Source organism: Carcharodon carcharias, chromosome 2, assembly GCF_017639515.1.
Source record: "Carcharodon carcharias isolate sCarCar2 chromosome 2, sCarCar2.pri, whole genome shotgun sequence".
NCBI lineage: Eukaryota > Metazoa > Chordata > Chondrichthyes > Lamniformes > Lamnidae > Carcharodon > Carcharodon carcharias.
This window is the reverse complement of record NC_054468.1, coordinates 99,483,167-99,627,345: the sequence shown is the minus strand read 5'-3', so window position 1 is coordinate 99,627,345 and position 144,179 is coordinate 99,483,167.

The window sequence follows — 144,179 nt, the reverse complement described above, 5'->3', positions numbered from 1 at the left end:
AAAATCAGATTGGCAGTAATAGCCTGGTTGAGGAGTTCATAGAATGCTTTCGAGATTACTTTTTTTGACAGCAACACATTCTGGAACCAACCAGAGAGCAGGTTATATTCGACTTGGTATTGTGTAATGTGACAGGATTAATTAATGACCTCAGAGTGAAGGCACCCCTAGTTGGCAGTGTCCACAATATGATTAAATTTTACATGCAGTTTGAAAGGGAGGAGAGTGGGTTTAAGACTAGTATTTTAAACTTAAATAAGGGCAACCATGTGGGCATGAAAGCTGAGCTAGCTGAAGTGAAATGGGATAGATCAAGATAGAAGCAGTGTCAGACATTTAAGGAGATATTTCAGAATGCTCAGAATAAATATATTCCTACTATAAAGAAAAATTCATCCTTGGCTAACTAAAGAAGCTCAGGAAAACATCAAACTTAAAGAAAAAGCATATAACTGCATAAAGATGAGTGGCAGGTGAGATGATTAGTCAGAATATAAAGAACACCAGAGAATGACTGAAAGATTAATCAGGAGAAAGAAATTAGAGTATGAGAGGAAGCTAGCTAGGAATGTAAAAAATGGATAGCAAGGGGAGAACTTTCACGTCGGTGTGCGGAGATGGGGCCCACACACTGACACATAAAATGACGTGTGGTGACTTTGGGTGTGAGTCCCAACATCACCGCACTTCATTCAGATCTTCCGGTCAGATGGCGTGCTCCGGAGATGGCTGCGCGCCTGCCGAACTGTCAAAGGCCTGTTAAGGCCATTAATAAACCAATTAAACTAATTCTCAATGCTGCCCATCCAACTTTAAAATTGGCGGGCAGGCAAAAAGCCTAAGCAGCTTTCGAGTTTTTCATGAAACCTTACCCGCAGGCGGGATGAGGTTTCATGATGGTTTTATTAAATTAGTAAATAAATTTTGTTCATTTCATAAACATGTCCCAGCTCATGCGACACTGTCACATGAGGGGACATGTGTAAATGATTTTTAATTTTCTTTATTAAAAATTCTCAACTTAATCTCCCTGGGGCAGCTCCATGCCTCAGGGACATTTCTGCGATCTTTCACGCGCATGCGGTGCTCCCTCCTCCCCCCACCCGCACAGGTAGCACTGAGCACTACTGGTTGCACATCACATTGGGCGGGCCTTAATCGCTGGGTGTCCACCCGTACCTGCTCCCAAATGGCCCACCAACAGGGGGAAAATTCTCCCCCAAGAGTTTCTACAGATATTTGAAAAGGAATAAGTAAGTAAAGTGAGTGTTAGTACTCTAGAGAGTGATAGTGGGGAGTTATAATTAGATAATAAGGAAATGGCAAATGAAGTGAACAAATATGTTGCTTCTGTCTTCATTATAGAGGATACAAAAACCAGTAATAGCTGTAAATCAACAGATGGAAGGGAACGAGGGGCTTGGTGAAATTACAATCACTAGGGAGGTGGTACTGAGCAAACTGATGGAGCTGTGGGCTGACAAGCCTTTGGGTCCTGAGGGGCTTCATCCTAAGGTTTTAAAAGAAGGGGCTAATGAGATAGTAGATGCACTGGTGTTAATTTTCTAAAATTTGCAAGATTCTGGAAAGGTTCCATCAGACTGGAAAGTAACAAATATAACCCCTCTATTCAAGAAGGGAGGGAGGCAGAAAACATGAAAATATAGGCCAGTTAGCTTGATGGCTGTCATGGGGAAGGTGTTAGAATTGATCATTAATGAGGTTATAGCTGGGCACTTAGAAAAACTCAAGGTAATCGGGAAGAATCAGCATGGTTTTGTCAAAGGGAAATCAGGTTTAACCAATTTTTTGGAGTTCCTGGAAGGAGTAACATTTGCTGTGGATAAAGGGGAGCTTGTAGATATTCTGTACTTGGATTTCCAGAAGGCATTTGATAAGGTGCCACATCAACAGTTATTGGGGAAAATAAAAGCTCATGGTGTAGGGGGTAACATATTGGCATGGTTAGAAGATTGGATGGCTGGCAGAAAGTGGAAAGTATGCATAAATGGGTCTTTTTCTGATTGGCAGGATGTGACGAGTGAAGGCACGCAGGGCTCTGTGCTGGGGCCTCAACTTTTTACAATTTATATCAATGCCTTGGATGAGGGAGTGAAGACATGGTAGTGAAATTTGCAGGTGACACAAAGATAGATGGGAAAGTATGCTGAGAAGAGGACATAAGGAGCTTGCAGACGGATATAGATAAGTTGAATGAATGAGTGGGAAAAAACCTGGCACATGGAGTACAATGTAGGAAAGTGTGAAGTTGTTCACTTTGCCAGGAAAAATGAAAAGGCAGAATATCACTTAAACGCAGAACAACTGCAGAATCCTGAGGTACAAAGGGATCTAGGTGTTCCAGTGCATGAGCCACAAAAAATTAGTATGTTGGTAAAGCAAGTAATTAAGAAGGCTAATTGAATGCTATCCTTTGTTCTGAGAGGAATTAAACATAAAAATAAGGATGTTATGCTTCAGTTGTTGTCATTGTCATTACAAGACATTTCAAACATTACGTGCAGTTTTGGTCTCCTTATTTAAGGAAGGATGTAAATGCATTGGAAGCAGTTCAGAGGATGTTTACCAGATTGATACCTGGAACGAGCAGGTTTGCCTTATGAGGAAAGCTTAGACATGCTTGGGTTGTTTCCACTGGAGTTTAGAAGAGTGAGGGGTGATTGGATTGAAGTATACAAGATCCAAAAGAGCATTGACAAGGTGGAAGTGGAAAGGATGTTCCCTCTTGTGGGTGAGTCCAGAACTAGGGGGCACTGTTTTAAAATTAGGGCTTGCCCTTTTAGGACAGAGATGAGGAGAATTTTTTTCTCTTAGAGGGTTGTGCAATTTTGGAACTCTATCTCTGAAGGTGGTGGAGGCAGGATCATTGAATCTTTTTTAAGGCAGAGGTAGATGGGAATGTGGAATTTGAAATGCAAACAGATCAGCCATGATCTTATTGAATGGCAGGCAGTCTTGAGGGGATGAATTGCCTACTTCTGCTCCTATTTTGTATGTTGATATATCCCAAAAATGACTGACTCAGATGAAGATGTTAAATTTAAAAGCAGAGTGGTGGCCATCCAAAAGCAGGGGAGGCAGGAAGAGTGCCCATCAACCACCTGAGGTAACTGTAATCGGTTTGGTAGTAGGGGCCATAACAGATGATGTTATTGCAAGACAGGGCATTGATGAGGCTACAAAGAAGCCCTCCAGGCATTTGATTCATACTTCCGTGTTCAAAGAAAACTGATCATTGAGCGAGTGAAATTTAATGAGGAGGAAAAAACCAATTGAGTTCATGGACTCAATGACCTGAACAGACTCGCAGAGAATTACGATCTTGTGATTCACAGAGATGAATTAATATGGGATTATATGATGGTTGGGGGTCTTAGGTGAAAGCTTAGAGGAAGCTAAACGGAATGGTTGTTCATGAGGAAAGCGATGTCCTTTGGAGAGAAAAATGAGTAAAGCCATTGAATATGTCGAACAATAAAGAGAAAGTGCAGTGAAGCAAAAACCCATGAAATCAGGGAAAAGCGCACCAACCAACATTTTGAGATGCTGTTGGTGTGACGGGAAAACCTACACAGGCAGGAAGGATGTCCAGCAGGAGGAGCTGAGTGCCACCACTGTGGAAGTTAGGATATTTTAAAATAACCTGCAGATCCAAAGTTCCTATAGTTCTAATAGGAAGAAAGAAATAACAACAAAACAACTAACATCTAAGAAGTGGAAGAGCCACAGATAAAACAAACAACCTTCTTTGAAGAAGTTAACAGAGCAGAAAATAAGTTTGGAGCATTAAATTAGAAGTTGATGGTCACCCCAAAGAATTCAAACTAAATAGTGGTGCAGGTGTTTAAGTATTACCTGATGAAGTAAAATGGTTGAAAAATATCACGTTACAGCCATCCTCCATCCTGTTACAAGGTCCAGGAGGGACAACACTTAAATTAGTTGGCCAACACTTGGCAAGATTAAGATACAAGAATATATAAATTATTGAACCCCTGTATGTTAAACAGAACCGGGAGTCGTCATTATCGAGCAGAAAAGCATGCTTCCAGAAGAGGCCCATTTACAAGGTTGATGAAATTGTTGATAAACAGTTTAGTGAGGTGTTCAGGAATGAATTTTCATCCCTATTTTCAGGCTTAGGAAAGCTGAAGACACAATGTCACATAATCCTAACGGCGGATGTTAAACCTATATGTCTGTTCACAGCAAGGAAGGTCCCTCTCCAATCTTAAACAAAGTCAAGAGAGAGATTGAATATATGTTACAACAAGGGATCATCTCCACAGTAACCATACTGATAAAGTGGTGTTCTGGAATGGTGACAGTGCCAAGTCCTAATGGTTCAATTAGAATCTGTGTGGACTTGACTCGAGTAAACAAGTCAGTAAAACACGAGATCCACCCAATGGCATCACTGGATGAAAGTCTCGCCAAATTAGCAAAAAGCTCCCTCTTCACAAAATTGGATGCTAACAATGGCTTTTGGCAGTTGCCTCTGGACAAAGAATCCAGATTGTTAATGATTTTTATTACCTCATTTGGTCATTATTGTTTTTAACTGGTTATCATTCAGAATTGATTTTACACCTGAGATATTCCAAAGGGCGATGTCTCAGACCCTGGAAGGTATGGAAGGTGCAACATGCCACATTGGCGACATTCTGGTACACGGTTCTTCAAAGGAAGAACATGACTGACAAATGAGAATAGTCCTCAACGTCCAACATGAAGCAGGTTTGACATTAAATGACAAATATGAATTTGCAAAGCCTATGATAAAATTCTTAGGGCACATTGTGCAAGTTTCAGGAATTATGGCCAACCCAAGGTGATTAGAGAATTCTCACAGCCTAAAAACATCACAGAATTTCAAGGATTCCTTGGGATGGCAAATCAAGTAGGCAAGTTCCTACCAAGCTTGGCAGAAATCAATGAGTCATTGTGACATTGAGACAAGGTCAACAGTGTTGCTAGAACGTGGACCAGCAAAATGCCTTTGACGAGATCAAAAATCTTCTAATTTCACCAGGAATTTTTATGCACTATGGGTAGGATTTTGTACATCAGCGAGCGGGGGGCGAGGCCTGCTTGCCAATGCGTAAAATGACACGTGGTGACGTTGGGCGGAATTCCCGATGTCTCTGCGCCCCATTTAAATTTTCAGGAAGGCAGGGGTGCAGCGAAATCAGGTGCGCACCCGCCGACCTGTCAATGGCCAATTGAGGACATTGGCAGAGTCAATTAAGTGATTAAAAGACCTGCCCGTCTAACCTTAAGGTTGGTGGACAGGCCAGGAGCCCCAGCACGAATTAGAAAAAGCATGAAACCTCATCCACGGGTGGGATGAGGTTTCATGTAGGTTTTAAGAAATTTTAATAAAGTTTTTGTAAAAATTATGGACATGTCCCAACACATGTGACAGTGTGACATAAGGGGACGTGTTAGGGAAATTTTATTTTTCTATTTTGAGCATTTTCACATTTACAGCTGATCTCCCTGAGGCAGCGTTTCACGTCAGGGAGATGTGTGTGCTCTTTCGTGCACATGCACGAAAGAGCACACTCGCGATTTTGGGATTACCCCCTCCCCCGCCCGCACAAGGAGCACATAGTTCTTCTGTGCGGACGTCACGCTGAACGGGCAGTAATTGGCCTGCCCACATAAAATGGCGCCATGTCCCCCAATCAGGGGCGCCAATCAGAAGCACATCTCTGCGTGCCCGCCCTTCAACTTCACCCCCAGTGGGGGGAAAATCCTGCCCTATGATCCAGAGTTGTCAACAATTGTAGCAATAGACACAGCATCTACACACATGCATGTTGCATTGTTTCAATTTCAAAAAGATGGACAAAGAAGACCAGTTTATTACACCTTGAGATCTCTCACAGACATAGAGAAGAGGCATGCAACAATTGAGAAAGAAGCACTAGCAGCCACCTGAGCCTAGGAGAAGTTCTCTAATTGTGTCATGGGATTGTGGTTTAACATTCAAACCAATCACGAACATTTGCTTATGCTTGTTAGCCTAAAGGAAATTGCCACCTATTATTCAACATTTTAGACTGAGATTCATGAGTTATGATTCAATTACTGAGTATGTTCAAGAACAGTACCAGGCAGCAGCAGGTGCATTGTCAAGAGTACCAGTGGAAGGAGTCAACTGGAAGATTTAAATTTTATTGAGGAAGTGGAGGCATATAATTTTTTCATTACCAAACACTTACTAGCCATTCAGAAGAGATTGCAAGAAATTAAGCAAGCACAAAAGCAGGATGATAAGTGCATGAAAATAAGAGTATGCCAAAGCAGCTGGCCAAAGTACACTCCAAATAATCCTGTACATACAAACATAAGAACAAGGAGCAGGATTAGGCCCTGGAGCCTGCTCTGCCATTTAATAAGATCATGGATGATCTGATAGTAACCTTAAATCCATATGCCGCCTACTCCCGATAACCTATCACCCCCTTGCTTAACAAGAATCTATCCACCTCTGCCTTAAAAATATCCAAAGACTCTGCTTCCACTGGACTTTCAGGAAGAGAGCTCCCAAGACTCATAATCCTCTGCGAGAGAAAATCTATCCTCATCCCCAATTTAAATAGGCGAGCCCTTCTTTTTAAACAGTGACCACTGGTTCTAGATTCTCCCACAAGAGGAAACATCCTCTCCATATCCACCCTGTCAAGACTCCTCAGGATCTTAAATGTTTCAATCAAATCAGCTCTTAGTCTGTCCAGCCTTTCCTCATAAGACAACCCCGCAGTCCAGCTTTTAGTCTGGTAAAACTCTGAACTGCTTCCAATGCATTAACATCTTTTCTAAAATAAGGTGACCAATACTGTAGTCATCTGTATAACTGGAGCATCACCCCCCTACTTTTGTATGCAAATCCCCTCACAATAAATGATAGCATTCTATTACTTTCCTAATTAATTGCTGTGCCTGCTTACTAGTCTTTTGCAATTCATGCACTAGAATACCTAGATCCCTTTGCATCTCAGAGTTCTGCAATCTCTCACCATTTAGGTAATATGCTTCTTTTTTATTTTTCATGCCAAAATGCACAATTTCACATTTTCCCACATTATACCCCATTTGCCAGAACTTTGTCCACTCAGTTAACCTATCTGTATCTTTTTATAGCCTCCTTATGTCCTCTTCACAACTTACTTTCCTACCTATCTTTGTTTCATCAGCAAATTTGGCAACCATCCCATCCATCTCTTCACCCAAGTCATTTATATAAATTGTAAACAGTTGAGGTTCCAGCACTGATCACTGTGGCACACACTCTTTACATCTTGCCAGCCTGAATGTCATGAAGAGATTAATGTCTATGATGTAATTGGAAATTATTTTTTAAAATAGAGTTTAGTGGTGTCTGTGTCTATGTGTATGTATGTGTGTGTGTGTGTGTGTGTGTCTAGAGGTTTTGATGTATAGAAAGAAATAGGTCTGAAAGGGTAATTAGATAAACATGGGGAAGTTTAGAAATTTAAGGTGTCAAGTGGGCAATTTGCATTTTTAAGTAAAGCATTCAAAAGAATGGGTGAAATCTTGCACCTAGCTAGAAGATGCCAAGCAATGTGTTTACTTTTTTCAACTTACTAATAAAATTGGTGGAATGAAAGGATGTTATTATTAGAAGAGCAAAAATTAAAAGCCTAGTGATACAATGGCAAATTTACATTCAAATAAAAAGTTATATATAAAGGAGAAAAGAGATTGTGTGTAAGGGAGAGGCATTTTAAGATCCAACAAGTGTGAGAAGCCTCAAGCTGCTTTCTGCAAGGACCCAGAGCAAAATAAACTCATTTTGAATGCGACTGCCCAGTGTGTGCTTTGCCAGGTCTCTGTTTAAACCTATGAGATTTACTGTTGCCTTAACAGGAGTCTAACTGAGAGTCAGATTATTTAGTGGAGTTTTGTAGTTATAATAGTAGTAATTTAGTAGTTTTATGTAAAAATAAACCTTGAGACTCAATGGTCTTATTACTATTGAATTCAAAGCCTGCACCTTGAAACCTACAAATTGCAAAAATGGGTTATGACAGTTATTTCAAGTTTCCCTCTGGGATTTGAACAACTCAGCTTTTACTATCGGCTGTGTCATACTCCTGAAAATGACCCATTTGTGCCTATCTCTGCTTCCTGTTGGCCAGACAATCTTCTTTCCATGCCAATACGTCATCCCCTATACCATGAGCTTTTATTTTCCGTAATAATCTTTGATGTGCCACTTTATCAAATCAAATGCCTGAGCAAAGGAAACATCTCATAATTATCAACAATTTCTTAATTATTAACAATAGACAAGCCAGCCCCATTTGTCTCGACCTTCTTCAGAAAATCCATCAAGGTCATTTGGGAATAGTGAAATGCTGAACAAGAGCCCAGCAGTCAATTTGGTGGGCAAGAATCAGTCAGCCCATTGAAGAGTTAATCACAAATTGCCATACATGTGCAGTGCAGAGCCAACAACAGCATGAACTACTGGCACTCTCCACTTTTCCTTCGAGGCCATAGCAGTGCCTGGGAATGGATTAATTTGAGTTCAAAGGCAAAGTTTTCATCATCGTCATTGATCATTACTCCAGATGGTTCAAAGTGAGTAGACTGCACAGCATCATGGTGGAGGCAGTCAGTACATCACTAAGAAGAATCTTCATCACACGTAGCATCCTGGATGCTGTGGTGTCAGACAATGGTCCTCAGTTTTCTGATGAACTATTCCATAACTTTGTGCAGGAATGTGGTTTCATGCATGAGACTAGTTTACCTCGATATCCTCAGTCAAATGGAGAAGCAGAACGAAGGGTTTGAACAATGAAGAAATTGATGAAAAGGAATGAAGATATTAACCTAGCCCTTCTTAACTACAGAATCTCACTGCAAAAAAACAGGTTCCCGACATCATGAATTAAGAGATGAACTGCGGTCAAACACACCACACTACAGAGTAAATGGCAGATGCAACCTAGACAGAGTCCATAGATTCCTCAAGAACTCATCCAGACATCAGTAAACTAGGGGTAGAATCGTCACAGATCATCACTGTGCATTTGTGGGTGGGGAAAACGACATTTTACCCATAGCTCCTCACACTGTATCATCCCAAAATTGCCGCAATAATTATGCATTCCCAAAAAACATACCGTTTCAATGGCGGGCAGGCTGTCATTTGCCTGCCACAACATTACCTCACTGCTTGATCACACAAGGCATCATATTTAAAATGCAGCCACATTCACACCTCTCAGTGTTCCCAGCCCCAGACTGCTGCGCAGAACACAGGATGACCCCGAAAGGCAAAAAGCCTGCAGCCCCCCAGTTTAGTGATGTGACCCTTGGGTGACCTTTGGATACAGTGGAGGCCCACAATGATGTCTTCTACCCCTGCTCTGGCCACAGGCAGTACAGCAGCAGCACCAATTCAGCATGGCCGGTACTGGCAGTGATGGTCAGTGCCAAAGTCCTGCAAAAGGGGTCAGTCATCCAGTGGCTCAAGAGGATGAATAGTCTGAGCCAGGATAAGTCTCTCTTCCCATCACTCTCAGCTCACACACTCACAAACCCATCACACATCCACAGGGATCTCACACCTCGCGGGACAACACCACTAACTCTCACATACACCCTCACATCTCCATCAGGATCATAAGCCCTCGAGCTTACATCCTCATCCCGTCCATGGCTCCACTCAGCACACAAACATTCCACACAGTGCCATGTGTCCTGCTCACACTCTCTCCATCTGTTTTCATGCAGGAGAAGCTGGCTCACATCAGCAAGGAGAGATCCCAGACCGGGGGGGTGGAGTGGCCCACATTAGGCCCCTCATTCACTTTGAGGAGTGTGCTATTGGCCTGACTGGTGAGGATGTGGACCGTGCCTGTGGTGACAGTGAGATCGGCGGTGAACACCCTCATGAGGATCCTGCACCACATCATCCCTCTCTCAACACAGCTGTGAGTGCTCTCTCTCTCCTGCTTTTGACTCTGCTGCCATGCACTAATTATCTCTACTTTGGTTCACAGGGAGCTCTGCCAAGTGACCAACACCCTCAGCCAGTCTGTCCCTCAACTCCATCCACATCCTCACCTCCAGTCAAGAGGACTCCTCCTCCATTGAAGAGCTGGAAATAAGCAGCCTGGAAGACCCGTCGCAGCGTTTACCCACACCCTCTACCAGCACCGAGACACACACCTCGGTGGGACCTAGATCTAGTGCAGGCTGGGGTTCACAATCTGCTGGTCACTGAATGGACACTTGTCCGGAGCAGGATGCAGGTTCAGTCGAGCTTCCAGAACTCGGAGGACTACTGAGGAAGAGGTGGCTGTGAGCTCCAAGTCAGATGACGGATTCAGCCTTTCAACTCATCGCCAAGAGTCAGCAGAAGGCGGGAGAACATCATGCAGAGCTGTGGAAGCCCTCAACAAAGTTGCACATGAGTTGGAGGAGTGCATTCGCCTGCTCTCTGATGAAGTGGTGCCCAAATGTACATGTGTGGGGATCTCCATTTGAAGGATGGCAGATGCCATGGAGATCTTGGTCCAGCAGAACATGAAGAAGTGTGCAGACCCGCACTCCATCGTGGGAGCTATGGGTGAGTTCCTGCAGTGGCAATGTGAGAGGAAAATGAGGCACCTCTATATTCCTCCAGATGCCCCTTCCCCTCAGAGAATCAGACTGAGGCCCCCGGGCATCCGATAGGAGGAGGAGTGGGACAACCCTGGGTCATCCACTCAGGAATCTAAGATGCTGTCCTTTCCCTCCGAGTTCCCTTTTCCTGTGAGCCCCCAACCTCCTGCTCTGTCACTGCAGTGGGAGCAGCTGGACCACGAGTAATTCTGGAGAGAGAAGTGTGTGTGTGGCAGGAGCCTCATGCAAGCACTCTCCCTCATGTATCACACTCACCTCAATGCCCTGAGCATTTTGAAAGCTGCCTCATTAACCTCCCAGCCTCCTCCTTCTCGTCTATGGGGTCTGTGTCTGCCTCTGGGTCCCCACCAACCTCCCTTGCATCCTTTTTACTGCTACTATCAAACTGTCAGCCTCCCATCCTACCGCCTCACTTTGCCCTCTGTCATTCTCACCCTTCCCTCCCACCACATCCATCCTCAGTTCACTACCCAGGAGCCAGTCATGGACTCATCAGAGCCCTCCCTTGCATGTTCACCTGGACATCCCCTGCTCCAGATCTCTTACCCACTTGGAACTCCTTCCACCTTGGAAATCCTTCTTCCTCTTAGTCTTCCCCCCCCGCCCCCCCCCCACTAACTGGAATCTCCCCCATCTCCCCACCAAACTTCGTTTTTCCCCCTTCCTGGCTCCTTCAGACACCCTTACTTCTCCTGCCACCCTTAGACATCCCCCCTCCCAAATCTTCCCTCCAGCCTTAGTTCTTACTCCAGCCTTACTCCTTTCCCCTTCCTGACTCCTTCCTCCACCCTTACTCCCTCCCGTCTCCGCACTTGTCCCTCCCCCGTGACTACTTCCTCCCTCCACACTTCTTCCTCCCCCTGGACACCCTCTTCTCTCTGCACTCATTCCCCCCTCAGAGCTCCTTCCTTTAGACATTTACACATACCTCCGCAGTTTCCCTCTCCTCCCCCATTACCCCCTCCTCCTCTGTACTCCCTCCTCCCAACTTTCCCCCAACACCTTTGTTCCCACCTCACAACCTCACCCCACCCTGACACCTTCATTCCCCCACTTCCAATCTCCTGCCCGCTCCCGACCACCTCTTCCTCTCCTAGTCAATCCTAGACATTCCTCCCCCAACCCCGGGTACATCTTCCTCTCCAAAACACAGCTGGACCTTGCTCTCCACCCCGTCGGCCATCATCCATTGTGAGCAGACCCTCAACGGTGACTTTCCAACTTCTGTGAGCTGTTTCACAGCGGAGCCATGTCCATGAGAATCCACCTAGCATGCTATGGATGTTCCTCCAGGGTCCTGTTGCTGTTGGGCTCCAGCATCTTCTGTTCCTCAAATATCTGTGATATGAGCAAGGCCCTGGCGGTAAGTCCCAGCTTCTGCGGGCCACACTTGTCAAGGCGTGTTCTGCACTGGTGTGCAATCACTCCAACATGGGTTGATGATCCAACAAGTGGATGATTCCAGAGGGATGGCCTTATAATGATATACAGATGTATTACAATGAGGGTCCCAACATCTGATAGTGGGAATTGCAGCCCACCGAGCGGATGTTCACAAACTGGCTTTGTGGCATCATGAGACTGATTCCTGGCCTTCTCACCATGTTATCCACTCATGATGCCCAGCATGCCCGACACCACCCACCAAGCCAATGAACCTCGTTGAAAGTCTGTCCCATGGGAGATTCCCAGCTTCACCTTCAAAGATCTCTCCTTGGAATTTTCTCCAAAATTCACTCCCACTTGGATGGTTTTAGCAATGGCTCACCGCACAGAGTATCAATCTCACCTTCCGACATTCCTTCTTCCTGGATTCCCGAGACTGAACTTCAGCATGTACTGGCTGGTGTAATTTCAGCTCTTTGCTAGACAGTTTGCTTCACTGAACTGGCACTGCCCCTGAGTTTCTCTAAACTCCTGTCTCCCAGCTCTATCTAGCTATACATAACTCACAGGGCTTCCTCTAGCCCACTTCTCAGCAACTCAGAGTTAAGAGCAGCACTTTGGTTGTATGAAGCTTTTTCACCCTGCTTCTGACTCTTCTGAAACTGACCACCTCTAAAAGTGTTGTTCACTGACCCTTGAACTGTTCTGGTGACCTATCAAAACACTCCCAGGGGGTACCACCCTTGTTATTGGCAGGAACCAATGTGACAAGCACTGGAGTGTCCTGGACATTAAATGTTACAATGTCCACAGACGGCTGGTTTAGTGTCCAAGGACACAGAGATCAATGGATTTCATTACAAGATCAACAGAAAGAAGACTGAGTAATGGAAAGAGCTCCACAAACAAGATCGTATAGAGTTGAGATGGACTAGGGAAATATCAGAAGGAACTAAAGAGCCTTGATGTCATTGGGAAGGGAATTCAGCCTTGGACATACTATTCAGAGCGGATGGAGGCAAGAAACCAGAAACAAGTAGAAGCTCTACAACAACCCAGGTGAAAGACACTCCTATTGAACGAGGAGAGGGTGCAGTTCGACATCAACCTCAAAATGAAATCAGAATCAGATGAGTGAGCTTGGGCAAAACACCTCAAAGGCTAACCCTGTGAAGTCTGAGACTTTGCAGGAAGATGTTTGAGTATGTTTTTTTATGCATAACAGTCTATGGAGCATTCTTAGGGTAACAGACAAACCCTAAAGAAACCTCATCTAGACCCCAAACTCAAGCCAAAACACCAATTAGGCGTCATGCAATGCATACAAGAACAATGAAACAACTAGAGCCATAATGAATTGGCTCTGTTTTGAAGTTGGCTGTTTTAAATATAAGGCTAGGGACATGAGTGAATACGCAAGTAGGGGGATGGCTCCTAGGGGTATTTGTAATGAAATGAGTCATTGACCATTGGTTCAATGGGATGACGTAAACCTCTCTCAAATGGGATTCATCCAGTTTTCTCCATTTTAAAATAAATTAAGCCTACATTTCCTCTCAGGTCCCTGCTGGACCATTTAACTTCCAGACCAGGCCTATACCTTGGTAGTGCCCGTGATGGGATTGAGGGGCATCAACAGGACAGTGCTGAAGGCTTGAGCGTTCTGGCATCTGGGCCTTCCTGCTGCTGTTGCTCAGTGAGAGAAGGCTGGAGGCCTGGGGCTCATCAAGGAGATAGTTGGTAGGGAGAGAGGGAAAGGAGGTAACTTGTGATTCTTGGTCTCTTCTATCTTCTTCGAAATGCCTCCATAATTGCTGCAGGTCCTCTTCCAACCTTCCTCCAGCAATTTTTTATAGGAATGCCCAATGATTTGTTGAAGAGGAAACCGAGGCCAAAGAGCTGGAGTGGGCTGGAAACACCAACTTCAATCCCCAGTACTCCTCCAGCTCCCCCATCCACCCCACTACCCCCCCACCACCTTGCACCCCTCCTGCCTGCACTCACTGCAGGATCAACCCTGGTTCCTGCCATTTTGAAGACCCCTGGGGAGTGTCATAAAGCCTAAAGGCTTATCCCAGATGTCTGACCCCAATATCCCTTCTCTAATGCCTGAAAACTGAGAATTGCCCAGCCACAGCAAAGTGGTCATGCTCCCCTCAGCAGGGCAGTGATGATCTTTGTGGAAAAAGTAGTCTCCAATTCAGTTTGAATGGCCTAGTTGTTACCATTGAGAGCGTGTTAAAATACCGAGATCAACGTCAGAAAGCCACACCGCTTTTTAAATCTAGGATCCTAATCTCTTAGTCATCACAATATCCTTCAAAGAGTGAGCAACCATTGGCAATGGTTAAAACAGGGAAGGATTGGAGTGCACTTATTAGAATTAAAGAATCTTACAGCATCAAGAGAGGCCACTCAGCCCATCATGCTTGTGCTGGCTCTTTGAAAGAGTTATAAAATAATTGCACTCCCTGTGCCCTCTTCCACAAAGCCCTGTAACTTTTTATTTGTCAAATATTTATCTGTTTCCATTTAAAAAATGATGATTGAACCTGTTTCCATCACCTTTTCAGGCAGTGCATTCCGGTTCATAACAATTCAGTTTGGACAATAATTGGACATCAGCATATGGAATTGTGAACAAGACTAATCATGGGATGTATCTAAAAGGTGATAATAATAAATTGAAACAGGTTATTTAGGTCCCTTGGGTAGAATAGACTGGGTAATGTTTGAACCCAGCCCCCAAAGGGGCATCGATGCATTTCAAAAACTTCAGAGATGATGTCCATGATGAGGTTCAGAGCAAAACTCCACAGGAATCGAGGTTGAGAAAGGAAGATTGATGAAGGAACATGAATCCAACAAAGCTGAAAGGCAATGATGGTGCAGATTTATACACGTTGCTGAACTTAGTGGCCTGAATCTCCCGGTGGAGAGGCAATCAGATTCGGATTGCTACTCTGTTCCTCGTTATTTACCTGGAAATGAAGCCATTCCTTTCCCGCCCAACCTTCCAACTCAGGCCAGGTGAGAATAGTACAACACAGTGGGCTCCCAAGGCCTTATGGTGAGGGAATGTGAATCGGAGGTAAGGCACTAGCTACTGTAAAGCAAGCCAGGTTAAAGGCCAGGGAGAAGCCAGGGAGAAAGTAAGTGTGTAAGAAAAGTGTGCAGGATTAGTGGTTGGCAGGTCTAGGGTGGGATGGGTGGTCAGGGGGCCTCGGCTGGTCGGTGCGGGGCGGGGGTTGGTCAGGCGATCAGGGAGGTGGTCAGTGGGAGGGGGGTATTCGGGTGATACTATAGGCGGGGCGTAGTCAAAAGGGGTAGTTGGGGGGGGGCGGAGAGTGCAGTTGGGGTTGGTGTAGTTGGAAATTATAGTCAGAGAGTGGGGGTTGGTAGTCGAGAGTAGGGGGCTAGTTGGGGGTAGTCAGGGAGTGGGTGGTTGTTCAGGGGTCCTGTGGGAAGTTAGCGGATCCCGTGCCTGGGTAGTCAGGGGATGTGGGTTGTTAGTGGTGGGGTGGTGTGGGGGAGTCCAGCATGGGGGGCTGTGGGGGTGAATTGGTTTAATAGTTACCCAGGAGTTAGAAGCAGTTTTAATTTTCTAACTTTCTAGGCAACTATTACTGTGAACAGAGGGAACCATCTGAAGTTTGTGATTTAAGTCACAGTATCAGATGGTCCCCATTGCAGGGAATTTGCCCAACGATAGTTTGAACTTCTAGGGCACCTGCCGTGCAATCCTTGCTGGGAAATTCTGGGGTGGGGAAGGTTCCTCAGCGCATCTTTGGGGTACCACCCAGATACAATGCCCTGGAGCTCGGAAGCTATGGGTAATGAAATAATCATCACAGGGCTGCAAGACAAGAACACAAAATTAACCAGCTGGACACGAAACCAGAAGAATCTTTTCCACTCTGCAGAATCATGGAAATCTGTGGGGGTGGGAGGGAGAAAATTTCCCAGCACAATTTCCAGTTCCCTGGCCCCAACCGCTTCCTCTTCACCATGGACGTCCAATCCCTCTACACCTCCATCCCCCACCAGGATGGTCTGAGGGCCCTTAGCTTCTTCCTCAAAGAGGCCTGAACAATTTCCATCCACCACTACATTCCTCCGTCTGGCTGAACTTGTTCTCACGCTGAACAATTTCTCCTTCAACTCCTCTCACTTCCTCCAAATAAAAGCTGTGGCTATGGGTACCCGCATGGGCCCCAGCTATGCCTGTCTCTTTATAGGGTATGTGGAACATTCCTTGTTCCAGTCCTACTCCGGCCCCCTTCCACAACTCTTTCTCCGGTACATCGATGATTACTTTGGTGCCGCTTCATGCTCTCGTCGGGACTTGGAAAAATTTATTAATTTTGCTTCCAATCTCCACCCCTCCATCATTTTCATGTGGTCCATCTCTGACACTTCCCTTCCCTTCCTTGACCTCTCTGTCTCAATCTCTGGTGATAAGCTGTCCACCAATATCCATTATAAACCCACCGACTCCCACAGCTATCTCGACTACAGCTCCTCACACCCTGCTTCCTGTAAGGACTCCATCCCATTCTCTCAGTTCCTTCGCCTCCGTCGCATCTGTTCTGATGATGCTACCTTTAAAAACAGTTCCTCTGACATGTCCTCCTTCTTCCTTAACTGAGGTTTTCCACCCACAGTCGTTGACAGGGCCCTCAACCGTGTCCGGCCCATCTCCCGCGCATCCGCCCTCATGCCTTCTCCTTCCTCCCAGAAACATGATAGGGTCCCCCTTGTCCTCACTTATCACCCCACCAGCCTCCGCATTCAAAGGATCATCCTCCGCCATTTCCGCCAACTCCAGCATGATGCCACCACCAAACACATCTTCCCTTCACCCCCCCTCCGGGACACCCTGGTCCACTCCTCCATCACCCCCTACTCCTCAACCCCCTCCTATGACACCACCCCATGCCCACGCAAAAGATGCAACACCTGCCCCTTCACTTCCTCTCTCCTCACCGTCCAAGGACCCAAACACTCCTTTCAAGTGAAGCAGCATTTCACTTGCATTTCCCCCAACTTAGTGTACTGCATTCGTTGCTCCCAATGTGGTCTCCTCTACATTGGAGAGACCAAACGTAAACTGGGCGACCGCTTTGCAGGACACCTGCGGTCTGTCCGCAAGAATGACCCAAACCTCCCTGTCGCTTGCCATTTTAACACTCCACCCTGCTCTCTTGCCCACATGTCTGTCCTTGGCTTGTTGCATTGTTCCAGTGAAGCCCAACGCAAACTGGAGGAACAACGCCTCATCTTCCGACTAGGCACTTTACAGCCATCCGGACTGAATATTGAATTCAACAACTTTAGGTCGTGAGCTCCCTCCCCCATCCCCACCCCCTTTCTGTTTCCCCCTTCCTTTTCTTTTTTTTCCAATAAATTATATAGATTTTCCTTTTCCCAACTATTTCCATTATATAAAAAAAACATATTTTATGCTTTCCCCACCCCCACTAGAGCTATACCTTGAGTGCCCTACCATCCATTCTTAATTAGCACATTCGTTTAGATAATATCACCAACTTTAACTTTAACACCTGTGTGTTCTTTTCTACTATTGTTGTTGACATCTTTTGATGATCTGCTTCTATCACTGCTTGTTTGTCCCTACAACCACACCCCCACTCCACCTCTCTCTCTCTCTCTCTCCGCCCTCCACACACACACCTTAAACCAGCTTATATTTCAACTCTCTCTTGGACTCGAACTCAAGTTCTATCGAAGGGTCATGAGGACTCGAAATGTCAACTCTTTTCTTCTCCGCCGATGCTGCCAGATCTGCTGAGTTTTTCCAGGTAATTCTGTTTTTGTTTTTGTTTTAGTTATTGCTGTGTTGATAGAGAGTGCTCCTGTTATTCGAGCCAATGTTCTCCCTCAAGGAATACCACCAAAAAAATAAACCCCACTCTTCATATTGATGGTACAAAATGGCAGCCTCACTGAACTTCGTAACGGCTCCCATGTTTCATGGATAATTCATAGTGCAAAATGTCTTCAGATTGATATTGTCCAGGCCTGGGCTGACAACTCCTCATCATTAGCCCCTCGAAACGAGCCAGACTTTATGATTTGTGTGTCCTCAGGTGAGTCAGCAAGACAGTCCTGGAGTCACAGGTAAATAGGTAGAGGGGGCGGGAGTTCCCCCGAGGAAGGGAATGGTTCTTGAACCAGGGTTCTGCTCTCTGTCCTTCCATTTAATTCACTTCTCCGCAGCAGAGTTTATGCGGTCAGATTCTGGCTAGGTAGTGACATGTTAGATGAGGTGCCGCCATGTGACATGGTTAGTGACAAGTTCTTCCCAATTCGTCCCATTTTCAATGAAGCCTTCAGAGTGCCCTTAAAATGTTTTCTCTGTCCTCAAGATCAAGTGACATCTTTAAGTCATGAAAAGAGAATCGGCTTTAGAAGTTGAATGTTTGGCATGTGGTGAGTTGCTGCAGTGCATCTCGTCGATGGTACACACTGCTGCCACTGTGTGTCAGTGGTTGAGGGTTTGAATTTTAACATGGTGGACAGGGTGCCAGTCAAGCAAGTTGCTTTGCTCTGGATGGTGTCAAGCTTCTTGAGTGTTGTTTCAGCTGCACCATCCGAGCAAGTGGGGAGTATTCCATCATACTCCTGATTTGTGCCTTGTTGATGGTGGACAGGCTTTGGGGAGTCAGGAGGGGAATTACTTGCTGCAGGATTCCTACCTGTGACCTGCTGTTGTAGCCCCAGTATTTATATGGCTAGTCCAGTTCAGTTTCTGGGCAACAGAGCTTTTGATGAACTCAAGCTTGTGGATATTTCATTAGAATAGTCAAATCTAGAGGTAGCAAAGACATCAATCAGAGTTTGTGGCAGATGAGCTGAGAGAGGACTGACAGGTTGGAGTTGTGCCAGTTTACAGAGGTGGAAATTAGTGGATCTTAGTGGTGGGACAGATGTGTGGTTGGAAGCTCATCTGAGGGTCAAATATGGCAACAACTTACAAACACCCTGGTTCAGCCTCAGATAATTGCTGATGGGAGGGACGGAGTCAGTGACGAGGAAACAGAGTTTGTGGCGGGTGCTGAAGACATTGGCTTCTGTCTCCCCAATATTTAGTTGGAGGAGATTTCTGCTTATCCATTACTGGGTGATAGTTGAGAGATAGTGAAAAGAATCAAGAAAGGTGGCGTTGTAGTATAAGGGGTTAATTCTAACTGTGCAATATGCTAATGAGACACAATATACATTATCACAAGAAAGGATGCAATGCCTCATGATCTTGCTCTCTCTTGTGAACCTCATGGCAAGAAGCTATTGTAAGATGTTTCTCAATAAAGTTTGTTCCCCTTACCTCAGCAGACTGAATATTCTGTGATAGCAGAAGACCAAGAATATTATATGGTGGCAGCAAGTAAAAGAACAAGCATGGAAATGTTTCTGCCATTACTGGAAAGCTTCAGGCAGGTCACAGGTCTCATCTAGGCAGAAGCACGGCTGAATTGACACTGCTGATTTGCCAGATATCGCACCGCATCAGGCCTTGTGGCAAAGCCAAGTGGTGAGCAAGTTAGTAAGCTATTCTATGGGATGGGTTCCTGTGCAGACAATATCCTAGTTAGGCAAGGAATCGCGAAAAAAAAAGCTATGTACAATAAAATAATAAAAGCGCTTCACGCTGACTTCAATCTGTGAAAGAATACCATTGTCAAGGTGTTGAAACTTAACAAGCGTACCCAATAAGGGGAAAATATTATACACTTATTGATGATTTGTATTGATTTGCAGAGAGCTGCGAATATGGCAGCTTAAAAGATGAACTACTCAGAGACATAATTGTTGTTGGAGTCTAGGATGAAGCATTGTCTGACAATTGCAGTTGAGAGCTGGTTTAACTATGACAGAGGCAATCCAACTGAGCAGACAAGCTGAGGTCAGGAAGCAAAATCAATGGGGGATTCATGGTGACAGGGAGAACCATATCGCAAAAACAGATGATTCACTGGAGCATGTTAAATTTAAAAGCAGAGAGGTGGCCGTAAAAAATCTGGGGAGGCAGGAAGATGGTTCATCAATTGCCCCCGCTAACTGTAATCGGTGTGGTGGGAAAAAACACAAGCCAAGAAAATGTTCCCAACAAAGAGGCTAAATGCCACTTTTACAGAAAGAAGGGTCATTTTTAGGGGCTGTAGTGTCACAGCAAGAATCCTGTACAGAATAAACAAAAAGAGAGCCCTTCGAAGGGTGACAAGATCCATGAAATAGAAGATATCAATGATACTAAGATGCCTTTGCTGGAGAGACCCAGGAATCAAGCAGAAGCTGCTGGAGTGCTGATTTCCTAGTAGAGGGAAACCGGACATGCTTTAAATTAAATACTGGTGCAGCAGTTTTGGTTTTTTCTTATGCTGAACCGTGGTTGGAGAAAAGTTCTCTTCAGCCATCATGCAAAAAATTACATGGCTAGGATGTATAGAACTCGACGTCATAGAACAATTGAATGCAACCCTTCAATATATAGAGAGAAAAATCACTAAAACCTTGTATGTGATCCTGAAGAAGGGTTGTTCAATCTTAAGTAGGAAGGCCTGTACCGACTTACATCTGATTTGCTGAGTAGACAAACTGGACAACTGAGAGGATCAACCTAAAAACTTCAGAGCTGAATATCCACAGCTGTTTCTACAGGACTTGGAAAGCTGAACTCAGCACACCACATCACTCTACATCCTGAAATGAAGCCAGTGTGTCTAAATACACCAGAAAAGCTCCTCATTCACTCGTCTAAGATAAAGGTAGAAATTGACTCTATGTTGAAGCAAGGGATTATTTCACCTGTGACAGAACCAACAAGCTGGTGCTCAGAGATGGTCCCAGCGTAGATCTTACACAGCTGAGCAAAGTAGTTGAATGCGAAGTTTGACCTATATTGTCTGTGAATGAGAGTGTAGCAAAATTGGGAAAAATGTCAGTCTTCATGAAGTTATTGGCAACTCCCCCTGATGAAGAGTGTAAATTGCTCACAACATTCATTACACCATTTGGGAGGTTTTGTTTCAACAGGTTACCCTTAAGCATCACATCAGTGCCAGAAATCTCCCAGAGGACAATTTCAAGCATCCTAAAAGGATTGGATGGAGTCGTATGTCACATGGATGATGTTCTGATCCATGGATCCACTCAGGCAGAACTTGATACTAGAGTGTGAGCCATATCCCAATGCCTAGAGAAAGCAAAACAAAAACAGAAATACCTGGAAAAACTCAGCAGGTCTGGCAGAATCGGCAGAGAAGAGCAAAGTTGACATTTCGAGTCCTCATGACCCTTCAACAGAACAGGAAAGAGGTGAAATATAAGCTGGTTTAAGGGGTGGGGGGGAAGAAGGTGCGGGAGGGGGCGTGGTTGTTGGGACAAGCAAGCAGTGATAGGAGGAGATAACCAAAAGATCTCACAGACAATAGAACAAAGAGGTGTTGAAGGTAGTGATATTATCTAAAAGAATGTGCTAATTAAGAATGGAGAGCAGGACAAGCAAGGTAGCTCTAGTGGGGCTAGGGTGAAATAAGCGAAGGGTGGAATACATTTAAAAAGAAAAATCTATATAAATTATTGGAAAAAACAAAAGGGAGGGGGAAGAAATGGAAAGGGGGTGGAGATGGAGGAGGGAGTTCAAGATCTAAAGTTGTTGAACTCAATATTCAGTCCAGAAGGCTGTAAAGTGCCTAGTCGGAAGATGAGGTGCTGTTCCTCCAGTTTGCGTTGAGCTTCACTGGAATAATGCAGCAGGCCAAGGACAGACATGTGGGCAAGAGAGCAGGGTGGAGTGTTAAACTGGCAAGCAACAGGGAGGTCTGGGTAATGCTTGCAGACAGACCAAAGGTGTTCTGCAAAGCGGTCACCCAGTCTTCGTTTGGTCTCTCCAATGTAGAGGAAACTGCACTGGGAGCAACGAATGCAGTAGACTAAGTTGAGGGAAATGTAAGTGAAATACTGCTTCACTTGAAAGGAGTGTTTGGGCCCTTGGACGGTGAAGGGGCAGGTGTTGCATATTTTGCGTTTGCATGGGGAGGTGCCGTAGGTGGGGGTGGAGGAGTAGGGGGTGATGGAGGAGTGGACCAGGGTGTCATGGAGGGAACGATCCCTATGGAATGCCGCTGGAGGGTTGAAGGGAAGATGTGTTTGGTGGTGGCATCATGCTGGAGTTGGCGGAAATGGCGGAGGATGATCCTTTGAATGTGAAGGCTGGTGGGATGATAAGTGAGGACAAGGGGGCCCCTATCACGTTTCTGGGATGGAGGAGAAGGCGTGAGGGTGGATGCACGAAAGCAAGACTTACACTCAACAACAAATGTGAATTCTCTTGGCTGACTATCAAATTTCTTGAGCATATTGTGGATGCACCTGGGGTGGGATATACCAGCCCAGTCCGCCACCTGGATTGTCCGGCCCCGCCAAAAGTCAATGGACTTTTGGCTGGGCCACCTAATCTCCTGTGGTGGGTCCTGTCATGATGAGGCCACAAAATCCTTGCCCTGTTGTCAAAGTTCACCCACAGAAGGCATGAGAAATCAAAGAGTTTCGGAACATGATTGAGATCCAGAGATTCATGGGTATGGTAAACTGAGTCAGAAAGTTCCTGCCCAACCAGCTGTCATCAAGGAGCCATTACATTAGCTGTCAGCACAAGACAATACATGGTGCTCGGAGGAAACAGAACTGAGGCTTTTTGAGAAAATCAGAGATGCTGATATCTCCTCATGTTTTAGCTCAGTATGACCCAGAGCTACCCACTATCATTGCTGCACATACATCTTCTACTGGATTAGGTGCTGTACTCTTTCAGATACAGATAAATGGAATGTGCAGACCATTTACTATGCATCTCATTCACTGACGGAGACCGAACAGAGATATTTAGTGATAGAGGAAAAAAACATTAGCTGCTAAGTGGGCTTTTGAAAAGTTTGCATGTTATGTTCTTGGTCTCCACTTCAAGATAGAGAGAGACAACAAGCCCTTGGTAACACTCTTAAATTCTAGCGAGTTTGCAAAAATGACTCCACAAGTACAATGATTCAGATTGAGGATGATGAGGTTTGATGCAAAGACAGAGCATGTCCTGTGAAAATAGCAGACTCCTGCAGATGCTTTGTTCTATATCCAAGTGGCAAGACCCTGAACAAGGTGATGTAGTCCCTGTCGAAAAGTTTTGAATTGAAAACAACCATAATTCTACCAGCAACAATCTAGCAACTGAACGAAATCTGAAATCTGATGAAGAATGTGCTCAGGTCTGAGTGAACTGCGTCAAAGGATGGCCAGCACACATGCCATGCAATCCTATTCTCAGAGGTTGCTATGAACAGAGAGGATATCTCAGTGTAGTTGATGATTTACTCATCTATGACAAGAAATTGGTCATTCCAAGAGTTCTAAGGCTCAACATACTGTAAGGACACTTGGGCATCACAACATGGCATGCTATATCAAGGTTTCTGTTCGGTGGCTAGGATTCTCAAGTTGATGGAAGAGATCCCGTCAAGCTGTTTTATTTGTGCTATTCATCATCAGGATACAAGCAAAGCACTGGTGTCATCTTCCTTTCCATCAAGACCATGAGAACATCTTAGGATGGACCTCTTCAAACACAGAGGTAAGATGGTGAGCTGTTCTTGATCATAAGAACATAAGAACTAGGAGCAAGAGTAGGCAAGTCAGCCCCTCAAGACTGCCCCCCAATTCATTATGATCATGGCTGACCTCACTTCAGCCTCAACTCCAATTTCCCGCCCTCTCCCCATATCCTTTCAACCCGTTACTAATTAAAAATCTGTCTATCTCTTCCTTAGATTTATTCAGTGTCCCAGCATCCACTGCACTCTGAGGTAATGAATTCCATAGACTCATGAAAATTTGAGAAAAATAACTCCTCCTCATCTCTGATTTAAATCTACCATCCCTTAGCCTAAAACTATGGCCTCTCATTCTAGAATGTCCCACAAGGGGAAACAGCTGCTCCACTTCTACTTTGTCTATCCCCTTTAGCATCTTATTTACCTCAATTAGATCTCCTCTCATCCTTCTAAACTCTAATGGGTATAGGCCTAAACTGCTCAATTTCTCCTCACAACACAAGCCCCGCATCTCTGGAATCAATCTAGTGAACCTCCTCTGAACCTCCAGTGCAACTACATCCTTCCTCAAGTAAGGGAACCAAAACTGTGCACAGTACTACAGATGCGGTCTCACCAATGCCTTGTACAGTTGCAACAACACTTCCCTATTTTATACTCTATTCATTTATAATAAATGCCAAAATTCCATTTGCCTTCCTATTACCTGCTGTACCTGCATACTAGCATTCAACAATTCATGCACGAGGACACCCAAATCCCTCTGCACTGAAGCATTCTGAAGTTTCTCTCCATTTAAATAATAAGTCGCCTTTTTATTCTTCTGACCAAAATGGATAACCTCATACTTATCCATGCTAAACTCCATTTGCCAAATTTTGGCCCATTCACCTAACCTGTCCATATCCATTTGTAAATTTCTTATTTCTTCATTGCAACTTACTTTCCTATCTATTTTGGTGTCATCTGCAAATTTAGCTCTGGTACCTTCTATCCATAAATCCAAGTCATTAATATAGATTGTAAATAGTTAGGGCCCAAGGACCGAACCCTGTGGTACCTTACTAGTTACAGCTTGTCATCCAGAAAAAGACCCATTTATCCCAACTCTCTGCTTTCTGTTGGTTAGCCAATCCTCTATCCAAACTAATATATTACCCCTAAATCTGTGTGATCTTATTTTGTGTATTAATTTTTTATGCGGCACCTTATCAAAGGCCTTCTGGAAGTCCAGATATACTACATCTACAGGATCATCATTATCCACTTTGCTTGTCACATCTTCAATGAACTCTAGCAAATTAGTCAAATATAATTTACTCTTCATAAAACCATGCTGACTCTGATGGATTGCATTTTGACTTTCCAAATGCCCCATTGCTACTTCCATAGATCATAGTAGACTACTACTCCAGATAGATAGAAGTCAAGTAGCTACAGGGTCACACTTCTGAAACAGTGATTACATCACTGAAGGAGATATTTACAACACATGGAGTCCTAGACCTTGCAATCTTGGACAATGGACCGTAATTTGTCAATGAATACTTCGAAGACTTCTGGGCATTGTATGGATTAGTCCATACTACCAGCTTACCAAGATGCCCTCAAGCCAACGATGAAACTGAAAGTGGAGTGTGTACAGTGAAAGCATTGCTGAATAAAAATGATGACATCCAACTTGGACTTCTGAGCTATCGTTCAACTCCACTCTGAAATGGTCTAGCACCATGTGAACTCATCATAGGAAGAAAACTGAGAACTCAGCTCCCTATGCTCCCACACACATTCATGTCTTGTGTACCAGCTGATGACTTGGGAGAAAGAGGGTGAATATCATTCCTGCCAGATTCCAGCCATTCCATTCTAGCCATATGAGAAACATTGCAAAGCATGCAACCTGCCAGACATCCAACCAGGAGAGCCAGTTTGGATCTGAGATCAAGCTCGCTATGGACAAGTGCTTGAACAGGTACCACTTCCACAGTCCAACCTCATTCAAACAGGTAATGGAATGGTGAGACGGAACAAAAGTGCATTAGTTGCCAACAGAATGAATCTCCTACACAGCTGAAGCAGTTATCTTAAAAACCAAACAAACTAGAGATGCAGCATTCATTGATCTTCTTCTGCCCAGCAGAGCCTGAGAGACCATCCACAGGATTCAATTCCCCAGTTTCCTCCAAAACAGAAGAGGATCTGTTTGGGCCGACTCACAAAACCACAACAGCAGGTGTCCCTATAAAAAGAAATTGAAGTCAGAGATATGGGGGAGATGTATAACGGGGAAGATCAGAGACGTCAAGGAGGTTTAGAATAAGGGGTGAATTCTAACTGTGTGATATGTTAATGTGACAGTATAAAATGTCACAGGACATGATGCATTATCTCATCATTTTGCTCCTTCTTGTTGAAACTCATGGCAAGATGAAGCCATTGTAAGGTGTTTCTTAACAAAGTTAGTGTTTTCCTTACCTCGGCAGAATCTGTAAATGTTCAGTATTAGCACAGCGAGGCCAAGAATCTTATAATGGTAAGGTAAATCTGGGTATTGTCAGCATACATGTGAAAACTGATTCTGTGTTTTTGAATAATACCACTAAGGGATAGCAAGTAGATGAGAAATAGGATGGGGCCAAGGGTGGATCCTTGGGGGATCACCAGATGTAATGGTTAAGGAGTGGGGAAAGAAGCCATTGCAAGGTCATGATCTGGCTACAATAGATTCCAGATGGAATGGAACCAGGTAAGTGCATTCCAACCCAGCTGGCCAAAGGAGGGCAGGTGTTAGAGGAGGATGCTACGGTCCCATGTAAAAGATACTAGGTCGGTATAGGAGGACCCTCATCTTTACCATCTACAAGGCTTTTAAGTCAGCCGTGTGATGGAGTCCCCACTACTCCCTGGATTGGTATAGTTACAATTGCACCTAAGCATCACTTGGATTTAAACATCATCCAGGACTGAATAGTTCTCTTGATTGCAATCTCTGCCACTGAATTCAATATCCATCCCTATACCAGCCATGCACTATGGCTGTAATGTGTATGATCTAAAGGATGCACTCAAGACATGAGTCACAGATGGCAAAGTTCTCAGCATTTACCCTGGATTTATAGCCACAGTGGTGATTGAATTATTAACCTCAGCAAACACTTTTTTTGGAGGCATTCCCTGTCCAATGCTACCTTATTGACTGCAGCTACTCTCACCTTTCCACCGGCTTGTGCTTCTTACTTGCCTCCACATCTGAGTTATGGATCTGAAGAAGTCTGAAGCTGAGTCATACAGGCAGAACCCAAACTGAGTATCGGTGAGAGGGTTATTGATGATTATCTCAAAATACTTAGAGATACATGGAAGTTACAACATGGGAGCAATCCATTTGGCTCAACCCATCTTGTCAGCGTTTACACTTCACATGAACAAACAACCCTAAACACATTTACTCACCCTGTTTCATATCCATTTATCCACTTTTCTTCCATCCTCTTTCCAATCTAATCTTGAATGTTGACATAGCTTCTGCCTCAACAATTAACTGTTGAAGTGAATTCCACATTTTCACAGCTCCCTGCATCTGAAGAGGTTTCTCCCCTCTTGTCTAAATCTCTTGCAATTAATCTTGTATCTATAGGTCCTTGTTCTTCAGTCCTCACCTACTAGAAACTATCAACTCATATCGATCTTGTCCCATTCCTTCATAAGTTTAAACATTTGGACTGTGTGTAATCTTTCTTGTTGTAGAAAGGGAAAACCCAGTTTTCCAAGACTTGCTTGGTATTTGTGTTTACTTTTACTAGGCATCATCCTAGACCATTTACATTGTACCCTCAGGAAAATCTCACTATCGTTCCTGTGTTTTCACTGTCAGAGATTTCTTAACTTACTGATAACTGGGAGCAGACTGGTCCGATAACATTTGGTTGGCTAGACTTATCATTCTTTTTATGGGGAATACATACCTGGGCAATCTTCCTTATTGTCGGCTACCTGCCAATGTCAAAGCTGCATTGGAAATGCAAGGCTAGAGAGATACTTATCTTTGATTCACAGATCTTCAGCACTGCAAACGATATGTTGGGTTGAATTTTCCCTACCCCAGCTAGAAGGTGATAGGAAGGGGGTGGGTGGGAGGCTACAGTTTGGGTGGCTCGTGGTGGAGCGGGGGCAGTGGGTGCTGCAAAGATAGTGGGCAGCCATTTCAGGATGACTCCTTGAAGCATTCCCACCACTGGGGAACTTTCCCCAGAGCAGAACAAAAACAGAATTACCTGGAAAAACTCAGCAGGTCTGGCAGCATCGGCGGAGAAGAAAAGAGTTGACGTTTCGAGTCCTCATGACCCTTCAGCAGAACTGGTTGAATCCAAGGAGAGGGGTGAAATATAAGCTGGTTTAAGGTGGGGTGAGTGGGGGGGTGGTGGTTGGGTGGGGGGAGAGAAGTGGAGGGGGGTGGTGTGGTTGTAGGGAAAAGCAAGCAGTGATAGGAGCAGATCATCAAAAGACGTCACAGACAAAAGAACAAAAGAACACAGAGTTGTTGAAGTTGGTGATATTATCTAAACAAATGTGCTAATTAAGAATGGATGGTAGAGCACTCAAGGTATAGCTCTAGTGGGGGTGGGGGGGCGTAAAAGATTAAAAAATAATGGAAATAGGTGGGAAAAGAAAGATCTATATAAATTATTGGAAAAAACAAAAGGAAGGGGGGAGAAACAGAAAGGGGGTGGGGATGGAGGAAGGAGGTCAAGATCTAAAGTTGTTGAATTCAATATTCAGTCCAGAAGGCTGTAAAGTGCCTAGTCGGAAGATGAGGTGCTGTTCCTCCACTTTGCGTTGGGCTACACTGGAACAATGCAGCAAGTGAAGGACAGACATGTGGGCAAGAGAGCAGGTTGGAGTGTTAAAATGGCAAGCGACAGGGAGGTTTGGGTCATTCTTGCTGACAGACCGCAAGTGTTCTGCAAAGCGGTCGCCCAGTTTACGTTTGGTCTCTCCAATGTAGAGGAGACCCATTGGGAGCAACGAATGCCGTAGACTAAGTTAGGGGAAATGCAAGTGAAATGCTGCTTCTCTTGAAAGGATTGTTTGGGCCCTTGGATGGTGAAGAGAGAGGAAGTGAAGGGGCAGGTGTTGCATCTTTTGCGTGGGCATGGGGAGGTGACATAGGTGGGGGTTGAGGAGTAGGGGGTGATGGAGGAGTGGACCAGGGTGTCATGGAGGGAACGATCCCTACAGAATGCCGCCAGGGGGGTTGAAGGGAAGATATGTTTGGTGGTGGCATCATGCTGGAGTTGGCGGAAATGGCGGAGGATGATCCTTTGAATGCGGAGGCTGGTGGGGTGATAAGTGAGGACAAGGGGGACCCTATCATGTTTCTGGGAGGAAGGAGAAGGCGTGAGGGCGGATGCGCGGGAGATGGGCCGGACACAGTTGAGGGCCCTGTCAACGACCGTGGGTGGAAAACCTCGGTTAAGGAAGAAGGAGGACATGTCAGAGGAACTGTTTTTGAAGGTAGCATGATCAGAACAGATGCGATGGAGGTGAAGGAACTGAGAGAATGGGATGGAGTCCTTACAGGAAGCAGGGTGTGAGGAGCTGTGGTCGAGGTAGCTGTGGGAGTCGGTAGGCTTGACATGGATATTGGTGGACAGTCTATCACCAGAGATTGAGACAGAGAGGTCAAGGAAGGGAAGGGAAGTGTCACAGATGGACCACATGAAAATGATGGAGGGGTGGAGATTGGAAGCAAAACTAATAAATTTTTCCAAGTCCCGACGAGAGCATGAAGCAGCACTGAAGTAATCATCAATGTACCGGAGAAAGAGTTGTGGAAGGGGGCCGGAGTAGGACTGGAACGAGGAATGTTCCACATACCCCATAAAGAAACAGGCATAGCTGCGGGTACCCATAGCCACAGCTTTTATTTGGAGGAAGTGAGAGGAGTTAAAGGAGAAATTGTTCAGTGTGAGAACAAGTTCAGCCAGATGGAGGAGAGTAGTGGTGGATGGGGATTGTTCGAGCCTCTGTTTGAGGAAGAAGCTGAGGGCCCTCAGACCATCCTGGTGGGGGATGGAGGTGTAGAGGGATTGGACGTCCATGGTGAAGAGGAAATGGTTGGGGCCAGGGAACTGGAAATTGTTGATGTGACGTAAGGTGTCAGAGGAATCAGGGATGTAGGTGGGAAGGGACTGGACAAGTGGAGAGAGAAGGGAGTCAAGATAACGAGAAATGAGTTCCATGGGGCAGGAGCAAGCTGACATGATCGGTCTACCGGGACAGTTCTGTTTGTGGATTTTGGGTAGGAGGTAGAAGTGGGCCGTCCGAGGTTGGGCGTCTATCAGGTTGGAAGCTGTGGGAGGAAGATCTCCAGAGGAGATGAGATCAGTGACAGTCCTGGAAACAATGGCTTGATGTTCAGTGGTGTTCCAGTGAAGCCCAACGCAAAATGGAGGAACAGCACCTGATCTTCCGACTAGGCACTTTACAGCCTTCCGGACTGAATATTGATTTTTCTTTTCCCACCTATTTCCATTATTTTTTAATCTTTTACGCCCCCCCACCCCCACTAGAGCTATACCTTGAATGCCCTACCATCCATTCTTAATTAGCACATTTGTTTAGATAATATCACCAACTTCAACACCTCTGTGTTCTTTTGTTCTTTTGTCTGTGACATCTTTTGATTATCTGCTCCTATCACTGTTTGCTTGTCCCTACAACCACACCACCCCCCTCCCCTTCTCTCCCCCCACCAACCACCACCCCCCCCAACCCTCCCCACCTTAAACCAGCTTATATTTCACCCCTCTCCTTGGATTCAACCAGTTCTGTTGAAGGGTCATGAGGACTCGAAACGTCAACTCTTTTCTTCTCCGCCGATGCTGCCAGACCTGCTGAGTTTTTCCACGTAATTCGATTTTTGTTTTGGATTTCCAGCATCCACAGTTTTTTGTTTTTATTTTTTTTCCCCAGAGCAGGTTGGCAGGTGGATTGGCTTTCCATGTAATGGAAGCAGACAGCCAATTGAAGTGATTAAGACCCCAATTAAGGCTGATTTTTGTGTTAACTGGCATCTTGCCAGTGTCAGAGTGCTGACCATACCACTGCCCCCACCCCCCACCCCCACCGGCAACCCCCAACTCCATGAGGCAGCTGCTAGTTCAATGGAGGTGGCCTTCCTGTGGCAGTCATAGGGGCCCCATTTGGTCCTGACATCAGGGCTCTGAAGCCTGCGGGAAAATTAAGCCCATTTGTTTTGCTGTGTCCAGTGGCACCCAGACATTTAATGTCACATTCAGTGAACCAGAGTTACATCTATGGTCATGGGGACATTGGCAGAAGCCAAATATGATCATCGATTCTGTATTTTTCACTGAAGAAGTTGCAAAACACTTCAGTCAGCACTTAGGCCAATCCTGACCTCCACATAGTTGAGAATTTGGCATATTTATGGAGCCTTCTTGTTGTGTTGTACCTGATTTTCTTGCACCATTCTTGACTGGATGAGGTTAGGTTATAGAACATTGTTCTGATCCTTGTTTGCGAGGACATGTTTTATGTATGGGACCTGCTATTTTTAACGCTTAGTTTGCGGGTCAGCCTGTGCTGTAGGTAAACTAAGGCCAGGATTTTGCAGCCCTTCCCGCCCTGTGGAATATTATGGTCCCGCTGAACGGGATGGAGATTTAAATGTTTTGCCACATCTGCTGGGGGAAGACACACCGTGGCTGCTGGGGGGAGACACACCATGGCTGCTCAGAGGGAGACACACCATGGCTGCTCGGGGGAAGCACACTGTGGCTGCTGGGGGGGAGACACACCGCGGCTGCTGGGGGGAGACACACCATGGCTGCTCAGAGGGAGACACACCATGGCTGCTCGGGGGAAGCAGACCATGGCTGCAGGGGGGAGACACACCGCGGCTGCTGGGGGGAGACACACCATGGCTGCTCGGGGGAAGCACACCATGGCTGCCGGGGGGAGACATACCGCGGCTGCTGGGGGGAGGCACACCGCGGCTGCTGGGGGGAGACATACCGCAGCTGCTGGAGGGAGACACACCATGGCTGCTCAGAGGGAGACACACCATGGCTGCTCGGGGGAAGCACACCGTGGCTGCTGGGGGGAGACATACTGCGGCTGCTGGGGGGAGGCACACCGTGGCATGCTGGGGGGAGACACACCATGGCTGCTCAGAGGGAGACACACCATGGCTGCTCGGGGGAAGCACACCATGGCTGCCGAGGGGAGACATACCGCGGCTGCTGGAGGGAGGCACACCGCGGCTGCTGGGGGGAGACACACCATGGCTGCTCAGAGGGAGACACACCATGGCTGCTCAGAGGGAGACACACCATGGCTGCTCAGAGGGAGACACACCATGGCTGCTCGGGGGAAGCACACCGTGGCTGCTGGGGGGAGAAACACCATGGCTGCTCAGAGGGAGACACACCATGGCTGCTCAGAGGGAGACACACCATGGCTGCTCGGGGGAAGCACACCGTGGCTGCTGGGGGGAGACATACCGCGGCGTGTCTGTAAGATCCTAAACAAAAACAAAAATAGCTGGAAAAACTCAGCAGGTCTGACAGCATCTGCAGAGAGGAACACAGTTAACGTTTCAAGTCTGTATGACTTTTCATCAGAACTAAGGAAGCTAATTTTGTTTTTGTTTCAGATTTCCAGCATCCGCAGTATTTTGCTTTTACTTTACTGTAAAATCCTAAGTTTGGTGCCTCATTCTAAGGGACTCCTAATGCTGGTCCTGGTAGAGTCCCCATTGGGCCTGTGTTGGTCAGAGAAGCTGACATCTTAAAGTCTAGCTGTATAGTTACGCTCACTAATTTAAAGGAGTTTTTATTATTCTGCTGATCGTGCTCATTCATTTCTCACACTATGAAGGAAGATTTCCCCTGTGTATGGTATCTAGAAAAATTCAAAGTACTTTCCTTCTGGACAGGTTTGTGAATTCACCACACAAGGGAATCTGTCTTTCATTATCACTGTTCCTGCAATAATATCAAAAGCAAAAACTTTGAAGCTGTCAACATAACAGAAAATCTGGGATAATCTAATATTTTTTATCGCACTCTCTCTTTTGAAGTTAAGTTTTAAAAAACGAGATGAGCTCCTAGAGGCATTCAGTATGCTTTGATTTGTTATATGGCTAATGTAAACACAAGGACATCTTCACCATTTTTTTTGCTCTTGCGTCCATTCTGGTCCTTACAGCTTGGAAAAGTTCAACATGTTATGGTATAGATAATGACAGCATGTGAGACCGTGTCCCTGCCAAGGAGCTGCAGGGTATTGGGGAGGGAACCATCTTTTCTTTGAAGCACTTTGCACTCTGCTACTAAGCTGCTGAACTCTAAATATTTCAAAGGATGCACTCCAACTGGGCTTCTCATTTTAATATTAATGTATAAATTACTGCACTTCAAAGAGGGAAGAAGAGTGTGTTAAAGTGACGAGTTTCATTGATCTTGCCTTTCAAGCAGCAAGGTCAAAATGCATAGAGAGAAACAGTAGAAAAAGAAATGAAGTTTTAGTTACTGTTCTCTGGGAAGAAGGCTGATTCATGAGTTTCTCATTGTCAATTATGGTTTGCATTACATTTTTTGACAACAGAGAGGCATGGTGGTGCAGTGTCAGGTTATGATTGAAGAAAGAGAGGTACTGTAATGTCTGTTATTGTTCAACATAGCTTCAGCTTGAATGGGTTGGCAGACATGGTCTATTACCCCTCTCTATTTCTCATCCACATGTTAGGCCTTGGCAAGATCATCTGAAAATACAGTGTTAGTTTGTGCTGATATATGCTAATGAGACCCAGCTTGAACTCACCCCCAACTCTCCTGGCCTGATTTGTCAGACAGCTTACCTGACATCCAATTTTTAAATAAGCAGAAATTTTCTCCAATGAAATATTGGGAAGACAGAATGTTTTGGAAGCTATCTGCATTATAGACTCCATTTCTGAGGTGCGAACTAAATCCCTCTCCCTGGGAACTGTCTGAGGCTGAAACAGGTTGCCTGCGATCTTTGCCTTGTATTTGTCTTTGAACAGAGAAGTTGACTCCATATCCATTTCATCACCAAGAACACCTCCATCTGGTTGTGTAACATCACCCATCTCTATCCTGACTCAACTCATTTGCCTCATCCATACCTGGTCACCTCCAGACTCGACTATTCCAAAGTGTGCCCATCCAGCCCCCCTGATCTTGCACCCTCTGTAATCTTAAACTCATCCAAAGCTCTTGCTAACTGTAACTTAACTTGTGTTAAGTCCCATTCACTTATTACCCCTGTGCTCACTGCCTTAATGGAAGTTACAGAGCATTGATCAATTAACTTACAGATAAAACACCAATGCTTTAGCAGCCCATTGCTCACAACAGATCGGTACAACCACCAAAGGAATGCCACCCACCCAATATACATAGGGGCGCTAGTGTCTGCTGCTGCATTTGAAGTCGCATTCTTTTAGTTAGGGTCAGAAGGTTAAAGTGAGGAAGAAGAAGCAAAGAAATCTTATCATCAGCATGGAATTCATCCCTGTATAAACTCTAGAGGAGAGCCAAACTTTTTCTTTCTCTGTTTTCTTTGTGTTCATCAGTTTCCCATCTCCTTAGGCCTATGACACTCAAGCTTATTGTGTCAATGCTCAACTGTTAGAGCTGTAGCCTATTGGCTGAGGCATTAAATCAAGTGGATGGAAAGGATCCCTATTTTGATGAGGGGAAGGGAAGATCTCCCTGGTTCCTAAGCCAATATTTATCTCTCAGCCACCATCAAAAACAAATAATTTGATTATGTATCTCAGAGCTTTTGGCCAGATCTTGCTCATCACAGTTTCTGTCAATCTCATCCTTGTATTCGAGTTCCTTCATGGTGTTACGTCTCATTATTTCTGTAACCTCTGCCAACCCTACAACTCTCTGGGATCACAAGACCCCTCTAACTCTGGCCTTCACAAATTCTTATCTTTTTATTGCTACACCATTAGAGGCCAAGCCTTCAGCTGTCTTGGCTACCCTAAGTTCTAGAATGCCTCATCCTCTCTACCACTCTCTCTTCGAGTCACTCCTTAAAACGTATCTCTTTGACTAACCTTTTAGTCATCTATTCTAACATCTCCTTATGTGATTTAGTGTTGAACTTTGTCTATAATGGCCCTGGAAAGTGCCTTGGAATGTTTTACGACAGTAAAGGTGCCAAATCAATACAAATTGTTGGTGTTTTTGATTGAGTTAAAAATAAACTTGAGGCTGTCTCTGCCCACTGACTGAAAAGACAGGCACAAGCCTCTCTCCACCAGGCCAAGAAGCCATTACCTGATTTTCCAGTTGTCAGGCAGTTAATTGCATGAGGTCGTGGTTTATGCCCTGTTCTGGGAAGATGTCCCGCCTCTTAGAGCTGCTGGCCAATCTGATGGGGAAGGCAGCTCTCCAGCCCCTGCAGTGCCACCAGGAATGTTGGCCACAGCTGGGACTGCAGTCAATTCCCAAATAGGATCGTTGCTGGAGGCTGGATTTGAAGGTAAGTGAATGACCTCACTGGGGTCCATCAGGAAGGTCCTGCAGAGGTTTTGGGTGGGAGGCGGTGGTGTGGGGTGGGCGGGGGGGGAGGGTGGAGTGCGTCTGTGATCAGGGGGCTGGGATGGGGTTTAAGTGGGGGTGGCCCTTTTCACTGTAAGAGGGTCATGTGTTGGGCATAGGAAGCCTGAATGAGAGGGGTCACCCACACCCAAGCTCACAGCCAGGCTTCCAGGAATCATCTGATGACCTGGCCACAAGGCATGGGGCAGAAGTTTTACCTCGTCGGACGGGCGTGGCGGGCAGGCCTGGAGCGGCCATGCATGGACCGCTGTCCGCAGTTGGGCCCTGACCACGCTTTCACGCTGGCTGGCCAATTAACAGCCAGCCAGCATGAAAGGCACGCTGATAACCTCAGTGCTGCCAGGTTTTGGCGGTGAGGGTGTGGAGGAGGGCGAATGCAGAAGTCAGCACATGCGCATGAGTGTGCTCAGTGAAAGCTCCCTGAAGACACAGAGTTGCCTCAGGGAGCTGAAGGTTTTTCACATTGAAATCAAAAGTTTTCAAAAAAAAGGAAAACATGTCCCCTCATAGACTCTGACACATGAGCAGAGATATGTTGAAAATGAGTTTAATAATGCTTTATTTTATTTTTAATCAACCTCATCCAACCTTGGATGAGGTTTCCTCAGAAGTCCAAAGGCTACTTGGCCTATTTCCCCGCTCGCCAGCCATGAGGTTTGATGGGCAGGGAAAAATTCTATTCAATTGATTAATTAATTAATTAATTAATTAATTAATGTGCTTAACAGCCCTCTTAATTGTCAGCTGGCACACAGTCGACTCCCGCGCGTGCCTGCTGACTGAAATATTGCGCGAATGTGCGATGACGTCGGGACACTTGCCCGACATCATTGTGCACTCTTCTTCTCCTGTTCAGGTCAGGTGCATGCCTGCCCAATGAGGGAAACATTCTGCCCATGGTATCACTGATAAAATGCCAGTGGAGCTGTGTAGACGGTGGGCACCCGCTCCGTCACCAATACACCCAATTTTACATCCCCACACCTGCCAGCCCCCTTCCAGGTGCGGTGGGGTTGGGACACTAAATTTCAGCCTTGCTGAGTGAAATTTAGTCAGAAGGCCAGGCAGCCCTCAATCTATCTAAAATTTGTACCACGTTAAAACCATAAGTCATCGAGTTATAGGCTTGATTGTCCTTTTTTCTGCCTGTTTTTGGGCAATAAAAGTAATAAAATGAGCTAGTATAGGTACTAGAACCCTTATCCCAAAGTCTGGAAGGACCTGAGAAGCTACAATTTGAAATTGGTGCACAAATCCTTTTATTCTTTATTCGATTCTCCACATTCTGTGATATTTTCAATATGCAGGGTGTTACAGCAGGCATTAACTGAATTTGTGCAGCGATTTGAATGTTGTAGGCGACACACATGTCCCATGGAGCTTCAGTAGCCCCCCAGCCTCCTAGCTGACATGAGATAAGAGCACAGTGGGAGAAAGTTGTTGTTTGTAACTTTAATTTTTATACTTCACTTTATGTATTATAAGTACAGGACCCAAAATCTATAAAATCCCCAAATCTGGCACATGTCCAATCTCAAGCTTCCTGGATAGGGGGTTGGGGACCTGTATTGTACTGCACAAAGATTCTTCTCTTGATATTTGATATCATTCCTGAGAAGTACTTTGGGATGTTTAACTATATTGAAGGCTCGACATATACACAAGTTTCTGTTAAGTAGAGTTTGACCAGTTGGCCCAACACATCCATGCTGATGATCTGCTTCAGCCGAACTTTCTCCCACCTTATTCATCTAGCCCTAAGAGTGTGTCCTTCTATTATGTTCTCCCGCAAATGTTTCTTTACCTTCCAAAATACCAGATTGCACATTCTCATGACTCTCTGGGTAAAGAAGTTCTTTATTATTTAGATTTAACTAACTTGATTCAGTTTTTTAATGTGGTAACTAGGAGGGTTGATAAGGGTATTGTAGTGGATGTGGTGTATATGGTTCTTCCAAAAAGTGTTTGATAAAGTGCCACATAGCTAGCTTGACAGAAAAGCTGAAGTCCTTGAGATAAAAGGGAAGGTTTCAACACATTGGCTGTCTGTCAGTAACCCGAGAGTAGTGGTAAACAGTTGTTTTTTGGACTGGAGGAAGGTATATAGTGGTGTTCCCAGGAGTTGGTGTTAGGACCACTGCTTTTCTTGATCTATATTACTGACTTGGACTTGGTTCTACAGGACACAATTTCAAAATTTGCAAATGACACAAAACCTGTGGATATAGTGAACCGTGAGGATAATGATAGGTTTCAAGGTGACACAAATAGGCTGGTAGAATGGACGGATGAGTAGCAGATGAAAATTAATGCAGAGAAATGTGAATGATGCATTTTGGTAGAAAGATTGAGGCCATATAAACTAAAGGGTACCATTCTAGAAGTGGGTGCAAGAATAACGAAACCTGGGGGAATATGTACACAGTTGTTGAATGTGAAGGTGAAGGAAGGTTGAGAATGCAGTTAAAAATTCATATGTGATCCTGGGTTTTAGAAATCGAGGCAGAGTACAAAAACAAGGAAGCTGTGACGAACATTTATACAACACCAATTCAGACTCAATTGCGGGATTACATCCATTTCTGGGCACCATACTTTAGGACAGATGTAAAGGCTTGAGAGAGTACGCAGAAAAGATTTGTGAGAATGTTCTAGGGATGAAGGACTTCAGTTACGTGGATAGATTGGAGAAGTTCTCCTGGGAGAAGAGAAGGTCAAGAGGCAAATTGGTAGAGTTGTTCAAAATCATGAAGGGCCTAGACAGAGCAGATGGAGAGGACTGTTCCCATTGGCTGACGAATCAAGAACCAGGCAGCACTGATTTAAGACGATTGGCAAAAGAACCGATGGCAACACGAGAGAAAACATTTTTTACGCAGCAGGTGGTTAGGCTTAGGAATGCATTGCTTGAGAGTGTGGCAGGGGCAGAGTCAAGGCAGAATTGGATAAGCACCTGAATGAAACAAATTTTAAGGCCGTGGGGAAGATGTCTATGCCTTGTACAGTAATCATTATAATAATACAACATGGAGATCAGCAGTGGGAAGACAGGTGCAGCAAGATTAAGTACAGGTATGACATGGTGAACAATTTTAGATCGTGCTACATGGCATGAGACGTTTCCTGATGTTTTGGTCAGATTGCAGTAAAGTCGCAGTATCAGAGAGTAGTTAAAAACGAAGGGTGGTGACTGTGACAAAAAGCTTTGGAGACACAGCGTTGAGCTAGTGCTCAAGTAAAGAGCTGGGAAGCTGCCGGATCCCTCGTGGTGAGATTGCAGAGCATAGCCTGTCAGTTCAGTGAGTGGGACAGCGCATCGGGAGGACCAGCACCGGTCAGCTTTGTCAGGAAAGGCGAATGACCAGCGAGTGGGCCAGATCGATAGCGAGCGAGGGAGAGTCAAACAGACAAAAAAACAAAGAAAAAAATCATAAAAATCAGGCCGGACAAGGTATGATTATAATGGGCAGCTTAGGGAGTTGCTGGACAATAAGTTGAATAAAAATCAAAGACACTATTACTCTGTGGTGCGTTCCCACCACAACTCGTCTTCATGGGCGGAGCTTCAGAAAAGCATGTGAAAGCGACTACAGCAACACTCATCCCAGGTACCACAGACAAAGGAAGGTCAAAGGGATGTTTCAAAATGTCCACTAAATTCCCCAGTCTGATTGGGATGCAGCTGACCTGCTATCTAAATTCAGAATGTGTAAACAGTGTATAGAGCTATGGTTCCTTGATTCAGATGTGTTTGAACCAGACAAGCAAACTATAAAAATTTGAAATTGTGAATGAAGGTCTATACAAGCTGAACATGTCAGGATTAACAGCAGAAGAGCTAAAGGATCCCCATAAGATATGAACCACATTGGAAGACCTGATCAGAATCAGATTAAACTTCCATATTCATCAACTAGAATTCATGTCATTTTGACAACAGCCTACAGAATCCACAGACCACTTCATCAGCAGATGTAGAGACAAGGATATGTACTGAGATTTTTCAAACACAGAGCTAGAAAACGGAATTATTGAGTTGGTGATCACATCCACTCCCATGGAAGCATTCCAGAAAGATCTGCTGGAAAAACCCAGAACATATAGCATCAGAGTTGCTCAAGGATGGACATACGTATGAAATGATCATCACAGGTCGATGAAGCTTACAGACCCTAAGTACGATCCCAATTGTTGACACAATCATTTGGACACTGAAACCTGGCAACACTTGTGGAAAGTGTGGACTTCTACATGCACCAAAGGAATGCCCAGTTTTTAATTGGTTCTGCAAGACATGTGGCAGGAAGGACCATTGGCAGCAGCAGTGCATTAGAGCAAAAGCTGATGCAGCTACAAAGAGCTGTGCACTGATCCAAACAGGCTGTTTACAACAGGTACCTTCAAGCAATAAGAATAGCTATCTGGTATCCAGTCAGAAACATGTACATGAGGTGATTTTTATTTTTATTCATGCCCGGGATGTGAGCTTTGCTGGCTGGACCAGCATTTACTGCCCATCCCTAGTTCCCTTGAGAAAGTGGTGGTGAGCTGCCTTCTTGAACCGCTGCCGTCCATGTGGTGTAGGTACACCGTAGTGCTGTTAGGGAGGAAGTTCCAGGATTTTGACCCAGCGACAGTGAAGGAATGGCAAAATATTTCCAAGTCAGGATGGTGAGTGACTTGGAGGGGAACTTCCAGGTGGTGGTGTTCCCATGTACCTGCTGCCCTTGTCCTTTTAGATGGTAGGGGTGGTGGGTTTGGAAAGTGCTGTCTAAGGGGGCTTTGTGAATTCCTGTAGTGCATCTTGTAGATGGTACACACTGCTGCTACTGTGCGTCGGTGGTGGAGGGAGTGAATGTTTGTGGATGTGTTGCCAGTCAAGTGGGCTGCTTTGTCCTGGACATTGTCGAATTTCTTGAGTGTTGTGGGAGCTGCACACATCCAGGCAAGTGCAGTGTTCCATCACACTCCAGATTTGTGCCTTGTAGATGGTGGACAGACTTTGCAGGATTCCTAGCCTCTGACCTGTTCTTGTTGCCACAGTATTTTTGTGGCTAGTCCAGTTCAGTTTCTGGTCAATGGTAACCCCTAGGATGCTGATACTGGGGGATTCAGTGATAGCAATGCCATTGAAAGTTAAGGGGTGATGGTTAGATTCTCTCTTGTTGGAGATGGTCATTGCCTGGCACTTGTGTGGCACGAATGTTACTTGCCACTTGTCAGCCCAAGCCTGGGTATTGCCCAGGTCTTGCTGCACTTGGACATGGACTGCTTCAGTATCTGAGGAGTTGCAAATGGTGCTGAACATTGTGCAATCTTCAGCGAACATCCCCAATTCTGACCTTATGATGGAAGGAAGGTCAATGATGAAGCAGCTGAAGATGGTTGGGCCGAGGAAATGATGATGATGTGCACAACAAGATGACGAGTGGTGAAGCTTGATGCCAAGCATGGTTACTGGTTGGCACATCCCTTGGAGAAGTCCCAAGTGCTTACTATATTTCATACCCCTTTCAGACAATAATGTTTTTAAAGACTTCCTTTTGGACTGTTAGCCAGGATCTCTTTCAAGATCATATGGACCGCATTACATGTACTGTGCTTGCATGCATCTGTATTGCAGATGATATAACTTATGTGGGAAGACATGACCGCAATCTGTATCTATTGATGCATGGGACCCATAATGAGGGATTGGCGTTTTACAGTCTGAAATGTGCCATCAATGTGCAGCAGATAAATTTCTTCAGTTCTATTTACTTCACTGCTTGTATACTGATCCAAGTAAAGTAGAGGATATTAAAGTCATGTCAACTCAAGATAAGGACGATCTTTGAATGTGTCTAGGTTTCTTTAATTTCTTGTCTCCAGGCAGTCCTAATTTCACTCAAAAGTCTTCTTCGCTAAGGGAATTGTTGAGAAAGGATGTGCTTTTCCTGTGGCATGAAGGCTACAATACCTCTTCGAAGCGCTGAAACAGTCATTATCAGAAGCATTTACATTGCAATTTTATTATCTGAGGGAGACAACTACCCTGGAGATAGACATCTCACAGAAAGGTCTGGGAGCATGCCGAGTACAAAAAGGCAAACCGATTGCATTTGCTTCAAAGTCTCTGTCTGTAATGGAATCCAACTACTCCAACATTGAGTGGGAAACATTAGCTTTCATGTTTGGAATAGTGCATTTTTATGTGTTTTCAAGAGTATATGCCAATTCAGCACAAAGCACCATTGATTCCATATGAAGTTCCTACACATCCTCAGTCCAAAATTGCATCCAACCTCCTTCATGTCCATGGCATTGACTTCATTGTCATCATCGGCTACTTTACCAAGTGCCTCATAGCCTGAATTTCATGCTTGGCATGTGCACCAAGTCAGCGGTAGCAGAAGCGGATATGGAATCCACTCCCGGCTGCAGTCGTGTTGCAAACCCAGTTTCACGCCGGATGACCAGTTAAGGTTCGTTCTGCAAGAAATGCATCTCCTTAATGGCCGGGAAGGGCCGGTTAGGGGCGGGAAGCCGACGGGAACCGGGTCCATTGGTGACCCAACAGACACTTCAAACCCGGCAGAGGCAGCTGCCTGAAGGCTGCCAGGGGAGAATCTTTGGAGTCTGTCCAGGAAACCATTTCATTCGAACAATGGCCTCACCAGCAGCTGGTGACGTCAGGTGGGAGGGCAAATTGGGTGGGCAATCAGCACCCCAGTTCCTCGGATGAATACCTCACTGTCCTCATGGAGGAAGTCGGTGTTGGGCAGGACACTCTAGAACCCAGGGATGGCAGGAGGAGGCCACTGCACCTGACCAAAAAAGCCTGGGAAGAGGTGGAAGCTGAGGTCAGCGGCCACATGGCTGCAGTGCCGCAAAAGGTTCAATGATCTGCTGTGCTCGGCAAGGTGAGTACTGAGTGGCATGGATCACTATGGAGAAGTGTTAAGGTCTGGCTATCCCCCCGTGAACCTCAGGGGTGTTAGAGTCTGAGTGCCAACTGTTAATGACACTGGAGCTGGCCAAGGGGCTGAGCCCTGGCTGCTTGGACTGAGTGCCTTGTGGGTTGAGGGCCCTGCAAGGCGTCCCAGAGGGGGTGGGGTTTGTCAGGCTGCAATGGCTGCAATGGTGCCGCAGGTAGAGAGTGGACTGATCAATGCTCCTCTGAGATTTCAGGAGAAAAGGAGCCGTAACACCAACGAAAGAACTAAGACAGGCGGAGACCCCCCAAACTCCTCATTCTGACCAGCTATGAGATGGATGTCTTGGTGTTGCCACCCACCTTGGTCGGCCAGTTGTGGAGAGGCAGGGGTCTCTGATGAAAGTAAGAGTGCAGTGCACAGAGGTGAGGATGTCGGAATGTGCAAACATTCTTGTGTAGTCTTATCTTTACTGGGAGCCTCAAACATGGAGCTGGTGACTCTCATGGAGAGGCAACTCCAGGGACATAATCGAGAGTTTCTGGGGATGCACTTAGACCTGCAAGCCCTCACACAGGCAATAAGCTCAGGAGTTCAGTGTCAGTGTGGGAGATGGATGAGACACCCAGTTTCCCAGCTAGGTGCCCATCCATCAATGGTGAGCAAGGCGGTCCAGACCAAACTCAAGTCTGCACATGAGCTGCTTATCATTTTTTTGGGCTCCTCTCAGGGCGCTTTGGATGACAGCAGCAGCCCCTCCTCCCCTCTGCCAGTGACAGTGGCATCTGATGAGGCTGCGGTGACTGGGGAGATGCCAGCTGTGGCACTGGCCGCTCCCTCCCAGGTGGGGCCAGCACAGGCTCCACGGGCCAGAGGATGACCACCTAGGTCATCTAGGCCAACAGGACAGCAGAGTCAGCAAACTGTCTCCAATGCTGTTGTCAGTGAATGGGGGAGCAACACGATGTAGCACTCGCAAACATAAGTTTAAGATACCATGAGCACAAGAGGGACTGTTCGCGGTGATCTTCTATTCTGCCATGTTTTATTAATATATTTACTGGTGTGACCATTAACACCGTATATTGTTATGTTTTTTTGATGTGAGTGCTAACATGATATAAATTTTGCTTTTGTCTTAATGGCCTGAGTATGCTTCACTTCTTCTGCAGGTGCAGGGTACGCCAATATCTCAAGCTGGATGTGAGTGACTGTAAACTTTATTGCACAGGCACTGAGTGGACTTTGGGTTCAAATGAAAGAGTCATTTCAGACACCCAGGATGGAGGCAGCAGCCCTGGAATGAGGTGGAAGCAGATCTTTGGCAGCCTAGCTGAAGGAGCGTTGGATCAAGGCGTCCCTGGTGTCCCTGCCTCCCTGGAGGTTACTGAGGTCAGACTCCATGTCCTCAGCGTGCTCCTCACCATGATCCTCTTCTGACTCACCACTGGATTCATCATCTGTGGACTGCGGAGCTGCCTCAAGATCCTCTTCCTCCAGTGGGTCCCCCCTTGCCAGTGTCAGATTGTGGAGAGCGTTGCAGCCACTATCAGTGACACCCACTCCGGGGCGTGTTGTATTGCTCCCCCTGAATGGTCTAGGCATCGGAAGCACATCTTCAGAAGGCCTTTGGTTGTCTCTATTACCGCCCTTGTGGAGGCATGACTCCTATTATAACGCTGCTCTGCCTCTGTTCTTGAGTGCCGGAGAGGCGTCATGAGCCACCTTTTCAATGGCCCTTGTCACCCAGCAGCCATCCATCAGTCGACAGCCTTGGCACCTGTGATTGTTTGAAGATGTAAACATCATGGGAGCTGCCAGAGTACCGTGCACAGACTTGGAGAATCTGTGCCTTTTATTCACAAACTGTCTGGACTTTCATGGAGTGGAAGCCTTCCTGTTGATGAAGGCACCCGGTTGACCCACTGGTGCCTTGATGGCCACATGTGTGCAGTTGATTGTACCATGGTCGCAGGGGAACCCAGCAATCGCTACAAACCCTCTGGCTCGCTCAGCCTGGCTGGCCTCGTCCATACAGAAATGAATAAATGTAATTACCCATCTGAACAGAGCATCAGTCACCAACTTGATGCAACTGTGGACAGCTGATTGGGAGACTCCACAAAGATCCTCCACTGACCCCTGGAAAGAACCAGAGGTATAGAAGTTGAGGGCCACTGTGACCTTCAGAGCCACTGGCATTGGGTGTAAGTGATCCCTGGCCCAATCATCTGATAAATGGAGGTCACAGTCTCCTTTGAGAGACGGAGCCTCCTTTGGCTTTGCACCTCAGTCATATTGAGGTAGCTGCATCACTGCTTGTAAACCCTGGCAGCAGGATAGTGGTGTCTTCTGCATCCCCATTCACCTTGGACCACCTGCTGGCCCTGCACCTCTTGTGCCTGTGCTTCACCTCCCACAGGCCACTCCCCTGGAAGCTGCATTTGGACATCTGGCCTCCTCCCCCTTCTGCCCCTCTCTTCCTCCTCAGAGAAGGTGCCACCAGCAGAGACCACAATCCCCATTCCCAGGGTAACAAAAGGCTATCGGGTGCCTGGAAGGGTCCACATGGGGGCCTTGGAAACACCAGTGAGTCCTGAAATGAAGCCTAGAAATGCTAAGAATGAAGCTCAGAATGAAGGTGAAACTATCAAGTTCAAATAAACAACCAGCAGCAAACTATCTCCTAAACTCCTCACTACTCACACTGGCAATGCTGCTGACCCTTTTTATTCTGCCCTTGGATGAGGTTTTGTTAAAAGTGGGCTGAGTGCAAAATCGGATGGGCAACATAAAATCGGGATCAATTGCCTTTTTAATGGCCTTAAGGGGCCCTTTAATTGTTGGCTGGAGCGGCTCCAACACCCACACGTGCCAGCTGATCTTAAAATTGCTCGCTTGCGGGATGACATCAGGACGCTTGCCCGACGTCACCTTGTACTTTTTCACATCTGTTCGTGTCAATCCCGTGCCCGCTTGCGAGACATAAAATTCTGGCCCATTATTTGTCAAATGCACCGTATGTCAAGCACAACTGTTCTACACACTCTGAGTGCTATTTCCAATTTATTTGGTGTGCCTAGGTAATGGATAATGGTCTGCAATTTACTGGTAAGTCATTTCAGACAGGTGTGAGAAGTGGAATAGTGATCACACTACTTCTTCTCATCACCCTAGATCAAACAACCTAGCTGAATGAATGATTGAAATCCCTAATTCTCAAATGTAGACAGACCAATCAAGACCTATGCATTACAATGTAACGTCTGAGTGCAACACTTTTAAGTGCCACAGTTCCATCACCGACAGATCTCATGTTTGGCAGACCAGTGCATACCAATTTACCGACTCTTACCCATTCTACTCTCTCAGAAACTAGAGAACAACTTTTAAATCTACTAGAGAATATGACCAATGTGCACAAAGAAAATGCAGTTACAGAATTGCCCAATTGCACTGGGGACAATAAGTTCACGTCCAGGATCTCACAGAAGGTATGTAGCAACCAGCCAAGGTAACAAGGATTTGTTCAGAACCAAGGTCCAATCAAGTCGTTACACACAAAGGCGCAATGGTGAGGCGTAACCGAGGACTAATCAGATCCCTTCCAGCTCCTCAACCACCCTCCAGTCCTATTGCATTGAGGACAAGATCCCAAATGCAACCAGGAACAACACCCAAAATTGTCAATCTCACAGATCATTGTGAGCAATTAAAGAAAACTCCAGACAAGGTTACAACTACAAAATCCCAGTGTACCAGCAGATTGTCTTTACACTTTAGAGGCTCATAGATTAATCTGTTCTGTGCACTTATGTAATGGAAACTAAACATGGACATGTGTTGTAAATAGTTATACTTCTTTGGAAGAGGGGAAAATAGCTTTAAAATAAAGGGGGATGTTGTGATATGCCTTTAAGTGATGTCAGCATGACATCACTAGAAGGGAAAGCTGTCATATGAGCACACATACACACACGCACGCACATACAAACATGCACACACAGACACACACACACACACACACACACACACACACACACAACTTTGATGTTGTCAAGCTTTATACCTGTGTATAACTGTTCTCATGTGCTTTGTCTTAATAAACGAACCCACAACATGCTTACCCAAACCCTTAGGAACGATTGGTGCCTTGTGTCTTGTACAGTAAATAAGCCAAGGTATTCATTACAATAATCTGCTTATCTGCTGTGACCAATCTCTGGATAAGAGGTTGTTGTAGTTCCCCTCCACCACTCCCTCCACTGCTCACAGGGGCAATTGGGCAGTTATACCAGCAATAGGTTGAAGGTCTGTAGCCCACCTCTGACAGGAGAACAGGACTGTATGTACCTGTCAACGCTACATCTGTCTTGAATTTTTTGGGTCCTTCCAGGCAGCTTTGGGTGACCTTCGTCACATTAGTCAGGCAGTGGCTCACCATTTGATAAAGTAGGCTGCTGATGCTTATCCAGGTGGACCTCACTTTTCATGACCTACTAAAGGCAGAGAGAAAGCAGTCCACAAAAACATAGAAAATATGTGCAACTGTAGGTCATTCGGCCCTTCGAGCCTGCTCCACTATTCCATATGATCATGGCTGATTTTCTATCTCAACGCCATACTCCTGCACTCTCCCCATACCCCTTGATGCCTTTAGAGTCTAGAAATCTATCTATTTCCTTCTTAAATATATTCAGTGACTTGGCCTCCACAGCCTTATGTGGCAAAGAGCTCCACAGGTTCACCACCCTGTGAGTGAAGAAGTTTCTCCTCATCTTAGTCCTAAATGGCCTACCCCATACCTGTATCTTGAGACTGTGACCCCTTGTTCCAAACCCCCCCCAAACCAGGGGAAACATCATCCCTCCATCCAATCTGTCCACCCCTGTCAGAATTTTATATATTTCAATGAGATCTCCTCTCATTCCTCTAAACTCCAGTGAAACCAGGTCTAATCGACACAATCTCTCCTCATACGACAATCCTGCCATCCCAGGAATCAGTCTGATGAACCTTCGCTGCACTGCCTCCATGCCGCATATATCCTTTCTTAGGTAAGGAGACCAAAACTGCACACAATACTCCAGGTGTGGTCTCCCCAAGGCCCTGCATAATTGCAGCAAGACATCCCTGTTCCTGTACTCGAATCCTCTTGCACTGAAGACCAACATACCATTTGCCGCCTTAACTGTTTGCTGCACCTGCATGCTTGCTTTCAGTGATTGTTGTACTAGGCACCCAGGTGTACATCAACATTTATTAAATAATACTCTGCCATTCTGTTTTTCCTACCAAAATGAACAACTTCATATTTATCCATGTTATACTGCATCTGCCATATATTTGCTCCCTCACTCAACTTGGCTAAATTGCCTTGAAACCTCTTAACATTCTCCTCACCACTCACATTCTCACCTAGTTTTATGGTGTCAGCAAACTTGGAAATATTACATTTCGTTCCCTCATCCAAATCACTGATGTATATTGTTTATAACCGAGGCCCGAGCACTGCCAGTCTGAAAAAGACCTGTTTATTCCTACTCTTTGTTTCCTGTCTGTTAACCAATTCTCAATCCATGACAATATATTACCCCCAAACCCATGTGCTTTCATTGTACACACTAACATCTTATGTGGGACTTTATCAAAAGCTTTCTGAAAATCTAAATACACCACATCCACTGGTTCTCCCTTATCTATTCTGCAAGTTATGTCCTCAAAAACTCCAGTAGGTTTGTCAAACATGATTTCACTTTCATAAATGTTGACTTTGTCCAATCCCATTGATATTTTCTAAATCTAATTCTATAGATTGGCCAGGTTCCACAGATGCAAACAGCAACAACTAGAGCACATGTGGCAATGAAAGACCCATTGACACCCTTCACAATTTCATTAACAGCATGGCTTTGATTCAATAAACAACCAGATAGTAACAATTAATTTTTCATGCATGTTAATGGACACTAATCTTGAAGCTCAGATCATCTGACACACATTAACCTTGATGATTCAGAAGTACACATCAGGCTGGCTGATTTACGATCAGGTACATCCACTACCTCAGCTATTCCTGATGAGTCCAATAAGACATCCATAGATGAAGGACTGAGGGCAGAATAAGTATAATGATTTCCATAAGGAGTGTAGTGTGCATTATGAAGCCTTACAATCAATAAACCTGATGGAACCGTGTTGCAAAGAGAGGAATGAAAATCTCCAGAATAATTGCTGCGTTCTCCAATGCAGAAAAGCTGAGTATCTCTTGAGTCTGAAGGAACTGCTGATGGTGAAGAATATGGAGAAGATGCTCCATCAGGAAGAGGTATCCAGGAAGGATTGAGGTTAAAGCAGGAGAGCCATCAACCTGGGGTCAGAGAGAGAGAGAGAGGAATCAATACGTGATAGTTGAGTCCTTTCAACAAGTAGAAAAATTGGATGAAATAACAACCCCCCCGCCAACTTCAGCTTGAACGCCACACCACCCAGACACTACTCTAATTGCCTCATAGAGGCCTGCATTCCCTGGGCCTTCTCTCCATAATATAGAAGTCACAGTTTCAAATGTCACAGGACAAGTCTGAAATGAACTTTGACTTCTGTGCAGTCAAACACTTGTCACTTTTAACAACAAAGTTCACAAAGCGGTTTCATTCACACTGTAGCTATTTCTTGCCCTGTTCTTCTTTAGTGTCTGGTGCCTTACCACAGTCTTACTTACTCCTGCTCCTAATCTCCTAACCCTAAAAGTGATATACGTTTGAGAGGTGGGTAGCTGGAAAGATTTATTTGAATCTGTCAAGTCCTGAGCTAACTCTGATCTCAGTGAAACTATTCCTCCTGGGGTAATCCAGATATTATTTCCCATCCTCTTGCATTGTTAAGGGAAGCTATTCCCAGGACTGTGATTCCTTGCATGAGAAAAATGTGTTACCACGCTATAGCCCGCCATGTTCAAATGTGCAACCTGTAACTAACAGCTGAATAGTTCCAATGGAGCTTTTTAAGCCCTGTAAAAGTGAAGTGTTCAGGTTGATCCTCTATTGATGCAATATTAGCTGCAATTCTAGAAGCCATCAATGTCCTTGGAGGCTCTTCCTGCTGCCTTATTGCTGCAGGAATGTACTGAACTGTCAGTTTTTCTGAAATAGCCTACATGTCATGAGAAATTTCTTTCAATATTTTGCAGATGCAGGAAGTGGACCCATCCCACTGCTCCATCATCTGAACCATACACCTGAGAGTACGCTGCTGGCAGGTGAGATCTACACTCCCAGATTATTTATTTGAAAAGCAGGCACAGAGTTTTCCTCAGACTCTGTGGGGGAATAATGCTCTGATGTTCTTCTATTTCCAACTCCTCATGCAGCTGCCTGTCCAGTGCCTTAAAGAGTGAATGGCCTCCCAGGAAAGTGTGTCTGTGATAGTGGCTCGCTAGGCAAGGTGCCATCCTGAGGTTAGTGAAGATGGGCCAAGAGTTGTGGATCATGATAAGATCAAAGGTTCCTCTGAACGACTGGCCTCTTCCTCCAAGTCATTGCTAGGATTTCAAAAACACAAAAAAATATAAAATGCTGCAAAAACTCAGCAGGTCAGGTAACATCTGTGGAGAGAGAAACAGAGTTAACGGGCAGAATCATCCCAGATTTGCACTATGTGCAGTTGTGGGCGGTTCCTGCCGGCCGCAGTGGTGGCTTTTCACGCTGTATCGTCCCAAACCTGCCGCATTAATTATGTATTTCCAGGATACGCACTGCTTCAATGGTGGGCGGGCTCTGATTCCCCTGCCATGCCATCACCTCGCTGCTTTATCACGCCCAGGCACCACATTTAAAGTACAGCCTCGCTCAGTGCTTCCAGCCCAGGACTGCAGCAAAGAAGACAGGGCCCCAAAAGGCAAGAAGACTGCAGCCCTCGAGCTCCTTTTGGATGCCGTGGAGGCCCCAATGTGATGTCCTTTACTCCCACTCTGGCTGCAGAAGCAGCAGCAACATTACCACTCCGGCTTGTGGGCGATGACAGTGGTGATTGGTGCCAATGCTGCACAGAAGAGGTTGGCCATCCAATGCAGTTAGTGGGTAAATGGTCTTATCCATGCAGCCAGGGTAAGGCATCCATCTCATCACTCTAAACTCACACATTCACAAGCCCATCTCATGTTCACTAGCATCTCACTCACTGCCAGCTCAAGGGACATCACCACTCACTCTCTCACACACACCTTCACATCTCCATCTGGCCTTATCTCCTCTGGAGGCTGCCCCTCAAGCTCTCACCATCTTGAGGCCCCTTTCATAGATCAACATGTGCCTCCACACATACCCTGGGATACTTTCCTTCCCCAGTACAGCCCTCGTCCTGCAGCTCTGAGGCCACTTCTCCCATTTTGCCAAGAAAGCCCTAGCCCTGCAGCCATTGAAAAGCCACCCCTACCTTATGGCTGGTCTGGTAGGTAGAGAAATGTCTACGAGCCCCCCTAAAAGTGATGTGGTGCTGTCTGTGAAGCCTGGTGCTGATGACTGTGAGTGCTGCCCGAAGCAAGGTTGGCAAACTAAACTCGAAAGCCTGAGTGAAGTGCAGCCCGTCAAATGCACGCTTTATATATGCTGCTGTGAAACACATCGGTGTGTTTTCCTGCCGACGTGGGCGGATGATCCAGTGGGGGAGGATAAGTCCGCCAGTCTGGCCTTAAAATGATATGCTGGTGTATTACAATGAGGTTCCCGATTTCCAATGCGGCCTGCCATCGGCGGGTGGAGTGGACGATCGCAAACCGGTTTCACGATGTTGCCATTTCGCTGTTTCTTCTTGCCATTTTGTCCACTCGTTACCGCACACGCCCGATGCCAGCAGGCACAGAAATACTCAGTTAATGTTTCAGGTCAATGATCTTTCACCAGAAGTTTGTTTAGATTTGTAAATACTTCAACAGCATCTTGGAGAAATAGCAACTGATAGCATGGTGACTGCAGTTTAATGAGTCCAGCAGTTCTATGAAAATAAAGCCAGTGATGTAATGGGGAGTGTTATCAATCATAGGTGTCCACTGTAGTTCAGTGGTAGCTATCTTACTTTGAGTCAGAGTTCATGGGTTCAAGTCCCAACGTAGAGACTTGAGCACAAAAATTAATACAAGTAGTGTACCTCAAAACCAGCTACCCGGGAACCAGTGGTGTTTGAAAACTGAGCATCTTTTTCCTGTGCTCTGAGAGGCTTAGCGAACCTTGACCCCACCCAACCCAGCTTGGAAATGTTCAGGGAGTTTCTGCAGTGGTGCGGTGGCAAGCTGAATACGGATTGGGTTTTGCAAACGTGATGTTTACATTTACAACTATAGGATTTTTTCAACATAATTTCAGTTTGATTGATCTTTTCTCATTTTAAACAGAGTGTGCTGACGTAGGGAAATGGGGGAGACATGAAAGAATTATTAAATCCAATGTGTGAGAAATGAATTAAATTCAGAGCGATGTGACCATTGACCTAAAGTGCTTCACAATTATATAATTTCGTTTCCCTGTGTCCCCCATTCAGGGGTTACAATTTTTTCCCCAAAAACTGTCAAGTTCTGAAATCTGGCACAGACTCATTTCCAAGGTTGTCATTTTTGATGTACTCCCCCTGTAATACTTGAAATAAAAGTGGAAACTTTAATCACATGTGGCTTCTTTCAGACACAGATGATGCCTGGAGCCTGTGTCTGTCCAGGAGGTTGGGCTGATTGAGCTGTCGCTAGCTCCGAGGTTGATATTCCAGTGCAGTGCAGCACTGTTGGAAGCACTGTCTTTCACATGAGATGTGCCCTCGTAGGTGAAAATGAAAGATCTCATGGCGCTATTCAAAAAAGAGTGGGGGAGACCCCCCAACCTACGTCCAGATCTATATTTATCCCTCAGCCAACATCAATAAAAACAGATTATATGGTTATTATCTCATTACTATTGCTTGTGGGATCTTGCTGAAATTGATCACAGTGCTTCTTAGATTCATGCAATCAAATCAGAGGATTCATAGAAATTTAAGGTACAGGAAGAGGTCATTCAGTCCAACGTATCTGAAAAAGCGTTCTACAGCCTAAACCCACCTCCCAGCTCTTGGTCCATAACCTTGTAGGTTACATCACTTAAAGTGCACAATTAAATACTTTTTAAATGTGATGAAGGTTTCTGCCCCTATCACCCTTTCAGGCATTGAGTTCCTGATTCCCACCACCCTCCAGGTACAAAAATTCTTCCTTATTTTCCGTCTAATCCTACCATCAGTTACTTTAAATCTTTGCCCCCAGATTATCATCCTCTCTGCTAAGGTAAATAGATTCTTCCTATCCACCCTATTAAAGCCCCTTATAATTGTATATACCTCAGTTATATCTCCCCTCAGCCACCTCGGTTGCAAAGGTAAAGGAAACAGCCCTATTCAATTGTTTGCTCATAACCAAAATTCTCCAGTTCTGGTCACATTCTTACAGTATCACAGAGACTACACTTTATTATTATTTCATTGGATAGAAAGCATATCCTGAGATCTGAAAAATGTTACATAAACGCAAATCTTTCTTTTAATATAAGGATGATGAGCAATTGTTTCTCTTCTGTTGTTGAAGATAAGCATCCAGATACAACATATGAACACAGAGGTACATGAATTTCTTTATTTAATGTGGAAGCTGCTGACCACACAACGGCCATATTCTCGAGAGACCAAACAAAGTAACCAGGGGAAGAATTTTCTGGTCGGCGAGCGGGGGTGGAGTCCGCTCGCCAACATGTAAAATGACGCAAGGTGACATTGGGCATGCGTCCCAACGTCACCATGCATAATTTAGATTTTCAGTTCGGCTGCATGCCCGCCAAACTGTCAAAGGCTTATTAAGGCCTGTAAAAAAACTAGTTAAAACAGTTAAATGAGCTGCCCGTCCAACCTTAAGGTTGGCGGGGGGTCAAGCGAAGACCCCAAGCGGTCTTCACATTTTTCATGAAACCTCATCCACGGGCAGGATGGGGTTTCACGAAGTGTTTTAAAATTCAATAAAAATTATTTTAAAAATTCATTGACGCGACCCAGCTCATGTGACACTGTCACATGAGGAGACATGTTTTAAAAGCTTTTTTTTCCTTTATTTAAATTTTAAAACCTTAAACTGATCTCCCTGAAGCACCTCTGTGCCTCAGGGAGGTTTCTGCGCTCTTTCACCCACTTGCGCGAAAGAGCGCATTCCTGACGCAGGGAATCCTCCCCCCCCCACCCCCACAGGATTCAGGGCTTACTTGAGGAAGGATGTAGTTGCACTGGAGGCGGTTCAGAGGAGGTTCACTAGATTGATTCCAGAGATGCTGGGCTTGTCTTATGAGGAGAGATTGAGCAGTTTAGGCCTACACTCGCCAGAGTTTAGAAGGATGAGCGGAGATCTAATTGAGGTATATAAGATGCTATAGGGGATAGACAAAGTAGACGTGGAGTGGCTGTTTCCCCTTGTGGGGCATTCTAGAATGAGAGGCCATAGTTTTAGGCTAAGGGGTGGTAGATTTAAATCAAAGATAAGGAGGAATTACTTTTCTCAAAGGGTCGTGAATCTGTGGAATTCACTACCTCAGAGTGCAGTGGATGCCAGGATGCTGAATAAATTTAAGGAGGAGATAGACAGATCTTTAACAGGTTGAAAGGTTATGGGGAGAGAGCGGGAAATTGGAGTTGAGGCTGAAATGAGATCAGTCATGATCGTTTTGAACGGTGGGGCAGGTTCGAGGGGCTGAATTGCCTACTCCTGCTCCTAGTTCTTATGTTCTTATTTTCTGGGCGAGCGTCATGCTGGACGGGCCTCAATTGGCCCGCCCACGTAAAATGGCGGGGTGGCCTCGATCAGGGGCACTGATCGGGTTCGCGCCCGCTCCCGCCCAACCCCCCGCACAAAGCCCCCGATGGGAGGAAAATTCAGCCCCAGGTTTCAAGGGGACCAAACCACTTGTTAATTGTCATGGCAGAACCATTGCCCTGAAAAGCAACCCACCAGTTGACTAACAACTGGCTTCTTACTTATGGTTAGGAGGACAGGGGCAATTGGAGTGAGAAAATCTTTCTGACGTTGCACCTCACCCGTAAATCAAAATTAAGTCCTCTTACTTAACAAGGGGGTGCTGCCATCCTCAAAAAGGTGACAATTGATATCAACACAATAACAGCCTGGTGCAACAATCATGATCAGTTTACAAATTGCTGCAGATTAATTGTGGAGGGAGCACAATTAATGAAGTGGTTTTAAATGAAACTTGGTGCACTGTAATCTAACAACTGGCTTCCTACTTATGTTTAGGAGGACAGGGGCAAATAAATCAATAAATAAATCAATGCCATCTATAGGACAGATTGCTGTGATTTAGGTTTCTAACCAGAATATGGTGATGACACAAAATTGCATCTTTCAGAGAAATACATCAGTATAAAACGAGCACTTCTTAGAAAATGATGATAGCTCTGAATTGCTCAATATTACTGAAAATAATGGCGACAAATTATTTTGTACTGGAAAAAAATCGAAGTGTACTGAAGACACTCCACACCTGAGTTATTATTAGTGCTCATCTTCGCCAAGTGCCTGTGTCACAGTCAGACACAAAGGCTGGCTGACGGTTAAAAAAGAAATATCTTGTTTTTTTTCCTAATTTCAGAGTCAAGATGGTCCTGCATTAATGACACTGCCTCTCATGTAACCTTCCAAGAAACATGGTTTGAATGACAGGGTGAGATGTGACCTATCTGCAGACAACTTCTACTCTTTTCCTCAAATACGCATGAAGTGGCAGTAAAGTCCTACCCAGAAACACACCCTTCCCTCATCCAGCCCCCATCCCATCCCTTATCCCCCTGGGCAACTGAAAAAATATAACATTTTTGATACTTTACTACCTTACTTTTTTCATGGGATGTGTGTCACTAGCAAGGCCAGTATTTATTGCCCATCCCTAAGGTGGTGGGTGAGCTGCCTTCTTGAATCGCTGCTGTCCATCTGGTGTAGGTACACCGACAGTGCTGTTAGGGAGGAAGTTCCAGGATTGTGACCCAGCAATGATGAAAGAACCACATTATAGTCAGATGTCAGGATGGTGTGGGATTTGACGGGGAACTTGTAGCTGTTGATGTTCCCATGTACCTGTTGTCCTTGTTCTTCTAGGTGATAGAGATCATGGGTTTGGAAGGAGTTGTTGAAGGAGCCTGGGTTGAGGTGCTGACCAAGCAGGTTGCTTTGTCCTGGATGATTTTGCGCTTCTTGACTTTTGTTGGAGATGCACTCGTCCAAGCAAAGGAAGAGCATCTCTCCTGAATGTGCTTTGTACTCCTGACAGCGGATGGCAGACTGGTTTTGGGGACTCAGGAGGTGAGTTATTCACTGCAGAATTCCCACCCTCTAACCTGTTCTTGTAGCCGCAATAATTATGTGGAGTGTGACAGGAAGGTATGTTGGGTTTCTGGTCAATGGAACATATTTGCTCTCCTTTTGCCAAAAGCCACAGCTGAAATGAGCAGCAAGCAGTGGATATAGAAAAAAGGGGAAGGTATTGCATGAACTAATCAAACTTAAAAAGATAAAACCCTTGGATTTTATACACATAGAATCAAAGGAAGAGATAGCAGAGGCATTACTACTCATATTTAATAATTCATTAGAAAAAGCTGTAGTGCCAGATACTGGTGGATTGCTAATGTAATTCCAATTTTTAAGGAGGAGGACACACCAGTCAGCTTAACATCAGTACTGTAAAAACAATGGAATCCTTACTAAAGGAGAGAATAGAAGAACTTCTAGGAATGAGAAATATAATAATGAATAGTTAGCAAGAATTTCAAAATGGAAAGTTTTGCTTGACCAACCTTATTGAATTTTAGGGGAAGGAATAGAGAGAACAGACATTGGTGATGCAGTTGCTATAATTTATCTGGATTTACAAAAAGGCCTTTAATAAGGTTCCCCACAATAGCCTTAATGGATAAGGTCAGAGAATGTGGAGTCAGGGGACAAAAGGCAGATTGCCAGTTGGTTTCAAGACAGAAAGCAGGGAGCGGGAGTAAAGGGTAGTTATTCAGAGTGTCAGAAGGTGGGAAGTGGTATTCCACAAGAATCAGTGCTATGGCCACTGATGTTCACAATTTACATTAACAATTTGGACTTTGGAATCAAAAGGACAATTTCTAAATTTGCGATGACACCAAATTGCGATGACAGTCAATACTGAGAAGGATTGCAACATTCACGGGAGGATGTTAATAAATTTGCAGAATGGACACATAATTGGCAAATGAAGTTCAACACAGATAAATGTAAGATAGTACATTTTGGTAGGAAGAATAGGGAGGTCATTTATTACTTGGGAAGATGAAAGACTAGGTGGGATAGAGGAACAAAGGAATCTCAGAGTACAAATACACAAGGCCAGGTTTTCATCATTGAGGCAGGTAGCGCAAGTTGGGAAATTTCCTGGCTCATCACACCTGCCTTGGGACAAAGTTCCCTGAATGGCTTAATTTTTGTTTTTGGATGTCGGGGGGGTGGGGGGGGGGGTGGTGCGGTGGGGGTGGGGGGGAGGTGTGTGAAAGCAGGATACAGTAGGGATCACCACCCCTAGACGCTGATCGGAGACACCCATAGGGGCTGCCGAGTGCTGAGTCGGGCTGGTTAAAAGGCCTTGGTTCTCTAGGTCTTTTTCCCAGTTGCTTTGTTAACTATTGGCTGTTCAACCATCACCCTTCACATCCCTTCACCCCACCCACTCCCCATATTAACTCTCATTACATATGCTTGGCTGAGTGCCCAGACGTCCATTTAGCTTGTTGAAATAGGTGCACAGAGGGAAAACATTATTTAATTGATAAGTTTACACCCATTTTTCTGTGATCTATTTTATCACTGGGTCAATGTTCATTTACACAAGATGAAGAGGTGTCAAGTGCTTATAGTTTATGCTATTTATACTTTAAAGTTATGGTTGATTAACACTACATTTTTAAAGAGTTGTAGCAACTGCAGTTTTTTTAAGTAAGTTAAGAATGTCTATTGTTTAAGCTTTTCCACACATGCCTTTGTTACTGTAGCATTTGTTGGTTCTGTACAGAGTGGACACTGGGTGAATGAGCATGGGAGTGCTTTGAGTTGACATGGAGGATATGAGGGCCTATTGGAGTGGGGCTGAGGGTCATGACTTGGCATGAGGGTATGAGGGGCCATTGGGGGTTGGTAAGGAGGGCATGCATGGCATGGGGAGCATTGGTAAGGCCATTTGAAGTTATATTTCAAGAGGACTATGGTTCATGACTCCTCTGAAGTGAAGTCATGGGGAAGCTAGCCTGACACCACGAAAATTGGAGGGGGGGGTGGGGGGTGGGGGGGTGGTACCTGCTACCACAATGGAGCCAGACAAGTCGGGAATGAGCCCACACCCTTCTCTTGTGCTAGAGAAAGTTGGCAGCTCCAGGGATAGGGCGGGAATCCCAGAAATCTGCAAAAATCCAGCCCAGCATCACTAAAAGTTGTGCTACAGGTTCGCAAGGCCATAAAAAAAGCAAATAAAGCACTGGATTTAATTATAGAGGCTTAGATTTGAGGAGTAAGGAAGTTGTGTCCAACCTTGTGTGCAGTGAACCTTGGTTAGACCACATTTAGAGTAGCGCTTGCAGTTTTGGTCATCATATTATAAAACTGATATAGACACACTGCAGAGATTTACAAGGGAGCCAGAAAAGCATGGCCATACACATCAGGAAAGGGTTGATGGCTGGGTCCCTTCTCCCTCGAAAAAGGAAGGCTCAGGGGTGACCTAATAAAGGTCTTTAAAATTATGAAAGGCTTTTATAGAGTGGATACAGAGAGAATGTTTCCTCTCTTGGGGAAGAGCAGAACTAGAAGCCATCAATATAAGACAGTCACCAAGAAATCCAACAGGTAATTCAGAAGAAATGTCTTTAACCAAAGAGTGGTAAGGATGTGGAACTCGCTACCAAAGGGAGTGGTTGAAGTGCATAGTATAGATGCATTTAAAGGGAAGTTAGACAGGCATATGAAGGAGAAGGGAATATAGGGCTCCAAGGATAGATTTAGATGAGGAAAAATGGGTGGAGGCTCAAGTGGATCATAAAGGTTGGAATGGATTGGTTGGGCTGAATGGCCTGTTTCTGTGCTGAATATCCTACGTAATCCTATGCAAAACTTGTCCTCAGTATCCCTGGATTGGAAAACATTAAACTGCTGAGTGTCTGCTTGCCTAACAATATCTGGTGAACCAGGCTGGAGTTCTAGATATCAGGTGAGGAGAGAAATGGACCCGGCTGGGATTCTCTTCCCAGTTGACCAATTTTTGATACTCAGGGTAGATTTTGATAGATGGTTTGGAGTCTCTTTAGTATCCAAATTACCTGTGGAAAATTGCCCCCGACATCTGCAACAGTGTAGCACCCTCTCAGTACTGTGCTGGAGAGTCAGCTTGGATCATGCAGTGCTGTTTCTTGGGACTTAAACTCACCCTAATATGAGAACAAATGCTGGAAATCTGAAATAGAAGCAGAAAACTCTGGAAATACTCAGCAGGTCAGGCAGCATCTGTGGAGAGAGAAGCAGAGCTATGGTTACAGTGTAATGACCGCTGTTTCTCTCGCCACAGATGCTGCCTCACTGCTGAACATTTCTGCTTCTATTTTAAACTCATTTCCTTCTTCTCAGAGACCAGAGTGTTACCCACTGAACCATGGCTGATACTATTAACATGGCCCCAAGGAGCTGCATGCCTTGGATGGGAGGTCCCACAGCGAATTACCCTTTGGCAAGAAGAGGGATTTGAAATGGCACCATTGATGGGCCTGTTGGCAAGTATGGGCATGGGGAGGTGTAGGCAGGGAGACTACAGCTGCAGGGAATTTTTTCACAGCCAAGGAGAGGACTGCTGTTGCTTCATTAACCCACAAAAATCAAATGATTACAAGAAAGCAAAATACTGCAGATGCTGGAAATCTGAAATAAAACAGAAAATGCTGGGAAAATGCAGCAGGTCTGACAGCATCTGTGGAAAGAGAAACAGAGTTAATGTTTTGAGTCTGTATGACCCTTCTTCAGAGCTAAATTGCATCATCCATGACTTGGGCATCAATGGGTTAACCCGCTATTACCCATCCCTTTGATTTTTGTTTGCTGACTGCTTACGTTTCAGGTGAGAAACAGGCAGTGGCAGTAGAATATCTCTCCTCTCTGTCTGTGGAGATTAATTCCAAGCTTGAAATTTGGATCTTTGAATTTTAGCACACAAACTATTAACAAGCTTCCATGAAATGCCTTCCTTGTGTTTATAGCAAAGCTAACTGATGTTCTTTAGCCCAGTTTGTGCCTCTGCTATGATGTGTTGGCACATTAATATAGACAGAGCATGTTTTCAGTACATAAAATCCTTCAATGTTGTAACTTTTTCTTAATTACCTAGTTCAAGTGTGGAAATCTCTATCATGTGAAATGGTTGAGGTGACTAGTGTAGTTGCATTTAAGAGAAAAAACACATCCTTTTTTCTTGGTGTATCAAAAGACAAATTAAAGATTGGACAAGTGCAAAGTCAATGATGAGATTTATTGTGAGAAAAATATGGGCAAAGTTCAGAGTAACAGACAATTGTGGATGTTCACTGGTAATAGGGAAGGCACTCCTCCATTCTGTTCACTTAGCTAAGCAGCTTTCTAATATCTGAATGTCCCCTTCAGGGAAACAGAAGATAGCTCACAAACAGGCAGGACTGTGACATACTCAGCAGCAAGAGTTTGCATTTATATAGCACCTTTAAAACAGTAAAATATCCCAAGATATTTCACCAGAGCATATGTACACAATAGGTGGCATCGAGTCAAAGAAGCAACGATGCAGACGACCAGAATATTGATCAAAAAGGAAGGTGTTATGGAGTGTCCTAGAGGAAGGGAGAGAGGTAGATTGGCCAAGAAAGAGGCGTGGGGGAGGAATCCCAGAGTTTCAAAGATAGATGGCACTGCTCCCAATAGTGCGCAAAGGAAACAGATGCACGAGAGACTAGGTTCAGTACTTATAGTTACGTAAAATGGCATATAATTGATTGATGGTCTGCATTCATGTAAATAATTAGCTTGATGGTTTCAATTGTTATGTTTCTGAATTTATTCAAAGGTTTTGAATAAAACTACTAGAGAGAATTAGTCACAGAAATTCGGCTAAGAGGGAAGATGCAAATCTGGATACAAAACAATATGAACTCAATGGACTGAATGTCCTTCCTTTGTGCCATTATGAGTCTATGACTCTAGACTCTACAACAAATAGATCAACAGAAGAAATACATGTAAGCCTGACACAGAAGGGACAAATCTTATTCAGTTTGGTCCTGCTATGTATCTGATGTGTATAGCGAATCCTTGATTGAGTGATTGAAAATTGGATTCTGCCTCTAGAAACCTGAAGGGATGTACAATTGAATTAGTGATTCTGACTTGTATTGCTTTGTTTGACAGTTACAAGTTTAGTTAACTCACTTCTCTTTTTGTCTTGTTTTTAAACTCGAGCAGCTGATCAGACTGTCATGTAATCAGTCCAATACCGGATCATGATAAAACATGTTTAAATAACCCTTGGATAGGCTCCTGCGGCTAACTATAGCATTGCAGATGTGGTTTAATGATTGAAGGTGGCTGACCAGTATGAGGATTAAGCCCATCAATGCTCTTCCATCACCTATAATGCTTGTTACCACATTCAAAGATATTTTTAGGATTATATTTTAAGCTGTGTTTATTTTTTTAAAAAGAGGACCCATGAATACTGTGGTAAATTAGAGTTTTATATGTGTTGCCTGTGTTGGATTTTTAAATTAACAATATTTGATTCAGGACGTAATGGGGTAACTCGCAAGGGAACAGCATCAATTGGAGCAGGAAGACATCAGTCCTTTAAAATTCACCTTAAGAAGTAAAACTCACACAATAATGTTCAGTAGTTAGCTAATTAGTTAACCATTCTGAGGGGGAATTGTTATTTATTGGGGAAAACTCAATCTAAACCGATCATTGGGAATCTGAGACAATTTGATACAATGCTAGTGTGATACTCTGCATAATTTTACTTTGCTTTGAAGTCAATAAGTAATATTGGGTGGGGTGTAAGATTGGTAGTCCACCCAATCCTGTGGGTCAGCCTCCTGTGGGTCTCCTCTCTAATAAGTCAGTTTAAAATTACCCCATAATCTCATTGTCTGGGGGAGGGGAGTGGCTCTCTGAATTTAAATTGCACAGTGGAAACAATAGGCAGACAGAATTCTGGAAACTCCCTGGTCCGTATTGAAGAGTCAGCACTTGTGCCAAGGTTGCAACTTTGATTGATATCTATTTCTGAGCCCTTTGAAAAAGAAGTCAATCCTTCGGCTAGCTGCATCCCTCTGACAAACAACTCTGTAGGCAGAAGCTTTAGGCTTGTGTGCTGCCAACTGGAGACCTGACCTACTCTGAGTGCTAGGCCTTGTTACCATGCTATTGGCAGGCTGTGGGCACCAAATGGTTATTCCAAAGTGGCCTATCAACTCTGTGCCAGAAGAAGAGTGGGTGGGGTGGGGTCGGGGGGGTCAGTCAGGGGGTGGGGTAGGGGTGGGTCGTGAGCCTGTGGGTTCAGAGCATTCCAAAGAAAATCAAAATGTGATGTAACAGCAAGAAAGGTAAGTGATTGGTTGGTGAGCATTTTCTCTTTTATCTAAACTAGGGGCTTTTAATAGGATTAAGTATAACATTGATTGAAATAGTAAGAATAAGAATCTTCTTCTAAAACTTGGTTAATTTATTAATGAGGTTTTATTGGTGGTAGTAGTAAGGTTTACTGGCAGTGGTAAAGCTTATTAGTAGTAGGATTCTTAATTATTAATAAAGTAAATTAATTAACACAATAATGAAGGCAATGCATGTGATGTGTTGTGGCTGTAGTATTTGGGTACTGGTAGAGGCCTGTGTGATCCACAGCAACCACATCTGCAGTAAGTGTCTATGACTCGAGGAGCTTTGGCTCAGAGTTATTGAACTGGAGATTGAGCTAGAGAAATGGCGAGGCATCAGAGAAGGGAAAGTTACCTGGGCACTTTGTTACAGAAAACAGTCACCCCCCCTGAGGGTAGGGAGGAAGAGTCATCTGTTTTGGCCCATGGTCAGGTACAGGAGGGTATGTCTGCATGTGAGGTAGATATAGAAGTGGAGGAGCCTCAACCCTTGCAATTGTCCAACAGCTTTGAGGTTCTTACTGATTATATGGATGAGTGGGGCATGCAGGGCGGATTAGTGAAATGACCATGGCATTGTGGTACAGGAAGTCATTCAAGCAGGGGTGAGCAAATAGGAATGCTATGATAAATATTCATTTACTAGCACAGAACTTGAGTATTTCTGAAAAAAAAAGACTTTGTCAAAGCTTTTTGTCTTGCACTCATCAGGATGGGGATGGGGAAGGATTCAATTGTCATGGTCCACATTGGTACCCATAACCATTATAGGACTAGGAAAGGCGTTCTGCTTAGGGATTATGAACAGTTGAGGCTAAATTAAATGCAGAACCTATAATCTCTGGATTACCTAAACCATGTGCAAATTGGCTTAGAGTAGATACGACTAGAGAGATAAATGCATGACTCAAAGATTGGTGTGGGAGAAATGAGTTTTGCTTCATGGGGCACTTGCAGCAGCACTGCGGAAAGTGGGAGCTGTACTGTTGGGATGGTCTTCCTCTGAACTGTTCTGGGACCAGTGTTCTGGTGAGTCATATAACTAGGGTGGTAGAGAAGGCTTTGAACAAAATAGTGGCTGAAAGGAATCATGTGAGGGGAGATATAGTAAACTAAAGGGAAATGAGAAGGTAATAGAAGCAGTGTGACGATTTGGGTAAAGGTAACCAGAATGTGACAGGAAGGGACAAAGCATACAAACTTAAAAGTGCACCACCGATAAGCCATAGAGATTCCAACAATGGTAAAAAGACAGAATTAAAACCTCTATCTGAATGCACACAACATTCATAATAAAATGGATGAATTGTTAGCACAATGGTCCCTTTGCACCCATGTCTCTGTAATAGCTAAGGCTGGGTCCTGAATATTGAAGGGTATTTGACATTTTGGAAGGACCAGAAGCTAGGAAAAGATGGTGGGGTAGCTCTGTTAATTGCGGATGACATTGGAACAATAGTGAGAGATGACCTTATCTCAAAAGATGTAGAATCCATTTAGCTAGAGATAAGAAACAGCAAATGTAAGAGATTAATTGTGAGAGTGATTTCTAGGCCTACGCCCCAACCCCCACTCCACAACAATAGATTCTGTGTAGAACAGAATTTACAAGTAAAATAAATGGGATATATAAGAAAGTTACTACAATAATCATGGGTGACTTTAATCTATATAAAGATTGGGCAAATTAGGTTGGCAAAGGTAACCTGGAAAATAGGTTCATAGTGTATTTGGGATAATTTCTTAGAGTAATACATTCTAGTGCCAACGATGGGGCAGAACTAAAATGAAGCTGTCAAATTCAAATAAGCAACCAGCAGCAAACTTTCTCCTAACCTCCTCACTACTCACAATAGCAATGCTACTGACCATTTATCCCACTCTTGGACGAGGTTTTGCAAAAAATGGGCTGCCCGCCTGCCCGTTTCACCCATGTGACAAGTGAAAAATCACATGGACAATGTAAAACTTAGATCAGTTGGGTTTTTAAAGCCCTTAAGTGGCCTTTTAAGTGATGGTGGATGCAGCTCTGACACTGAGTGTCCACCAGCCTGAAAATTGCACATGTGCGGGATGACTTTGGGAGTCTTGCCTGACATCATTTCATGCAACTTTTATGTCAGGTCGGACACGCAGCTGGCCATGAGGCATAAAAATTCTGCTCTAGGTGGTTTAAAAGTAGAGTTATATGGCATGGGCAGCAACCCTACCATGCCTTTACCTCGCCAATTGGAGAATAATCCAATCTTCGAACGACATTGGGGGATTTCATCTTGGGGGATATAATGTCCAAGAAATTGGATCATGCCCAACAAGTGAGCACTGCCCACCTAAACTTATATGTCCAACCCAGCAGTGGCAGCTCTCCTTACCCAAAACCCATGAAGTCAAAGTTCCAGTCGATAGTGATGAGTAATGGAAATGCTTGCTCAGCTCCCCTTTGCCCAGGCTGGGGAACCGAGATCCTCCATTACAGTTTAAAATTACTTCATTGGCTGTAAAGCACTTTGGAACATCCTGTGGTTATGAAAGGTGCTATATAAATGCAAGTCTTTCTTTCGTCCAATGGTAGCCTTCAGACTGGTGCTCTGTCCACATTTTGTTCTCCTTTTGAAGCAGAATGAATCATAAACTTGTTTGCCTGGATGAACAAGCACTCCTGTAGCCAATCAGAGGGTGCTGGTGAGTGGACAGCTGAGCAAATCCAGTTTCTCTTTTCATTTGCTGTCCTGATTCATTAACTAGTTTCAACATCTATGCTATGTAGGCCAGAAAAGAAAGGAATATTTCATCTCAGTGTCATTTTATGTAGCTTTCACATGTGATGTCAAGTAACAGCACTGGGCCTTGTCCTACTTTCCTCATGATAATTTTCTGCTTGACTGATTGAAGGCAGCATGAAGGGCTCTTGTGAAATGCCTGTTTTCTTCCCAAATCCTTCCTTTGTCTTCTTTCCTCAATTTCTTTTTAGCATTAGAAGATAGATCAATCACAGCAATATATTCAAGTCTTTAGTCATCCTAAAATGTCTGTAATTTTTTTGTTGTTGCAAAGGAGGCAAGAATAGAGGGATGTCACAGTTTAATCATTCTTTTTTAAATTGCTCTTTTCCTGTTTAATGACATCATTGTGGCTGTGTCCTACTTTGATCTACTGACTGTTGATTTGACAGAATACCAACACATGCATTATTAAAGGAGTGCATCCAATGAACAATATTGAGGGCTGGTTTTTATTTATTGCTCATTTTCTAAGATGGTTTTCAGGTGTAGTAAAATGGGGCACTAATGGTAACCGCATTAACTCCCTGATATTGGAAAACACTACTTGTTGCCAGCATTTATTGCCCATCCCTAATTGCCCTCAAAGATGGTGGTGAGCTGCCTTCTTGAACCGCTGCAGTCCTTGTGGTTTACCCACGGTGCTGTTAGGAAGGGATTTCCAGAATTTGACCCAGTGACAGTGAAGGAACAGCAATATAGTTCCAAATCAGGATGGCATGTGGTTTGGAGGGGAATTTCCAGGTGGTGGTGTTCCCTTTGTCTGCTTCCCTTGTCCTTCTAGATGGTAGAAGTCATGGGTTTGGAAGGTACTGTTGAAGGAGCCTTGGTGAGTCGCTGCAACACATCTTGTATAAAATACGCACTGCTGCCACTGTGTGTTGGAGGGAGTGAATGTTTAAGCTGATGGATCTGGTGCTGATAAAGCAGGCTGCTTTCTCCTAGATATTGTTGAATTGAGTGTTCTTGGAGGAGCCACACTCATCCTGGCAAATGGAGAGTATTCCATCACATTCCTGACTTGTGCCTTGCAGATGGTCAACAGGCTTTTGGAAGTCAGGGGGTGAGTTGTTTATTGCAGAATTCCCAGACTCTGGTCAGCTCTTGTAGCCACAGTATTTATATGGCTGGAGTTGAGGGACAGAAACTATGGTCTAAAGGAATGATAGGACGGGGCTGAATGGCCTCCTCCTGTTGCCATATTCCAATGACAGTGAAATTAATGCACATACCCCGTATAACCCACTGGTGTAGGGAATAGATTTTAAGGTTCTACTGGCTTGTATCATCACAGAAGCCCTGTGTAAATGTACTATTCAGGCTGACTTGTAAGGCATCTGCTGAAACAAGGGCGCCTGTCACACTGGAAGCCATCCCTCTCCATGGTAAATCCCTTTGCCAACTTGTTGCTGCAGAAACCTGCTAAACCCTCACTCTCTCTAATGTGGTCTGCAGCTGATGAGAAATTCCCTGCAATGTGGTGCAGATGCAGGAAGTGGACTGCTTCTAGTTCTGTCGTTTCAACTGATGTGTTCCTAAAACTGTCTCTGCTGCCTGCAGAGGCAATTGATGTTGCTTACACATTATTCTTCTGAAGACTGGGCCCATGAACTGGCTCCCTGAGTACCTAAGTGAGAATGTCACTCTGTTAATTTCCAAGGAACAATAGTATGCTCCCCCTTTTCCATTTCCAAGGCCTCATGCTCATTAGCATTCAGTGCTTCACCCAGTGAAGTCCCTCCTACCTCACAATTTCGTCCCTAATGGGCATCTCTTTGCTGATTTTAAACATGGCAATGGTCCTGGAAATGCCTGGGTGTCACCGCAGTCGATGGTTTCTTCCTCAAAGGCTTCCCTATTGATACCAAACACAGAAAAGCTTAATTACCTGGATTAACATTCACATTGACATTTGGAGAAATACTGGTTGAATAGCAATGGTTGAAAGAAACCTCCAAATGTATAGAAACTGGTTCACACTGTGATCAACTCATTTTTGTTCAGCTAGCAAAACCTCCATGGATTGATCAGAGAACCTGGAAGCCTGTCCAAGCACCCCCGCAACCCTTGCCCCAAAACCATTACTTCTTCAGACACACCATCACCTGTTTCCCACTGTTCAAAAAGTCATGCCCTCCTTTAACTTGCTGCAGCCCTTAAATGGTTGCACCAACTCTATTTCCATCCCATACATTGCTGGTAACTCAATAAGTTAGCAATTTTACTGCTCTTCAAGCTGCCTTGCATTATTGAATGAGGATCCTGAACAGACAGTTCAATTGGAAATGGCAGAATTGAATGGATAGACATTGGGATGAAGTCTTATCTGACCCTCACCCATTGACAGGAGGAGGCTGTAGCCTGATACCTTGAATTAATACCTAGCAAATGAGAGAACCATTCCTTTTATAATTCATGTTTTTTATCTACATTTCAAGTTGCCTCCTCCAATCACTCATAAAATTCAATTATGATACATTAAACAGATTTAAATGAATGTCTGGAGATTTCTTTTTCTCATCCTCACCCCTTTTGTGCTGAATGTGCAGCAAAATTGCTTAAATTTTCTCCATGTTTGTTTCTGAAAAGTCCCCTGAAACCTACAAATTGTTGGCTAATAAAATTCTGTCAATAAACCAAGGAGCCACTTGCTACACATATTGATTCAGCAGAACGGAGAACTACCTGGAAGGTTAAAGGTCACAATATTGACTGTCTATGCCTGGATACACTGCTCACTTTTGCATTAAGGGAGATTGGAAGAACATCAGCTATAAATAGTTCAACACTACCATGTTACACGGTGAGAATCTCAAAGGCAATTTGTTGAAAACATTTCCAAATCCCATGGTAGACTGGAGAATGCAATTGTTTCAGTCCCTTTGGCCCGGCCGCCTCCCAATTCTGTCTGCATTTAATAGACGTTATGGAAGTCTGATCAGGTTCTTTTGGGAGCTGACCTGTTTCCACTGTTTGGTGAATCTCAAAACCAATCTTGATTTGATGGGAGCTCTCTGTTCCCAGAGGGGGTGAGAAGAAATTCATTAGCACATCACCCCAGAAAAGGAAGCAAAGCGGGTCACTAATCCTTGACCAACAGTGTGGCACATTAAACAAGATAGACAAAGTCGTTGAGACAGAATTATACCTAAGCCCTAAAATTGCCCATGTGATATTCATACATTATATTTCTGACACATACATTTCAGTCACTTGCTAAAAACAAAATTGCTGCTTTATATTCAGATCAATGGAAAATGAGGATGTATGTTGGTAAGAGAAGGGAGATGAACAAATTAGTACCCAATAATCAAAAATAAATTCACTTACAACTTAATGTAGTTACATTTTAATGTTTAATTAGCAAATTTGAGCTCTTCAAAATATCAAAAACATTTCAACTGAATTAATTCAAGGTTTTAAAATCTGTTCAGCATTCTATACAAGCTGGAGCTATAAGAATATATATTCTTAGTATTATACTATGAATTTATCTAATAAATATAGACTGATCAATGTTTACAGCATGTAAGGATGCCATTTGGCCCAAATATCTATGTAAATCTTTCCTAGAGCAATTGGAAACTAAACCCACTGCCCCACTCTAACTCCATAGCCCTGTATTAATCCCACTGTCCCACTCTTTACACCCCACTCCCCCTCCCCCCACTCCATAGCCCTGTATCAATCCCACTGACCCGCTCTTCCCCCATAATCCTGTATCAATCCCCAACTAATACCATTCTAATACCAGAGTCCTGGTCTCTCCCCATAGCCCTACATTGGGACCAAGGACTTTCTGTTCACTGCCTTTCCATTGAGTGCACAATCCCATTCTTTGTTTTTCTTTCCAAGATGAATTGTGTCGCACTTATCCACATTAATTTTCATTTTCTACCTGTTTCCCCATTCCTCTCACCTGTCTTTATCTTCTTGAAATCTTTAAGACTTGTCACTATTTGCTAAACCTCTTACTACTTTTGAGTGGTCAGAAAATGCCAACACTGTACATCCTTTAGTCAAGTTCAAATCATCCACAAATACCAAGAGTAAGAATGCGCACAGTGCTGATCCCCGGAACATAACACTCTCCAGTCTGATCAACACACTAACTCTTTGGCCAGAACCTTCCAGGCTTACACAATGCTCAAGCATTAGGGCCACTTGCAGTCTCAACCCCTCCCGTATCAGTGGTCCGCCCTCTGGTTTGAGCTTTTGGAAGGCAGCCAATAAACAGGACCTCTGTGTTTGCTGTCAATTAGTGTTAGCGAAGAGGACACTGACTCAGCAGCACCATTTAGAGTGCTATGTTTAAAAGAATGTCGACAGTCTGTCTAGTGTATCCCTGCCCTTAGTTATGACTTATTTCCTCATAAATGACCATCAGATTTTTAAAAATTCTTTCATTAGGACAGCATTTATGGCCCACCCCTGATTGCCCTTGAGAGAGTGGTGGTGAGCCACCTTCCTGAATCGCTGCAGTCCATGTGGTGTGGGCACACCCACAGTGCTATTAGGGAGGGGAGTTCCTTTTTTAACCTGTGACAGTAAAAGAACAGCGATATGTTTCCAAGTCAGGATTGTGGTGTTCCCATGCATCTGCTGCCCTTGTCCTTGCAGATGGTAGCGGTCGTGGGTTTGGAAGGTGCTGTCGAAGGAGCCTTAATGAGTTCCTGCAGTGCATCTTGTAGATGGTACACACTGCTGCCATAGTGCGTCGGTGGTTCAGTGATGTCAATTCTGTTGAACATGAAAGGAAATGATGGTTAGATTGTCACTTGTTGGAGATGGTCATTGCCTGGCCATCTTGCGCCAAAGGTTCCAGTTTAGTTTTCGGAGCATTCGGAGCTTCTGAACACCTGCAAATGAATGCAATCAGTGAAAACTCCCAGGGTGGGATTTTCCACTCCCACCTGCTGCTGGGATCATCTGGTCCCAATGGACTTTTGACAGCGCTGTCCTGATGGGGCCGGAAAATTCCGGCCATAGTGTTGATTCATTCACCTGTGCGTGTGGTTGGTTTAAGTGGGCGGGGTCTGCGATGTTTCCAAAATCAGGGAAAAAGCGCTGGAAACGTGAATTGAGTTGAACACAATTTACGATTAAAATTCCACAAAACTTTCCTTGGTTACACTGATAATGGGCGGGTGGGGGGTGGTGTAATTGTGCCAAGAAAACCTGATCATCAAAAATTGGTCACAAACTCCAGGCCACGGTTGTGATATACGAGATGTGATTTGAGTTCACAATTGGGGAAAATGACATAACAAGTGGCAGATTTGGCCATATTAACAGCCAGGCTTCATTAATGTGATGCCTTCCAACTGCCTGGAAAAAGGGAAGTTGCCTGGGGCAGGAGAGGCCCATGGTTTCCTCGTGGTGATTGGAGAGACATGCCTGCCACACTTGGGACAACACTGACGCCCCCCAAACCCATCAGAGGGGAAGTGTGGGAGCGGGCGCAAGTGGACGTGCTTCTGATCACCGCCATTTTATCTGGGCGGGCTAATTAAGGTCTGCCCAGTGTGACATGCGCCAGGAAAGGGGGGAGATTCCCTCGGCCGGGAGTGCATTCTTTTGCACATGCACACGAAAGAGCGCACAGATCTCCCTGAGGCAAAGTGCTGCCTCAGGGTGATTGGCTCCTATTTAAAACTTTCAATAAAGATTAGAAAAAATTTCCCTGTCATGTCCCCTCATGTGACGCATGAGCTGGGACATATCCATAACTTTTATTGTAAAATATTCTGCATTTTTTAAATCACTCATGAAACCTCATCCTGCCCGTGGTGATGTTTCATGTTTTTTCACAAGCCCGCCTGGGCTCCTGGCCTGCCCACCAACCTTAAGACTGGACGGGCAGGTCCATTAATGAGTTCAATTGGTTTTTTAATCGCCTTAATAGGCCGTTGACAGGTCAGCGGGCGCGCATCCAACCTGGGTTTGTGCCCGCCGAACTGACAATCTAAATGACGCGGGATGACGTTGGGACGCATGCCCGATGTCACGCCGTGTTATTTTACATGTCGGTGAGCAGGCCCTGCCCCCGATCGCCAACTGGAAGATTTTGGCTTTGGTTAAGACCATAAGATGCAGGAGCAGAAGTAGGCCATTCAGCCCATCTAGTATGCTCCACCATTCAATGAGATCATGGCTAATCTGATAATCCTCAACTCCACTTCCCTGCCTTTTCCCCATTACCCTTGATTCTCTTACTGATTAAAAATCTGTCTATCTCAGCCTTGAATATACTTAACAACCCAGCCTCTACAGTCATCAACAGTAAAGAATTCTACAGATTCACTATCCTCTGAGAGAAGAAATTCCTCCTCATCTCTGTTTTAAATGGGCACCCTCTTACTCTGAGATTATGCCCTCTCGTCCTAGACTCACCCTGTCAAGCCCCCTGAGAATCTTATATGTCTCAATAAGGTTGCCTCTCATTCTCCTAAACTCCAATGAGTACAGGACCAACCTAATCAACTTCTCCTCATAAGAAAATCCCTCGATCCCCGGGACCAACCTAATGAACCTTCTCTGGACTTCCTCCAATGCCAGTATATCTTTCCTTAGATAAGGGGACCAAAATTGTTCACAGTATTCTAGGTGTGGTCTAACTAGTGCCTTGTATAGATTTAGCAAGACTTCCCTATTTTTATACTACATTCCCCTTTGAAATAAAGGCCAACATTCCATTTGCCTTCCCTATTCCCTGTTGAACTTATATGCTATTTTTTTGGGATTCATGCACATGGGCTCCCAAATCCCTCTGTGCTGCAGCCTTCTGCAGTCTTTCTCCATTTAAAGAATATTCAGCTCCTCTATTCTTCCTGCCAAAGTGCATTACCTCACATTTTCTTACATTGTACTCCACCTGCCAAGTTTTTGCCCACTCACTTAACCTGTCTATATCCCTCTGTAGACTCCCTGTGTCATCCTCACCACTTGCCTTCCCGCCTATTTTTGCATCATCTGCAAACTTGGCGATAGTACATTCACTTCCCTCATCCAAGTCATTAATATATTTTGTAAATAATTGAGGCCCCAGCACTGATCCCTGTGGCACTCCACTAGTTACTGGTTGCCATCCTGAAAATGCCCCCGTTATCCCAACTCTCTGGGGAGAATTTTGCTCTTGGTGGATGGGCGGGCCCCACCAGCTCGGCGGCGGGCTGGCAGCTGACCCCCACCGCCAAAACGGGGCCCACCACCATTTTGAGTGGGTAATTAAGGCCCGCCCAGTGGCCTGCCCGAAAGGAAGCAGTATGCGCTTCCTGTGTGGGCAGTGGAGGGAATCCCCAACTGTCAAATTGTGCTCTTCCACAGTGCTCCCTGAGACTAAGTGCTGTCTCAGGGAGATTAGTGACAGGTTAAAAAACTCTAAGAATAGGAAAATAAAACCATTATTAACATGTCCCCCTCATGTGACAAAGTCACACAAAATGGCACATGTTAATAAGAAGCACTGAAACTTTATGAAAGTTTTTAAACACGAACATGAAGCCTCATCCCGTCAGTGGATGAGGTTTCGTGTTTTATCAGAAGTCTGCTGGGGCTCTTGGTCTGCCCGCCAGCCTTAAGGTTGGATGGGCAGGTCTTTAATGATCTTAATTATCCTGCAATGGCCTCAATTGGCCACTGACATGTCGGCGGGCGGACAGCTGATTTCGCTGTCCGCCCGCCTTGCTAAAAATTTAAATGGACCGGGATGATGTCAGAGGTTCCTCCTGATGTCATCCTGCGTCATTTTCTCTTCGGAAGGCAGGCCCCACCCCCAGATCGCTGACGGGAAAATTCTGGCCTCTGTCTTTTATTATTTAGACAATCCTCTATCCATACTAATTTACTACACCCAACATCATGCGGTCTTATCTTATTAAGTAGCCTTATGTGCGGTACCTTATCAAACGCCTTTTGGAAATCCAATTATATTACATCTATTAGTTCCCCTTTATCTATTCTGCTTGTTAACTCTAATAAATTTGTTAGGCATAGTTTCTCCTTCATGAAGCCATGCTTCCTCTGCTTGATTAGGTTATATATTTCTAAATGCTCTGTTATTACATCCTTTATAATAGACGCCAACATTTTCCCAATGACAGGTGTTAAGTTAACTGGCCTATAGTTACCTGTTTTTTGTCTCCCTCTCTTTTTAAATAAGGGTGTTACATTGGCCATTCTCCAATCATCTGGGACTTTTCCAGAATCTAAGGATTCTTGGAAGATTACTACCAGTGCATCCACTATCTCTGCAGCTACTTCCTTTAATATCCTAGGATGCAACCAATCATGTCCAGGGGATTTATTGGCCTTTAGCCCCATTAGTTTCCCTAGTACCTTTTCTCTAGTGATAGTTATTGTATTTATTTCCTTCCCCCTTTTGCCCCTTGATTATTTTGTATTTTTGGAATGCTATTAATATCTCCTACTGTGAAGACTGAAGCAAAGAATTTATTCACCTCATCAGCCACTTCCTGGTTCCCCATTATTATTTCCCCAGCCTCAGTCTCTAAGGGGCTTACATTCATTTTGGCCTCGCTCTTCCATTTTATATATTTAAAGAAGCTCTTACTGTGTTTTTACATTACTTGCTAGTTTACACTCAAAGTTTATTTTCTCCCTCTTCATTATTTTATTGGTCATCTTTTGTTGGTTTTTAAAACTTTCCCAATCCTCTGGTTTACCACTAATCTTTGCCACATTGTATGTTTTTTACTTTCACTTTGACACTATCCTTAACCTCCTTGGTTAACCATGGTCGGTTTATCCTCTTCCTTGAGTCCTTATTCCTCACTCTTTGTTGAGAGTCATGAATTATTTTCTTAAGTGTCTGCCATTGTTTATCAACCGTCTTTTCTGCTAAACTACTTTCCCGTCCACTCCAGCCCACTCTGCCCTCATTCCATTGTAATTAAGGGAAATAATCAAATAAGTTATTGTAATAACTTGATTACCGGACAGGTTTCTTACTTGAAACAGATAACTTTATTACAAAGTTCTTTCAGTAGCCACATACATAACCACATGACTAGAAAGCTCCTCCACCCCCACCCCAAGATTACCTGCATTTAGGCTTCATCCATCAAGAACACTCAGGTGACTCCTAATAGGCATTAGGAAAGGTTAGACCTTCAATCACTACATTTCCTCCCCCTTTAGTTTTTTTATGTTTCCAATTTTACAAAGAATGTTTTAATCCACAACATATACATATATACACAGGTCAGGTGATTAGAGATTAATTCTCTGATGGTTTTCTAATTTGGTTAGATCTCTACTACTTGAGGTTCTTCAGCTGAATCAACTTGATCAGGAACTGCAGCATCAGGGACATCCTTAGAAAGTGGCATTTCAGGATGAGGTAATTCAACAGAAACATGAGATATATCTATTCTAGTTCGATCTGTCACCTCAGGGATTAAAGATTCAACATCAATTACAGGCAGAATAGCTGGTTGTTGGAATGTCTCTCCACTCCTTGGATGTTCCACATGTTTTCAAACATTCGGGTCTTCCACTTCCACTTGGAACAACAAGAGTCCAGTTTCAGAGACAATTATACCAGGAACCCAAACAGAACCATTTCTAAAATGCCACATGAAAACTGTATCCCCCACAGAAAAATTTCAAGCTTTACTATGAATATCATGATTCAATTTTGTATTACTCTGATTCTTCTCTACCTTGGCTTTTAAGTTTGGAAACCCCAGACATAACCTTGCATGTAGGCAGTATTTCATCAGTAATTCAGGTGGTGTTGAACCCATAGTTTAATGAGGAGTCCTACGATAATTGAGGAGAAATTGTGAAAGTTGAGTTTCTAAAGTACCTTTGGATAACCACTTAATTCCTGATTTGAACATTTGCACTGCTCTTTCAGCTAACCCATTTGATGAGGGATGAGATGGTGTTGTTTTAGTATGCTTAATTCCATTTAAACTTATGAATCACTGAAATTCTGTGCTAGTAAAGACTGAATATTATGTGAAACAATTACTTCCAGTAGGCCATGTATACTAAAACATTGGCCTAGCTTTTCAGTAGTTGTATGCCTTGTTGGTGACCTAACTTCATGCACATCCATCCACATAGAATGCGCAGTGATGATCAATAAAAACATGGTACCTAAAAATGTACTTACATAGTCTTTATGTAGTCTAACCCAGGGTCGATCAGGCCACTCCCAAGGATGCAGTGGAGCTTAAATGGGCAACTTCTGTTGTTGCTGACACTGGAGAGAGTGCTTGACCATCTTTTCAATGTCACCAGACATAGCTTTGTGCAGGCATCTTCATCTTCAAAATGCCTGGATACACACTGTGAAGCTCTGTCAAGAGTGGTTCTCTTCCTTGCGGAGGGTATATGACTCTTGATCCCCAGAGCAAGATTCTATTTGGACAACTATGTTTTTTGGGCATGGAATGGTCTCCTCCCTTCAGACACTGGTGAATTCAACCATCCTTACAATACTAGGTCTCAGACTTTTGACAAAATTGGACACTGTTTGTCCCGTTCCTTATTTGCTTCACACAGACAGGCAAAGAGCCCAAGAAATTCATCACAAACACAACTTCCTGTGGCACTGGAGCGTGTACAATGCTATCTGCTAACGGAAAACAACTGATTGTGTTTGCATTTGTAATATGCACGCCAGGACGATGCACAAAGGTATGCTCATACGCAGATATTATCAAAGTCCAACATCATATTCTTGCCGAGGCTAGTGGTGGAATGGCTTTATCCTCACGAAATAAACCCATTAGTGGTTTATGGTCTGACACAATAGTGAAATGTCGTCCATGCAGATACTGGTGGAATTTCTTTACTCCAAATATTACTGAAAAAGCTTTTTTTTTCTAGTTGTGAATAACACTTCCCAGCTGCAGAGAGGGTTCTGGAGGCATAGCCAATTGGCCTTTCGGAACCATTTTCCATCCTGTGTGAAAGCACAGCTCCCACACCATAAGGAGACACACCACAGGTTAATATTAATTCTTCTAATAGGTCATAATGTATTAGTAGACATGATGAATGTAATAGCTTCTTGACTTTCATGAAAGTTTCTTCTCGCTGCGAATTCCATGACCAACAATGGTTCTTTTTTCAATAATAAGTGTAAGGGGACTAACACTTGATAAGTTTGACAAGAAGCGACTATAATAATTTATCATGCCCAAAACAGATTTGAGTTTAGTGACACTAGAAGAAGAGGGTACCTCTGATTGCCCTGACTTTCTCCTCTACTGGGTGCAGCCTCTGGGCATCCACCTTGGTCACCCAAGTAAGTTACTTTGCATGTTTGGAATGTACATTTTCTTTGATCATACACCAGCTTCCAAAAATCTTCTTAAAACCTCTTTTAGTTGGCCAAATGTTTGACTTCCATTGACCCTATGATCAGGACATCATCCAGGTACACTATTACTCGGGGACATCCTTGCAATAGAATTTCCATGGTCCTTTGGAAGATTGCACAGGCAGAGGATAACCCAAAGGGCAGGTCTGTATATTGGTACAGGCCCTTGTGTGTTGATGGCTACATACCCTCTAGACATTCTATCCAGCTCTAGCTGTTGGTGTGCATGGATCATGTCCAGTTTGGTGCAGGATTTCCCTCCAGCTAGCTTTGCGTAAAAATCCCCCATCCCCGGGATAGGATATTTGTCTTGTTTAGCAGCCTTGTTCATGGTTAATTTATAGGCCCCACAGATGTGTATAATTTGATCAGGTTTCATCACAGGGACTACTGGCGCTGCCCATTCTGAAAATTGGACTGGATGGATTAGCTTCTCTAAGTGGCACAATTCTACATCCACCTTCTCCTTTAGAGCATATGGCATAGGTCCGGCCTTAAAAGACCAGGGTGTCACCTCCGAATCTATATATATTTTTGCTTGTAAGCCTTTTATTTTTCCCAATTCATCATGAAATATACTGTTGTATTTCATTAACAGCTCAGGAATTCCTTCTGTTCTCACTTGAAATATTTCTGGCCAGTTGAGCTTAATTTTTTGTAACCAGTCACGGCCCAGAAGACAAGGGACAGGATTTTCCGTTTGTTGGGCGGGCATAGCGGGTGGGCCTGGGAGCGGCTGAGAAATGGCCTGCAGTGGCCGATCACGATTTCACGCTGGCCAATTAATGGCCAGCCAGTGCAAAAGGCAAAGAGCTGGCTCAGGGAGCCGAATAATTGTGGATTCATAAATAAAGATTTTAAAAATGAGAGAAACATATCCCCACATGTGACTCAGTCAAATGAACAGGGACATATTAAAAATGATGTTTAAACATTTTCAATTATTGTTGGAAACCTCCTCCCGCCTGTGGATGAGGTTTCCTAAAAAATGCAAAGCCTGCCTGGCCGATTCGCCTGCTCGCCAACCTGTTCGGTTGAATAGGCAGCGAAAAATAAGTTTACTTTAATTGACAAGGTCCCTCATGGCAGACTGGTACAGAAGGTAAAGTCGCATGGGATCAGAGGTGAGTTGGCAAGATGGGTAAAGAATTGGCTTGGTCATAGAAGACAGAGGGTAGCAGTGGATGGGTGCTTTTCTGAATGGAGAGCTGTGACTAGTGGTGTTCCACAGGGATCATTGCTGGGACCTTTGCTGTTTGTAGTATATGTAAATGATTCGGAGGAATATACAACTGGGCTAATTAGTAAGTTTGCAGATGACACTAAGGTTGGAGGAGTTGCAGATAGTGAAGAGGATTGTCAAAGGATACAACGGGATATAGATCAGTTGGAGACTTGGGTGGAGAAATGGCAGATGGAGTTTAATCCGGACAAATGTGAGGTAATGCATTTTGGAAGGTCTAATACAGGCAGGAATTATACAGTAAATGGCAGAACTCTTAAGTGCATTGACGGGCAGAGGGATCTGAGTGTACAGGTCCACAGGCCACTGAAAGTGGCAACGCAGGTGGATAAGGTAGTCAGGAAGGCATATGGCATGCTTGCCTTCATTGGCAGGGGTATTGAGTATAAAAGTTGGGAAGTCATGCTGCAGCTGTATAGAACCTTGGTTAGGCCACACTTGGAATATTGCGTGCAATTCTGGTCGCCACATTACCAGAAGGATATGGAGCCTTGGAGAGGGTGCAGAGGAGGTTTACCAGGATGCTGCCTGGTCTGGAGGTTATTAGCTATGAGAAGAGGTTGGAGAAACTCAGATTGTTCTCACTAGAGCAATGGAGATTGAGGGGCAACTTGATAGAAGTTTATAAAATTATGAGTGGCATGGATAGAGTAGATAGTCAGAAGCTTTTTCCTAGGGTGGAAGAGTCAATTACTAGGGGACATAGATTTAAAGTGAGAGGAGAAAACTTTAGAAGAGATGTGCGGGGCAAGTTTTTTACGCAGAGGGTAGTGAGTGTCTGGAATTCGCTGCCAGAGGAGGTGGTGGAAGCAGGTACGATAATGGTGTTTAAAAGGCAGCTTGACAAATACATGGACAGGGTGGGAATAGAGGGATACGGACCCCGGAAGTGCAAAATGTTTTAGTTGACAGGAAATATGATCAGCGTAGGCTTGGAGGGCCGAAGGGCCTGTTCCTGTGCTGTACTTTTCTTTGTTCTTTGATTAAGTGCTTTAATAGGCCACTTAATTGTTAGCGGGCGTACTGCCAACACATATCATGAGAGTGTACGATGATGTTGGGACGCTCATCCGACGTCATCGCTTGTGATTTTACGCCCAATTGGATCGGGCCATAAAATCCTGCCCTAAGTTTTTCACCGGTCCCTATGATCACTCGAAGTTGGGCTGTCTGTTGCTTATAGTTACAGGTACTGTGGCGATGCCCTTTATCTGTATTGATTCTCCAGTGTTTGTCTTCAGCTGAGCCATTGTACACTCCAGACTCCGTGGCTGGGTATCTTCATATACTTCATTAAATGCAAGCTCTCCCACCACTGTGGTTGAGGCTCCTGTGTCTACCTCCATGACTAGAGGCTGCCCATTCACTTGAAGGGTGATGGTTATTGGCTCAGTTTTTACTACTTTGACATTGTATAGGGAATAGATATCAGTATCAGCAGCTTATGGTTCTGTTATATTATTCACTTCATTTACCTTGGTCTGCTGTCTGATTGGCTGTCTTGATTTTGCCCTGCATTGCTTTATTATGTGGCAGTAATGGCAATCTGCAGGTACCCCCACATCGGAAACAGATTAACTTTGGAATTGCTGCTGAAATACATCCACTGGGCCTTTTTGTTTTCCGAGCAGCAGAGACTGTCTCTCGTTTTGCTGCTGTCTCTCTGGCTTTTGTACCTCGCCCAGCAGTAGATTTCAGCACCAGCTGAAGAACAGCGCCATGTTGCGCACTTGGTGAAGCTTGCGAGTCCCTCTCAGCATTTTCCATGGCTAGCACTATTTCCATGGTGCTTCAAATCGATGTTCACTTCTGCAAGTAAATGGTACTCAATGGCGTCATTGTGAATGCCACGAACTAACCGGTCCCACAACATATCATTCAATGTGTCTCCGGAGTTGCAGTGCTCAGTCGACTGCTTCAACTTCACTATATAAATTGTGATGGACTAGTTCAGGGCCCTTACTCTGGATGTAAACTTAAACCTCTGCATTATTACCAATGGGTTCAGCTGAAAATGTGTCTTCACGAGGTCATTAAAAGATTTAGGATTGGCACGTTCGGAGCCATTAGGCTGTGGATGAAGTTATATGTCTTGCTACCACAGACAATTAAAAAAATTGTTTTCTGCTCCTCCTCCACCATTATTTCATTTGCTACAAGATAAAAACATAGGCACTCTACTTACTGGCTCCAGTCTTCCATGGACCAGTCATAAGGGTTGATTCTGCCAAAAAGCAGCATGACCGGTGAGAATACTTTTCTTTCTTCCCTTAAGAATTGATGCACTCGTATTCACAAGATGAGGTGCAGCGTTAGAGATATTTATCCTCATCGCCAAATGTAATAACTTGGTGTACCGGACAGGTTTCTTACTTGAAACAGATAACTATTACAGAGCTCTTTTAGAAGCTACATGTTTGAACCAGGTCCAGGTATAGAGAGCTCCATGTCCCCTGGATTTCCTGCGCTTAGGGCTCATTCGTCAAGAACAATCACATGACATCTAATAGATCGTAGAAAAGGTTAGACCTTCAATCACTACAGTAACCTTTCTGGGCCTTTAGGTCTATGCTCTTTAAAGAGGACTCCGCCGGACTGGGGTGCGTGCCTTGCCATCTGAAAGTTAAAATTGCAGTTGGCTAGATCAGGAGAGGAAATTAATTTGTAAGTGCCCCATTTTATTTTAGCTGTTTGATTTCTGCTACATGGAACGTGCCTGATGCCTCATGCTAAGATGTCTAATGTAGCAGTGATTTTGCGAGATGTGGGTGTCATGGCAAAGCTGGTATTTATTGCATGTCCTTAGTTGCTCTTGAGAAGGTGGTAGGGAAGCTGCTTCTTGAATCACTGTAGCCCATGTGGTGATGGTGCTCCCACATGCTGTAAGGCTGAATATTTCCTAATGACTAAGCTCGTGCATAGTGTCTACAGAATGCTGAAAAATATATGTAGGTAATCCTGCATGGGAATTTAGTTAGATTTTTGATGGTATAAATTGCAGCAGGAACAAATTATAGGAGATGCTTGTGCAAATAGCACAGCTGGTATTAAACCACATCTTAAAGTGCATATGCTTAGCACATGCAAAATAAATGGCACATGTAAGCTTGGTTTGTTTTAGTTGGGATCATGCCTTTAATTAGTGTTTAATTGGTGATTTAGCCATCATATTCCAGTTTACTAAGGCTGCTTGGAATTTAATGACTGGTGCAAAAGACACTGAAAGTTAGCTTTCTCATCAAAAGACCCAGGCTGCAAATGTGCATCACTGTTACTGCATTAAGGGTGAGTACAGTGGATGTTTCAGGCTGATACTTTCCACAAACATCCTACCAATAAAGTAATCAGTTAGCAAATAATAGCTCAGAAATCGTAAGCGAACCCTCCCACTGCAATCACCATTCTGCCATCCATCAAACATTCAACCACTGAAAGAGGTGCATCTGGCAGATAATGTCTTAGAGTGGTGACATTGTGGAACTTGTTACTACATGGAGTAGTTGAGGTGAATAGCATAAAAGCATTTAGTGGGAAGCTGTGATGGAGAAAGGAGTGGAAGGATATGTTGATAGGATGAGATGAAATCAGCACTGGAGGACACTCAAGTGGAGCATAAATACCAGCATTAACCTAAAACAAAAACAAATTACCTGGAAAAACTCAGCAGGTCTGGCAGCATCGGCGGAGAAGAAGAGTTGACTTTTCGAGTCCTCATGACCCTTCAACAGAACTGAGTGAATATTAAGAGAGGGGTGAAATATAAGCTGGTTTAAGGTGGGGGGGTGGGGTGGGGTAAGAGAAGTTGGGGGGGGTGGATGTGGTTGTAGGGACAAGCAAGCAGTGATAGGAGCAGATAATCAAATGATGTCACAGACAGAAGAACAAAGAGGTGACGGAAAGGGGGTGGGGATGGAGGAGGGATTTCAAGATCTTAAGTTGTTGAATTCAATATTCAGTCCGGAAGGCTGTAAAGTGCCTAGTCGGAAGATGAGGTGCTGTTCCTCCAGTTTGCGTTGGGCTTCACTGGAACAATGCAGCAAGCCAAGGACAGACATGTGGGCAAGAGAGCAGGGTGGAGTGTTAAAATGGCAAGCGACAGGGAGGTTTGGATCTTTCTTGCGGACAGACCGCAGGTGTCCTGCAAAGCGGTCGCCCAGTTTACGTTTGGTCTCTCCAATGTAGAGGAGACCGCATTGGGAGCAACAAATGCAATAGACTAAGTTAGGGGAAATGCAAGTGAATTGCTGCTTCACTTGAAAGGAGTGTTTGGGCCCTTGGACGGTGAGGAGAAAGGAAGTGAAGGGGCAGGTGTTGCATCTTTTGCATGGGCATGGGGAGGTGACATAGGTGGGGGTTGAGGAGTAGGGGGTGATGGAGGAGTGGGCCAGGGTGTCCCAGAGGGAACGATCCCTACGGAATGCCGATAAGGGGGGTGAAGGGAAGAAGTGTTTAGTGGTGGCATCATGCTGGAGTTGGCGGAAATGGCGGAGGATGATCCTTTGAATGCGGAGGCTGGTGGGGTGATAAGTGAGGACAAGGGGGACCCTATCATGTTTCTGGGAGGGAGGAGAAGGCGTGAGGGTGGATGCGCGGGAGATGGGCCGGACACGGTTGTGGGCCCTGACAATGACCGTGGGTGGAAAACCTCGGTTAAGGAAGAAGGAGGACATGTCAGAGGAACTGTTTTTGAAGGTAGCATCATCAGAACAGATGTGACAGAGGCGAAGGAACTTACAGGAAGTGGGATATGAGGAGCTGTAGTCAAGGTAGCTGTGGGAGTCGGTAGGCTTGTTATGGATATTGGTGGACTGTCTATCACCAGAGATTGAGACAGAGAGGTCAAGGAAGGGAAGGGAAGTGTCACAGATGGACCATGTGAAAATGATGGAGGGGTGGAGATTGGAAGCAAAATTAATAAATTTTTCCATGTCCCGACGAGAGCATGAAGCAGCAACGAAGTAATCATCAATGTACCGGAGAAAGAGTTGTGGGAGGGGGCCGGAGTAGGACTGGAATGAGGAATGTTCCACATACCCCATAAAGAGACAGGCATAACTGGGGCCCATGCGGGTACCCATAGCCACACCTTTTATTTGGAGGAAGTGAGAGGAGTTAAAGGAGAAATTGTTCAGTGTGAGAACAAGTTCAGCTAGACGGAGGAGAGTAATGGTGGATGGGGATTGTTCGGGCCTCTGTTCAAGGAAGAAGCTAAGCGCTCTCAGACCATCCTGGTGGGGGATGGAGGTGTAGAGGGATTGGACGTTCATGGTGAAGAGGAAGCGGCTGGGGCCAGGGAACTGGAAATTGTTGATTTGAAGTAAGGTGTCAGAGGAATCATGGATGTAGGTGGGAACGGCCTGGACAAGGGGAGAGAGAAGGGAATCAAGATAACGAGAAATGAGTTCCGTGGCGCAGGAACAGGCTGACATGGTCGGCAGAACTCTATCCCCACCCCCTTTCAGTTTCTTCCCCCTTCCTTTTGTTTTTTCCAATAATTTATATAGATTTTTCTTTTCCCACCTATTTCCATTATTTTTAAATCTATATCTTTTATGCCCTGTTAGTCTTTCCACCCCACCCCCACTAGAGCTGTACCTTGAGTGTCCTGCCATCCATTCTTAATTAGTACATTCGTTTAGATAATATCACCACCTTCAACACCTCTTTGTTCTTCTGTCTGAGACATCTTTTGATTATCTACTCCTATCACTGCTTGCTTGTCCCTACAACCACACCCCCCACCACTTCTCTCCCCCAACCCCCACCCCCCACCTTAAACCAGCTTATATTTCACCCCTCTCCTAACATTCGCTCAGTTCTGTTGAAGGGTCATGAGGACTCGAAACGTCAACTCTTTTCTTCTCCGCAGATGCTGCCAGACCTGCAGAGTTTTTCCAGGTAATTCTGATTTTGTTTTGGACTTCCAGCATCCGCATTTTTTTTGGTTTTAACCAGCATTAACCTGTTGGGTCAGATGGCCTATTTTTAAGCTACACCTTATGGAAAAGGTTGTAATTTAAAAAAATAGTTACCCTAAGAGTTAGAGGCTGCTTATAATATCAGCAAACTCAACGTAACTTGAAAATGCACTTGGCTTGATTAAATTCTAATGAGTTTTGAAATTAATTGCTGGGGTTTGTGGCAGGAAGAATGAAGATGGAGGCAGAGAACTGGAAAGATTAAATAGATGGAATAATTATTTCCTAATTAATGAATCGCAGTTCCACTTGATTCATTGGCAAGGTCCATTTGAAGAAGGGAACAAAATAATGTTCCTTGCAACTCCCTTGAAAGTCATGAGAATATTCCGTAGCTCAGTGGAGGTGCTATGAATAGTGCCAGGCTTTCCCCATGACTTGGACTTTAGAAACATAGAAAGATTTCATGGCACAGAAAAGGAAGCCATTTGGCCCATCATGTCCATGCTGGGCAGCAGTAAGTCCTATTCCCCCGTTCTATCCCTGTAGCTCTGCAGGCTTATTTCCCTCAAGTACTCATCCAATTTCTTCTTGATATCATTAATTGTCTCCTCTTTCATCACTCTGGTAGGCAGTAGGTCCCGTGCCTAGTCCCACCTTTCAGCTTTCAGTCCGCAGCCCTGTAGGTTCTGGCACTTTAAGTGCATATCCAAGGATTTTTTCTTAATGTGATGAGGGTTTTCTGCCTCTACCATCTTTTCAGGCATAGAGTTCCAGGTGCCTATCAATCTCTGGGTGAAAAAATGTTTCCTTATCTCCCCGCTGATCCTTCTACCAATTACTTTAAATCTTTGCACTCTAGTTATCGACCTCTCTGCTGAGGACACAGTTTCTTCCTATGCACTCTATCTATGCCTCTCATATTTTTACACAACTTTCCTCTAAGATTCCTGCGTTCCAAATAAAACAGCTCCAATCCAGTCTATGCAGTCTTTCCTCATAGCCAAAATCCTGCTAAACCTCCTTGTAAATCTTCCATGCATTCTCTCTAGTGCGATCACATTTTCCCAGTAATGTGGTAACCAGAACTGTACCCAATACTCTAGCTACATCCTAGGTAGTATTTTATATAGTTCTAACATAATCTCACTGTTCCTATACTTTAGGCCTCAGCCAATAATGAAAATATCCCATTTGCCTTCTTAACTACCATATCTACCTGTCCTGCTATCTTCAGGGATCTGTGAACATACATTCCAAGATCTCTTTGTTCCTTTACACTCTTCAGTATCCTATCATTTATTGTGTATTCCCTTACCTTGTTAGACATCCTTAAATGTATAACAAAAACAGAATTACCTGGAAAAACTCAGCAGGTCTGGCAGCATCGGCGGAGAAGAAAAGAGTTGACGTTTCGAGTCCTCATGACCCTTCGACAGAACTTGGAAGGGTCATGAGGACTCGAAACGTCAACTCTTTTCTTCTCCGCTGATGCTGCCAGACCTGCTGAGTTTTTCCAGGTAATTCTGTTTTTGTTTTGGATTTCCAGCATCCGCAGTTTTTTTGTTTTTATCCTTAAATGTATTACCTACGACCTCTTCGGGTTGAATTCCATTGCCACAGTTCCATCTACCTGACCAGTCCATTGATATCTTCCTACAGTCTACAGCTTTCTTCCTCACCTCAAGCACACAGCCAATATTTGTTTCATTGACAAACGGCTTAATCATGCCCCCTACATTTCAGCATAAATCATTGATATATTTCACATGAAGCCAGAGATCCTGTACTGAGCCCTGCAGAACCCCACTGGAAATAGCCACCTAGTTACAAAAACATCATCAACCATAATCCTTTGCTTCCTGCCATTGAGCCAATTTTGGATCCAACTTTCCATTGGATTCCATGAGCTTTTACTTTTCTGACTGGTCAGCCACGTGCGACCAGGTCAACAACCCTGCTAAAATCTATTGGTGCTGGTATGTTGCGGTTCACACAGGCAGTCCGAGCTGCTGTGTCAACTTCCAGTTTTACATCTTCCAGTCTGGAGTCATGGACAGTAATGGTAGAAGCCCCAACATTTTTTTTCCCATTATTTTCATGGGATGTGGGCATCACTGGCTAGGCCAGCAGTTATTTCCCATCCTCAATTGCTTTTGAGAAAGTGGTGGTGAGCTAACTTCTTGAACTGCTGCAGTCCATGTGGTGCAGAAACATTCACAGTGCTGTTAGGAAGGGAGTTCCAGGATTTTGAACCAGCAACAGAGAAGGTATAGTGCTATAGTTCCCAGTTAGGATGCTGTGTGGCTTGGAGGGGAACATGCAGGTGGCAGTTGTTCAAGGTGAGTAGAAGTCATGGAATTGCAATGTGCTGTCAAAGAAGCCTTGGTTGCTGCAGTGCATCTAGTAGGTGGTACACACTGCTGCTACTGTGTGGTAGATGGAGTGAATGTTGAAGGAGTTGGATGGGATGCCAATCAAACAGGCAATTTTGTCCTGGATGCAATTGAGTTTCTTGAGTGTTGTGGGAGTGAGTGGAGAGTATTCCATCACACTCCTGACTTGTGCCTTGTAGATGGTGGATAAACTTGGGGGAGTCAGGAGGTGAGTTAAAACTCACAGAATTCCGAGCCTCTGACCTGTTGTTGTAGATACACTATTTATATGGTTGGTCTCGTTCAGTTTCTGGTCAATGGTAACAACCAGGATGTTGATAGTTAGGGATTCAGCAATGGTGATGCCATTGAATATCAAGGGGAGATGGTTAGATTATCTTTTGTTTGGGATGGCCATTGCCTGGCAATGTGGCATGAATGTTACTTGACACTAATCAGCCCAAGTCTGAATGTTGTTTGGGTATTGCTATATATGGGCATGGACGGCTTCAGCATCTGCGGAATCATGAATAGTGCTGAACATTGTGCAATCATTAGCGCACATCCCCACTATGATTGGGGGAAGGTCATTGAAGAAGCTATAGCTGGTTAGACTTAGGACACTAACTTGAGAAATGCCTGCAGTGACATACTGGGACTGAAATGATTGACCTCCAACAACCATAGTCATCATCCTTTGTGCTAGGTATGACTCCAACCAGTGGAGAGTTCATCCCTTTTTCCCATTGACTACAGTTTTGTTGGGCCTGGTGTTGCCACACTTAAAAAATGCTGGCTTGATGTTGTTGCAGAGTATCTAAAGATGTTTGACATGAGTCAGCTGTAAGATTAAACAAGCAGCAGTTTATTGATAGATGCAAGAAGGCATACTGAGCCACTCTTAGTATGAACATTGAAGTCCCCAACCCAGAGTACATTCTGCACCCTTGCCACCCTCAGTGCTTCTTCAAGTGGCGTTCAACATGATTCAGTAGCTGAGGGTGGGTGGTAGGTAGTAACCATGTTTGACCTGATGCCATGTGACTACATGAGATCCAGAGTCAAGGTTGACGACTCCCAGGGCAACTCTCTCCCAACTTATACCACTGTCCTGCAACTTCTGATGGTCTGTTCTGACTGAGCCATTTTTTGTAAGGTAGATTCCATGAGTCTGACCATGTAAGGCTATTGCTTGACGAGTCTGTGGGACAACTCTCCCGACTCTCCCAATTTTGACACAAAACCCCAGATGTGAGTAATTTTGACACAAAGCCCCGTATGTGAAGAGGACTTTGCAGGTCAACAGGGTTGGGTGTGCCATTGTTGTTTCTGCTGCTAGGTTGATGAAGGTGGTCTATCTCGTTTCATTCCTTTTTTTAGGCTTTGTAGCGGTTTGCTTGCTAGGCCATTTCCGAAGCATTTAAGAATCAACCACATTGTTGTGGATCTGGATTCATGTACAGACCAGACTGAGTAAGAATGGCAGATTTCCTTCCCTAAAGGGCATTAGTGAAGCAGATGGTTTTTTTACAACAATTGAAAATGGTTTCATGGTCACAATTACTGAGACTCACTGTTAATTCCATATTTATTAATTGAAATTAAATTTTACCCGCTGCACAGATGTACTCAGACCAATTTCTGGGACTCTGGATTGCTAATCTAGTGGGATTACCAATATACCACTGCCTCTCCTCATTTCTTTCAATCCCAAGGATTGGTTAGCTAAGACAATAGGGATAAATGGGACTTATCTGCACTGGGAAGATGTAACATTTGGAGTGCCCCAGGGATCAGTGCCAAGGCCTCTGCTGTTTACAATCTATATCAATGACTTGGATGAAGGCACTGAATGTATGGTAGCTAAATTTGCCAATGACACCAAGATAGGTAGGAAAGTAAATTGCCAAGAGGAGGTAGAGAGTCTGCAAAGTGATATAGACAAGCTTATTGAGTGGGCAAATGAAGTATAATGTGGGAAATGTGAGTTTGTCCATTTTGACAGGAAGAATAGAAAAGCAGCATATTATTTAAATGGAGAGAGATTGCAGGACTCTGGGGTACAGAGGGATCTGGGTCTCCTGGTATACGACGTGAACACTACTCACTCTGCCACAAATCTTCTCAAAATATCAATGTAAATTACATCAAATGTGTTAGTCTCATCAACCCTCTTTTTACCTGATCAAAACATTCAACCAAATTAGTCAGACAGGACCCCCGCTTAACAAATCCATGATGACTGTCCTTGATTAATCTATGACACTCTAAATAATAATTTATATTGTTCCTCAAAATTTTTTCCAATAATTTTCACCACTGAGTTTAGGCTGACTGGGCTGTATTAATTGAGGCTATGCCTTCCTCCTCTTTTAAACTGCAGCACAGCATTAGCAGTTCTCCAGTCCATAACTGCTCTTCTCTTGCTGGGTATGCAGCATATCGATAAAAACGTTCTCCTGAATGCTTGTTAAAAATTCTGCTCCCTCTGTGCCTTTTATACTGGATTTATCCCAGCTAATATTAGGGTGGTTGAAATCCCCAATATTACTGCCCTATTGTTTTTACACTTCTCAGCAATTTGTCTACATGTATGCTATTCTATCTTCCTCTCTGGCTGTTTGGGGGTCCAAGGTACACTCACAGCAGTGTGATTGCCCCTCTTTTGTTCCTCAGTTCAACTCATACATTCTCAATTGATGATATTTTGGCATATCTTTCCTCTTCACAGCTATAGCTTTTCTATTCATTCATGGGATGTGGGTGTTACTGGCTGGGCCAGCATTTATTGCCCATCCCTAATAGCCCTTGTTTCAGAGGGCCTTTAAGAGTCAACCATACTGTTTCTCTAACCAATATTGTGAAGCCCCCCTCCTGTTTTTGTCCCTCTCTCTATATCATCTGAAGACCACATAACCAGAACTGTTGAACTGCCATATCTTGCCCATCTTTAAGTTTCATGTTTCAGGAATAGCGATGATATCATACTTCTAAATGTCTATCTGTGCCTTCGTCTTATCTGCCTTATTCACAAGACTCCTTACAGTGAAGTGTATACCATTCATTATTAAACAACTCCTTTGTTGTCTATTTTCTCTTCTTTGTTTCCTCAACTGTCCATATTGCTTACGAATTTTCTGCCTTGCATTTCCAGTTTTGCTTTTCTCCCTTCGGAATCTACTCCCGGGTTCCTATCCTCCTGTCAGGTTAGTTCAAACCCTTCCCAACAACACTAGCAATTTTCCCCTCTAGGAGTTCAGAGGCCACCTTGAAGATACTTTTATAAGAAGAGTTGCCTTCTAACAGATTTACTGCTTATTGTCAATAGTGGTAAAGTAGTTGATGGAAAAGCTTTTCTTTCAGAGGGTTTCTTAGAATTTCCAGCAGCTTAGGGGCATATTGATTGGGGTATATTCCAAATTAAACCGTTTTTCCTTCTAATACTATTTCTTTTGCTTGTTTTAAATCTATTTGTTCTCAGGATGAGGGCAATTCTGGCAAGACCACGTTTGTTGCCCATCCCTAGTTGCCCTGAGAGCATTAAGAGTCATCCAAGTAATACAAGACAGGAATCACATGTAAACCAGGCCATAATAGGGGTGGATATTGGTGAACCCCACTGTTTCCTTAACCAATATTGTGAAGCCCCCCTCCTTTTTTTGTCCCTCTCTCTATATCATCTGAAAACCACATAACCAGAACTGTTGAACTGTCATATCTTGCCCATCTTTAAGTTTCATGTTTCAGAAATAACGATGATATCATACTTCAAAATGTTGGGTTTCTTTTACAACTCTTGCTCCTTGTATTAACTCTTCCCTTTGCCCCGACCACTAGGTTTAACTGAACAGTTCACAAGCTTGGTGTTTTGCACCAAGTTTCAAGCTCATAACCTCTCAGCCAAAAAGAAGACTTTCCCTCACCCCTGCATCATTCTCCACCCCCCAGCCTTACCTATCTTCCCACTGCTGACACACTGGCCAGGATATTTACAAAAACAGAAAAACTGCGGATGCTGGAAATCCAAAACAAAAACAGAATTACCTGGAAAAACTCAGCAGATCTGGCAGCATCGGCGGAGAAGAAAAGAGTTGACGTTTCGAGTCCTCATGACCCTTCGACAGAACTTGCGTTCGAGTCCAAGAAAGAGTTGAAATATAAGCTGGTTTAAGGTGTGTGTGTGGGGGGCGGAGAGATAGAGAGACAAAGAGGTGGGGGGGGGGGTGGGGGGGTGTGGTTGTAGGGACAAACAAGCAGTGATAGAAGCAGATCATCAAAAGATGTCAACGACAATAGTACAATAGAACACATAGGTGTTAAAGTTAAAGTTGGTGATATTATCTAAACGAATGTGCTAATTAAGAATGGATGGTAGGGCACTCAAGGTATAGCTCTAGTGGGTTTTTTTTTATATAATGGAAATAGGTGGGAAAAGGAAAATCTTTATAATTTATTGGAAAAAAAAGGGAAGGGGGAAACAGAAAGGGGGTGGGGATGGGGAAGGGAGCTCACGACCTAAAGTTGTTGAATTTAATATTCAGTCCAGAAGGCTGTAAAGTCCCTAGTCGGAAGATGAGGTGTTGTTCCTCCAGTTTGCGTTGGGCTTCACTGGAACAATGCAGAAAGCCAAGGACAGACATGTGGGCAAGAGAGCAGGGTGGAATGTTGAAATGGCAAGCGACAGGGAGGTTTGGGTCATTCTTGCGGACAGACCGCAGGTGTTCTGCAAAGCGGTCGCCCAGTTTACGTTTGGTCTCTCCAATGTAGAGGAGACCACATTGGGAGCAACGGATGCAGTAGACTAAGTTGGGGGAAATGCAAGTGAAATGCTGCTTCACTTGAAAGGAGTGTTTGGGTCCTTGGACGGTGAGGAGAGAGGAAGTGAAGGGGCAGGTGTTGCATTTTTTGCGTGGGCATGGGGTGGTGCCATAGGAGGGGGTTGAGGAGTAGGGGGTGATGGAGGAGTGGACCAGGGTGTCCTGCATCCGCCCTCACGCCTTCTCCTCCCTCCCAGAAACATGATAGGGTCCCCCTTGTCCTCACTTATCACCCCACCAGCCTCCGCATTCAAAGGATCATCCTCTGCCATTTCCGCCAACTCCAGCATGATGCCACCACCAAACACATCTTCCCTTCACCCCCCTTATCGGCATTCCGTAGGGATCGCTCTCTCCGGGACACCCTGGTCCACTCCTCCATCACCCCCTACTCCTCAACCCCCTCCTATGGCACCACCCCATGCCCACGCAAAAAATGCAACACCTGCCCCTTCACTTCCTCTCTCCTCACCGTCCAAGGACCCAAACACTCCTTTCAAGTGAAGCAGCATTTCACTTGCATTTCCCCCAACTTAGTCTACTGCATCCGTTGCTCCCAATGTGGTCTCCTCTACATTGGAGAGACCAAACGTAAACTGGGCGACCGCTTTGCAGAACACCTGCGGTCTGTCCACAAGAATGACCCAAACCTCCCTGTCACTTGCCATTTCAACACTCCAACCTGCTCTCTTGCCCACATGTCTGTCCTTGGCTTGCTGCATTGTTCCAGTGAAGCCCAACGCAAACTGGAGGGACAACACCTCATCTTCCGACTAGGGACTTTACAGCCTTCTGGACTGAATATTGAATTCAACAACTTTAGGTCGTGAGCTCCCTTCCCCATCCCCACCCCCTTTCTGTTTCCCCCTTCCCTTTTTTTTCCAATAAATTATAAAGATTTTCCTTTTCCCACCTATTTCCATTATATAAAAAAAAACCCACTAGAGCTATACCTTGAGTGCCCTACCATCCATTCTTAATTAGCACATTCGTTTAGATAATATCACCAACTTTAATTTTAACACCTATGTGTTCTATTGTACTATTGTCATTGACATCTTTTGATGATCTGCTTCTATCACTGCTTGTTTGTCCCTACAACCACACCCCCCCACCCCCCCCTCCACCTCTTTGTCTCTCTATCTCTCCGCCCCCCACACACACACCTTAAACCAGCTTATATTTCAACTCTTTCTTGGACTTGAACGCAAGTTCTGTCGAAGGGTCATGAGGACTCGAAACGTCAACTCTTTTCTTCTCCGCCGATGCTGCCAGACCTGCTGGGTTTTTCCAGGTAATTCTGTTTTTGTTTTGCCAGGATATTTAGGTTGGCGAGCTGGGGGCGGGGCACATTCACCGATGCATAAAATGTCGTGGGATGATGTCAGGCGGAACTCCCGACGTCACCCCGCCTCATTTCAAGTTTCAGGTTGGCAGGGGCGCAGCCAGATCAGCTGAGCACCCGCCGACCCGTCAATGGTCTATTGAGGCCATTTAAAAAGTAATTGAAATAATTAATGGAGCTGCCCGTCCAACCTTAGGATTGGTGGGCAGGCTGGGAGCGCTGGCGGGCTTCAGAAAACGCATGATACCTCATTCACGGATGGGATGAGGGTTTTAAAAAATTTAATAAATGTTTGATTAAAAGTGATGGACATGTCCCGACTCATGTTACAGTGTCACATGAGGTGGCATGTCAGGGAAATTTTATTTTTGCCCCTTCACTATTTTTAAATTTGGTGCAGATATCCCTGAGGCAGCACTTAGCCTCGGGGAGATCAGTGTGCTCTTTCGCATGCGTTAATGAAAGAGCGCACTCTCAGCTGAAGATTACCACCCCTCCCCCACCGCACCCCCCCACCGCACCCCCCCCCTCACCCCGCACAGGGAGTGCATAGCGGATGTCACGTAAAATGGCGGTGTACCCTTGATCGGGGGCACAGATTGGAGCCGCGCCTACTCCTGCACTCCCCACCCCCCCCACCCCCGACCCCCAATGGGGCAAAACTTCTTCCCACTAATTCATGCCTTTGCCACATTCAGGTTAGGTTTCTTACAGAGGTGGCCTTTCCTCTGCTTCCTCCATGAACTGCAACTTGTACAAAGTTATGTTGCTCATATCCTGTCCTTCATGGTCCAGCTTCCCCAACCCTTTTATCACCTGGCCTATATTGGCTACTGGTCCCCCAACATGTTACATCTGTTCGGAAATAGTAATAGTTTAAGCAAGTTATGTGTGTAGTTGGGTGTGTTAAGAATAAGATACATCTTTAATGTGAAGCAGTGGTGCTCTGTTAGCACAGCTGAGCATTTGAGAGAGAGAGTGCATGGAAGAAAGCTTGAACACACATGGTAACCCAGGGGAGAGGAACATCAGAAGGAGAGTTTGAAATCCTGGAGCTGCCCCTTTGCAGGAGGCATTCAAGAGAAAGCATCGGTTTGCCGAAGTTATTCTTGGAAAGTGGAGTCGGAAACCCTCGTGCAACAAATGGAGACTGGTTGGTTCAAGATGTGACAAGCATCTGGGAGGGAGTTGAGGAGAGATCCGTAGTATCTGTTTGGGGTGGCATCCATCTTCGTTTCAGTGTGTGGTGTGTCTGACCACAAGTCACCAAGTGGTTTACATAAACTATACACTTATTGTGAACATTAGAGTATAAGATAGCTTTTGTAACTTGGGTTATCCTTACAAGTCTGTATTTATCTGTAAAGGTATAGTTGTGAGTGAAGGAGTATTGTAATATTATTAATCTTCTTTTGTTTAATAAATGTTTTATTCTTTTATTAAAAAATCATTAGCTGAATTTGTGACTCTGTTCAGTAACCGCTCTCCATGTATCTAAACAAAAAATAAAAGTTAGGATCTATCAAGTTGGGTTCCCTCCTGGGATCAGGCTTGTCCAGTAGTAACATCAGCTGGGATCATAACACACCTAAAATCCTCGCCCTTTGTCTTCAATATCCACTATAACCCTCACTAAAGCCTGCAATTGTCTCCAACATTACATTTTCCCCACCATACTAATTCCCTGACTCTGGTCAATATCTCCATCCCAGTACTGGCCGCAGAACCTCCTGTTGTCTGGATCCTGCCCTTGAATTCTCTCCCCAAATCTTTCTGTCTCTCTGCCTATCTCTCCTCCTCTGAAAACCCTGCCAAACCCACTTCCTCAAGTAAATCTTTAGTTAACCCCCTTTAAAAAAAATTCTGGCTTTAAAAGTCTGTCTTTCTTGCACTATACAATGCTGTAATGGTAATGTCACTGGACTAGTAATCCAGTAGGCCCAGGCTAATGCTCTGGGGGCAAGAGTTCGAATCCCACCATGGCAGCTGGTGGAATTTGAATTCAATTAATAAATCTGGAATATAAAGCTAGTCTCAGTAACAGTGACCATGAAACTATCACTGTTCACTAATGTCCATTAGGGAAGGAAATCTGACACCCTTACCTAGTCTGGCTGACATGTGTCTCCAGACCCATAGCAATGTGGTTGACCTCTGAAATGGCCTAGTAAACTGTTCAGTTCAAGGGCAGTTAGGGATGGGCAACAAATGCTGGCCTTGTCGGCAACACACACATTCCATGAAAGAATATAAAAAAACAATTTCTGGCTTTAAAAGTCTGTTTTACTTACAGCCACCTACCTGCCTTGTGACAGTCCTTTATTTAAATACACTACGCAAATGCAAATTGTTGTTGTTGTTGAGGGGAATGATTATAAATGGGAAGTAGAAAAATCTAAATACAAACAGGTTTGGAAAAAGGTTGCAAATTACCAAATGAAAGACAAGAAACAATAGGAAGGAAACTGCGTGTCATTTTAATATAATTGTTATGATTTTCCCTTGTGATTTGCTGCTTTTGTCTGTGGAACTCATAAGCAATTCAGCCCCCTCCCCTGTGTAACAATTGATTAGATTCATAGGAATTCTCCATGGAAATTAAAGCAAATACATCAGATTACTGGCAAAACTTTGTGCATGGATAGAACGTAAGCTCTGATATATGAATATAAACCGTAATGCCTAGTGCCAAAAATCTGAAATAAAAGTAGAAAAAGCTTGTCAGTCAGCATCTTGATGAGAAAGATAGATATGTGTTTCAAGTGGTAACCGAGTATGTTCATTGTCCAACTCTGATCTCTTGTGCATCCTCCATGCCTCATTATTGGCAGGCATGCCTTTAACCATCTCAGCCCCATGCTCTGGAATTCTCTCCCTCAGACTCTTTGCATCTGCACTTCTTTGTGCTCCTGTAAGACAATACTTCAAACCCATCAAACAGAAATTTCCTTCCAATTAAATATTGGGAAGACTGAAGCTATTTTTTTCTGTCTCCACACCAAACTCCGTTTCCTAGCTACTGAACCCATTCTGCTCCCTGGCAAAAGCCTGGGATTAAGCCAATCTGTTCACAATTTTGGTGTCACATTTGACCCTGAGGTGAGCTTCTGACCTTATATTCATCAAGATTACCTTTTGCCACCTTTGTGACATCACCAATTTTACCCGTGCGTTAGCTCATCTGTTGGTGAAACCCTCATTTATGCCTTCATTATCTCTATACTTCATTATTCCAACACACTCCTGGCTGCTCTCCCACATTCTACATTCAATAAACTTAAGGTCATCTGAAGCTCTGCTGGCTGTGTTTTAACTTGCACCTAGTCCCATGTATCCATCACCACCGTGCTCACTGATCTACATTGGCTTCCAGTCAAGTAAAGTCTTGATTTGAAAATTCTTATTGCCGATTTCAGATCCAGCCCTATAACCCTCGGAGATCCCTATATTCCTCTAACTCTGGCCTCCCGAGCATCCCTGATTTAATGCGTGACCATTGGTGGCCATACGTTCCATTTCCTAGATCTCACATTCTGCAGTGTCGTCCTTACGCTCCCCTCTTCTATATCTTAGGCTTTCCTCCTCCAAGGCACTCATTAAAATCTATCTCTTTGATGAAGCTTTTCATCAACTGACCTAATATCTCATTATGTGACTGGATGTCATATTTTGTTTTATAAAGCTCTTGTGAAGCACCTTGGGATTTTATATTAAGTTAAATGTTCTATATAAATATAAGTTGTTGTTGTATCTTTGACTGACCATTTGGTTAATTGTCTTAATGTCCTTTGGCTGGGTGTCAATCTTTGGCTGATTAAACCACTGAAGCACTTTGAGGTGTTGTTCCTGGGTCAAATATACAACATATATGAAATGTGTTAATGTGATGAAAGGTCTCCAATTGAGATCAAATTGATGAACTTGCCGTGCATCTATCTTTAATTTAAAAGAAAAATGTTCTTTATGCCAGTATAAAGATGGATAAACATGAAAAGAATGAGTTTAGGAATGTATAAAAACTATGTATTTAAAAACTATGTTTTTATACATCTATGATAGTAAAAGTAATTTTTAGTTCAAAAGACCTCATTGTACTTACAATTCCCTCCATGAACCTATCAAACTGTGACTTGGTGCGAGAAATTTCATAGTTAATTTTGATGTAATTCTTTCCTGTTTCTATCTACTTGAAAAACCTCAGGAATTTCAAATCTTGTTAAAGTGCCCTTTTGGGAATCAGTAAAGCCATTCATGTCTTTTAAGTTTGAATTTTTAAAACAGGGCTTCTTCTGGGATTCAAGGATAACTAGTGCCTTATATACAAATAAATCAGTTGCCTCTCAGAGGTTAGGATGAGTTTCAAAGAATTATTAAAATGATGCCACTTTAAGCAAGCCAAACAACCAACAAAATGAGATTTTAAGATAACAAATGTACAGCTGGCAGCCCCTCTGGAGGAGAAGATATTGGGTGAATTTTCATGTTCTCACATTAATGTGTAAATTTGCCATCCACTTCTACATTCCCCCCCATACACCACCACCCCCAAAGTATTGGCTTGGAATAGTATGGTTTATGGCATGGAAATGTCTATAGTGCATTTAGGAACAGAAGAGCCCATTACTTTCCAAAGCTGAAGTGCCTTGAACATTAAGGTGAGTTTGATTTAATGTTGAAGGGAATCTTGTACTTGTCAACAAAGGGGTAGTGTCCCTTTAAATGAACAAAATCATAGAGTGCAGGCCTCATTTTATGCTTGATTGCTATAGCACAGAAGTTGAATGTCTAGGAATGTAACTTGTTTGACCTGTCTAATAATGCTACAATTTAATTCAGAACCACACAATGTAGGACCCTCGCTTCAGAGATTCCCTCTCATTTATCCCAATATGAGGAAGAGGATGTCATGCTCAAATGACATTGCCTTGAATTACGAAAGATCACTGCCCTGTCATTAGATAGGTTTGCAAGGTTATCATCATTGTACTCTTTTCAAATTGAGCACAAAGGGCTCCTTGAGGTGAAGCTATATTAACAGAGCAGTTTGAGGAAGTCTGTAGTTTGGGATCCCTTAATCTAATCAGTGAATGTCATGTGACTAGTCACTAAGAAGCACTTCAATTGCTGTAGGACTGAAGAAGCTGATAAGTAGAATGGTTAATAATAGTTCATGAGGTAATAGTCTTTACTGCTTTATTTAATCCATCATTCCTGAAAGACTTCATTTGTTATCATTCCCTTTTCTGTTAGGCCTGTGATTATGAACTTGAGGCAAACTCTTCTGTCCAATACACAATTGAAAGAGTCAAAGTAATGTTCTTTCCCTCGTTGACTTATCTCCCCCTTTAATTCTCCTGTTTTTTTCAAGCAGTTGATGACTCACAGTGGGATACAGTTCCACTGTTACGAACAGCTCTCATTCAAGCGGGCACTTTTTATATGAGACCGATCTACAAACGTTGTACAAAAGCAAAGTACTGTAGATTCTGGAAACCTGAAATATAAGGAGAAAATGCTGGAAATACTCAGCTGCTCTGGCAGCATCTGTGGAGGGAGAAACAGGGTTAATGTTTCAGGTCCATTACCTTTCTGATGAGTATTTTCAGCATTTTCTACTGACCACAGGACACATTCCAGCAAAGCCAAGCCGCCCTTCTCTGAGCACCGAAGCAAATGTTTCAGATAGAGAGAATGACCAGTTGTCAGGAACAGGAATCACAGTGCGCAGCAAGGATTTAGCCCAGGACTTTTCTGTTCTGTATGGCCCTCTAGCACATTAGGTCACACAGATCTCTACTAAGTCACAGCTTCACTCTTAGTTGACTTAATAAACATGCTAGATCCCCTCTGCAAAAAATAATAATACTTGAAATAAAAGTAGAATTTTTTTTTATTCTCTCACAGAATGTGGACAGCGCTGGCAAGGTCAGCATTTATTGCCCACCTTTAATTGCCCTTGAGAAGGTGCTAGTGAGCCGTCTTCTTTAAGCACTGCAGTCCATGTGGTGTAGGTGCACCTATAGTGCTCTTAGGGCCAGAGTTCCAGGATTTTGACCCAATGACAGTGAAGGAACGGTGATATATTTCCAAGTCAGGATGGTGGGTGGCTTAGAGGGAAACCTCCAGGTGATGGTGTTCCCATGCATCAGCTGCCCTTGTCCTTCTAGATGGTAGAGGTCATGGGTTTGGGAGGTGCTGTCAAAGGAGCCTAGGTGAGTTGCTGCAGTGCATCTTTTATTTCGTACCCACTGCTAACACTGTGCACTGGTGGTGGAGGAAGTAAATGTTTATTGTCGTGAATGAGGCACCAATCAGGTGGGTTGCTTTGTCCTGGATAATGTTGAGTTCCATGAGTGGCAAGGGGGGAGTATTCCATCACACTCCTTACTTGAGGCCTTGCAGATGGTGGACAAGCTTCGGAGAGTCAGGAGGTGAGTTACTTGCCACAGAATTCCCAGCACCTGAACCTAATCATGTGGCACCTCTGCAGTTCTGGGGAAATGATCAGTCATAGGAACAGCACATGCCTGACTATATGTATAGAGACTATACAGCAAACACACGGTGGAATATTACTTTGGCGACGGTGGTCTCGGCTGCCGGTGTCATCTCTTTCCATGAAGGCTCACCATAATACATGTGCCAATCAGGCAGTTGAGAGGCCAGCAGCAGGCCTTTACCTAGGATCAGGACCCCAGGGGCAGAGGTCGCGCCTACCGAGAATCACTAGCCAATCAGGCTGGCAGCTCATTTGAATAGCAGTGCGACTGGGGAGACGGTGGCTGCTGCCGGAACAACAGCCACCTGGGGCCTAGGATCACAGATCAGAGGGGAGTGATGGCGGGAGGGTGTTCTTGGGTTGGTAGTCACAGGAGTGATGGGTATAGTTGAGTCAGCAGCAAGGACAGGGGAGTGACACTCAACCGTCTCCCCCGACTCCAAGGTCCCTTAATCAGGCACGGAGTGTCTTTGAATGAGGGCACCCCTGCACCCACAACACCCCCCCACCCCCACCTGTCCCATCACCAAGAGCTGGCAAGCATGCCAGGATTTACTTCCTGTGCATACTACTTGGCAAGGTATGCCAGCTGCTGGGTTAATAGTTAATTGTCCACCTAAGAACCTCAATTGGCAGCAGAGAGAGGTGGCCTCCATGGCTCCTCCTGCCATTGATTTATTAGGGGTGGAAGTGGGAAGCTGATGGTGTACCTACCTGCCACTCTTTCACTGGATTAAATGCACCCCAGCCACCAAACCTGTCATGTGGGAGGGCACAAGATTCCACCCATAGATTTAAAAATAATGAAATCTGAGCCAATTAGCATGGTATGTGGTGACAATGTGGTCCGTCCTATATATACCTTCAACACTTTCCCCCAGATTACAGGCATCTCAGACATGTTAGGCAGTGGAATCTTGATGATCAATCTATCTTCAGCTTTGAAAGTTCATCCAATATTGTCATTCAATATGTATGGCAACCAATGTTGTTCTACCGGTGGGTCATAGGCATCATAAATTTGGGGCCTGCATAACGTACTAACATATGGGTTGTTATGATCCCAGCTGATGTTATTACTGGACAAGTCGGATTCCAGAATAGAACCTGGCTTGATAGATCTTTTTTTTTTTGATCTGTGGAGGGTATTTACTGAAACTGATTCACTGGAGTCTGCTGTTGACTTTTTAACAAAAAAATAATGATTAAACAAGAAACATTAACTATATAACACTAGACAACAAAAAGGTTGGAAAGATTTCAACACAGGCACCAAGGAAAAAATGATTCAAACTTGATGTGATAAAGTGGAATGCTATGTACCTTTAAGAGAATGTAGTTAATTGACCATGTGACTGTACTGACCGATCAATGCTCAGCGCGGGCTTTTTGGGTAACTGTAAGTCTCGAGCTGGAGGTGATTGAAGAAGCACACATGGTGTTAGTGCTCTGTTCTTAGTTCCAATAAACCACCAGTGTTTGTTTAGTTAATCAGTCTCTCTGCCTATATTGTTTCAAGCACCAACTGGTGTGTGGATATTAAGGGTGCAACTAGCATTCTCAGGAGAAAGTGAACCCAATAACTCAAAACATAAAACCGGCGCCGTGGATAAACCGGATCAATTGATGGGAATCGAGAAAGCCACGATAAGCCAGCTACGTCACATCACCACTACCTTGTAAACTGTTTGAAAGCGCAGTTTCCTTAGTCATCGAGTATGCCACAGTTTGGGCATCTTGTACCATTCAACCCCATGTCTGATGACTGGTCTCATTATGTCGAACGCCTAGCGTTCTTCTTTACAGCTAACAACATTATGGGGTAGGATAAGAAGGCGAAGATTCTTTTGTCCGCATGCAGGAGCAAAACACATGGGCTCACCCGCAGCCTCACATTGCCTAACACCCCCGGTACGAAGACTTTTGAAGAATTAGTTAAATATTGTAAAAAAAACACCTGAAGCCAAAGCCCTCAGTCACTGTGCAGTATTTTCAATTCAATTTGATTTATAGGCTTCCAGGAGAGACAATTGCTGGCTATGCTGCTGCTTTAAAGGAATTAACAGAATATTGTGAGTTCGGAATTTCAATTAATGACATGTTAAGAGACCGATTGATTTTGGAATCGGGGACGATGCTATTCAAGATCGACTGCTGTCTGAAACTAATTTAGACTTCAGTAAGGCATTAGAATTGGCAACAGCCATGGAGAGGCTGTTAGCGACTCGGAGACAATAAAAGTTACACAAAATGGTGCCGTCCATCTTGTAGAGCGAGGAGGGACGATAACAAAAGGGGCAAAAACGTCGGGCTCCACGGAAAGGCAGGGAACGCCCACCATGTACAGGCCATTGAAGAACAACAGAGCTACAGTGAAAACCCACAACGATAATGAGAGAAATGCATCCAGGCAGCCTGCAGGTGATCGACAGTTCAGAAATATCGAATGCTTTTTCTGCCATCGCAATTTCACATAAAGCGGTGCTGTCAAGATCGGCTGAGGCAGCATTTTAAAAACAAAGGTAGAAATCGTGAAACCTGTCTCATTGAAGAACCAGAGGAAGCAGAATCTGACAACTATTCATTATGCAACCTGAAAGTGGGTAGAACTGAGCCAATCCAGATAGTCATTAGAGTCAATGAACAACCCATCAAGATGGAGGTTGATACTGGGACATCATTGTCTGTCATAGGAGAACTTATGTTCAGAAGCTTGAATAAAGGAGCCATCCTTTAAGTTTGGAAGAATCGGACACTAAATTAAAAACATATACGAGCAAAGAAATAAGAGTGAAAAGGATATGTCAAGTCCTGGTGCAGTATGGGGATCAGTCTGCAAATTTACCCCTTATAGTAGTAGCTGGGGTGGGCCCCAGTTTAATTGGTTGCAACTGGCTTGGAAAAATTAAATTGCAATGGGCCAAGATTTTTCAAATCAGAATGAGAAACTTACAGGAATGATTACAAAAGTACGCTTCCATTTTCAGTGATGAGCTAGGAAGGATTAATGAGCTACCAGCCAAAATCCACGTAGACCCTAGTGCAACCCCCAGATTTATCAGAGCCAGACCAGTCCCTTGTGCTGTACGAGACAAAGTCAAGACCGAGATAAACAGGCTGGAAGCGCTGGGTATCTTACAACTGGTGCAATTTTCCAAGTGGGCGGCAACCATAGTATCTGTACTGAAGCCAGATCAAAGTATTCGCCTATGTGGTGATTATAACTTAACTGTAACTAGACTGGCCAAACTTGGTAGACACCCGATACTGAAGATTGATGAATTATATTTGAAATTGGCAGGGGGCAGCTCATATTCAAAACTCGACATGAGACACGCCAACCAGCAGATAGCATTGGAAGAAGGCTCTAGAGAATTTGTGACTATGAATATGCATCAATATCAATATACTCGAATACTCTTTGGGGTCTCATCAGCATGTGCTTATTTTCCAGCGAACCATGGAAAATCAGCTTCTGGGACTGCCCCATGTCACTGTTTATCTGGATGAGGTCTTAGTCATGGGACGAACTGATGAAGAACCCTTAGCTAATTTGGAGGAGGTGCTGAAATGCTTCTCACAAGCGGGGGTGCGCTTGTAGCAAGAAAAATGCCTTTTCCAAGCCAAAGAGGTAGTTTACTTGGGCCATAAGGTCAACATGCAGGGCCTACAGCCCGTGGAAGAAAAGGTCAAGGCTATTGGCAAGGCACCTGCACCGTGAAACACAAAGAACTAAAGACCTTCAATGAGCGATTTCTCCCAAATCTATCAACCATACTGGCTCTGTTATACACATTGCCTAAGAGAAACCATAAATGGATTTGGCAAGCTCCGCACCAGGATGCATTTCTGAAGGTAAAGCAATCGTTAAGATCAGTGGCCCTACTGGTCCACTTTGACCCAAAGAAAGAATTGATTTTAACTTGCGACACATCCCCTTATGGAGTAGGGGCTGTACTTTCACACTGGATGGTGGATAGCTCCCACTGACCCATTGGTTATACATTTCACACGCTCAGTACTGCAGAGCGACAACATTCTCAAATTGAGAAGGAGGGGTGTCTGCTGTGTCTGGTTTTCAGAAATTCCATCAATACCTCCACGGTCGCCATTTTCACATTATATCCGCCCACAAGCCTCTGCTAGGATTATTTGGAGAGGATAAGGCGATACCCCCCCATCGCATCTGCTCACATCCAGAGGGGGGTGTCACTGATATTGGCTGCTTACGAGTACAACTTTATTCACCGATCAGGAAGCATGTTGACACAATGAGCCACCTCCACCTGCCAGATAACAATGTGAAGGTTCCAATTCCCCAGAAACTTGTCTTAGTACTAAATGTTTTGGATTCTTCCCCTGTCCAGGTCAAACAAATCCATGAGTGGACAAGTCGAGATCCATTTTTATCTCATGTCTGGGTGCAGGTCTTGAATGGATGGTCAGTCGAGCCCAAGTCTATTGACCTGAAGCCCTATTTCAATCGCAGATACAAGCTCACCTGCCAGGACAGCATATTGCTCTGGGGAGCAAGGCTTATTGTGCCCCCTAGAGGGCAAAGGATATTACTGGCTGAATTACATAGCTCTCACCCTGGCATTAATAGGATGAAGATGCTCGCGTGCAGCTACTTGTGGTGACCAAGGTTGGACATGGACATCGAAATTCGAGTCAAACGTTGTCCTCAATGCCAGCAGGTACAAAAGCTACCCCACTTAGCTCCATTGCGCCCCTGGGGATGGCCGCTGTGGCCATGGGTGCGTCTTCATGTCGACTACGTTGGACTCTTCTTGGGCACGATGTTCCTTTTACTAATAGATGCCCACTCCAAGCGGATGGATGTCTCTGAAGTCCGGTCACCCACATCTGCTGCCACCATAAATAGTTTGCGACAGAGTTTTGCAGTGCATGGGTTACCAGAGGTGCTCATGTCAGACAACGGGACTGCAGTTACCAGCAGGGAATTCCATAGGTTTACAACCCTCAGCAGAGTAACTCATATCTAAACCTTGCCTTACTACCCCGCCTCTAATGGTTTGGCTGAGCGGGCAGTCCAAACTTTTAAGTCCGGGATGAAAAATCTGGACAGGGATTCCATCAGCACCAGATTGTCACGGTTCCTGTTCACATACTGGATGACATCACACACGACCACCGGTATTACCCCTGCTGAATTACTAATGAAGAGACGTCTCTGCACCCGTCTAACTCTTATCAGTCCGAATTTAGGGAGGAGGGTGGAGAGAAGCCAAGAGGCCCAGTAGACTAGAATGATGGCCATAATCATGAAAGAAATTTCACGGTAGGAGACACAGTTCTCGCGAAGAATTTTGGAGATGGGCCTGATTGGCTATTCGGTGAAGTGAGTGCCGTGACAGAACCTCTCTCCTATAGTGTACCAGTAAATGGTCGAATAATTAGATGACATGTGGATCATCTCTGGAGAAGAGAGACAGTCCCACAAGAAGGAATGCCGTCATCATTTGCGTTTGAGTCTACAGCTCACGTGGAAGAAATGTCACATGATTTGGAAGCACCAGTGGGGCCTGTTGGACCCAAGATGGTTGAAGACACAAACTTGCCCACTTCCACCGACGAGCCTGGTGGGCAGTTGGCCCCTGAGAAGGGGGTCTCGGAAAACCCAGATGAGGTCGTTGAGCTACAACACTCGGCACGTCGGACGAAGCCTCCTGAGAGACTTGCCTTGTAAATATTCATGTAAATCTTGTCAATTGTACTTTCAATTAAAGGGGGAGGGATGTGGTAAAATGGAGTGCTATGTACCTTTAAAAGGATGTAGTTAACTGACCACGTGACTGCTTTGACTAATCGCTACACAGCTCATGCTACTTTGGTAACTGGAAGTCTAGAGCTGGAGGTGATTGAAGAAGCACACATGGTGTTAGCGCTTGGTTCTTGGTTCCAATAAATCACCAGTGTTTGTTCAGTTAATCAGTCTCTCTCTGCCTAAATCATTTCAAGCACCAACTAGTGTGTAGATAGCAACGGCGTAGCTAGCATTCACAGGACAAAGCGAACCTGATAACTCAAAACGTAAAACTCACACTATCCCTTTTATCCCAGCAATACCCTTACAGACCCGACACTCCAGTGAAGTACCACTATTTCCATCCCAAGGGTGGAGCTGGTTCAGTTGCAGAGAAGCTTTTTTCCCAGTAAGCTTCTGAACATTCACTAGTAGCCGTTTCACAATTGGTGTCTCCCTTGAGATATCCAGAAAACTCACTCTATATTCACTATTACTTTCATTTTAGAGCAATATAAATGAGCTCCTTAACAGTCTGGCATCATTTCCAGCTAGAGTCTCAGACCTTTTCTGTCTTCACTCCGTGGCACACTTATACCAACTGCAACTAAATGCTGCTTTTCTTGTCTCTCCCTGTATGTCTGTGGGACTCTCTCTGATTCTCTGTTGCTAGGCAACAGCACAGAATTTCTGCTTTTTGTGTTTATTTTAACTTCCCTAAAACACTAACCCCTTAGTAACCCAAATCTTCACTTTGAGTTATAAAACCTCATTAAAAATGCCTGTATATAAATGGCCCCCAGACTTGCCAGCTTCTTCCCTCAAAAGCCCTACACTGAAACCAAACCTAGGTTTCACCTTTCTTAATATAAAAAAATGAACTTAAAGCTATATCTTATTCCTAACACCCACAAATACAAATATCACTTACTTAAACTATCTCTAGTTCCTGACAGGTCATGAGCAGGAGTAGGCCATTCAGCCCCTCAATCCTGCTTCCCCATTTGATGAGGTCATGGCTGATCTAATTGTGGCCTCTACTTTTCTGCCTACCTCTATACCCTTTGACTCCCTGGTCGGTCAAGAATTTATCGAACTGATAGTTTAAAATATTCACTGACCCAGCCTCCACTGCTCTCTGAGGAAGAGAATTCCACTGACTAACAATCCTCTGTGAGAAAAGATTGCCCCCAATCTCCATCGTAAATGGGACAGCCCTTATTTTTAAACTGTGTCCTCTAGTTCTAGTCTCTCCAACAAGGAGAAACATCCTTTCAGAATCTACCTAGTCCAGTTCTCTCAGGATCTTACATCTTTCAATAAGGTCACCTCTCATTCTTTTAAGGTGGAATTTTCCATTTTGGAAACTAAGTGCAGTGGTGGGTGGGTTTAATGGTGTGTTTCCCTTGGGTGCCAGCTGCCGCCAGCCACAAAATCTGCTGCTTGCAGGACTGGGAAATTCTGCCTCTAAACTCTAATGGGTACAGGCCCAACCTGCTCAACCTTTCCTTGTAAGACAACCGCCTCATCCCCAGAGTCTGTCAAGTGAACCTTCCCTGCACTGCTTCTAATGCAATCCAATAAGGAGACCAAAACTGTACACATTACTCTAGATGTGGTCTCACCAACTGTAAAAAAAGTCCCTACTTTTATATTCCATTCCCCTTGCAATAAACATCAACATCCCAGTTTCCTTCCTAATTACTTGTACCTGCAGACTAACTTTCTGTGATCCATGTACTACGACCACCCTGATCCCTCTGTAGAGTTCTGCAATCTCTCTCTATTTAAATAGTATTCTGATTTTCTATTCTTCCTGCCAAAGTGTACAAGTTCACATTTTCCCACATTATACTCCATCTGCCAAATTTTTGCCCACTCACTTAACCTGTCTATATCCCTTTGCAGACTTACATTCACTTGCGTGATACACTGGCAGCACCTGACACGTCACACACTGGCAGCACATAACACGACACATTGGGTGTTAACAGGATCAAAGGTAGACCTGTTGGCTGTACACAACATGGTTGCAAACTGCATACCAGTGACAGGTCTCAGAATATGATAAAGAAACAGAAAATGCTGGAAATACTCAGCAGGTCTGACAGCATCTGTGGAAAATGACATGGAGTTAATGCTTTAGATCAATGTCCTTTCATCAGAACTGGGAAATGTTAGAAATGTGATGGGTTTTAAGCAAGTGAAACAGAGGGGGAAGAGTTGGGGAGAAAAAGCAAAGGGAAGGTCTGTGATAGACTGGAAGTCAGGAAAGGTTAAGTGGCAAAAGATTTGGTGTGTAGGGTCAAAGGGAGTGCTATTGGGACAAGGAAAGAAACAAAAGAAGTCAGCATCTGTTTTTGTGCTACAGACACCAAACAGCACATTATCAGCCTCACACAATTCATGAGATGCACTAGGGAAGTCTAAAAGCACATCAATAGTGTAGCAGCCTTTATTCACAATTACATAGAGTGGGTGATCAATTGGGACACCATTGATCTTTTGAACTATGGCTAATTCAAATCTCAACTAGCCACTGGATATATGGATGTACATTCTGGATGGAACACTGATTCTGATCATTGTTCTTTGTCTATGAGGAAGAAACTTTTGTTGTTGCAGTAAATGTTGTAATCAGTAGCGATACAAGACAATAAACTCCAGGGAATAAATGTGTCAATATCTTGCAGAATGCAGAGAAACCTCAGTGTTACTTATATTAAGGGCACCAGAATCCAAATTATATTTGTGGGCAACCAGAAAGGTCACTTCCTAATCTGCTTCAAGCTGTGTCCGTTAGGACTCACTATGAAACGTCACATCCATCGATCTGTCGCTGTAACTCAGGCAGGTAATTGATCTTGCTAACAGCAACTAGTGTCCAAATTTCCAGAGAATTGCTTTAGTACTTGCTGGAATATGGTGTGGAATGAGTGGAAATCAGGATAAATAATCAACGAAGACATCACCTTCCATCTATTAATCCCTCAGTACCTTAGTGTTAAAATAATGTAGGAGGAGAATAAACACTGGCATGAACATTTTGGGTGGAAGGGTCTGTTTCTATGCTGTAAATTCTATCTTTAAATTAAATTTGAATTATCTTGATCTTTTAAGTCTACCTACTAAATCATCTGTCTGACTGAAACTCCACACACAGGAATCAGTCCATGTCCAAATGCAGCAAGACCCGAACAATATCCAGGCTTGGGCTGACAAGTGGCAAGTAACATTCACGCTACACAAATGCCAGGCAATTATGATCTCCAACATGAGAGAATCTAACCATCACCCCATGACAGTCAATGGCATTCCCCACTATCAACATCCTGCAGTTACCATTGGCCAGAAACTGAACTGGACTAGCCATATAAATACTGTGGCTACAAGAGAAGGTCAGAGGCTAAGAATCCTGTGATGAATAACTCGCCCCCTGACTCCCCAAAGCCTGTCCACCATCTGACTTGTGCCTTGTAGGAGTGTGATAGAATACTTCCCACTTGCCTGGGTTAGTGCAGCTCCAACAACACTCAAGAAGCTGGTTACCATCCAGAAAAAAGCAGCCCGCTTGATTGGCACTAGATCCACAAACATTCAGTCCCTCCACCACTGACGCACAATAGCAGCAGTGTGTACCATCTACAAGATGCACTGCAGCAATTCACCAAGGCTCCTGATGCACAACCACTACCATCTCGAAGGACAAGGGCAGCAGATAGATGCGAACACCACCACCTGGAAGTTCCTCTCCAAGCCACTCACCATCCTGACTTGGAAGTATATCATTGTTCCTTTACTGTCGCTGGGTCAAAATCCTGGAACCCCCTCCCTAACAGCATTTTGGGAGTACCTACACCACATGGACTGCAGCGGCTCAAGACGACAGTTCACCACCACCTTCTCTAGGGCAACTAGGGATCGGCAATAAATGCTGGCCCAGCCAGTGACGCCCACATCCCATGAATTAATTTTTAAAAATTGTCCGACTCCAATTGTCCTTATTTTTGTTAGGGAACCTGATCTAAACTGCTGTAGGACAGAGCTCTCTCACCAATGCTCAAAAAGCCAGTGTCTGTCTCCCTCAATCAGTACTCAGCCCAAAGATTCCTATGCTTCACCTTACCCTCGCGTGCTTACCACTGTTGCTAACCTCACATTCTTATTTCACAGCTCCTCTTACTTTCAGGAGAAGTTGGTGCATAACAAGCCATCTGCATGTTTTAATACCCATGGAGGAGACACTGCTGACCATTATAGGAAAGGGCATTGCTGAGGCTGTAGCCATTGGCAGGGCTGAAACCATTGAAGATGAGGATATCTACATACCAATCCTCCTCCTCTAACTCCCAGTTCCCCCTCATCCCACAATCTCTGCTGACTCACAAGCTGTGGGTGGTGTAAGCTCACTCTTCTTACTTTCTTCCCACCCATCATCACATCCCAACACTTAACCCTTTCTCATGTCAGTTACTCGAGAACTGGAACCTGCCCAGTCAATGGAGGAAGTGGAAGGAGACAGTGAAGATGAAGAGGCATTGCCAACTCGATCTTACTCTCTCAGACACCAGCGCAGATACTGGCACTGGTGTGCATTTTAGAGAGTAGGGTAGAGAAGTGATCTGCCCGTCGTGAGGCACTTGGCAAAACTGTGCAGGAGCCAGAGCAGAGGAGAAAGGATGGAGCAGGAGCCAGCTTGCTATTTCATGACCTTACACACTGCTGCAGAGAACTCAGCTGGGATCTTTAATGGACCAGAGGGCAGAAGCAAACTGGTCTGTATACATAGCCAAATTCTTGATGCATTGGGAAGTCTGTCTGAAGCCTACACTCAATGTCGAGCAGCATGAAGGAGTTTGGCACTAACTTGGCACAGGGTTCACACAGAGTTTGGAGGCCATCCTTTCCAGCATGGAATGGCTGGTTGCCTTCATCATCACACTTTAGTGGGGCCCACCGAGTGCAACGTCTAAGGCCTAATGTCACAGCTTCCATTGCAATACAAATGCTTCCATCGACTCTGAGTGCCCCAGTGGAAGCTGAGACTGATGCCATTGTAGCTCTGAATACCACTTTTCATCAAGGAGTTTTCAGTGTGTGATAGCATTCCAGCAGTCTATTCTGAAACTGATCAGCACAGTTGCTAGTATTGCCCTGGCTGAGTGTCAGTAACTCAGTGGATCACAAATCTGCTATCCTCTGACAACCGGACCCCTCTGAATACGAACAAATCCCAATCTCTCGTCATTCAGAAAAATATTAGTCTTGTTTTTCCTACCAAAGTGGATAACTTCACATTTTGCCATATTACATTTGATCTGCCATGTTCTTACCCACTGACCCAACCTGCCTCTATCTCTCTGCAGCCATTTTGTGTCCTCCTCAATGCTTCATTCCTACCTAACTTTGTATCATTAGCAACCCTGGATATGTTACATTCAGTCCCCTCAGGTAAGTCATTAATAAAGATTATAAATAGCTGAGACCCAAGTGCTGATACTTATAGGCTAGTTACAGCCGAGCAATCTGCAATGTCCTGTTTACTCCTACTCTCTGTTTTTGGTTCACTAGCCAATCCTCAATCCATGCTGATATAATTTCTCCCAATCCCATGAGTGCTAATTTTGTATAGTGTGGATTTTTGAAAATCCAAATACACTAAATCCACTGACTCCTCTTTATCCATCCTACTATTTATATCCCCAATAAACTTGAACAGATTTGCCAAACTCAGTTTCCATTTCATTAATGCACGTTTGCCCTGATTAATCACATAAGCCTGCAACTTGCAGTCAGAATTGGATTGCTACTCCACTCCTACTTACTTATCTGGAAATGAAACTGCTCCTTTCCCAGCCAACATTCCAACTCTGGCTGGGTGACAACAGTGCAATGCTGTGGGTTCCCGAGGCTTTGTTTCGAGGGCAGAAGAGTCAGAGGAAAGGAAGCTACACCCTTTTTTTATGGCACTGGCTGCTGTAAAGCAGGTTAGTTCAAAGGTCCCAGCCACTTTGAGAAGCCAGAGCGAAGGTAAGTGTATAAGTTAAGGGGATAGAATTTTAGGAGAGGGGATGATGGGGGGGTTTGATGGTCAGTGATGTGGGAGTGTGATAGTCAGTGGTGGGGTGGTCAGTGGGGATCAGATGATCAATGGGATAGTCAGTGGGGAAGGTGGGGAGGGTAGCCGGGGGAGGGGAACATGGTTGGGGGTGGGGGCTAGTCAGGAGGTGGGGATGCTAGTTAAGAGGTATTCGGTGGGTGAAAGTAGTTATGGGGGTGCAGTTATGGGGTGGGGGTGGTTGGGGTGGAGGTTAGTCGGAGGTTGGGTTGAGTAGGGTAGTTTTGGGGGTAGTTGATGCATGCAGAGTTTGTTAGGGGTGCGGTGGGTAGGCAGGGGGTAGTTGCGGTGGTAGGGAGGGTAGTCGGGGAAAGTCGGTTGGTGGGGGTGTAGTTGAGGGTCGGAAGGTATAGCCGGGGATGGGGGTTAGTCAGGTGGGTGGGGGTAGTCTGGGATGGTAAGCCTAGTCAGGGGGTCCCAGGGGGGTTCGGAGGTATGGGGCAGTCCCATGGGGTGTTGGGGCTGGGGGTGGGGGTGGGGGGGGGAAATCTTGTGTGGGCTCGGGGGAGTGGTGGAGGAGCCCCATGAGGGGCTTGGAGGATGCCAATGAGGGTTGGGAGTGGGGTGGAGTCACGTGGGGGTGTTGGAGTGGGTGGGGGTTATCGCATGGGTGTAAAAGTCTGTCAGTACTTCCCCAGAAGTTAGCCAGAAACTGCTCCTTACCCAGAAGTTAGAAGTGGTTTTAATTCTTCTAACTTTTTCTGGGTAACAATTATTGCAAGACAGTTGGAACCATCCGAAGTTTCTGATTTAAACCAGGCTTTCAAATGGTTCTCATGGCAGGACAATTGCGCAATAGAAGGTTGAACTCCTGGTTAATTGTATTGCAATTCTTATTTGGGGACCTTCGGGGCTGTGGGACAGGTTTCCCAGTGTATCTTTGGGGAATGATGCCCCAGAGCTTGGAAGTTATGGGCCATTTGTGATTTTCTATGTACCTAGTACTGACTTGAGGCTACCTGGCCTATGGTTCCTCATTTCCTCTCTTCCTCCTCTATGGGATAGCGGAGTTATGTTTGTTACATTCCAATGTTTGGGAATTGCTCTGGAAACTAAGAAATTCTAAAAGATCTAAAACATTGTATTCACTATCTCCATTAAAACCCGAGGACGCAGGGCATGAGATCCCCATGCAAAACCTCCCAAAGAGATTTAATACCACTTAATCATGTTAGTTTCTCCATTACTACTTCTTATACTGATTTCTTTAAGTTCCTCATTCTTGCTGGATACTTAGTTCCCCATTATTTCCAGTAGCCTTTGACTGTGAAGACAGATACAAGGTTAATGTTTAATACCTCTGCCATTTGCTTAATTATCATTATAATTCCAGGCTCACTTTGCTTAAATGAGATGGGTGTAGAACTAGTTGAGTATCTCTACCAAGAGACAGCACAGGCATGATGCACCGAATGGTCTACCTCTGTGCTGTAGGATTCTATGGATGGAATCCTTCCAGATTTGCATAGTGGTAACGGGCAGGTAAAACGATGTTTTACACACCGGCCCTGATGGTGGGTTTTCACGTCCTATCCTCCCAAACCCGTCACATTATTTATGCATTCCCAGAATATACGCCCATCCGCCATCAACTCGACACTTCATCACGTCGAGCGCCATATTTACAATCCAGCCACGTACACCACATCTCAGTGCTTCCAGCCCAAGTCTGCTGCAGGGAAGCTGTCCACAGTAGGAAAAAAGACTGCAGCCCCCAGGTTATTAAAATTCATTATCAGGATGTGAGCTTCGCTGGCTGGGCCAGCATTTATTGTCAATCCCTAATAGCCCTTGAGAAGGCGGTGATGAGCTGTCTTCTTGAACTACTGCGGTCCATATGGTGTAGGTACACCCACAGTGCTGTTAGGGAAAGAGTTCCAGGAATTTGACCCAGAGACAGTGAAGGAATGGCGATATATTTCCAAGTCAGGATGGTGAATGGCTTGGAGGGGAAATTCCAGGTGGCGGTGTTGCCATCTTTCTGCTGCCCTTGTCCTTCTAAATGGTAGTGGTTGTGGCTTTGGATGGTGCTGTCGAAGGAGCCTTGGTGAATTCCTGTAGATAGTACACACTGATGGTACTGTGCGTCAGTGGTAGAGGGAGTGAATGTTTGTGGATGTGGTGTCAATCAAGCGGGCTGCTTTGTCCTGAATGATGTCAAGCTTCTTGAGTGTTGTGGGAGCTGCACTCATCCAGGCAAGTGAAGAGTATTCCATCACACTCCTGATTTGTGCCTTATAGATGGTAGACAGGCTTTGGGGAGTCAGGAGGTGGGTTACTCGTCGCATGATTCCTAGCCTCTGACCTGCTCTTGTAGCCATAGTATTTATATGGCTAGTCCAGTTCAGTTTCTGGTCAATGGTAACTCCCAGGATATTGATACTGGGAGATTCAGTGATGGTAATGCCATTGAGCATCAAGGGGTGATGGTTGGATTCTCTGTTGTTGGAGATGGCCATTGCCTGATACTTGTGTGGCGTGAATGTTACTTGTCAGCCCAAGCCTGGATATTGTCCAGGTCTTACTGCATTTGGACATGGACTGCTTTAGTATCTGAGGAGCTGTGAATGGTGCTAAACATTGTGCAATCATCAGTGAACATCTCTACTTCTGACCTTTTGATGGAAGGAAGGTCATTGATGAAGCAGCTGAAGATGGTTGAGCCAAGGACACTACTCTGAGGAACTCCTGCAGTGATGTCCTGGAGATGAGATGACTGACCTCCAACAACCACAACCATCTTCCTCTGTGCTAGATATGACTCCAACCAGTGGAGAGTTTTCCCCCTGATTCCTATTGACTCCAGTTTTGCTAGGGCTCCTTGATGCCACACACTATTAAATGCTGCCTTGATGTCAAGGGCAGTCACTCTTACCTCACCTTGGGACTTCAGCTCTTTTGTCCATGTTTGAACCAAGGCTGGAATGAAGTCAGGAGCTGAGTGCCCCTGGCGGATCCCAAACTGGGTGTCAGTGAGCAGATAACCGTGAAGCAAGAGCTGCTTGATAGCACTGTCGATGACCCCTTCCATTACTTTTCTGATGATGAACAGTAGACTGATGGGGCGGTAATTGGCCGGGTTGGATTTATCCTACTTTTTTGTGTGCAGGACATACCTGGACAATATTCCACATAGCCGGGTAAATGCCCGTGTTGTAGCTGTACTGGAACAGCTTGGCTAGGGGTGCAACAAGTCCTGAACCACAAGTCTTCAGTACTATTGCTGGAATATTGTTAGGGCTCATGGCCTTTGCAGTATCCAGTACCTTCAGCTGTTTCTTGATATCATGTGGAATGAATCAAATTGACTGAAGACTGGCATCAGTGATGCTGGGGACCTGACGTCAGCCTGACGTCGGTACTGAGGAAAATTCTAGAGTCCATTATAAAAGATTTAATAGCTGAGCACTTGGAAAACAGCGGCAGAATCAGACAGAGTCAGCATGGATTTACAAAAGGGAAATCATGCTTGACAAATCTACTGGAATTTTTCGAGGATGTAACTAGTAGAGTTGATGAGGGGGAGCCAGTGGATGTGGTTTATTTGGACTTTCAGGAGGCTTTCGACAAAGTCCCACATAAGAGATTGACGTGTAAAATTAAAGCGCATGGGATTGGGGGCAGTGTATTGAGATGGATAGAAAATGGGTTGGCAGACAGGAAACAAAGAGTAGAAATATTTGGGTCTTTTTCCGAAAGGCAGGCAGTGACTAGTGGTGTACTGCAGGGATTGGTGCCGGGACCCCAGTTATTCACAATATATATTAATGATTTAGATGAGGGAATTAAATGTAATATCTCCAAATTTGTAGATGACACAAAGCTGGGTGGGAGGGTGAGCTGTGAGGAGGATGCAGAGATGATTCAGTGTGATTTGGACAAGCTGAGTGAGTGGGCAAATGCATGGCAGATGCAGTATAATGTGGATAAATGTGAGGTTATCCATTTTGGTAGCAAAAAGAGGAAGGCAGATTATTATCTGAATGACTATAAATTGAGAGAGCGGAATGTGCAACGAGACCTGGGTGTCCTTGTATACCAGTCACTGATGGTAAGCATGCAGGTGCAGCAGGCTGTAAAGAAGGCAAATGGTATGTTGGCCTTCATAGCGAGACGATTCGAGTACTGGAACAGGGATGTCTTGCTGCAATTGTACAGGGCCTTGGTGAGACCACACCTGGAATATTGTGTGCAGCTTTGGTCTCCTTTTCTGAGGAAGTATGTTCTTGCTATAGAGGGAGTGCAGCAAAGGTTTACCCGACTGATCCCTGGGATGGCGGGACTGACACATGAGAGATTGAGTCGATTAGGATTATATTCGCTGGAGTTCAGAAGAATGAGGGGGGATCTCATAGAAACATATAAAATTCTTACAGGACTAGACAGGGTAGATGTTCCCGATGGTGGGTGAGTCCAGAACTAGAGGGCACAGTCTGAGGATACGGGGTAGACCATTTAGGATTGAGATGAGGAGAAATTTCTTCACCCAGAGAATGGTGAGCCGGTGGAATTCGTTACCACAGAAAGTAATTGAGATCAAAACTTTGTATGTTTTCAAGAAGGAGTTAGATATAGCTCTTGGGGTGAAAGGGATCAGACGATATGGGGAGAAAGCGGGAGCAGGCTATTGAGCTGGATGATCAGCCATGATCATAATGAATGGTGGAGCAGGCTCGAAGGGCCTACTCCTGCTCCTAGTTTCTATGTTTCTATGACCTCCAGAGGAGGCCGAGATGGAGCATCCACTCGGCACTCCTGGCTGAAGATTGTAGCAAATGCTTTAGCCTTATTTTTGGGCTCCCCCCATCATTGAGGATGGGGATATTTGTGGAGCCTCCTCCTCCTCCTGTGAGTTGTTTAATTGTCCATCACCATGCACAACTGGATGTGGCAGGACTTCAAAGCTTAGATCTGATCCATTGGCTATGGGATCACTTAGCTCTGTCTATCACTTGCTGCTTATGCTGTTTGGCACACAGGTAGTCCTGTGTTATAGCTTCACCAGATTGACACCTCATTTTTAGTTATGCTCCTGGCATGCCCTCCTGCACTATTCATTAAACTGGGATTAAACCCCTGGCTTGATGGTAATGTTAGAGTGGGGGATATGCCAGGCGATGAGGTTACAGATTGTGTTTGAGTACAATAATCTGCTGCTGCTGATGGCCCACAGTGCCTCATGGATGGCCAGTCTTGAATTGCTTGATCTGTTTGAAATCTATCCCACTTAGCACAATGCCACACAACACGATGGAGGATATCCTCAATGTGAAGCTGGGACTTCACCTCCACAACAACTGTGCAGTGGTCACTCCTCCTGATACTATCATGGACACATGCACCTGCAGCAGATAGGTTGGTGAGGATGAGGTCAAGTATGTTTTTCTCTCACCAGCTGCTGCAGACCCAGTCTAAAAGCTATGTCCTTTAGGACTTGGCCATCTCGGTCAGTAGTAGTGCTACTGAGCCACTCTTGGTGATGGACATTGAAGTCCCCCAACTAGAGTACACTCTGTCCTTGCCACCCTCAGTGCTTCCTCTTAGTGTTATTCAACATGGAGGAACACTGATTAATCAGCTGAGGGAGGCTGGTACGTGGTAATCAACAGGAGGTTTCCTTGCCCATTTTTGACCTGATGCCATGACACTTCATGGGGTCCAGAGTCAATGTCAACTCCCTCCCAACTCTATACCACTGTGCCGCCACCTCTGCTGGGTCTGTCCTGCCAGTGTCTAGTTCAATGTCTGGTTTCATTCATTTTTGTGACTTTGTTGCAGGTTATTATAACTGAGTGGCTTGCTAGGCCATTTCAGAGTCAACCACATGTGGGTCTGGAGTAGGCCAGACTAGGTAAAGACAGCAGATTTCCTTCCCTAAAGGGAATTGATGAACCACATGGGTTTTTACAACAATCAGCAATGGTTTCATGGTCATCATCAGACTTTTTATTCCAGAATTTTATTGAATTCAAATTCCACCATCTGCTGTGGCGGGATTCGAACCTGAGTCCCCAGAGCATTACCCTGGGTCTCTGGGTCACTAGTATGATGACATTGCCACTACGCCATCACCTCCCCTCCTCACTTCACTGGAATGCCTTTAGGATGCTGTGGAGTCCTGCTGGGCTGTCCTGTACCCCCGCTCTGGTCTCAGGATCAGCAGCAGTGTGACCAACCAAGCTTGGCAGGTGGTGGCAGCGGTGATCAGCACCAACACACTTCAAAAGAGGACAGCACCCAGTGCCACAAGTGGGTGAGTGATCTCCTCTGCTCCACCAGAGAAAGTCACTCTTCTCATTACTCTCAACTCACATACTCTCAAACCTATCTCACATCCACAGGGCCCTCACTCACTACCTGTTCAAAGGACATCACCATTCACTCTCTCACACACACATTCATTATCCTCATCCCATCCATGGGACCACTCACCACCCACACATGCCAGGCATACTTATCATCTGGCCCGGCAGGCATCCTGCTTATACTCTCTCCATCTCTATTCATGCAGGACAAACCATCACAACAAGAGGGAGAGGTTGCAGGCTGGTGAAGGAATGCCTGAAATCAAGGTCCTCACGGACTTCGAAAACAGTGCCATCCAGCTGGTCGGCGATGACCAGGACCGGTCCTATGCTGACAGTGAGGTCAGCAGTACTCTATGAAGTGAGGATCCAGCAGTACAACACCCATCAGACAACCATGCTGTGAGTGATGTGTCCTCTTTCACAGTCCACCGCCACGCACTAATTATCTCCCCTTGCTTCCACAAGCACATCTGGGAAACAGCTGACAGAGTCCATGACCCGGGGCCTCCAATCAATCCCCAAATAAATCTGTGAAGAGGAATCTGGAGGCACCCTCCCTGAAGTCCCGTCACAGTGCTCATCCACATCCTCCACCAGCGCAAAGACACATACCTCAACGGGAACAAACTTCAGAATAGCCTCAGGATCACAATCTGGTGAGCACATGGAACCTTCTGATCCACAACAACAGGAGATGGCAGCAGGAACCTCCCAGGTCCCCGGCACTTGGGAGATTGCTGGAGGCCAGAACGTTGCTGAGTCCAAGTAAGATGATGAGCCTCTGGACTTCGTCATGTCACAGTTGCTGGAGCTGCAAAGGCAAACTCAGGGACATCAGCAAGGGATGTCCGCTGCACTCCTCAGATTGCAAGGCACGATGGAGGAGTCCGTCCATCTTCTGGCTGAGGTGATAGCGCCAGCATGCCAATGCACTGAGGTCAACAATGGTAGGATGGCAGATGCCATGGAGACCTTGGTCCAGGACATTGGTCCTGCATGGCTGTGTGGGCTCAACTCCATCATTGATGCCATATTTGGCCTCCAACATTGTGTACACGAGAGGGGTGCGGGGCAGCTTGATCTCACTCCAGCTTCCCCTTCTCTTCAAGGAATCAGCCTGTGGCCCTCAGGCACCCATTGGGAGGAGGATCAGCAGGTGCACACCCCAGGGCCATCCACCCAGGTGACTCTGGGAGTTCCCAACCCACTTGAATCCCCTCTTCCTGTAACCTCAGCAGCTCCAGCTCCACAGGCCGAGGAGGGTGCAACTGCCACACAGCAGGCCTCTGAGAGCAGGCCGGGGCTCTCCAGGTCTCAGCCCTCCAGGGGATGCCCACCAAAGTCATCACAGACAGGGCGTTACAGTCAGCAGGCTGCCTCCACCACCGCTGTGGATGTCTGGGGAGCAGCAAGACGTAGCCACAGGGTTAGAAAAGTTAAGGAGAATTAGTTGAACAGCCTGGGCACAGGTGTTAATCACTTGTACATATTGTTCACTAGTGTAAATGAACTCCCAAGAATGTCTCCCTGCTTGTGGCTCCTTGTTTTGATGAGCATTGTTCTTCTCACTCAGATGTGAAACCAAGATAAAGGCAGGTGTCTCAGTCTAGGGCCTCTTTCCTGTTCTCTGTGCAGCCTTCACACCAAAGTGATGGTCCAGCCTCACACTCCCTGGACACATTCCTGATGCCTGCACCTCGATGGTGCTGGTCATTGCTGCCAGAATGTCGCGGGCAGGTGTCACAGAGTTCCCTCATTCTCTCTGTGTGCTCTCAGCACCTTTAAGGTGGAGCTGACCCCCATCTCTTCAGCATCTGTGACCAGTGACACTGTGCTCCTGAAGGGTCAGGTGCTGAAGGTGGACAAAGGATCAGATGCTTCTAAAGTTTATGGCTGTGTCTCTATGATATGACCCTGATCGCAGAGTGCAAGTGAACTGCCCTCGGCCAGACAGGAATCATTCATTCTCAGAGGCTCTGTGAAGATCTATGGAGTGTCCTCACTGCATGTCGTCATCATCCTCCTGCAATCAAGCGACTATTATGGCCTTCACTGCTTCTCCATGACAGGAACATTCTCACAGAGGGTATGTGAGCTGCCATAAGCCAGACTGGAGTCAAATGTTCACAGATGCGATGTGGTGATCTATGTTGTCTCCTCACTGCATATTGCCATCATCCTCCAGAAATCTGGCTATGAGAGCCTTCTGAGCACGCCTGCCTTGTTTGGCTGGTGCGAGGGGCTCATCCCCACCATTGTCACCTCTGAGGACTTCCTCATCCTCATCCGGGTCAGCATCCTCCTCATTGGAGGAGAGTTCCAGCTCCTCCATCTCCTCCTCAGCCAGCTCCTCTCCCCGTTGCAGTGCCAGGTTGTAAAGGGCACAGCAGACGATGACAATGTGTGACACCCTCTGTGGACTGTATTGCAGGGCTCCACCAGACAGGTCCAGGCAGCGGAACCTCATCTTCAGCATCCCAATGGTCTGCTCCACCAAGTTGTGAGCTGCAGCATGAGTCTCATTATAGTGTCACTCTGCTGCAGTCTGAGGCCGCCGCATGGGTGTCATCAGCCACGGCCTGTGTGAGTAGCTCTTGTCCCCGAGGAGCCATCACTGCAACTTCTGTGGACCCTGGTGACTCCAGGGATCTGTGACTGACTGAGAATTTAGAAGGATGTGTTTCTAGTGGTCGCTCACGAGCTGTACATTCAGCGAGTGGCACCCCTTGTGGTTGATGTAGTTCACCACGTGTTGTGACGGAGACCTGAGCACCACATGAGAGCAGTCGATCGCACCCTCCACCTGTGGGAAACCCGAGAGCTGGGCAAATCCAATCGTTCCTACATCCTGGCTGTCCCGGTCCCAGGGGAAATCACAAAGTTGTGTGCCCTCGCAAAGATTCCATCCGTGACCTCATGGATGCTTTTGTGGATGACGGATTGTGAGATCCCACGGAGGTCACTGTGGAGCCCTGAAAGGAGCCACTGGCATAGAAATTGAGCGCTGCTGTCACTTTCACAGTCACTGGCAGTGGATGCCCTCCATTTCCCTGTGGCACCAAACCCTGCAGCAAGTGGCAGATGTGACCAAATGGTTCCCTAGACATACACAGTCTTTGGCGACACTGGTTCTCCGTTATCTTCAGGAATGAAAGGCGGCGTCTATACCTGGGTCGAGCAAGGTGCTGACCAGTGAGGGCTCGCAATTGCTCTTTGGTGGTGTGTGTGGGAATCCCAGGTGCCCCCTTCATCCTAAGTTGCTACTCCTGCCTCTGTGCAGCCAGGAGCCTCAGTCACTCTCTCCTCCATTGTTTTCGCTCTCTGTAGGCCATCAGGCATTCAGCTAGTTCACCAGGCTCCATGATCCTGATGTACTTCTCCTGCAGGTTGGAAGAGAACATGGTTAGCATGGGTGTACTAAGAACCTGTCCTGGTTAAGTGTGAAAGCACCTTAACGATTCCCGGAGAGTGCTGGCCACCACTTGAATGGCCAGAGTTTAGTGCCCTGCATGGCTGCCCAAAACCCCACCAACTCCGCTCCACTCCACCTGACCAATTGGAGGCAGCCTTGCCCATTGGACTGCACGCTGTGCTCTCAGCTCAGGCACAGGCATTCTCCTAACCTGCACTGCAAGGCTGCACTGTTAGCTTGAACCATGGGGGAGACTGGCCCAAACCGAGATGATGACATCGCAAGGGGCTGTGAGTGCCTCCACCAGTGACTGCTCCATGGCCAGCTTTAGCAAGGAGATTGTACAACGTGTGCAGTCGTCCAACTGTTCTGTAGTCCACTAAAACGCTCATTAGTTTGCAGTCTGTGCCAGGGTTGGAGGTGGGAAGTGATGAAAATCTCTGGAGCACTTGGTGGCACTTTCATGCCTCTGCATTGCTTGAGTGGGCAGATAAGCTAGAGACCCGACTCCAGTTATATCGATGTGGCTGCGCCTGAACTGTCTCAGCTGCAGAGTAATGGTCACTTTATATAAGGTGTCCCTAATGCATGGCCGCCCACTCTACCCCCACCCCAAATGCTTGTGCGCTATATTCAACCACAAGGCTGCCCTTGCCCCCACTCCCCAACAAGTTGCTTCAACCACACAGCTGCCCTTTCCCCCCCCCCCCACAACAAGTTGCCTCAACGGCAGGGCTGCCCTTGCTCCACCTACAACTCCTTAACAGCATTGTGAGTGTACCTACACCATATGGACTGCAGTAGTTCAAGAAGGCCGCTCACCACCACCTTCTCAAGGGCAACTAGGGATGGGCAATAAATGTTGGCCCAGCCAGCGAAGTCCACTTCCCGTGAATGAATAAAAAAAGTTGCCTCAACCGCACCACAGCCCTTGCCCACCTCACTCCCTTCAAGACTCCTCAAGCTTGAAGTCCATCAGGCGACCACGTCGAGCACTGCACATCGTTGCTGTATACTCACCCCTCAGTTCACCTCAAAGTGCAGCCCCCAAGAGCACACCTTTTATATGCTGCTGTGAAACACGTCAGCCTGCTTTCCCACCAACATGGATGGACATTCCAACAGGGGGGATGATTCTGGCAGGCTACCTAGTAATGATATGCAGATGCATTACAATGAGGTTGCCGATGTCCAATGGCAAGAAACACGGCCCACCATTGGCGGTTTGAGCAGATGATCACAAACTGGTTTCACACCATCGTGCCATATTGTCCGCTCATGCCACTGAGCACGCCTGATGCCGGCGAGCATGGAAAATTCTGGGCTATAATTCTGTGAATTTCCGAAAGGCTGTCCCAAGCTTTTGCTGAAACTTTGGTACGAGATCTGTGCAATCCCAACTGTTCAGGCCATTTCTCTCCAGGATGCTGATGGCTCCCTTTGGGAATTCCAGACAGTCATAGCTTGTTTGACCATGGCTGCCCACAACCTTACTAGGCAACTGAGCTTCTTCCTGGATTAGACAATTGAAAATGCATCGAATATTTGTGTCACGCTTAAATGTTTAATGCTGCAATTTAACCTTCCTAAAATATATTTTAAATTACGGCTGAAATATTTGCTTTTAAAACTGCCTTTCAGCCAATGAAAACCCAAACGTTTCTGAGCTGACTCTCAACTCCAAATTGGACAGTGAGAGAAAGGAGGCATAGACACTTGACACATTGTTTTTGTGCTGGCGCTTAGCTAGGCTGTGAAAGGCATCATGGCTGACTGTGATTTTACATCTGATGTTCATACTTTCCAACATAGATCAATGATTGGTAATCAAGACTAGGAATCCTGGTTCTTTTCTTTCTCCTTTCCTTCTATGGGTGCAGTGACATCGCTCATCAGTCCAGTTGGACTTATTAACTCAGCACAGACCAGGGATTGAAACTGTAACCTTCCTATTTTAAAAATATTGTTCTCAGAATGTGATCATTTCTGGTAATACCAGCATTTACTGCCCATTCCAAATTGCCTTTGAAAAGGTGGAGGTGAGCTGTCTTCTTGAACTGCTGCAGTCCATTGGGTGAAGGCATTCCCACAATAGCATTAGGGCTGAAGTCCCAGGATTTTGATCCAGCGAGAGTGAAGGAACAGCGGCATAGTTCTAAGGAGGGATGGTGTGTGACTTAGAGGTAAACTTGCAGGTGGTGATGTTCCCATGTGCCTGCTGCCCTTGTCCTTCCAGAAGTCACATCTTTGGAAGATGCTGTCAAAGCAGCCTTGACGAATTTCTGCAATGCATCTTGTGGATGGTTTACGCTGCTGCCACAATAGGCTTATGTACTGAGCTATTGGGGTAGGGATGGTAACTTTAATCATTGGAATATACAGACCAGATACAATTCATACTCAATGAATAAAATAGGAGTGAAGCAGCATAACTTAGATTGGCTGCTGTATCAGAAGGACAATTCATTTTAAAATTACACGGTCAATTTAAAAAAAATGTTTTCTCAGTGATGTAATATCAATTTCCAAGAGAGAGGAAATTAATTCATGAACTGATCTCAGTCCCGTGACACGGTCTGGAAAACTTCTTACTTTTATTTTTCTTGGAATGAAAGGAGAGTTGAGCATTTTTATTACTACATGAATCAATTCATTCCACTCATAGATCATAGAAGACAGAAGTGTTCTTCATTACTCCATTCTTATGGGAACCAAAGGGCAATTTTTACTCAGTGTAGTTCCAGTATTTCTTTGACCTCATCGTCTGAGGTTTAACAGCCTTGGTCAGATATAAAGCTGCTGGAATAATACAGTTATCTTCATGGAATGTTACCAGATAAAGAGTTTGATTCTAGTCCTTGAAAACAATTGCACTATATAAGCCAAAGAGTATTAGTAGATTGAGTTTCATTAAAGGAAATAATCGGGAGATGTAGCTGGCTCTTTGCCCTGTCATGTAGGACAGAGTAGCAGAATGTTGCTGACAGTTGCTGATACTTTCCCTCTGCATTGGTTTTGATGCATTGTTGAATGTGGTGTTTGTAAAAGCTTTTACTGGTTGATTGGGATGTAATGTCTTATTGCCATCTTTCTTCCTGCCCACTAGTGACATGTGGTTAAACAAGCCAAATCCACTTCTGGAAAATGACCCCATGTGTTTTGGTATGCAGTAGCCACAGCAAAGAGTGAAAGACTTGCATGGATACACGTCTTTCAGGGCCTCATGGTATCTCAAAGCACTTTACAGCTAATGAAGTATGTTTGAAGTGTAGTCACTGTTGTAATGTAGGAAAATGTGGCAGCCAAGTTTCACACAGCAAACTCCCCACAATCAGCAATGTGATAATGACCAGAAAATCTGCTTTTCAGTGATGTTGATTAAAGGGTGATTATTGGCCAGGATACAGGGGAGAACTCTCCTGCTCTTTGAAACAGTGTCAGCAATCTTTCTTGTCCATCTGTGAGGGCAGACGGGGCCTCAGTTTAATGTCTCATCCAACGTAATTGCCATTATGAACTGCATTACCCTTAGATAAATTACCCACTGATCTTTATTAACAAAAGGTTTTGAATCAGTTACAGCCATTCATAAAGCAGGGTAATAGGGGAGGTGGTCACAATCATGCTCTCTCCTTCCACCAGAGCATGAGTGGTTTACCACCTCTTGCCAATGGTGTCCAGGCTGGAGTTTCAGGAATGCATGGATAATGGCTGATTTCCCTCAGTTATGCAGCAAGTGCCCTGCTTGTGGAGGTCAGGACGATGAGATCAAAGTTTGTAACTTCAGTTTCAGGGCCCATTCAGGGGTGTTTGGCCTCGATCCCCACCCTAACCCCTCTACTCAATCAAGCCTGGTATTTGCCGTAAGTATGCACATCACTAGATTCAAGAACTTATTGTTATCTTTTGAATATAGATGTTTAATTGGACTCAACACGAGTTTGAAATGCATGTTTTAATTTCCTTTACCCTAGTTATATTTTGCAACTAAAGTGTTGATTGTCTTTCCAATTGAGTGGCCAATCTGAAACCATCAAAGAGAATTATATAGTCTAGTGACCCTGGGAAGGTTAACATCGACTCATGTCAGGTTAATATTCAGGGACAATGTACCAAGTTTAGATCATATTGTATTCAGTACAATAGACAATATTGTTTTTAATTTTCTATTCTCTCGGAACAATTGTGTAGTCTGTATCTACTACGTATCTTGAGTGTGTCATTGCTACTGTTTACATATCTGTTTACTCTTTATTACTTCTGTTTGTCAGCTTATAGCTTGAGCCATAGTCGAATGTAATGTTTGTTCTGCTTCCAACAAGACAAGGGAGAGCATGTGAGAATATGTGATAGAAGCAACAAACTGAAAAATAGTTATACATTTTCTGTTTCATCCCTGGGCTTGTTGCAAGTCATAAACTTAGGAACAGTGAGGAAAAACTTAAGTTTTAAGTTAAAACTTTAAGCTATTTCTAACATTCCCTTCCTAGCTTAGTGTCCATTTCTGCCTGATTACTCACTTGCATGCTTCCTGAGACATTTTGATACATTAAAAAAGTACTATATAAATGTAATATGCTGCTGTTGTATAGACCTGAGAGAAGTAAAAACTCCAAACTGTACCAATTGCATTCAGGGCAACTAAGAATTATTGTGAGCTTTTGTTTTTAATGTGTCTAACACACAGAGTTACTGAGAGCGGGTAGCGAGTTTTAGAATTTCACCAGCTCTCTACTTCCTTTCTCTCCCTTCTGAGAACTCTGCACCTTGCACAGCCTAGTTCACTGAGTACTGGGATAAAAACAGAAAAGGCTAGAAATACTCAGGAATTCTGTCAGCATCTGCAGGGAGAGAAACAGAGTTAAGGCTTCAGGTTGACAAAAGAGGTTCGATGACAAAAGGTTTCATGGTGAAAGGGTAAAGGGAGTGGTAATGGGACAAGTAAAGAAGGAAAAGATGTATCTAGAGGAGGTGTGGATGGCAGGATCCTAAATAGTCTGAACGCAAAGTCATGAAAGAGAGAAATGGGAGGAAAACCAAGCCAGCAAAGAAACATGAAATGAAATCAAGACAGAGGTTATGATCTAGAATTGTTGAACTCGATGTTGAGTCCAGAAGGCTACAGAGTGCCAAGTCCAATGATAAGGTACTGCTCCTCAAGCTTGTGTTCAGCTTCATTGGAACACAGAATCACAGAATTGTTACGATGCAGAAGGAGGCCATTTGGCCCATCGTGCCTGCACAAGCTCTCCACATGAGTGTTATGACTCAGTGCCATTCCCCTACCTCTTCTCCGTATCTTTGCACATTGTTTCTATTTAAATGACCATCGAATGTTCAGTTTCTCCCTTTCTACTCTATCCTGCCCCCTCATGATTTTGAACACCTCTATCAAATCTCCTCTTAACCATCTCCTCTCCAAGGAGAACAGTCCCAACTTTTCTAGTCTGTCTTCATAACTGTGGTTTTTCATCCCTGGAACCATTTTTATAAACCTCACCTGCCTTGTCTCCAATGCGCCCATTGTGGTGCCCAGAACTGTACACAATACTCAAGCTGAGATCAAACTAGTGTCCTATACAAGTTCAGCATAACCTCCTGGCTCTTGTACTTGATGCCCCTATTAATAAAGCTTAGGATATTGTATACTTTATTAACTGCTCTCTCCATCTGTCCTGCCACCTTTAATGAATTATGCACAAGTACACCCAGGCCCCTCTGCTCCTGCACCCCCTTTAGAGTTGTACCCCTTATTTTTTATTTTCTCTCCACGTTGCTACTGTCCCTTTTATTCCATGAGCTATAACTTTTCTCACAAGTCTGTTGTGTGGCACTATATTGAATGCCTTTTGGAAATCCATGTACACCACATCAACAGCATTACACTCATCAACCCTCTCAGTTACCTCTTCAAAAAACTCTGGCAAGTTAGTTAAACATGATTTTCCCATAAGAAATCCATGCTGGCTCTTCCCAATCAACCCACATTTTCCCATGTAACTATTAATTCTAGCCCAAATAATGTTTTTTAGAAGTTTCCCCACCACTGAAGTTAAACTGGTTGGTCTATAATTACTAGGCTTATCCTTACAACCTTTTTTGAACAAGGGCATAATGTTTGCAATTCTTCAGTCCTCTGGCACCTCGCCTGAGTCTACGGAAGATTGAAAGATTATGCACAGTGCCCCTGCAATTTCCACTCTCACTTTCTTCAATTTCCTTGGATGCATCTAACCTGGTCCCAGTGCCTTGTCAACTTTAAGTACCGACAGCATATCCAATACCACCACCTCATCAATTTTGAATGCTTCTAGTGACAGAGTTTCCTCTTCTGTCACCATGGCCTGGGTAGCATCTGCTTCCTTGGTAAAGACAGATGCAAAGAATTCTAAAGGTAAAGGTAGGGCAAACAAATCCAGAGCTCCCTGGATGAAAAATGAGATAGAAATTAAGGTAAAGAAAAAAAGTGTGCTTATGACAGGTGTCAGGTAAAAAAATTCAATTGAGAATCGGAAATACAGAAGGTTCAGAGGTGAGGTAAAGAAGCATATTAGAGAGGTGAAAAGGGATTATGAGAAAAGACTGGCAACCAACATAAAGGGGAACCCCAAAGTCTTCTATAGGCATATAAATAGTAGAAAGGTAGAAAAAGGAGTAGTGCTGATAAAGGACCAAAAAGGGGATTTACACATGGACGAAGGGGCCATGACTGAGGTGTTAAATGAATTCTTTGCATCTGTCTTTACCAAGGAAGCAGATGCTACCCAGGTCATGGTGGCAGACTAGGAAACTCTCTCACTAGAAGCATTCAAAATCGATGAGGTTGAGGTATTGGATAAACTGTCGGTACTTAAAGTTGACATGGCATCGAGACCAGATGAGATGCATCCAAGGATATTAAAGGAAGTTAGAATGGAAATTTCAAGGGCACTGGGCATAATCTTTCAGTCTTCCATAGACTCAGGGAGGTGCCAGAGGACTGGACACATATTGCTGTAGAAAAGTCTCCTGAACACACTTTAGGAACTCTTGCCCCTCTCTGCCCTTTACACTACCAGTCCTAGTCTATATTTGGGTAATTAAAGTTCCCCATTATAACTACTCTATAATGTTTGCAGGTCTCTGTAATTTCCCTGCAGATTTGTTCCTCTACATCCTTCCCACTGGTTGGTGATCTATGAGCAATGTAATTGCACCCTTTTTGTTCCTTAGCTGCAGCCAAATTGATTCTGTCCTTGAACCCTCGGGGACATCCTCTTTCTCCAGCACTGCAATGCTCTCCTTAATCAATACCACCACCTTTTCCCCTTCTCTTCCTGCCCTATCTTTCCTGAACACCTTGTACCCAGGAATATTTAACACCAGGCCCTGCCCTGCCTTGAGCCAGGTCTTTGTTATTGCCACAACATCATATTTCCACATGGCAATCTGCACCTGTAACTCCCCAATCTTATTTACTATACTCCATGCTTTCACACACATGCAGCATAGCCTTGATTTAGACTTCATTACTTTTTCCCTTACTCCAGCTCTGCCTATTAACTTACTATTCTCTATTCTAGTGCTATCTGTCTCTCCCAGTATTTTATGCACCCTGATATTACTCTCCAATATTCTCTCCTGGTTGCCACATCCTGCCGAATTAGTTTAAAGACCTCCCAATAGCACTAGCAAGAAACTCAGTCCCGACTCTGTTCAGGTGCAATCCATACGGCTTGTACAGGTACCACCTCCCTCAGAGCCAGTCTCAGTGTCCCAGGAATCTAAAGCCCTCCCTGCTGCAGCTTCTTTCCTGCCACACATTCATTTGCCTTATCCTCCTATTTCTGTACTCACTGGCATGTGGCACTGGGAGCAATCTGGAGATAACTACTTTTGAGGTTATGCTTGCTAATTTTCAACCTAACTACCTAAATCCTGTCCGTAGCACCACATCCCCCTTCCTACCGAAGTCATTGATACCAATGTGGACCATGACCTCTGGCTGATCACCCTCCCCAGAAGAATGACCTGAAGCTGCTCAGTGACATCCTTGACCCTGGCACCAGGGAGGCAACATACCATCCTGGAGTCACTTCTATGGTTGCAGAAATGCCTGTCTGTGTCCCTAACCAATGAATTCCCTATCACTATTGCTCTTCCTTTCTTCCTCCTCCCCTCCTATACAGCCGAGCCACTCATGGTGCCACAAACTTGGCTCTGACTGCACTCCTCTGAAGAACCAGCTTCCAAAATGGAAAGCCAATTAGCAAGCGGAGCCCAGGAGCCTCCTGTACTACCTGTCTGGTTCTCTTGGGCTGCCTAGCAGTCACCCATTCCCTTTCTGCCTCCATACTCCTAATCTGCAGTGTGACCACGGTCGGAATTTTCCATTCCCTTTGGTGGTGGGTGTCACGTCAGGATTGAGTGGACAATATGGCAGAGAGGCCAAAATCAGTCTTACTTTATCATGAAACCAGTTAGTGATCGTCTGCTCCACCTGTCAATAGTGGGCCGCTTTTCCTGCCATCCAATGTTAGGAACTTAATTTTAATGCATTTGCATCTCTTTATTGTTCCCATCATGCTGGAATCATTCCCCCATGTCAAATTTACCTCCCATGTCGGTGTGACTTCAGAATAGCCTGCTTCACGACTGCCTTAAAAGGCGTGTATCTGATGACCTGAACTTCGCGGGGAACTCGGAAGTGAGGGCACACAACCTTGGACTGTGCTTGTGAGCATCACCCGTAGGACAGAAGGCAGATTGTGGAGAGGGCACAGGCAAGTCGCCTTTTCCTGGCTGGTTTTCAGTGCAGTGCTGGGCAAGGGCTGCAGTGTGGGTAAGGCCAGAGGGGTGGGGGGGCTAGACAGCACAGACTGAAGGAAATACACAAGCACATGCCAGGAGTAGGGGGAGTGGGGTGAGGGAAGCGGCCATGCACTTGGAAAAGTTTGTCAAAAGTGAGCATTCTTCCACAGCTGAGACCATTCAGCAGCAGCTCCATTGACATCCTTGGAGTCGGGTCTCTGAAGATTTTCTGCCCACTCAAGCTTCGCAAAAACATGAAATGTGCCGCCAAATTCCCCAGAACGTTTCACCCCTCAGGTGCAGACTACAAATTAATGTGCGTTTTTGGGGGCAGCAGAACTACTGGCTGACTGGGCCAGTTGTAGAATTCCCTTGCAAGAGGTGGCCATGGTGCAGTCACTGATGGAGGTTCTCACAGTCCCCTGCAAAGTCATCATCCCGGTTTGGACCAGTCTCCCCATGGTTCAAGCTAACAGTGCAGCCTTGCAGTGTGGGTTAGGAGAATGCCTGTGCCTGAGCTGAGAGCCTAGCATGCAGTCCAATGGGCAAAGCTGCTCCAATCGGTCAGGTGGAGTGGGGCGGAGGTGGGTGGGGTTTTGGACAGCCATGCAGTGCACTAAACTCTGGTCATCCAAGTGGTGGCCAGCACTCTTCTGCATGCATGAAGAGGCCTTAAGACTTAACCAAGAGAGGTTCTTAGGACACATTTGCTAACCCACACATCTCTCTCTCTGATCCTGCAGGGGGAGGACATCAGGATCATGGAGCCTGGTGATTTAGTGTGATGCCTCATGGCTTACAGGAAGCAGAGAAAAAGAAGAAGAAGAGAGTGGTGGAGGTGCCTGCCTCACCAATGGGAGGAGCACCTCCCTCATGATGAAGATGCGGCAGGGCCTCCTGTGCATAGTGAGCTGTCCACAGCGAGCCGTCACTTGTAGGCACCTCGACAGACCCAGGGGCTATAGACAGCGCCTGTCATTCGTGCAGATGACTAAGAACAAGTGTCACCAAAGACTGTGCATATATGGGAACTGGTTGGTCAGGTATGTCACCTGCTGCCGCATTCAGTGCCACGGGGATATGGAGGGCATCCACTGCCAGTGGCCATGAAAGTGATCATGGTGTTCAACTTTTATTCCCGTGGCTCCTTCCAGAGCTCCTCAGGTAACCTGTGCAGGATCTCACAAGCCTCCATACAGAAGTGTATCCAGGAGGTCACGGACGCCATCTTCACGAAGGTACAGAACTATGTGCATTTCCCAGAGGGTGTTGCGCATCATTGTGGCTTGCTGCATGCTCCACAACCTGGTGCTGCAATGGGGAGAGGACCTGGCTGAGGAGGGGATGGTGAAGCTGCACGTCTCCTCTAATGAGGAGGGCGTTAATGGTAATGACAGTGATGAGATCTTCAAAGATGAGGATGCCCATGATGAGGACATCACACTTTCTAGCTGAGGCAGGCACACTCGTGAGGCCCTAAAAGCTGCAAGATTTATGGAGGATGATGACGAGATGCAGTGAGGACAGTCCTGTCATCCTCACCTCGCATCTGTGAACATTTGACTCCTGTGTATCTGATGGCAGCGCACATACCCTCAGTGCTTAGGCTCATGTCATGGAGAAGTAGTGGAGGCCCAGATAGTCACTAAATTCCAGGAGGATGATGACGACATGCAGTGAGGACACTCCATAGATCTTCACATTACCTTGGTGAATGTCTGACTCCTGTCTGGCTGAGGGCAGTTCGCTTGCACTCTGTGATCAGGGTCATATCACAGAGACACAGCTGGGAAACTTTAAGTACACCTGGTCCTTTGTCAGCCTTCAACATCTGACCCCTTCAGGAATACACTGTTACCGGACACAGATGCTGAAGAGATTTGGGATCAACCCCACCTTAAAGGTGCTGAGAGCACACAGAGGGAATGAGGGAACTCTGTGACACCTGCCCACAACATTCTGGAAGGATTGACCAGCACCATCAAGGTGCAGGCATCAGTAATGTTCCCAGTGAGTGTGAGGCTGGACTATCACTTTGGTCAGGGAAGAGGCCCTGGACTGAGACACCTACATTTATCCTGTGCAGGAACCAAGGCTTCACATCTGAGTGACATGAACACTGTTCATCAGAACAAGGAGCCATAAACAGGGAGCCATTCTTGAGAGTTTATTTACAATAGTAAACATATGTATAAGTGATTAACACCTGAGTCCAGACTGTGCAATTAATTCTTATCTTTCCTAACCCTGCCACTATGTCTTGGTGCTCCCCGGACATCCACAACGGAGGTGGAGGCAGCCTGCTGACTGCAAGGCCCTGTCTGTGATGACCTTGGCAGATGTCCTCTGGAGGGCCGAGATCTAGAGGACTCCAGCCTACTTTTGGGGTCCTGCTGTGAGGCAGTGGCACCCTCCTTGGCCTGTGGAGCTAGAGCTGCTGAGGTCACAGGAAGAGGGGATTCGGATGTGCTGGGAATTCCAGGAATCACCAGGTTGGATGGCTCTGGGATGTGCACCTGCTGATCCTCTTCCCTATGAGTGCCCGAGGGCCCCAGGCTGACTCTTTGAAGAGAAGAGGAAACAGGAGTGAGATCGAGCTGCCCGGCACCCCTCTTGCATACACAATGTTGGAGGCTATGCCACGTTGTCTGTGATGACTGTGGCAGACATTCTTTTGAATATATGTGGCAGTAAGACATACAATCACATTCACAACCTGATGGCCTCAAGCAAGCCCAATTCTCAGTCTTTTAATGAATTAGTGGACCTTGTGAAAACACATTTCCAGCTGAAGCCAGCCATAATAATGCAGAGGTTTAAATTTAATTCCAGAGTTAGGGCCCTGGGAGTGTCCATCGCAACCTGTGTAGTGAACCTGAAGCAGTTGACCGAACATTGCGACTTCAGGGACACTTAAATGATAAGCTGCGGGACCGATTAGTTTTTGGAGCTAAGGACAATGCCATTCAGCAGCGTTAACTCACCGAGGTCGACATTGACTTTAAGAACACCCGAGAAATCTCCCTCGCCAAGGAAAGTGCTGTGAGAGACTCGCAGGCTTTACAACACATACAACATGGTGCTGTTCTTCATGTTGGGCAGGAACCTACTGCCAGGCGTGGCAAAGACCAGAGACACAGCAGTGAAGCGAGGGGCAATGTCCTATGTTAGAAACATGAAAAGTTCTAGTAGAAACATTTCAGAAGCAACTCAAAAATCAAGTTGTTATAGATGTGGAGCTCACCACAGACTGGACATCTGTAAATTCAAGGAGGCAGAACGCCATTACTATCATAAGAAAGGTCATGTAGTAAGGCAATGCAGGGCAAAGTCGAAACAGCCCACTAAGCAACAAACCAACTTGACTGAATTGAAAAATGCAGCAATATCTGAAGCTGCCGATTCTGGCATCTATTCCCTGGATAACATAACTGCTGTAAAAACCGAACCTATCACTGCCACAATCCCAGTTAATGAGAAGCCACTAATGATGGAAGTGGATACGGGAGCCTCAACCACAGTGGTGGGACAGCACACTTTTAAATACCTAACTGAAGGTAGACAGCCAATAAGCTTGGAATGGACAATGCTAAATTAAAGACAAACACTGGAGAATCTATTCAGGTAAAGGGCATCGCCAAAGTACCAGTGTCTTACAGGAAACAGACAGCCCAGCTGCCAGTGATAGTAGTGAATGGAGAAGGACCCAGTCTGTTAGGCTGAGACTGGTTACAGAAAATCAAGCTTTACTAGTCTGAGGTATTTTACCTGAGAACAGGAGAAGTTCCTGAACTGTTAAGGAAATATGACAGGACAGATTCGGGACGAATTAGGGAAGTTAAAAGGTGTGCAGGCCAAGACATATGTGGATCCTCAGGTAGCACCATGTTTCTTTAAGGCCAGACCTATGCCGTATGCCTTAAAGCAGAAGGTGGTTGCAGGACTGTGCTGGTTAGAAAAGCTGGGCATCATCCAACCTGTCCAATTCTAAGAATTTGCAGCACCCGTAATTCCATTGTTTAAGCCTGACCAAACCATATGCATTTGTGGGAACTATAAATTAACCATGAATAAGACAGCAAAACTAGATAAGTACCCCATTCTGAGGTTAGACGACTATGCAAAGCTGGCTGGAGGACATTCCTATACAACATTGGATATGAGCCACGTCTACCAACAGTTAGAACTGGAGGGCACTTCTGGAGGATAGGTGACTATTAACACACATAAGGGTCTTTATCATTACATTCACCTACCCTTTGGAGTATCATCTGTATATGCTATCTTCCAGAGAACAATGGAGAATCTTTTGCAAGGACTCCCCCAAGTGGTAGTCTATCTAGATGACGTTCTGATCACAGGGTCGACCGAGACCGAACACTTGGCCAACCTGGAGGAGATGCTAAGAAAGTTCATGGAAGTTGGAATACGATTAAACAAGGAAAAATTCACATTTCAAGCACCAGAAGTTACTTACCTGAGTCACAGGATGGACACCATGGGTTTGCATCCGGTAGAAGAGACGTTCGGGCAATAAAAGATGCACCCTCACCATCCAGTGTAACCAAACTCAAGTCCTTCCTGGTTATGATCAACTACTATAGCCACTTCTTGCCTAACTTATCAACAGTGTTAACACCATTACACCTGTTAAAAAAAATCACCGTTGGTCGTGGAATTCACAACAGGAAGAAGCCTTTGTGAAAGTGAAGAAACTGTTGCACTTTCACATTTATTAGTAACTACAACCCATCGAAAGAGTTGGTTTTAACGTGTGGTGCCTTTGCTTATGATGTAAGAATTGTGTTATCACATAGAATGGAAAATGGATCAGAAAGGCCCACTGGCTATGTCTCGAGAACCCTCTCCACAGCCGAGAAAGGTTATTGCCAGCTAGAAATGGAAGATTTATCACTGATGTTCAGAGTGAAGAAATTCCACCAATACCTACATGGATGACATTTTACTATTGTGTCAGCCCATTAGCCATTAATTGGATTATTCAGTGAGGATAAGACCATTCCGCCAACAGCATCAGCAAGAATACAATGTTGGGCTCTGACATTATCTGCATATAAGTATACTTTTATGTACTGCCCTGGTCTACACATTGCAAATGCAGATGCACTCAGTCGTCTCCCGTTACCATATAGCATTGTACATCTGCATGTTCCACAAGAAGTTGGTCTATTATTGAATTTCTTGGCTTCTTCACCTGTATTTGTGAAGCAAATTAGAAATTGAACAGAGGTCCAATATTGCCAAAAATCAGAGACTTTGTTTTGCAAGGATGGTCAAACTTACCTGCACATGAAGATGTGAGACCATTCCATGCCCGAAACACAGAGTTAAGCTGCCAAGATGGATTTTTGTTCTGGGGATCAAGAGTTGTCATCCCATCACAAGGCAGTGAACCGCTCTTGACAGAGCTTCACAGTGCACATCCAGGCATATCAAAGATGAAAACACTTGCGCGAAGTTATGTCTGGTGGCCAGGAATAGACAGTGACATTGAAAACACAGTCAAGTACTCTCTCCATTGTCAGCAACAACAGAAGTCGCCTGTTTCAGCTCCCTGCATCCGCCGGAGTGGCCTGGTCGACCTTGGGTTAGAGAACATAGTGATTACATAGGACCATTCTTAGGTACCATGTTTTGGCTGACTGTGGATGCACATTCAAAATGGATGGATGTGTACGATGTCAAATTGTCAACATTGAGCACAACTATCGAGAAGCTGTGTCACTGTTTTTGCGTACATGGCCTACCTGAAATTGTTGTTTCTGATAACAGTACAGCCTTTACCAGCACCGAATTTCAAAAATTCATGAATCTGAATAGAATCAGACATATTAAAACAGCCCCTTACCATCCCTCATCGAATGGTTTGGCCAAAAGAGCTGTACAAACTTTTAAGTCTGGTATGAAAATGTTATCAGAAGGTACTCTAGACTCTTGACTTTCCCACTTTCTTCTCAGTTATCATTCAGCGCCACATTCAACTACAGGTTCGACACCATCTCAATTATTGATGAAATGCTGCCTACGTACACGGTTATGCTTGGTTTTTCCAAATTTAGAGGGAAAGGTAGAGCGGAATCAGAGTAATAAAAAATTGAACCATGATATGCACAGCAAAGCTCACACATTCAGTGTAGGCGACACAGTATTTGTGCAAAATTTCGGAAGTTGATCTTGTTGGGTTCCTGGAATGATTGTCTCAGAGACTGGCCCATTATCTTTCCAAATATAAATGGAAGATAAAATTGCTTGTAAGCACGTAGATCATTTTCATGCTAGAGAGACATTCCAACAACCAAATATTCCACTTGTGATCAATGTTGAACTGTCAATCCCTGAATTGACCTAGAATAGACACGCGCGACGTCTCTGTAGAGTTGCCAAACCCAGAACTGCCACTTGCTAATGACGTGTCTCTTGCTGCAGTTCCAGATCTTGTCGATACTGTTGAGGAACCTCAAGTGGCAGAGCTATGCCACGCTAGCCATATATAAGGAGAGCACCTCAGAGGCTTGACCTTTAATCACCTGAAGTTGTATATATGTATATGTTGTTGGATATTCAAATGTTTCCATGTGAATAAAAATTGTAGAAAACCTAAAGGGGGAGGAAATATAGTAACTGAAGGTATAGCCTCTTCTTTGGTCTACCTGCTGTCACGTGATGTTCTGGGAGGCTTCAACCAATGAGCCCTAAGATGGGCAATCCAGGGGGTGGGGCTTTCAGACGAGAGTCCTGATCGAGCATTTAACACCTGGAAAGCTCTCCATAGTAAAGCTTCTCTGTTTCTTGTTGAAACTTGTTCACTCTGTCAAATCATTACAATAAGGTATATCGCCAAACATGTGGCTATTGTTTATGTGTGAGGACACAATTCTCCCACTAAAAACAGAAATTTCTTGTAGGAATATAATTCCTTGTACCATTCCCTGTATGAATTGTTTCGTTTGTTTCTTCCATTATTGACATTCCTTCAAATCGAAAAACTCCAACTATAATTTCCAGCAATGAGTTTTCTAAATCAGCCTCTCTTTCTTAAAATTTTTATGTGTGACTGGCAGTTAAAGACCAAAAGGAAAATCAATTTCCATTTCCAGTTAACTGCCAGATGCAGAAGCATTAAAGAAAAGAAACTGGGGATAAATAGTCCAGCCAAGAGGAGCTGTAGATTTTGTATCTTGACATCCTTCGGAGTTAGCTGAGCTTGACAGGATATGACTTTCTCATGTCATTTCCATGGCAACTTGCTCCCAGTGAGATAATATAAGGGGAATCTTTCCACAAAGCTGCCCCAATGGAGGATCCACCTTGAAGATGACATCACAAGTGCCCGCTGGACAAGAGACCCTGCCAATGGTACATGGTCACGGAAGTTTTGACCAATAATACGACCCAAAAAATGGTACGAAGAGAAGTGTAATGAAACAATAAAGAATCTCAAAAGGTTTGCATCTGAGAAGCGGTGTTCAATTCTGGACTTCAGGAAAGATATATTGGCTTTGGAATGTCTGCAGCACAGATTCACCTGAATCATCCTGGAATGAAAGAGCTGTCTGGTGAGGGGGGTGGGGGGCAGAGGTTTGAATAGATTGGGCCAATATTCCCTGGAGTTGAGAAGAATGAGACATGGGGCAGAATTTTCTGCCTGTCGGGCGGGTGGAGCGGGAGCCGGCGCGGTTGGGCACAGACCCGATCGCCACCCGCAATTGGGTCTGTGCTGCCATTTTACACGGGCAGGTCAGTTAAGGCCCGCCCAGTGTGAATCACGGCTCTGGGGTACAGTGGGAGTGGGCAGGTGGTGGCGGGACTGCGGGTCCAATGGTGACCCGGGCGGCCTGTTTTAAAAAGCTGCTGCAGCCTTTCAAAGGCTGTGAATCATGGTCAGTGGAAGGGCTCCCCACAGCACTGCTGGTGAGCAGGCCAGGCAGGAGGGTGGGGCAGGGGGGCACTGTGCCCCTCATTTCTCAGACAATTGTCTTGCTGCCCTCCTTGAGGAGTTGGCAGCATGGCGGGAGGTCCTCATGCCCCCGGCAAGGGAGGAGGAATACCCCCCCCCACATAACCAAAGGTGCCTGGGAGGAGGTAGGAGGTAGCGAAGGTGGTGAGCTCCCGGGACGTGGTGCGGCACACCTGGATCCAGTGTTGCAAACGTTTCAATGATCTGTTGTGCTCAGGAAGGGTGAGTACCATGTTGGCATTGGTCCCTTAGCCCAGCAGGTAGGCTTGCCCTTCTGGCATACCAACCCTCCTCCACCACCCCACACACACACCCACACACCCCCCCATCCCCCACCACTCCCCACCACCCCCAATTCTAAGTATAGTGACTGCATTGAATCATTGATGGCATGTATCCGTTGCTGGGTGGGCCAGCAGATATTGCCCATGCCGAGGTCACCCTGAGAGGGTGGTGAAGAGATGGGTTCTGCACCCGCAGCATGTGGTACACTGTGACCCACATTACTGTTCTGGGGGCAACCTGGAGGAGCTGCACCTAGATGCAGAGCTGGAACTCCAGGACATGTTAAAGTCAGGGTGATGAGATGCTGGGAGGGAAGCTTCAAGGTGGCATTGGCACTGATTGATCTGCTGCCCTCTGCGCTCCACATGCTTGTGCCTCCTTGCTATGGAAGGTTAGACCGTGTGGTGCCTAATGTGATATAGGCAGCATTTGGCCAAGGTGGGTGGAGGGTGGGGACAGGCCTAGTATCTTTGTGTGAGTGTTCAGCAGCTGTGGGGTGAGGAGGCTCTGGAGACCTGCAATGTCCCACTCTGGTTGGGGTGGGCCATCTGCGAAGAGAGTCCAGGTACAATTAGCACCAATCAATGCTCTTCTCTCCTTTTCAGGAGAAGAATGCACATAATGCAGCCGAGTGGGTGAGGACTGGCGGAGGGCTGGCACAGTTAGAGATTCTCAGCTGCTTCGAGCAGGAGGCCCTAGATTTGGAGAGGCGCCATGCGCCCAGGTCCACCGGTGTCGGTGAGGCTGGGGTGCCACGGGCAGGTATGTTTGCCCAGCAGTGAGGTCACCATTGTTCTCCCAGCAGCCATGGCAGTGCTGAATGTTCAGTGATTGACATTTGCAACATGGCTTGACCATTGCTTATGGAAGGATGAGCACATAATTATCCGGGGGACAGGGATGCAGATTGACATTGTCTCCACATTAACTGATCCAATGTCCTTGTTCTTCCTTTCAGCATCAGTGAGCAGGGCCAGGAGGAGGAGCAGCAGAGGCCCCCTCTCACACCTGAGGGCCCTGAAGTCACGGACTCACCAGTGCCACACCATCTCTGCCAGGCAGGCACCAGTGCAGATATTAGCACCTCAGTGGGAATTAGAACATCGGCTAGTGTCCCAGGGCACAGCGGTGAGGGCACTTCACAGTCGCTGGTGGAGGGGGCCGAGACAGAGAGCGCCCATGGCATCAACAGTCTGAGGACTGCAGGGGACCAGGTACATGCTCAGTCCATGGCTGATAATGTGCCTCTGGAGTCGTCCGCGACACATCAACCGCAGGAGATGCGGCCGGGTGTGCGGGAGCATCTGGGGGAGATACATGAGCCTATGCTTGGCTTGGTGTCCGTGGTGGAGGAGTCAACGAAGACAATTGCCAATGCAATGTGTCTCAAAGCCGAGTGTCATGCATCCTCCATGGAGAGAGTGGTGTTTCTCATGGAGAGGCTTCTCCAGGAGACCCATCAGGGCTTCCTGGGATTGTGCTCAGACCAGCAAGCCCTCACATTGGCATTGACCTCAGCTGGTCAGTGCCAGTGTGGGAGATGGTCTGGGCACCAAGTTTCCCAGCTCAGTGCCCATCCATTCACGGTGAACAGGGAGGTTTGAAGTGACCTCACGTTGGCACAGCAGCTGCCTGTCATCTCTGCGGGCTCCTCTCAGGGCGTTCCGCATGATGGCAGCAGCTCCTACGCCCCTCTGCCAGTGACCGTTGCATCTGATGAGGCTGTTGCGACTGGGGAGATGCCAGCTGTGGAACTGGCAGCTCCCTCCCAGGTGGGGCCAGCACAGGCTTCACGGACCAGAGGACGGCTGCCAAGGTCATCAAGGCTAACAGGACAGCACAGTGAGCAGGCTGTCTCAGATGCCACTCTTATCAAAGGGCAGCACCAAGACGTAGCACCCGAAAACTTAAACATAAGGCACTTCAGGCACACCACGGGTTTACCACTGGTGCTTTTGTGTTGGCCTGCAATGAGGTCTTTATGAGTTGGTGTGATTTTTTGTTTCCTTAAGTTCCTTTGGTTATAGAGTCATAGAGTCATTGAGGTCTACAGCACAGACAAAGGCCCTTCGGTCCATGGAGTCTGTGCCAGTCAAACATGTAGCTAACTATTCAAATCCCATTTTCCAGCACCAGGCCCATAGCCTTGTATGCCATGGCATCGCAAGTGCACAACCAAATACTTCTTAAATGTTATGAGGGTTTCTACCTCTACCACCCTTTCAGGCAGTGAGTTCCGGATCCCTACCACCCTCTGGGTGAAAAATTTTTTCCTCAGATCCCCTCTAACCCTCCTGCCCCTTACCTTAAAGATATGTCCCCTGGTTAGTGATCCCTCCAACAAGGGGGAAAGTTCCTTCCTGTATACCCTATTTATGCCCCTCATAATTTTATACACCTCAATTATATTCTCCCTCAATTTCCTCTGTTCCAGAGAAAATAACTCCAGTCTATCCAATCTCTCCTCATAGCTAAAACTCTCCAGCTCAGGCAACATCCTGGTAAATCTCCTGTGCACTCTATTGCAATCACATGCTTCCTATAATGCAGATTCCAGAACAGCGCACCATATTGTGGCCTAATCAGCATTTTATACAGTTCCAGCATAACTTCCCTGATATTATATTCTATGCCTCGGCTAATAAAGGCAAGTATCCCTTATGCCTTCTTAACCACCTTATCTACCTGTCCTGCTACCTTAAGGGACTGGTGGAAATGCATACCAAGCTCCCTCTGATCCTTGGTACTTCCCAGAGTCCTACCATTCTTGTGTATTCCCGTGCCTTGTTTGTCCTGCCCCAGTGCATCACCTCACACTTACCTGGATTAAATTCCATTTGCCACTGATCAGCCCATCTACATCCTCCTGTAATGTAAGGCTATCCTCCTCACTATTTCCCGCCCCACCAGTTTTCGTGTCATCCACGAACTTATTGATCAACCCTCCTACATTCAAGTCTAAATTGTTTATCTATACCGCAAACAGCAAGGGATCCCTGTGGATTCCTGTGGAACCCCACAGGACACAGCCATCCAGTCACAAACAACCCCTCGACCATCACCCTCTGCTTCCTGCCACTCAGCCAATCCTGGATCCAATTTGCCAAATTGCCTTGGATTCCATGGGTTCTTACCTTCGTTATCAGTCTCCCATGCAGGATCTTATCAAAAGCCTTGCTGAAGCCCAAGTAGACTATGTCAAATGCAAAATGCATTGCCCTCATCTAAACGCCTGGTCGCCTCTTCGAAAAATTTAATCAAATTGGTCAGACATGACCTCCCCTTAACAAAACCATGCTGACTGCCCTTGAGTAGTAACCGCCTCTCCAAGTGTAGATTAATTCCAACCAGTCCCTCAGAATTGCTTCCAATCATTTTGCCTGAGATTAGACTGACTGGCCTGTAGTTCCCTGGATTATCCCTTCCTCCCTTCTTGAATAACAGTACCACATTGGCTGTCCTCCAGTCCTGTGGCACCTCTCCTGTGGCCAGAGAGGTATTGAAAATGATTTCCAGCGACCCTGCTATCTCCTCCCTTGCCTCACTCAACAGCCTGGGATATATTTCATCCGGGCCTGGAGATTTATCTACTTTTAATCCTGCCAGACCACTTAAAACCTCTTCCCTTTCTATGCTAATTTCTTCAGTTATATCACAGTCCTTCTGCCTGATTTCCATACCCACGTCGTCCCCCTATCCAATCTCTCAAACTGATACACTGATTTAGGGTCCATTTAGAACCCTACCTACATCTTTTGGCTCCACACACAAATTACTACTATTGTCTTTAATGGCCCCTACTCTTTCCCTAGTTATCCTCTTACTCTTAATGTACTTGTAAAATAATTTTGGATTTTCCTTTACTTTATCTGCCAATGTTTCTTCATGCCCCCTTTTTGCTCTCCTAATTTCCTTTTTAAGTTCCCCCTACACATTCTATACTCCTCCAGGGCTTCCGCTGTTTTGAGCCCTCTGTATCTGCCATAAGCCCTTTTTTTTCTCTTTATCTAACCCTGTATATCCCTCGACATCCAGGGTTCCCTGGATTTGTTGGTCCCTCCCTTTGTCTTTACTGGAATATTTCCTTCTTGAATGAGTCCCACTGCTCTGATGCAGATTTACCTAGAAGTAGCTGCTCCCAGTCCACACTGGCCAAATCATATCCGATCTTATTAAAATCGGCCTTTCCCCAATTCAGAACTCTGATTTCAGGCCCATCCTTGTACTTTTCCTTAACAACCTTGAATCTAATGGAGTTATGATCACTATCTGCAAAATGCTCCCCCACTGATGCCTCTACCACTTGCCCAGCTTCATCCCTAAAATTAAGTCCAGGTCCACACCCTCTCTTGTAGGGCCTTTTACGTCCTGGCTTAAAAAGCTCTCCTGGATGCATTTTAAGAATTCCACTCCCTCTAAACCTATCACACTATGTCTAATCCAATTAATGTTGGGGAAATTGAAATCCCCCACTATTACTACCCTATTATTTTTACACTTCTCTGAAATTTGCCTACACATCTGCTCTTCTATTTCTCTGACTGTTTGGGGGCCTATATTACACTCCCAGCAATGTGACTGCTCCATTTTTGTTTTTCAGTTCTACCCATATGGCTTCATTTGAGGAGCCTTTTAAGATGTCATCCCTCCTTACTGCTGTAATTGATTCCTTGATCAATATTGCAATACCCCCTCCTCTTTTACCTCCTTCCCTGTCTCACCTGAAGACCCTATATCTTGGAATATTGAGCTGTCAATCATGCCCCTCTCTCAACCATGTCTCTATGACAGCAATGACATCATACTTCCATGTGTTAATTTGTGCCCTTAACTTATCCGCCTTATTCATTAGACTCCTTGCATTAAAATAAATACCATCCAACCTTGCCAAACTCCCTTGTGCCTTAACTTGCCTATAAGTTCTATGCCTCCCAGAATCACTTGCTCTCTCTCCTAATTTTGGCTGTGCATCTCCCCCTGTTGAACCTGGTTGTAATATTAAATTCAAACATGCCATCCTGGCTGAGGGTGCCTCTTTTTCCTGCAGGTGGATGGTTATCAATAATATTATGAGTGATTTGTGGGAAATTCAGCTTTATTAACAAGGCCTTTAGTTAATGTTCCTACGCAGGCAGAATTTGCACTTCCATATGGAGTATGGAGCCTGCAGCCCAGGCCTGTCCTGGAGGTCCATATGTGGTCTGCGAGCTGAAAGTTCATTGGATTAAAGTCTCCCGGGCATCTCTGCCTCCCTGGGTATGCCCAGGGCATTGCCTACCCCTCAACATTTCCCAGTGCATGCTCATCCTCGGACTCACTGCTGGACTCCTCGTGTGCAGCCGCAGCCACTGTGTCTACACCTTCATCGTCCACAGCGTCCCCTGTTTTCCAGCGCAAGATTGTGCAGAGCACAGCATGTAGCCACTATCACCGACACACGACCTGTGAGGTACTGGAATGCACCCCCTGAGCGTTCCAGTCATCGGAAGCGCATCTTTAGAAGACCGATGGTTATCTCCACCACAGCCCTTGTGGTGCCCTGGCTCCTATTGTACCACTGCTCAGCTTCTGTTCTTGGATGGCGGAGAGGCATCATGAGCCATCTTCTGAAGGGATAGCACTGGTCATCCAGCAGCCATCCATCCAGCCAGGCTGGAGCACTAAAGAGCACCGACACCTGAGAGTGTCTGAGGATGTAGGCATCGTGGGAGCTGCCTGGGTACCTTGCACAAACTTGTAGAATCAGCATCCTGTGATCACACACTATCTGCACGTTCATGGAGTGGAAGCCTTTCCTGTTGATGAAGGCACTAGGCTCACCTGCTGGCGCCTTGATGGCCACATGTGTACAGTCTATAGCACCATGGATACGGGGGAAGCCAGCAATGGCCGTGAAGCCTCTGGCTCACTCTGTCTGACTTGATTGGTCCCAGCAGTAGAGGATGAAGGTCAATGCACTCCCGAACAGAGCATCTGACCTGCTTGACACAGGTGTGGACATCTGATTGGGAGACACCGCAAAGATCACCTGCTGACTGCAGGAAGGGGACAGAGGCATAGAGGTTGAGGGCAGCTGTGATCTTTAGGGCCACTGGCATGGGGTGTCCACCCACACAGTTCGCAGAGATCTCAGGGCCAATCATCTGACACACATAGTTGACTGTCTCTCTTTACAGATGGAACCTCCTTTGGCATTGCACCTCAGACATATTGAGGAAGCTACTTCACCACCTGTATACCCTGGCAGCAGGATAGTGGTGGATTCTGCGGCCCCTTCTACCTTGGACAACCTCTTGGCCCTGCACCCCTTGTGCCTGTGCCTGTTCTCCCAAAGGTGGCTCCCCTAGAGGCTGAATGTGCACTTCTGGCCTCCTCCCCCTTCTAGCCCTCCCTTCCTTCTCAGAGGAGGTGCCTCCAATGGAGAGTTCAGCTCCCATTCCCAGGCTAAGGGGAGGCTTCCTGAAACCTGCAGGCCCAGAAAAGATTCCTCACTGCAGAGTGCTGACCTGAAGGTTGTGAGTCTATCCAATCAGCTGGTTTGCATTTTGAAATATTGCAGATCACACAGGTCAGTAACTTTGAAAAACTATATTTGACAGAGCACACTCGCGACCCCACTGAGTCCTCTTATCCCACCCGTGGATGAGGTTTATACAAATGTGTCCTACCCGCCTGTCCATTGCACCCGTGCAATGACCCGAAGATCGCATGGGTGCTGAAAAATTGCCCTCGATTGGTGCCTCGAGGGCCTTAAGCGGCCCGTTAATTAATGATGGGGCGCGCATCAGAATATGGTATGCGGTGATGTCGGGACACTCGCCAGACATCACCGCGCATCACTTTACGTTTCGGCGTGCGGGTCCCGCCCCCGCTCGCCAACGGGAAAACTCTGCCCGTGGCGGTGAATTTTACGGTCAGAAATGGGGCTTGCTGAACTCCCACACACTTACATAAAACCTGGCGTGATGATATCGTGTTGCTAACCTGACATTATCATGTCGGTCTCCAATGATACAGGCGTTGGACAGAACCAAGATTGGCAGGCCGCCCACTATTTTGAAAAAAACTAATTAACAAGCTATTAAGTTGGTTGTTAACAATATAATAGATTGCTATTTTATGTTGGCCACACCATTTTCCAGTGGGCACATGTGAAAAATGTTCAGAGGGTTTTCCGCCAGTATGAGATGATG